This window comes from Gymnogyps californianus, chromosome 19 (genome assembly GCF_018139145.2).
Source record: "Gymnogyps californianus isolate 813 chromosome 19, ASM1813914v2, whole genome shotgun sequence".
NCBI classification, from domain to species: domain Eukaryota; kingdom Metazoa; phylum Chordata; class Aves; order Accipitriformes; family Cathartidae; genus Gymnogyps; species Gymnogyps californianus.
In genome coordinates this window covers 3,728,190-3,835,630 of record NC_059489.1, presented here as the reverse complement: position 1 = coordinate 3,835,630, position 107,441 = coordinate 3,728,190, and the positions used below count along the sequence as shown (strand labels likewise).

Genomic DNA, 107,441 nt, shown 5'->3' with positions numbered 1-107,441 from the left:
ACTTTACGTGTTTGAATTCTTACTCCCTTTGGTAGACTTCTGCAATTGTCATACTTTTTTCAGCAAGGAAGAAAAGAGAGAGCATATTGAAAAAGAGACTGCTTTTTCAAAAGTTTGCACACAGCATTGGTATGGAATAAAAAAAATGAAGGAGTGCTTGGTCTTCTGGAGATTTTGACTGGGAAAGTAAACACTTGTTTTGTCCTAGTATTTATTTTGGAGGGGGAGGAAGAAAATAACTAAACTTTATAGGTAGTGAAATTAGGAGTCTGCAAGGTCAGAGAGCTCCACAGAAACAGGCCAGCTTCGGACGATTTTATTATGGTGCTATTGATATGTAACTCAAGTTCCTTATTCAAAACCAATCTTGCTTACTGAGCTTTCATCTTCTCTTCACACAAATGTTTACAACATGAGGCTTCAACCAGAAGCAATCACTCGTGTCTGAGAAACACAGAAAAGTGAATATTACTGTAGGAAAAGAAGTGCTTAGAAATTTAAGCAGGGGGATTTTAATTACCCATGGGTGAGAATTTGTTTTTCTGTTGCATTTCCATTGCATTGCTAGTTGAAGTTAAAGGATACTTACTGTGGCTATAACATAATATCCAAATATTTCTCTACAATTTTATATGCAAATTAATTGTCATAAATTTAATAGAAATGCACTGGTTATTTACCCAGCCTTTTCTCAGAGTCCTCCAAAATACCACATTGCAGACTTATGGCAGGAAAGCCAGATAAGAAATCATGGGTTTCAATCTTTTTCCTTCTTAAATGCAATTTTACTACACTGAGAGGTTCCATTTCATGATTAAAAAGTTTGAGTGGTTACTATGGCCCCATCCTACTTCTGAATGAGTACAAACTATCAAATTTTCAAGTGGCACGGAGTCTTTGTCAGATGTAAGAAGACTCGTACTTTAGCAAGAAGAGAATGTAGAATTAACAGCACTGAACTATACAGCTTTTCCAAGAAGCAGTAGGTACGCAGTGCTGCTGAGTTGGTAGCAAGAGTTTTTGTAAGTGATTTTATGTAAAGAGATGTTTTGGAGATGTTACTGTAAACTGTTGTGCGATTTGTTTCTCTTAGGCTCAGGAAGTACCACTTGTATGAAGAATGATGTGACTGAGGTGGATGTTTTTAATCTTTGGCTTATATGTGGTATGGGGAAATAAATTTCATGATCTCTCCTGTTTGTAACCAGTAAGAAGGCTAATGATTCTCAGAGCTGTGATGACTAAACACTGGAAGAAAAAGAATAGTAGAATTATGTTAGGTATGAAATTTTGAATCTTGGAATGGCAGGAAGTGAAGGATAGAAATGTGAGCAGTGTGTAGATTCATCTGAACTGGTTTTATAGTAGTTAGGGTAAGTGTTATTTAGAAATGATCTTTCAGTGTGTGAATTTCAGAGGGGTTTTTTCTTTTCATAGTTATATATGGCAAAAATAGTGTATTCATCAAAACACTAAAAATTACAATGCTTAAATCTGCTTAGAAGGTCTTTCAGAGCCCTTCAGACCTCATGGCAAAAGGGAAATACGTAACACAACAAGAGCTGTTTTTGAGAATCTTGGTTGTTAGTAATATGGCATGAGTGTTTAATTTGCTGGAAAATATTTAGTGGATCAGCAAACCAAGAAAGTAGCAAATCTTTGTGGACATAATAAATGGAGAATGCCACAAATGAAAAGCATAGTGGTTTTGGCAGCATATAAAATAATGCTTCTTCCTTATATATCTTCATTAATGTAAGATAATCTATTTTTGTAAGTGAAAATTTCATTTTATCCTGGGATAATTTTGGGGGGACGGGGACAGGCAGTGTGCTTCTGTTCCCAAGTAATGTTCCTTCACTGCTCTCAACTAAATTCCCCGTCAGCTAGCTGGGATTCCCAAATACTGTTGACCAGCCACGATAGCTGCCTTGCATCTGCTCCTCTGCCATCTCGGGAGCCAGAATTGTTGGGCTTTTCTCGTTGTCTACGCAGGGAGGTTGTTAAAGGGAATGTTTTTTTAGCATACTTCTGAATCTGCGCTAACGCAGTGTTGTAGCTGAGTGCTGTGGGTATTTTATTGAAGTGATGTTTTTGATTATTGTTGTTTGTGCTAATGGTTTTGAGGTAACTGTACTCTGGCCATATCTTAAGACACTCACACGTTTGGAATGGTGCAGGACATTTGTTTTGTCCTTTGAACTGACTGATATTACTTGGCTGTAGTTTTGTTTATATTTGTTTGGCTAGGCTAGACACCGCTTTTCTTCTTCCAAAGTTTTGTCAGAATTATGCCGTTAACCACAGTAGGATCGTTACTCATTCCTGCTGATGTCTGTTCTTTGAGTGGGCTTTAAAATACGTGACTGAATCTCTAATGTTCATTTCAAAAGGAATGAGTAGGGTGAATACCATTGGGAAACTTGTAGTGTTTTGGATGCAAGTTATGGTGTTGCCCATAGGGTTTGCTGTGCGAGGAGAACTTGGGAATCGATATTCTATTCTCAGGAGAGGTCTAAAATTGAACCTGTTGGTAGTATCATGTTTGTGCATTTGAGGAGGGGAAACAGGGACGTTATAAAAACATTATCCAGACGCAGAAGGGTTAATATCATTAAAATACAGAGTTAGAAAACAACTCCCCAAATCAGGCTTAGCTATATTATGCCAAACTATTTGAAGCACAGTCGTGTAAAAATGAATTTCAAAGGTTATTTGCAATAAAGATATCAATTTTTAGTGGTGGAGGTTAGTTATTGCTTTGAACTTTCAAAACAGCACACAGAAATATCATACGCAGTTACATAATAGGTATGGTTTTGGGAAAGATGTGTTTGGAGTATCTGTGGGTGGCATGATTGTGTTATGGTAGGACCCTTTTGTGCTAAGCACTGTATAAATGCGTAACAAAAACCTCAGTCACAGTATTATTCACTACTATAATAAATCTAAGTTCATTATAATGCTGCAATGAAGAATGAAGTATATTGAAAGAAAATTTTCCTGTTTTGTGTCACAACTTTCTGGCTTATTTCTATGTTCAGTTTGTGAACTGTGCACTATAACTGTGCAATATAACTGATATTCAGCATGAAGATTTTTACATTCTTTTGCCTCTTGAATGGATTGAAAGAGTGATTCATATTTTGCATCTCAAACAGAAAATTAACTTAGGGCTGCTTTTTTTTTTTTTCCCAATCCAACTATAAAACTGTGATATATACCTGTAGCATCTGCATTTGCACTGGTGATCAAAGCTGTGTTCTTCAGATAGGTCTCCTAGTCATAGGGCTGTGCTGCTTTGCAGTACTGGGACATGTCAAGAGTGGAGAAAGTTCTTGTATGAAAATGGAAGTTCGACATTTGAGGAAAGACTGTTTCAGCATCACTACAATATTCCTGTTAAGAAGAGAAAACTTGGATTGAACCACTGAGCTTTGGAGTTTGCATGGGGTTTTCCAAAAGGGGATATGCTGTGAGAAATATTTTCCTAATTTTAAAAATACTTTTATTGCTGAAATCCAAATACAGCTGTATTAGAGGAAGCTGCAAATTGAACACAAGACTGGAAGTTAGGAACTGCTAATTTTGATTCTGTCTCTGAGACTAATTAAGTTGGTGAACCTTGGCAAATGAACTGTGGTCAAGTGCTCTCTGAAGACAGTGCTGTATGAGTGGCAAATTCAATGAGCATTGTGGAAGACTTTGATGTGTTGCATTTAAACTTCTGAAATACTGTATATACTGAATATTCTGTAAATATCCTGATATGTGTGTTGTGTTGAAATGATGCTTGGGCATCTTCTTTGACTCCCCTTTGCATTCCGTGGGAACACAGTTTTGTACTTGCTTAGCATTTTGAAAATTAGGTGACAGATGTTTAGTCACACATACACAGATGTACCTATATATCATACAGCAGATATTTCTTAAAAAGTACTTTTGGCAATATCTTATGACTCAGCGGAGAAGAATATTGGTAATTGCATGACTGTGTAAGTCCTTAAGATTAATGGTGTTCACATTTTTTGCTCAAAATTATTACTAAACATTATAATGTGAAACGTGCAGAGATACTCGGGAACAAGGCCGTGTTCTGTTATTCAAGTATTTAAAAGAGAGGTTCTGCCACAAATAGTTTATAATTTTAAAAGTTGTGGATTATGATGTTTAAAACAGCTTTTAGGATATGAATACTGTATTCTTCTGCAAAGCGTGTTTGAGTTTGAGACTTGCAGGTTGGTGCTGCTCCACAGAGAGTTGGCTGGTCGTGCAGTGCCGATTTTTCCCTTTGTTTTTCTCTGGCAAATTTCATTAAGAGAAGCAAAGATTAAATTACTTTTCTAATGCATTTTTTTTAAAGTAAGTAATTGGTGATGTTGTTATGGGGATAAAATGGTAACCATGGGACAATATTTCAATTAAAATGCCCTCATCTTGGATAAGTGTGAGAAACTCTACTCTCAAAAAGCAGTAAGAACATATAGGTATATGGAATACAAACTGCTACTGCTAACTGGTTGTTATGAAAGATTGTTTATGTGAAGATTTTCTATGAAGGAGCCAAAAGAACTTTAGGTGGGGCAGAAGCACCACCTATTATTATGTTACCTGATGCTTACTATGACATACTCCTTATTTCAGTTGGTTATTACTTGCCAAATTTTAATTATTTGGGTTGAAATTTCCCATGGTAGGTGTCTATTGCAGGCTGACTTTTTGGGTGCTGTGGAGGGAGTGAAGGGTTCTGCCAACATGATTTGGTCTTTTCTAAAAATTGGGCAAAAAATGTATTCTTATGTTCACAATAAAATAGAAAAAAAAATCTAATGACCTATAGAGCTGCTTTGTAAAAAGTTGAGATGTGGTATAGTATGATGTTTCTTCCAGGGATATACTTGTTATCAGCTGCGAAAATCTGCTCAGTGTTGGTCAAATTAGCATTTAGTACAAATCTAAAAGATCATCCCTGCAGTGAATATACTTCAGCCTGAGCTAAATGAGATTTCCGTACAATTTGAAGGCTAGAGCTTCTGCATTCCTTCCTGGTATGATTTTGGACAAAAATGAGAGCACAAAGAATTCCCCTTCTGTACTCCCAATACCCAGTTGCTCTTTCCTACCAGCTCTACCTTCATGCAGCACAGAGGACGCAGTGACTGGATTTAAACAGAAGGTGCAGAATGCAGATTTTTGCAGAATATGTAGAATAAATGTGGCTGAACAAGGAGACTGAGATTGAAAAATATTAGTGTTAGGAAGAAAGAAATAGAAGGGAGGCTATACTGTGTGGGTACATATAATTTATTTTATAATGCTAATACAGTTTGTTAGAATACAGTTTCACTATTTGCATAAATTAGAAAGTGTTTCAGAAATGGAGTAGGGAATAGCAAAAAAAAAAAGGCAAATCATACTTAAGCCCTATCTTTGTTATACTTCATTTTCTGTATTTCTAATGAATGCTCCCATGTTGTGATGTAGAGAAATGTTGCGTACTTCTAAGTCACTCTGCAGACACTGGATGTTCCGCTTTGATCATATAAAGGGCTATATAGTACAGGGCAGAGCATAATGGGGAAAAATCACTTTTAGTTGTCTTAATCTGAGTATAAGTTTATAGAAACTTTTGGCTTTAATGTGTTTCAGTGTCTTAATTCTTTGTAAAATGGAAATAATGTCAGAAGGATAAAGATATTTTCTTAATACTTGTGAAGTGCTCGGTCGCAGTATTTGTAAGCATTATTGAAGAGTTAATGAAAACATTAAAATGCAGTCTTAAGAACCAGATTTGAGTAGCATGCAGTAAAGAAGGCCTTAGGCCCTATGCTGAAGTATTTAACTAGACGTCCATTAAGCAGACAGCATCTGTTCTGCCTGCTCATACCGCCAGGTAGCCCTTGGAAAATGTAGTATGTGACTAATACAGTTAAAGGCAATATTATAATGCAGACGCAGAGGAGGGCCAACATAAGCTTGTACAGATACTTTTGTCGTTATACAACCTTTGAGTATCGAACTTTACAACCTAGTATTTGTACTGTAATTTTAATGAATGCAATATGTATGTATATATGCTTTGTGTAACTGGGAATCTTGTATCTGTCAGTTATGGATGGCTTTCAGACAAAGCGAGTACACGCCAGGTAGATGTTGTACTTTGACTTGCCACGTATTTTGCTTAGTTTCATCAAATAGGTAATGTTTTCAGACAGCTGTGTGAAAAAGGATCATTTTAAAGGCAGGAGATGAAGATACTAGGGATACTTATGTGGTGGATGGGGTGGTTACAAGTGCTGAGGCCATGAGTTATTTTCAGGTTTTGAGCCAAAGATAGCCAGTTTGTCCATGTGTAAATGTTGCTGACACTGGCTGTATAGATTGTCTTTTCTGCTATTTTCAAAATGAAAATAAAAGAGATTAGTAAAGGTAATAAAGTGTTGCTAATCACTTAAAGTGTCTGGACTGAAATCATAACTAGCATGCAATAAAATCTAACTTGTTACTATCTGTGATGTATATAAAGTGATTTAAAGAACACAGAGGATCCAGATGCAGAAGACATTTGCTCTTAATCTCAATTGCTGCTATATTTTCGTTACTATTCTTTTGTGAATGGTAAACCACCCACAGGCACTTGTTCCTTTTTCAGTAAATGTGGATGTGTTTATTCTATACGTTAAGTTTACAGGATCAAACTCAAGGCTTCATTTTATGTGGCCAGAGATCACTTGTCCTCCTAATTTATGGTGCTCTCTTTGGTTTTTCAATGTGGAAGGATAATCTAAGTATTTAATGGTAGGGGCCATCATGAACCTCTTAATTCCTTTTTTTCCCCTTCCCGAAATCAAGCATATCATGTTCCTTAGAGGCCATGTAGAAGTTCTTGCTGCTATTATGCTATAGAATAAAACCTTGAAATAAGCTTTCCTCATTCTGTATGCTCCATTTCAGATTTAACATCATTTTTGGAATTTAAAGTAGGGTCATTTTGCCTGAAGTTGTACAACATTAACCAGAGTAATTCAGTTATTTCAGAAAACTGATTAGATTGTCCTCTCTCAAGGGTGGAGACTTTTGTATTTGTTCTGTAAGGTGTGCAGTACATTTCTGAGCACTGTGTATAACTAATATTACTGACTTCAGCCATAATTGCTATAAATGAGTGCATAAGATCTCTGCTATTAGATTTTTCTTAAAATAAAAAAAAGCAAAAGCACCTTTCATATCATTCTTTTCTGCACCCTGCGCATGAAAGATGCGCCATCCTTTTTCTCTCTGTTCTGTTAAGTCTTTCACATTGGTATAGTGCACTATCATTATCTACTCTCATTTTATTAAATGATTTCTGAGTGTGGGATTATTTATGATGTATATGACACTAGGAAAGTGCATTTTTTCTGTGTGTGTCTGTAAGTGGCTTCTGTATTTTGTGCAGCTGTATTTTATTCCTTCCTGGAGGCTTGAATAAAATGGGGTTTTGTCTTAAGGCAAAGATAAGTTTATTTTATCACTATAGGTAAGGAAAATAAATAGATGTTTAATTTTATTTTAGTAATCTGAAGGTACTTGAGTGGTATTTTGGAGTACTACAAAAACAATTACATAACATCTAGAGGTGCAAGCATGCCTTAAGATGGGATCACTAGAGATGCCAGATGATTTAACAGTAGATAGATGTATTATTACCTATTTTAGTATGTGGACTGACAAATGCAGTTTGTTTGCAGAGTCTTGTTAGTTGCAATTCTAGTTGAATTTCAGTGACCCATCATTTTTAACTATAAAGTTGGCATGTCACAGTAGCTAACATTTTTATTGTGTAGTATACTCAATGTATTGTAATTAATCCAGATTATTAAACGAACCCAGATTTTTCCATACCTGTGTAAATTAAAGTATCTTGTCAGTCTTTTCCTGATAATTTTGAGAGAGAGGGAACTAGAAGACTCTTCAGTCACAGGGATTGTGTCTGTACCAACTTTCTGACTTCCCAAATACTACTTTCCTGCATTATGGAAACAAGAAATTTTTGAGGCCTTCATATGTGAGTTGCTTACATCTCAATTTTACCAGTAACAAATTTCAGAAAGCTATGCGATGGGTACTGCTAGTGTCTGTAGTCTAAAAAGTGTGGAAACTCTGCTCTAGTGAAACCTGGAAACTACTAGATGGATCCTTGAGCAGTTAAGCTAACGAATGCAGTTTATGGCTTTTATCATTATGGGCAAGAAAAATAAATAAGATCTTTCTTTTACTGATGAGTGATATTTTGGTACAGCGCTCTCTCTCTCGCTGGGTAAATGTTAGCACATGGCAGTAATTGATGGGGTAACTGATGTCTTGGTATCAGTAAGAGCCTGAATTAAACTTATCCTTTCCCTGGGTGGACTTAAAGTCTGGGTCTGTTATCTGTCTTGTTACACATTTTTCATAAAACTTGCAGCATCTTCGAGACTCTTTAGACTTCTGTGAAATTCAGTTCCAATTGACTTGAAGTTCAAAAGTTACTGGGGAAGGACAGAGCAACCAGCCTCAAAAATCTAGTAGATCTCTTCTTGCATCTTAAAAGGAATTGCTGGGAAGTTATGATAAAACAGCTGTCTCTTCTTGACGTATTACCCGAATTTATTACATGTTTAAAGCTTCCGCCCAGTTTGATGGTCAGCCTTTCCAATTCGCGAGAAGGGCTGAAAAATCACAAAGGGTTAGGAAACACAGTGGGTCACCGCACACATTTCCTTAGAGAGGGGCAGAATGAGTTGAATTCCTGCCCTGCTTTCTCTGAGCCTCTGCCAGCTTGACCGCAATAGGCAATGGAACGGCAAACCCTTCTTCTCCTCTCCTTTCCTGCAATACAGTAGGCTGTTAACAGGAGGACACAGCTAAATAGCTTTGGCAAGGAATATTTGGGTGCTTATTTCTCACAGCAGAACTGTTTGAAGGGTTATGGATTGTAACGGGAGGCAGCTGGAGAGGCTCTTCCCCTGCATGTTCCCCATGGCAATGGGTTTCATTCATTTGCTTCAGTTTGCGAATCCCAGGATGTGGCTCTTGAAGTATATTCAATTGACAGTAAATTCCTACCAGTCTCACTGTAGGACTGCAAGTTGAACATCATTGCTTTAGCATAAATCTTTACAAGAGATGTTAATGTCTGGTTAAAATATGCAAATATTTACTGACTTGTCTACTGTTTGTCAGCTTGGCATGCGAGACCTTGGATCTGATCCTTCTGTCTTGGCAGACATTGGGAATTTTGCCAATAACATTAATAGGAACAGCATTGTGCCCTCTAATCTGTTTGTTTATGAAGTACAGCGAGAGTTATCTGGCTAGATGCTTTACAGTGAATTGAAAAAGCATCTGTTTGAAATTTTTTAGGAACTGTCACATGCTTTAACTTATCATTATCTTAATGTATGGACCCTTTGATTCCATAAAATACATCGGTAAGCTGTGAAGCATGGAAGTGCAGTCATGAGTTAAACTGCTGTGAAACACTAAAATTTTAGTTCACGATGTTCTCTCCTCCTACATCGATTTTTAGTTTGAAGTTGGACTCATCAGACTGTGGCTTCAAAAGCCTCCTGTGCATCAAGCAGGCGTAGTGTTTACTTGAAAATAAATGACTGTGTAGATCACGTTGTTTATCGCTCTTCCTCCTCAAGCTGTCCCTTCTGCCTTTCCCAGCCCCCTCTGCAGTTCTGGAGGGGAAATGTGCAGTCTTATTTGGAGATTAGATTTTAGTTACCCTTTTCATGTTTGTTTACAAAATCCCTTTGGAAAGAAGGCGAAATACTCATTAGGAATATTGAGCCTGAAAATCATTAGTTGTAGGGGGAAGAAAAAAAAAATCCCTCACAGTTCATTGAAAAAACCACCAAGGTCTAAGTTACACAGGTTGGAACTAACCAGATCTTTTAAATGATATTTTGTGGAAGCTGAGCTGAGCACAGGTTGGCATTCAAAGAAATGTAAGATCAGTAAGTTTTCTTCTGCTTAAAGGCAGGAGTTTTTTGGAGCTACAAAGTATAATGCCAGGGTTAGATTTCTGGATTAGTCAGTGAGGAAGAGTTGTGTAAACTTCTGTCTGTGCTCTAGTCAACATGATGCTTACTGTCATATCGGGTGGAATTCACAGGCGGTGTGTTTAAATATTTTACTTGAGTACATAAATTGGGAGCCTTTCTGTAGGCAGCAGTGCTGCTGTGAGATGATTCAAAGCTAAGAAATGCTTTGAATTGACCACTGATTATCAAAGGCTCTGTCGATAAGACATTGTGCCTGTATTCCTAAGGTAGGTCCACCTATTTCAGATGTGTAACTTTAGGTAGTGGGAATATGCCTGTTTACTGTTTCTTCAATTTTGAAGATGTATTAAACTTTGCTATTAGCATAAATTGTTACTCAAATTTGAATTTAGAACTCTTCTGGCATGCGGTTCTCCAGGCCATTTTGAGAAGATGAATAATCCTGACATTTGTTCTGTTACATGCTTAGTATTTTAATCTCGGTTTTACAGACAGAAAAAGTGAAGTGCATAAGTAATTTGCTCAGTTTTGCGAAGAGAGTTGCATAGCACAGACCTTGTAACACTTTAGCTTTCAATGCTAATGTGTAATAATTTCTACTCTTGGAGTGAATGTAGAAATTCCAGTTTTACATTTGAAATTTTTGAAAATAAACATTTATAGAACTCAAAATAAATTTCCTTTGACAAGTGTCTCCATTCCTTGGCTGTTAAAAGTATTAACTGTTTTGAAATAATTTTAAACATGAGTAGGTCAGGTACTACAATAGACTAGATTTTAAGAAAGCATGGTTGTAATTCACATTCACATAATCTAGTCTCAGTTGCTAATTTAGGCACAGCTCGGGGGACCAAAACTAGGAGCACGGGTTCTTAAAGAGTCAGCAGGAAGAGCCAAGTGCCTCCAAGGAACAGTTTAGAGCACCTGGATTGGAGTCTGAAGTAGATGGTGCAAATACCCAATAAATGTGCATGTTTGTGTCTGTGTGTATGGATATAAATGGAATTGAAATGAAATCTGAGAGCCTGAATGTATTGTTTTCCATATGTTGTCCACATAGTGGTTTTCTTTGTTACAATTAGGTTTTTTTTTTAAAAAAAAACAAATTACACTGCAGCAGCGCCTTATCTGTTGCTGTGTCCCGTGCACTGTGACTTCAGAGGTTTTTTTAATTACACTCTGAAATACTGATAGTGTGACTCAGAGTAGCCCAGTTATCCAAACAGCCTGGTCTTGACTTCTCTTGGCTCCACTGAACTTAATCCACAGGTTTTTGCTTAGGGTCAGTTATGTCTTCTGAAGTGTTCTCTTAAGTCTTCAAGTTGACCAGAGAAATTGTGTGGCCTGTGTAGTACGGTAGGCCACTGCTGGGCATGCAAAATACACCTTCTCCTCAAACAGACTAGTTCAATATTTATCAAAACAGCCAGTATAAGCCGATTGATAAGTAACATGTTTTTCTTTTACATGGTGCCATTTTGGAGAAGAAGGGCCGGATAACATAGCTTTCAAATGCCTGTCGGTTGTGCTGGCCAGGTCAGTTAGGTTGGGATCTGTGTATAATCAGTTCCTTGGGAATAAACACACAGAAGCTCTGCTCAGGCTTTTGGTCAAAGGAATTTTGGTTGTGTGTCAGCCAGGAAGTGAGGAAATCAAAAGTACAGCAGAGTTCATGAAATCCTCTCTTTTCAGTCCCTGAGGAGGAAAACAGAATGTACATGAGAAAAACATCAATTAACTGTTGTATTACTATTGAAGCACATCCTAGATTTGTAAAATTCACTGTGGCCTAAAATGTTAGTGAAATGGAAATCAATGTAATTTTTAGTTGTATCTAGAAAGGATCCTTGCATAAACAACTTAAGAATACCTAACATTTATATAATTGAAAATATGTGCTTAAGTGATCCAGCTGAGTGTCTTTAATGTTAATAGAATTACTCCATGAATGAATTTACTCATATGTATGGAAATGCAAAACCTACTTGCCTGTTCCTATTCTGATTGAAAATGGGGACTGACTTTTAGCAGAAAAAGAAATGTCTGGATGAATGAGGTAATATTTTGGAAGGTCATTATTAAGAAAGAGGCATATGTCACAGATTTGTATCAGGATAACTGCAAAATACTCATGCTTGTGTTCCTTCATTTGTGGGAAGATACATTGTTGTACAAGAAATTTTTATATAAATGTTGTAAAAGGAAAGCTGGTTTAAGTCAAAATTGTCTTGAAAAATCTATATTCCTTTATGTTTCTATATTGATACTGAAAATCAAATTTTAAGAATGGAAGGGAACACATAGAACACTATGTCATATAATATATGAAAAGTCTTGTTTACATTTCTGCTGTATATTCGTTTAGGCATGTGTTAATGAGAAAAGTGGGATAGTGAATTATTTTTCATATAAGGAAAATGCATTTATTTGATCTTCAGATTAACTTCTTGAAGTTACTTTACAGTAGCTTGGTTAAAAACCTAAAAATATCAAGTATAAAGGAAGTTTTTAGCAGTGAAAGTGGGCTAAAGATAGTTATTTGAGATAATCATAATAGTTGATATATAATCACAAATATTGATAGTATGCTGCTTGCTAAAAATGAAAATGAGAACTTGTACATTTTTTCCTCTTTCAGTTATCAGAACACATTTTTGTGAAGTCAGCTTTAAAGTACAGTGTCTCTAGGGATGTGTATCATATTTAAATATTATATCAATGAAGGGAGAATGTAGATGGGGATTATAGAAGTGCTTTGCTTCTGTACTGGTGGTTTAGATTGTGGATAACCATTTGTCTCAGTTTATTGGCAGATAATGTCGTCCGTGTTGTATACAGGTTTTTATCACAACTGTTTCAATTCCCCCTCTCCCCCCCAATACTTTAAAATTATTTAAGTTCTGCATAAAGGTTTTGGTGTGGCAGGGGTATCTAGACTTTCTCAGACATAAATGGAAATAAACCAACTGAAGGAAGAGACAAGTGGTTTCCTGTTGATCTCCTGTTCTTTCTCATTCATCCTTGTCCATCCCCATTGTGCTTCACCCAGCCAGAGAGAGCGGCTCCTTCCCCTGAGCATAGGTGAGAAGTGCTTTGAAGAGAAAGGTGTCTTGGAGTAAATGGCTGCGGGCTCCGAGAAAGAGCAGTTGGTGGATGAGTTGTATTACTTCCAAAGCAAAGATCACGTTGCCAGTGAAGACCCAAAAGCCTCTATGTAGCAAAGTGCTTAAATCCATGCTGACTTTAAAATTTGAAACCACTACTTATATTCTTAAAATCAGTCATGGGCTTAAATACCTTCTTGAATGAGAATCAAAACCGAGAGCTAGGAGCGATGGAGGAAAGACTGGGAAGAGGTTAGTTAGTGAGAAAGCTTGGAATAGGAAATGCGAATGGCATAAAATGAAGGGGATGTGATACAGCACCTTGAGATGGGAATGGAAGTTGGTTGGCAAATTGTCACTGCCATTATACAGCTAACCAACATTTTATCATCCCCTCTGCCCCCACTCTAGGATTTCTGTCCCTGAGTCATGGCAGACAGAAGACCAGAGAAGTCATGTGAACAAGCATGTGAATCTCTTAAGCAGCAGGATTATGAAGTGGCAGTGAAGCATTGCACAGAGGCTCTCCTTTCCCTCAGCCAGTACCCCCCAGCTCACCTCCCGGAGGCATGCCAGGCAGAAATCGACCGCATCAAAATCGAGACTCTTCTGTATAGAATTGCTTCCTTTTTACAACTTGTGAGTGTGACTCTTTAATAGTATCTAGTGAACTGGAAAGAACAATCAAATATCTTGTACCATCAAGATTTAAATAAAATGCAGAGTTTTCCTGTGATTGGCATGTTGATTTGCCACAGAATCTCTCTTGCTAAAGCATATATGAGGCTTCTGTCTTGTAGTTTTCCCTGATCTGTTTATTTTTCAGGATTGGGACCTCTAAGTAGTTTGGGTCTGAATCACAGTTCTTTAAAAGAATGAAGAAAAATACTTTTAAAAAAAAAAAAAAATCCAGGAAGGCAAAATATCTGATTTTAGGGTATTTAGGTTTGTACAGTTATGCTGAATTACATACCAAATTACCTTATCTTTAAAAAGCGTGAAATTAAGGTTGCAAATCTAAACACTCAAAAAACAAAGTTAAGAAATGCCAGAATTCAGGTAGCCAGTTCATACCTAATTTAGCTCCATATGCATAGGCGTAACATTAGTCTTTTAATACTTTATCATATACTAGTTTTCCATTGCTAGGCTAGAGCATATCTGGTGAAAGGTGTAACTTCTAGGCTCTGGCAGATTTTTAATGGAACTGTGAAAACTGGGGTCTTTGTAAAGGTTTGTAAATGCAAGGCAAGAGGCATAACCCTGAATTATAGATGATCCCATTGCCAAATTAGTGTCCTTCCTTTAAAGCATCAGAGACCTACAGTTTCTTAAAGGAAAGGACATTACAGTGCTTAAGAATAAACCTACAACCTGCTTAATGCACCTACATTTTGCCTTACCTTTCTGTTTTGGAAATGTTATTACAGATTTACAGGGGCCTTGTCCACCCCAAATCTTCGTGTATTGGGTATGAACAGTTTCATCCCAAGTGGAAGAAGTTTGGCCAAGTTGTAAGACCTTGCTGGGCAGCTTTAAGATAAATCTTGCCCATCTAATTATGGAGCATTTTTAAGCATTCTTTAAATAGATAGCTGAATTGGACTATTCAGTGTGCAAAACAAGAATTGGGAAACTTCTGAAATTAAGATGTGACCTATCTTATGGCTCCTCAGGGGAAGAGATTCAGAAATAACTAAGATTTTTTTTTTAATGGAAGTTGTGTTACTACAGAGTTGACTTTTCATAATTATTTACATAGGCCAATATGCAGATAGATGCTTAGCAGTATTTAATACATTTCTGACCTGGATGCCTTTGAAAATCCTGTGAGGCACCTATCTGGATGTTCATCATAGTGAAATTATTGCAGTAAGTCTTCAGGGGCTTTGGAAAAATACTTGTAATCAAAACCTTCCTATTAAAGACTTGAATTATATAGCTACTTGAAGGCTTATAAGTTTAAAAAACAAAATCCAAATTTTCCTACTTGTTTTACTGAATGAAGTAATTTTTAAAATCACCATTGATAAGACAGAGTAAAATAAAATACGTACCTTACAAATTTCAACAGCACCATGTTAGCACAAGTTTAAAAAAAAAAAATTACAGTGGCTAGAAAAGAAAGTTAAGTTTTTTTATTTTTTCCTAGGTGTTGTGAGCCACCTACAAACACACGTAAAACATATACCTTTGCCAATTCATGTTCCTCTTTTAAAATGTCCCATTTGCTGAGAATTTGAGAAAAGCATTCTAAGAATTAATTATATTATATTTGACATGTGAATGATGTTCTTTACATGTTCCACCCAGGAAAAGATGAGGTAATAGATTCTAAAAAATTTTAAGAAACTTGTAATTCAAGCATGTAGTTGTTTATGCTAACTGGAATAATGCTATTTTTAAACTTTTCATGTTTTACCTTTCAGAAAAAGTATGGGCAAGCAGATGAAGACTGTAGGCATGGTATGCTTATTTCTTTTTTTATTACATAGTGTTATAAATTGCAGTCAGTTGTCTGAATTTTTAAAACCGATGCCCAGATTTGTTAGTTTGCTAACAATGTTTTTTTTCCTAGTTAAAATTATGTATCTGCTTTATAATACTTTTTCTACTTTTTTTTCTTTTTCTTTTTTTTTTTTTTGAGAGATCTCACTGTTTAGTATTCAAGTACCAGAACTCAAATGCATGTCTTTGGCACAGCGGTGCTATTTGGCTAATAGATATTTTAGTGTACAAATGTAGGATGAATTGATAGTGTTTGGATTCTTGCGAAGATGAAGACAGTTGATTGTTCTGTCTTTCTTCCTAGGGACATTTTGGTTTTCATTTTGGGACTTGATTCAGAGAAAATCAAGATGATGTACTTACAGTTATTCCTATTTGTTAAAGCTTCCAAATGTGCATATGTCACGTTGAAGTTGAGCCTTTCATGTTTCACTGCCTTGTTCAGTCGGGGTATTTTTAAAGGAATTAACCATCCTTCCTAATGTTCTGTTATTCATGTATAATGTCAGTGATTCAAAACTCACTGAGAACTCTTTGGTGAGTTTGGCAAGCGTTCGAACAGAGTTTATCAGTTAGATTTGGAAAGAAAAGATGGGTAGATCCCACCTTTCAGTTTTTAGTTCCTTAACTACTCTTGAATTCTAAGGAAATTTCCTCAAACCACGGTTTTATTACACAGACTGTGATATACTATTCTGACATTCCTGTGCTAGCAATGATAATCTTTAAATCGTTCCTTTCTGGTTTTGTGGGGAGGTTATCTGGAGTTTGGTGGTGCTTTTTGGTTTGTTTTTTTAAATATGTTTGTCTTCAGTGATACTCAAGTCATAGTCTGGGGAATTTGTGGGGCTCTGCAGCCTGCTTGTGAAGGTCCACAAAACATAACTAAGACAAGTAAACTTGCTTTCTGTAGGTGTAAAATTAAAGTTTAACAAATTTTAGAAGACTGAACATTGCTTAATCAGTACCATTCTTAAAATAGTCTGGATTTTTTTTTTTAAAGCTGCTTCTTTTAACTGTTGATATATGCCAATGGTGTAATATTCTGACTAACCTCACAGTTGTCTTTCATGATGGCAAATAAAAGCGAGAGGGAGACATCTGGAAAGATGAATGATGGTTAAAGGAGGTAGGAGGGAGAAAGCTGTTTAATGAATAGTATTCTCATTGATGAGATCTGATGGGTTTGTCATAGGGGTAGATGGGTGACATTCATCTGTGAAACTTTTTCTTGGCATATGTGTCAGTTATCAGTATCTCAAAGGAACTGTCATATTAACTATTTTTTTTCTCTCACTGGATGGGCATAGAAGTGGGTGGAATATGAGTACTGATCTCTAATATTATTATTTTTTTAATTAAGTAGAGAAAACAGCTTTCAAATGTGTGTTAGTAACAAAGAAATAGCGTCCAGTTTAATATTAATTTCCTTAATTCATGCCAGCATGTTCTGCAAATATTTTTTCCAGATCTAAAACTGAGGACATTTTTCAACTTATTAATGCGATATTTATGTATGTATATAAAAATGGTGTGTGTGTGTGTATATATGTATTTGTATACGCACACACAGTATTTTTATGAATATATGAATGAACTATTTGTTTGTGGTTCCCTGTGATGTACTGTTATCAATTGTAGCCCAGCATCTGACAGCTTAGAGTATCTGCATTTATGATCCTGAAAGGTCTTAGTTTTAGTTTTATGTTTGAAATATCCTTGGGAATAAACAACCTTAGTATGGACTACCTGATACTAACACTTCCTTGATACTCACAATTTTTTTTAATAGACAACATTTTATTCAAGCTGCTGTTCTGTCTTTTTACAAGACTTGACATGTTGCATACCTATGACTGTTTTATTTTAACCTGAATGATAAGTACATTTTGGAATAGCTGGAGAAATATATGTTCTTTATAGTATGCTGCTTGCACTGTTAACAAGAAATGATGATAATTTACAATCTGTTAAATTATTCCACAAATCTTTACCAAAAGGTACCAGTTAATATGTTGTAACTTTTTGTGTGCAACTGTATGTTTTAGCTTGGTGATACTATGTAGTTAATGATACAAAATATCATAATCGGACATCTAATCTTTGAGGTTAAAATAGCAAACTGTCAGACATGTTAAAGCTATTTCTGGCGCTGCTTCTTCTGATTTGGGAAGTAAGCTCTATTTTTGGAAATGTGGTCAGTATCATCAGAGTGGTGAATTCAGACTAATCTTTGAGGCACTCAACAAACAGGATTTAGTTACCATTTCATTTTGAAGAGATGTCTAGTTGTTTTTATGTAAATGTTTTGTGGGACTATTTTTTTCTTTAGTCTTTCATGCAATTTCTGTTAACGATGTGAATGTCTGTTGAGTGAGGAGTTTTGATTTATTATTCTAAAATGTAATCCTGAAGTTGTGGTGAATGTAAAATTCCTGTTAGCACTAACAGGAGCTGTTTGCATCCGCATGAGTAGCAGTATAAACACAGATGTTGATGTTGCCTGCAATAACAGTAATATATATTATAATTTCGTAATTTTAAACAACTGTCCAGCCTTCTTTTCAACCCACATGCTTAGCTTACTAGCTTTTTAGTCACTCTGGCATTTCGTTTTCTGGACAGGTAATATATATGATTAAGTGTTATTCCTGCTTGTCTGAAGCACGTCTATATCGTGAAATAAATCCTTTCACTATTGGAAGTGTCAATGAAAGTGTCTGTTTGGCTAGCTATCTGATCCAGTGCTAGAAAGCATTAGGAAAGTTTTCTGTTACGTGGAGCCTGTACATTTCTGTACTTAAACAATCGTTCCTATATCCTGCACTTTACAGTGTAAGTGAATAAAAGCCCTTTTAAAGTAGCAGGAATTGACCACGAGGAGGTTAGCTATATTTGGAAACGAAAGGGCATGCTTTTTGTGAGCATGAATGGATCTTCCTGAGCATGTTTGTGTTACTGAGAGGTTGTTGGTTGCTTTTTTTTTTTTACCCTTTCTGTGAAGAGGAGGTCCTTCGTGTCTGTGTCAGATATTTGAATTTACCCTTCCTATATTTAATTTTTGTCTATTTTAGCATGTAAACGTTACAACCTTTTTTGAGCTCATGTACAGCATTTCTTAGATGGTGGGAGACAAATTTCAAGTTAATATTAGACAAGAGCAAGTAATGCTTCCTTTATATTCAAGACTTGTCTTTCCAAGAAGCCATGAATTCAACCCAAGTTTCAGACTTTATTTTCATGTTAAAGGTGAAGGAAAACTGTATATAGTTTATTTAAATGTATACTGTGATGAAGCTAATAGTTGCTGGTTTGTGTTGCAGTGCTGGGAGAGGGGCTGGCCAAGGGAGATGGATCTTTCCGTGCAGTGCTCTGCTGCATGCATCTTAAAGGGAAGCTGCAAATTGTGTCTAATGTTCTTTCCAAGTCACTGATGGGTGAATCACTGGTAAGTGGGTTTGCTGCAATCTACGCAATTTAAAAAGCAGTTTTGTACTTCCTGTTTTTAAAATGTGTTTAATAACAAACTTCTGAACATATGTTTGACTGGCAGGTTGCAACAAAAATGATTTGTATGAAAAAGACAAAGATAAGTATATGGGCACGGATATGTTGTCAGGATACCTAGGTTGTTGCATTAACAGTGTTGCAGAGTTGTTATGATTTTGAGAATTTTTTTCGTTGTTGGCCCTGAATCCTCAGGGAGTGCAAAATAATTTGCATATTTGTGCGATTGACTAGAATAACGTAAATCTCAAACTTTTGCTTACTTTTTTAAAGTTGCACCTGACACCATTTTGTATGTACTTCAGAAGTTTAGCCATTAAAGCAGAAAAATTATTGTTAGGACTTTTAAATAACTGGCCCGTGATAAATTGTAAGACAGCATGAAAAGCTTTTCAGGGGAAAAAAAAAAAAAAGCTTTGCATTTCAAGACGAAGATGAAGGTTTGAGTTCAAAGCTTCTATTTTACCCTTGAACTGTCAAAACTTGTAAAGATGCTTTTAACCCCATACATGTAAATAACTGTTATGACTCTTATGTGACTACTCATATGGGGAAAATTAGAGACATACAGAAGTCTCCAAAGGATAGTATCCTTTCTGTTTCTGTAATCTAGATTAAATAGCATGCGGTTCATCACCATGAACTGCTTGGTGATGCTAAATCCAGAAACATGGTCATAGCACAGACAAGAGCAGCCCTGGTCAGACCATGAGGAACGTGTAAGCGACATCAGAAACTGTTGTAGGAGAGCCTGTTACCTTGAAATTGGATCATGAGTCCTATATCTTGGTGCTTAACTTAATCAGTAGGTTGTTTTTGAGAGGGAGTTCTGCTTGTCTGTCTGGTATATATCCTGAATTCCCTTCCCCCCTGCCATTGGCTATTTTTACATAAAGAAAAGGGTTTTTTTTTCTGTGTTTAGCTGATGTTTTCTAATGAAAAAATGTTTCACTGAAAAATTCCTGGTGAGGTCGAAGGAAACTTGCCTTCAGGAAAAATTAGTAAAATAGCCAAAAGCCCCTTATCGCAGGAAATGTACAGTGCCCTTGTTTTGAGCTATTGTTGTGCAAATAAAGGTAGCTTCGTATATAATTCCAGAGTGTTGTCCCAAAGCACAGTTTGAGAGGTTTTTACAAGCTTTAGGTTGTTAGACACACTTGTTTTCAGTAGGAATATTAAAATCAGCAGCTGATTTACTGACTTGTGCCATTATCTGAGAGAAGAAATGAAACAAAGTTTTGGAATGAATTTATTGAAGAGTTGGAATCCATCCAGTTTCCTCCCCAGTGACTTAAGAGAATGATTTTTGGTAATGTTTTTATGCTCTAATACATTTAAGCTCAACAGGTTCAGCTTGCAGCCTTCTGCTGAAGAAGTGAAAAATCATTTTGAAAAAAACCTAAGTGTGAGAATTGTTGAGTGTGTAAGTTTTCAGCAAAGAGTAATTTCTGTGCTGCTCAGTAGCACAGTCAAAATGTGGAGAAGTCTAACAAATGTAGTAGCACTTAATTAAATTTCTGCAAGAGATTATCGAAATAAAAACCACAGGTCTGGGTTCCTTTAATCGAAGTTTTGACTTACATGAGTGTGAAATTGTTACTTAGCTATATATTTCAGATAAATTCAATTTTGAAAGATTTTTACTTCAGATGTACTTGAATATGCAGTTATTTTTAGTTACATGGCTCATCTTTGCTTTTTAGTGAAAACTCCAAAAATTACATAGTCTACATCAGAGCAGAAAGAGTTATGAAACTGTAGAAATTATAATCTGTAAGTAGATCCTTAAGAAGAAACGAATCCATCACTGCAACAGCAGTGAAAGTTTATTATATTAATTCCTTCAGAGCTGAAGTGTTTCAGTAACCATAGCATATGGCTCATGTATAGTGCTTTTCATCGGTAGCTTACAAAGTGCTCTGTGAAGACAGTCAGTATCGCTGTCCGCATTTTGCAGACGGGAAACTGAGGCATGGAGAGGTGAAGTGACTTGCCTAAGGTCACCTAGCATGCCAGTAGCCAAGCTGATAATAGAGCATAGATCTCCTGAGTCCTTGTCCATTGGGCTATACTGCTTCTATGGCTACTGTGCATGTAGAGTACTGCTCTGGAGGATAGCAATCAATAAGTATTGTAGCTATTAATATTTGTCTTGAGTGGCAGCTAAACTTCATAAGAAATTTTTTTTTCCCAAGTTGTTCTACGTACGCTGCTCTCTTGCATTGTCCTGTGTTGATACTTGGTGTAAGTCTAGTGCTGTTTTTGGCCAGCGTAGAATTCCCTTTTTCACCGTAATGTTTGCTCAGTGTTACGTAGTATGTAATTTAAAATTGTGCATTGTAAGTCAAACTCATTTTTCCTTCTTGCCCTTCTCCTTGGTGGTGGTGTGGGGGAAAATGAACTTAGTTGCTGTGGTTTAATGCATGTGAAGGTTTATGTGTTTGATGTATTAATATTCTTTCTCCCCCCAGAACGGGATGGTAACTAAAGATCTGACACGACTGAAAACACTTCTTGCTGAAACAGAGGTAATAATGAGCGTATTATTGGGAAAATAACGAACAGTACCTGAAACAGCTGAAAGGATTGTTTTCATGTGTCCCAGGAGATCCGGGCTCACTATGAACATACTGGTTCAAACATTATTGTTTCCACTGGTCTGTCGGTCTTTACCACCTACCTATTCAGGAGCCTTTCATTGCAGTCTTGCATGACGTATGAGAAAATAGAGAAAGATGCTAATAGGTTGTTGACTTTCTTGAAGTAGCAAGTAGAAAGAATTCAAAGCATTTAGATCTGTATTATTTATTTATTGTATTTTTCTCTGTTGGAAATGATTCTGAAGTAATAAACATGACTTAAGAAATTGGTTAACAAATATAAATGCCCTCTCAGTCACCTTTTTTTGTATTAGAGGTTAATCAGTCACGTCTATTGATTAAATTGCCACTTTTTTTTTCTTTCTTATGCTTTGTCATTGATTTGGGCTTTATTTTTAATGTAGATTCAAAGCTGAAAGACATCTCAATACAGTTTAGACTTTTGGCCTTTTAAAAACTTCACTGCAGTCCACATTAAAACGATCGCAGGGTAGAATTTAGTCTTGTAAAAAATCTCTAAAATTTTCTTCTAACAATGAGTGGACTCAGTGTTCCTGTCAGAATTCCTTTTATCAACGGCCGCAGTCCAGTTGTTAGGTTAAGAGGAAATTAATGTTTGTGACTGGAAGTGATTTCAGACTTCTGATTAATATTTTTGTATTGGTTGTTCTGAAACACATTTTGACAGCAAAGAAGCCAAAGCAGTTCTTGTTGATGAAATTGTTTTGTGTTCCTTTATAACTGTGGGGTTTTCTTATATAATTGTAGGCAGCTGGTAAAGTACCATCAGGATATCATGTAGAAGATTTAGAAGAAGGTATGTAACTCAATTCTAAAGCTACTTCATTTTGTAGTGAGAAGGCTTGGATTCTGCTGAATACTCAGCACTGCATAATAGTAAAAAATCAAAACAGGGGCTTGACTATTGTGATGACCCCCGGGGATTGAGGTAGGGATCTCATAATTTACTGAATTTGGAGGCAGAAGTTTCTATTTATTGGTCAAAGTGCTGTATCAGAGCCTGCTCCATTCTGCAAATTGTTTGAAACTTGCCTTCGTAACCTTTGGACCTTTGTTCTAAATGAATTTGTTAGGAATTGAAAATTAATTTTTCGTGGATAATTTTGCTTGTGTACAAATACACTTTGGGTTGATGTTTAGAGATACGGTTCCGTGGACAGTTACTATCTAACTCAGAAATACGTGGCATTAGAAACATAACCTAAGTTTTGACTACTCTGCAGGGTCCCGGGATGGCTGGCAGTTCCGCCCTCCACCTAGGGGAGTCACAAGCAGTGAAGAATATACGCTATGTAAAAGGTAAAGTCATTGCTTTATGTCAACGTCCTCCAAGGGATCATAACATTTCCTCTTTTATTTAGCTGCTGACAGAATGATTAAGAGGTCAGGAAGATGAAGGTACTTGTTAGAGCAGGAGTTGATTCGTTCACAGATTTTCGGAAGGGTCAGTTTATCCAGAAGCACTTCAGTTTATAAAATGGCATCACTAGCTCCCTTTTCTTAAGAGAGTGGTTTGAGGACCATTTTTCTAGCGACAGGTCAGCATCTGTCTTTTTCCCCTACCTTTTCTAATTTGTATAATTTCAGAGATGTGAAAAGTGCCCACAGACAACAATGTTAGTAAACTGAAGCACAGTGAGGTGTGCTTTGACAGCAGATAAGGTGCGTGCCATCAGATAAATGGGCTTTGTTGATAGATGGGCTTTGTCTTCGGATTAAAAAAATGTTTGTAGAATTTCCCTCTGGATCTCATTATTTCCATTTTGCGTAAGCTCAAATACACAGAGGTGAATTGCCTTGCTGAAGATCCAGTGGCTTGTATTGGAGTTTCTCCTCCTTGTCTTTTTCAGTCTAGTCAATATTGCCTGTAGTTTGTGTTGTTAATTGTCATTACTTACCTGAAACTGTATTAATATATATGGGGAGGAACCATCATTATGCATTTGATTCTGCTATATGTGTAACTGATGTAAATAAATTGTTTTAAAAACGTAAGCAGGAATCTGACCTGCTTTTTAAATTATATGACTGAATTGCTGAATTTGGACTACTTTTGGCATGATTTTCTAGAGATGCTAAATCTTGGCAACTCTCATTGACTTTTATCATATTTGGTGCATATTCAGCAATTTTTAAAAAGCAGATATTTACAGTTTTTAGCTCTTGATGATTTTCTGTTGAGTAACATCTATACCATGTTTCCAACCATCGCACTGAAACATTTTTCCACTGAAGCTGTAATTGGCTTTATGCACACTGTTAACCCTTACAGTGAGACGGATGTGCCTTACTCAGCAAATCCATATGAACAGTATCATTCTGACCATGGACTAAAGATCTTAGTTGCTTGTGAGGAGGCAGTTACAGGTACTGAATACGAATTTTTGAAGCTGTGGTTTATTTTTGCCCTGTATGCCATAAAGCAGTAGGAGTACAGCATATTTATTCTAGATAATGAAGCTATGGAATTGCAGGAGGTATTAAATAAGAAACTAAAAATGAGAAAAGAAGTGCCTATTAAAAATATGAACAATGAGAACTGGGAAAACTTGCATAATGATGACAAATTTTAAAGTAATATGCTTTTCTATTAAATAATGAAAAGGAAAACCACTTGATTTTGAATCTGCTAGGGAGCTAATAAGAACAGGTCAACAATTTTGTATGCTTGCATGCCATTTACTTTGGACCATGAAAATCATAATTGTACTTTAGCATTCTAATGCAATGGTGAATTGGAAAATTTACAATAAAAATATTGAAATTGACTACCAAGAAAAATATTTTAGTTTAAAATATATTAAGGAACATAGCTTGAGAATGCCTTTAGTAACATTGTGATATATATCATGCTTATTTTATTTACAATTTGGGCACTGAAATGTTTAAATATTTAAACTTTTCTTAAAGGAAAAGTGTATACTAAATCAAATTATAACCACTGATACAAGTGTGGCCTAGATATCCAGGTACTTTTGCTGCAAGATTTTCATGTCATAGTCAGGTGTTATTTGTTTTTGTCACATAGCTCAAAGTTCACATTCTAATTCGCGTTACATTACATAATACATGTACTATGGAAAGGTTATTCAGTCACTGATCCCCTTCTGCTGTCTTCATCAATGACGCGGGGTCCTGACTTGCTGTATTAATTTAGTCTTGGTGCATCCTTTCTTTTTTACAGTAACTCATCACTGTAGGAAGAGATTCTTAATACAAATATATACGTAGATATTCACATGAAATTAAAATATAGTTATGTTTACAGAGTTTCTATAAACTTAATATCCTGACAGAGATCAGCCTGCTTGGCTTTATTTATAATAAATGTGATGCTTACATTAACTCTTTATAGTCGTTTTCTGCAAAACAAACGAACAAAACAGCCTCCTGGCCTGATGTTTATTCTGTATATCCAATACTTTCTTAGTACCTTCAGAACTTACACCCCCCCCATTTTATTCTTCATTTTGTCATCTATTTTTTAAGTGCTTCAGTTTGAAGAATGATGAAGGTGCAGCTGCTGCCTTGTGTTTTATGATTTTAATACAAAGTTTACACCCTTTACAAAGAAGAGGATTAAACCTTTTCCTTGAGAGATGATTTCTATATAGGTGTATTTAGTAGAAAGGACCATGTGATGTCACTGTTGCTCCAGGAAAAACTGCTGAATGAGTATTTATCAGCTAATAACGTAACTATTGGAGGAAATTATGTTATATCTTCCCTTTGCCCCTGATTAACAGTGTTTTATTCATATTAATACAGTGCCTAGTCATTTCAGGGATGGTCCATGATCTCATTGTGTTAATTGCTGTACAAACACTTGATTCTTTCTTCTTTAAAGCTGGAAATTTCTTAAGAAGACTTCTGTCCCCCTATGTTTCAAAGAAATTTGATATACTTTTCTGGACTTTGCAGTAAGAGAGGCTGCTGCCTCTCTTACAAAATGCTGTGTACATGTATATATTTCCAAATCAGTTTACATGGACTAAACTGCCTTTAGTTCTGTGAGAGAGACTTAAAGAATGTCCTTCTGGCTTTAAAAGTAAAATTTTGATAAATTTCTTTTTTTAATTGGAGACCGAAAAGTTCAAGGCATAATCGTTTTTCCTATTTTATGTAGATTTTTAGAGCAAGGGATCTGCAGGTACGGTGCACAGTGTACTTCAGCACATTCCCAGGAAGAGCTAACAGAATGGCAAAAACGATATGCTTCCCGCTTGATCAGATTAAAACAGCAGAAGGAAAACAAACAATGTTCGGGCAGTTATATGGAAACCTTGATTGAGAAATGGATGAATTCGTTATCTCCTGAGAAAGTGGTAAGGAAAATATACTACTTCCCTATGTGCTCATATTTAAAACTAACAGATGAGCCTGTTTTTGGCCCTTACTATCAGAGCTGGTCGAATTACTCCTTACCAAGAAATTGTCCAACCAATTTGCTCCCCTTTCTATCCTTCCCTATATCTTCTTGCAAAGATACCAGAGACTTAGGCTGATTTCTGCAAATGTACTCGTGCTTTTCAGGAATTCAGTAGAGTTTGTGAATTACAGCTTGTGGGTTAATCACAGCATGTTCATTTTGCATATTTACTGTTCCCAGTGCAGGATGGGTCAGCCAAGTCTCATGGTATTGTTCCTGTTCCTTGACTAGATGGCAGAACTTTTTAAACTGGAGAACAATAAATGGTGAAGCTTTCATGACTTAGTGGAGAATACTCTTGTTTGTGCATGGCTCCTTTTCTTTGCCTGCAGCTTGCAGGCACTTGTATAAAGAAAAGTCGATCCGCCAAATGTTCAAAAAAAGTTTGAATACTGAAGAGTGCGGGGTATGGATACGATCAAACTTAGCAGCTGTTTGGAATTCCAAAGAACGTTTTTGCGGCATTCGACCAGCTCTACTTACCACTGACCCTAAGGAGTTTTCGGTCCATCTATTGTTGATTAAAATCTGGGAAGAGTGGACTTTCTGCAAAATGCATTGATGAGTAGAAAGCCTGTTTCTAGTTTCCTGGTGTCTAGTAGTCTCATTGACGTCAGTGAGATCTGGGGTCTTCTGGAAATGCAGTCTTTGGGCCTCATTGTATCAGATCCTTCTTTCCGAACGAAATCATGTTCTACTTTAAACATTTACAATTAAGTTGGTTTTTGAAAAACAAGTCCTGTGGTTAATTGTCCTTAAATAGTTATATTCTTTGCTTACACAGTATGATCTAGTAGATTTGGCTTGCTTGTCTCTCTGAATTAGCACATATTTTCATTAATTTCTATGCAGGACTTGTATCAATCCTGCACAATCTAGGAAAACATTCTTTCCACTTTCTGTTAAAAAATACTACCTTTTCCTGAATGTTTTTATTTTAATACTGCCTTGTAGAATTTTAACGTTATCTTCTTTTTCTTTTAATCTAGCTTAGTGAATGTGTAGAAGGAGTGAGAGTAGAACATAATCCTGAGCTATCGGTAACTGTCACCACCAAAAAGTCTCATCAGACATGGACATTCGCTCTCACTTGTAAGGTAGGACTACTTATCTTTTCAAAGTGAGTCAGTAATAACTAGAATGCAGCCCATAACCTTTTGTGATTAAGATTTCAATTGCATAATTCTTCTTAAAATAGAGAAACTTTCTAGCACCATCCCTTCTCTCTCTTTTTTTCCTAGCGGCTCTGACGATTATGTATCGACTGCCCAGATTTCTGGAAAGCAGGCAGGACTTAAACCTGCTCTGAGAAGTTGAGAGTTCTTATAAGTTCTCATTATCTGATTGCAAATGAAGATATTCCTGAAATAATATAAGTTTTCCAACATACTGTCATTTCAACCTTTGCGTTTTTTTATAGCCTGCAAGAATGCTGTATCGAGTGGCATTGCTTTATGATGCCCATCGTCCACATTTTAGTATCGTTGCAATATCTGCTGGAGACAGCACTACCCAGGTATCACAAGAAGTTCCAGAAAACTGTCAGGAATGGATAGGAGGGACGATGGTCCAGAACGGCATAGACCATTATATATACAAAGTCAGTATAGCCTTTAACACAGAAATCTTTGGAACTTTTCGCCAAACTGTTGTGTTTGACTTTGGATTAGAACCAGTCCTCATGCAACGAGTAATGATTGATGCTGCTTCAACTGAAGGTAATGTATTAAAAATATTTTTTGGAATAGTGGAAATCTTTCATGCCATCTCTTTCCTTTTCACGTTTCTGAGCAGAACAGCATCTGTATTAACAGCTAATGAATGTCTTTTACTGTATGTTATGTTCATCATATATATGAATATAAATAGCGGAAAAAAGCTTCAGAGGGTCTAAATAAGGCAGATAACTGGAGTATGACTGTTACGCTCTGTCGGGATACGGTTCCTAAATCTTGTCAAAATGCTGGGAATTTCTAGTTTGGTGTGTGTCTGAAGGCAGCACTGGAAGTTAAAGTAGGTTTGTGTTTCTATAATCGTTCTTGTATTGATGAAAATGTTAAACACGTAGAATAAGGTCAGTAGAGAGATGAAGTGTTTCTGTATAAGAATACACCTGGTAATTAATTCATTAATTACAGACTATCTGAGAAGTTGGTTGTTGGGGTGTTTTGTTTTTTTTTTTCCTTCCCTTGTAATATCTGAGTAGGGTTGTTAAAGGCAAGAGGCAAAGTATAGGCTTGTAACTCAATGAATTGCTGTTGACATGAATTTTGAAAATTTAAAGAAAGTGTAACTATATTTTTGTGTGTGTTCCAGTAAAAAAAATTAACTACGTGCTACGTAAGGGTTGTATTCTGTTTATGAAACTGATCTGTGCCTCTCAGTTCAAACCTGATAAAACTCCATTATCGGAAAGATGTCAACAAATTGAAAGATGTTCAAAGAGGTGCAAAAAAGAAGGAAGCACTTCACTTTACGGTTAAAAGATTAAGATAGCTAAATATAGGTCACTGTCATTTGGCAGCAAGCAAGGGGATGGGATAGAGTATTGTAATTTTTTATGAAAATTTGAGAGATACAAGCACCAAAGAAACAGGACTGTAGCACTGGGATGGAAGCAGGAAGAAGAAGAAAAAGGAAAAAGAAGGAAAAAAGATGAAACTAAGAAAAAACCAGTTTTCTATTTCTGGCCTTTATTTTCATGTAACAGGTTAACATTTGCAACATTAACAAAAAGAAACTGTAAATAGCAAATACCAAAGATCGTGAACTGATCTTTCCAGATGACCTAAGTACTTGTAGCCAAGAGCAGGAAGACTGTACAAGCTGTAATGTCTCTTGAAGCAGAGAATATTGCATCGCGAATGAGAAACTATGCTTAGAAGCAAGGCTGTGGTCTTTTCAGGAACTATTGTACGATCTCCCTGTAACAATGTGGGTGATCACAGCTGACAGGCTTCCTATAACATTGAGTTTGTGGAGAACAGGTGTCCTTTTATTGTAAACCTGTTTAAGATCAAGAGAATGAAGCCATAACTTATTTGCAAAGTCAGAGTTACTGTCAGACTAATCTATGGTCTGGGTCCTTGTTGGCTTAAACTAACTACTAATCAAAGCGATACAACAAAACAACGAATAGCCAGTTCAAGTCCACGTGAAAGTGATGGATGAAGTTGAGACAGCAGTCTCTAGCATTGGCTACTGATATTTCCTTTTCACATATTGCTTGTCTGCATGCAGAGGGATGCTGAAGTCTTCAGGGAGGTGGTTACTAATATTTATTTCAAATGAAAAGAGTGCTAGATGCTTTACAGGTAAACTTAAGTACAATGTCCCGGGCTTTTTGCTAAGGTAATCTAAGAAGTGTGTAAGCAGGCAAGTGAAAGGGATAACTATGTTGGATGTGTGTCTGATTCCATTGTTTCTTTTACTTTTGGTATATATGAATTAGGATCTCATGGAAGTGCTTTTCAAACAGAAAGATGCCCAAGGTCTCTATATTTGCATGTAATTCAGGGCCCTGTCTAGATATCTAGGCAGGAAAGAAAGGTCAACATTAAAATATTTTAATGGAGGAGCCTCCATTATGCATTTTGAAATCTCTGTTTGCCATGGAAAAAGAGAACTAAAAGAAGTTTTCTGTGCACTGAGAATGTACAAAATGCTCTTTAAGGGAAGGGTCACCATATGCACAATCTGTGCCAAGAACTGGCTGTCTTTCTAGCAAACAAGGACTCAATCCCAGCATAATTACTGAGCTTTTGTGATCTGAGGTATGGTTAGTACCAGAGAAAGCTTCATTTATGGTGAGATGATTTCAAACACAGAAACCACACAAACATGGACTTTTTCTTGCCATACAACTGTAGCTACTAGCTCGAGTTAGATATTTAAATGTGGCTTGTTAGTGAACACATGAGATTAGCGAGTAAGATAAGCTACGTTCCTGTAGTCATAGTCAAGCTGAACTGAGATTTCTTTTGCTAAAAAGCTGTTTTCCTTCTATTTAGAATAAAGACAGTCAGGATGATGTTAAGTATTTAATTTGAATTTGAAAATGTCTTTTTTGCACATTTTTCAGCGTTGGTGTGATATCCTGGATACCTATCTTAAATCTCACTCAGAGATAATACATTAAGATATCATAGCTTCACTATAAATGCCAAATATTTTCAGCTCTGCAGTTTAACTGCAATTCTGTTAACTGATGCACTGTTGTCATAGTGTTTTTGTGGTGATGATGGATATATTTTGGGTGGCTGTAGACAGTGCTTGGTCTTCTGTTTCTCATTTAAGCTGTGTGGTCCCTGAAATTAGGGTATACTGAAAAATTAATTTCCTTTTAGTTTTCTAACTTTATATCATGTTAGGTTACATTTCCAAAGTTTTGCCTCGTGAACTAACTTTAGCTATATAATGCAACTGTCTGCAGAATACAGATATTACGGTACTGTAGAATTTTTTTAAAGGCTTTCACAGTGTTGCAAATTTAATGATTTCTTACCAGCTAGTTTATCAACTTGTTTTTATTACCTTCTAAATTTTATAGTGTATATTGTAAGGTTCTTCACCACTTTATATTTTTGAAATGAGGTGATGTTGCAGTTAGGCTTTGAAAGCATATTGCGATGCTAAGTCCTTTGAAGTTGCTTGTGATTATTAAAATAAAAGTGCTTTCCTTGTTTGTCTGTATTAATTCAATTTCTATCTATAGAATATTTTATTTTCTGATATTGTTTGAGAGCCTGCTTGCTTTCTGTGTACACCTGAAAAATAGGGATGGTAAGTACTAGCAATGAACTTACTAAAGCTGTTGTAGGCAGAGGAGACTCTTACCTACATTTAGTTCATTATCGCTAATGGGATTATTTTTAGTAGTGTGTTTTGTTGTTGTTGTTGGTTTTTTTTTTTTAAATAAAAACCAAACACATATGGAGTTTGAACTTATTTCCTTTCCCTATTATGTATCTACATCCAGATCTTGAATATCTGATGCATGCACGGCAACAGCTACTAACCACAGCTAAGCGTTGGGATTCTACTTCTAAGACTATTGTAGAATTTGAGCCTAATGAAACTACTGAATTGGAGAAGAGCCTTCTTACCAGATACCAAATCCCTCTGTCTGCTGACCAGCTATTTACACAATCTGTCCTGGACAAATCATTGACCAAGACCAACTATCAGTCGCGGCTACATGACCTCCTTTATATTGAGGAAATAGCACAGTATAAGGAAGTTAGCAAGTAAGTGATACCTTTATAAAAATATTTCTTAGGTATTTCTTGCTGTCCTATTAAAATGAGGATGGCAACTTTTTTCATTACACCTACGTGCTTGTTTAAGACACTAAGTCTTCCTCTTTCTTTGAAATGAATTTGAATATGAGTCTGGAAATAGTAACTTTTGATAAAGGTCACTACCACTTAAATGTAATTTATTGATAACTCATTTAAAACAGATACTATGTATCAGTCTATGCTTACAGTTGGAGGCACTAAACAGCTGTTGTACAATGTTCTGTTAATGTCTGGATAATAATTATTTTTGTTTATTTGGCTCTCTGTATAAAAAGATATTAATAATAGGAGTCTTTTTTTGTTTCTTGGTGAAAGTAGGTTATAGCAAAGTAATATATGAAATCTTTGTATGAAAGGTTGAATTGTGGGTGGATCAAATTCTGATCTTACAATGATGTGGCTGCTGAGTTTATTATATTTATTCTCTAAATAGGCTGAAACGCAGCTTCTGAATAAAAGTTCCTAATAAAAGGCATATAGTATACATTGTTTGTTTTGTTCTGTCTTTAGGTATTACGTACATATTACCCAACTGGATTAGCTGCATGAACAAATACAGAGTTAGGAAAAAGATGTGAGCTTCCCATGTATAGACTCTCACGGGGCCTTTTTTCTGTAGTTTGAGATTTGTGGTTAAAAATTTTGCCTGCACTCATGTGGTACGAAAGAGTTTTAAAGTGTTGCACTACTCAGAATGGAAAGTCAAAAAGGTATAACTTCCCCTTAACCTAATTTGGTAGCAAATTTAGTTCTATCAATTACTTAAGTTTCAAATCAGAAATGTCTTTTAAGATGAACCACTCCTAGAACTACAGAGGTTCAGCTGAATCACCCCTCTAGAATTTAGGAAGAAAACACTATGCGTAGTTGTATTTCTAATGCTTTTAAAGCAGAAAAATGATTCAATTTCTTTTTTGTATCTCAGATGAAGGGCAGTATATTTGAACTGTTTTTCTTCATATCTTTCATCGCTGCTGCGCTCTGCTCTTGAGCTGGAGTCTAACATACAGAGGAATCATGCTTGAACACTGTTTTCAGCATACAGAAATATCCTCCATCATACATGTTTATAATCAGGTTAACTCTTCTATGGCTTTTTAAAACAAAAGTGGATTTAAAGTAAACATGATGAAATAAGATATAAAAGTAAACAATATTTTTACTTAGTGAATTTTCACATTGAGAATTACACCCTCATGCCTCAGGAAACCAAAGAGCAGCATGCCTGTAGAAATGAAAGAATAATAAGTGTATCCTATGTGTAATGCTTCCCCTTTGGACAATTTGGTGCAGCGATAAGTTATTGCTCTTCTTTTTCTGTCTAGTAGATTAATAAAAGTAAGTTTTAATAATGTTCTTGATATCTTCTGTTTTGATAGTGTTGATGACAGAAATATTCTTTTGATCTTGTAGCTGACCCACTTCATTGCAACAAGGCTCAAACTAGCACACTTTTCTGATCCTCTGTGGCTAAGATCACACACTTGGTATTCTCTAGTGAAGTGTCAGGGTTGCAAGCCTAGAAATGGGCCCAGAAATACAAATGCAAGTGCGTTGTAATACTTCTGAAGTGGTGCCATGAGTGAAAATGTTGATGAGCTGCTGCTCTCTAATGGGTTTGTGTATGTATATTGTAGAAGTAGTAGGGTTGTCAATATGGTCTCTTATGACAAGACTGGAATACATGAGTGTCTGCAGTTCAGATTGGAGTGAATTGTTGGGTTTTAAGAATGTTGGTGATTTCTCACTTTCTTCGAAAACACTGTTTCAGACTTCACATGGGATCACCTGAGTGGAACTACTGAAAAGTATTGGATGAAGGTTGCAGTGGCTTTAAAAATTCTTGAACTCAGTTATAAGGGAGTTCATTCTGGATAGTCTCAGAGAGCTTTACTTTTAAATCATGTTTATTCTAATATTTCAGGAGGCATTTATAAAAATTACTCCATATGAGTATGTCACAAAATAGACTAATAAAGATTAGAATAAAGGAGCCACTGCTGTCTAATTTCCAAATGCAAACATACTCTAGAAGTAAAAGCAAAACAATGTTCTGATCTAAATGCTAGTTTGGTTTTGGGAAGTTTTGCCCTACATACATCTGTTGATGGTTTTAAAACTCTTCCTTTCTCTCTTGCACATTCAAAAGTAAAACAGCATATGATTGTTAAGAGTGGCTAGAACTTACTGTGTGTTTTCTTATACAAACATTAAAGAGTGTGTGAGGTGACATATGGCTCCTTCCATGCAGTACACTGTCTGCTACCAGAATTACAGAGCAGATTTATCCTCAAGGCTGTGAAAACTTAAGATACTGGCTTTGATGGAAAATAAATTTGCATTTGTCATTACTATGTCTTACATTTATCAGTACATAGGTAGGTGTCACACTGCACACCCTGTCTGAACTCTGCATGTATAAACATAAGAGGAAATGTGCTGAATGTACTTCTAAGAAATTGTTATATGGGGTTTTGTTCAGAATAGGTTTATTTGCCTTTTGGGAATTTATTGTTTACATTGGTACTGGATGGATTAATGATTTATGAAGTCTTTAATATCTGTGTTTTTAAATATGAACAACAGGCTTTTTTTTTTAGCTAGTTTCATTAACACTGCAGTTAGGCTGGGATTTTGCAGTGCTTAGGAAGAAACATAAGTTTTTGTTTGTTCGATTTGTATAAGCCTGACTGAAAACCTATTTTGTATAAACCTGCAAAGCAAGGGTGAGGAATGGATGAAACAAGCAACTTTAGATTTTTAAAAAATCTAATCCTTAGAGGATTTTGTAATTTAACAGTTTGCCAGAAGGTGTCAGCTTACTCAATGGAAATTGCTTGATAATCTCTAAACTTTAGATTCCCTTTAGCATAGCAGATTCAGTTTAGCCATTTATAAAGACACTAACTTGTGCCTTGTCTCAGAATGGCAGTAATACTGTTTTCCAGCATGTTTTTACAAATCCGAATTTGAGAATGAGCTGATGCATATTCAACAGCATAGAGTTTCAACTTTAGGAAAGTTTTAACAAAAAATTCACAATAGCAAGTGATTGTATCTTAGTAATAATGCCAAGCTCTTGGTTACTGTGTTAAATGTTTTATATAGTATTTTAACAATGATCTGAATGAGATATGAGCGAGTTTGGATGTTGCTAACTTGTTGATAGCTGCTTTGGAATAGTGCAGCACTTGTATAGAAGAAAGCTTGTTTTTTGGTTTGGTTTGGGTTTTTTTTTTAGCATGGATGGAAGGATTACACTTAATTCTAGTGTGCTCCCTGAAGTACGTGCTTTTGAGTGATTGCTTTAACTGTAGCTTGTGCAGTAACCTTTGTGGTTACTGATTAACCGAACAAATCTGTGTTCAGTAAGAAAATATCTCTTGCTTTTTGAGAGTGGAGTGTGAAATTTGCCTCTGACTTAATGCCCATACTATGTAAAGAAGCAAATACTACCACAAGGGGGCAAACCTGCAGTTTTTGTGCAAGACTCATGATTTGCCAGATATGAAAAAAATATATTTGATTGGTTTGGTAGATTTTTTTAATACCAAGCGAGTTAAAATATTAGGTTTTATTGTTATGGGCTTATGATTATTGACACTACAGGGCTTAAACAATAAATTATCAGTTTATTAGGTTAAAATAGAAACTATAAGGAGAAGAACAGATTAAATAAAAAGAGTATGACTATGAAAAGTACTATAAGAAAATTGGTTTTTTTCCAAGAGATTTTATTTCATTTGTGAAAACCTTTTGGTTTTTACTTTTTTTCTGTCATTTGTTGCAAATTCAGGAAAAAGTTGCTGATGAGAAGAGAACTGAATATTGTTAGTGTGACAGACTTTTTTCCCCTTTTGTTCTTTTTAAAACCAGGTTGAAGCAATCTGTTTAAAAAACCCCAAACGCTCTAGGAGGAGATTAGTATGTATTGGTGAGAGGTCAATAAAGTGTGCTAATAAGTCACTTTAATGTGTTATGCATGTGACTTCTAGAAAATGGTAACTACAAAGAATGAATTTAAGTCTCTGATTACAGGAGGAACTTGCTGCTAATAGGAATTCTGTGGATAGATGGTCTATATGGCTGAGCCTGTGATGCCATTCTCTCATTTCAAATAAAATTTATCTCATTTTAATGCCTACGTTCTGATTTTTTGGAGGCATTTTAATCAAGCCCTCTGAATTATAGGTATAATACCATTTACCTTTTAAGATGTAGATTACTGTCTTTGGTGTGCAGCCTGGAAGAGATACGTGAAATAAATAGGAATCTTACTCTATTCTTTGCCTGCACATCTCTCCTTGAATACCTAATATAAGCTTACAAACTGTTTAAATAGAAATTTTTACTGCTTTGGGACATGCACAGCAACTCTAATTCACCCTGAACTTATTTTGGTCTCAGAAAATCTAGTATTTGATTCTCTCTTGTGCGGGTTCTTTTTTTAAGCTTCATAGATGTTGATTCTTTTGACTATATGTTTTATAGGCTATAATCAAAAGGAAAACGTGTAAACATTTGACAGCTACGTACTTACAAAGGGCCAGTTTGGCTATATTTGCTTATGTTTAAAAGTTATACATTCAGAATGTAAGGCAGTGAATCTTCAGTCTGAATGCATGAAATTTCTGAATCTGAGAGCATTTTTCTGCACTGACTTGATGCTTTCTTACTTAGGTTCAACATAAAAGTGCAATTGCAGATTGTAGCAAGCTTCATGCTCACTGGTGTTTCTGGAGGTGCAAAGTATGCCCAAAATGGACAACTTTTTGGCCGCTTTAAGCTCACTGAAACGCTTTCAGAAGACACTTTGGCTGGACGGCTGGTGATGACCAAAGTCAATGCTGTTTATTTATTGCCTGTCACTAAAGAGAAGTCAGCACAGACCCAAGGAACCAAAGAGAAGGTTTATGAAGCAGCTATTGAGGAGAAAACAAAGGATTATATCTTCTTGAGGGTATCCAGGGAATGCTGCGAAGAACTTAATCTTCGGGCAGATTGTGAAATGCAGGTAAGTTTGAGTGGAAGTGGTTTTGATATGGGAACTGTTTGCATTGTCTGTTTTGGCTCCACCCAAAGTAATTGCTTTGAGATATGAAAAGGAATTTTATTATTCATCGTCAAACACGGAAAGCAGAGCACGGATGAGAATTTCAGATAGGTGAAATCTTTTTATACATAAATATACATGTATATATGTGTGTGTGTTGTATGTATATATGAGTCTTATTATTTGGAAAAGAAATTAATATTTTAGAACTGTTACACAGTAAAAATACATTTTAGTGAATTTCATTTCTGGCAAAATTCTTCTGAGATGATTAGGCACTGCTAGCAGATTTTTACTTGTGTATCTCATGGTTTTGAGAGTGTGATTTGTAAGTTGTCTTGGACACTGTTTTTACATCTCTGGTTCAAATACAAAGCCCTCTCTCTGTGGACTTGTAGAGGAAAGCTTTGTCTTATTTTTATTTTCCTGCAGGTAGGTGTTTGTGGGTAGTTCATGAGCTTTCTTCCACCAGACCTACCCACCCTCTCCCCTCTCATTCTAAAACCACTGAATATATTGCTTACTCCTGCTGCCTGGACTTTTCTCCAGCTTAGTCTCTCTGATGTGGCTTCCATCGTTGTGTCCATCATAGCTATTCTCACCAGAGACCTCAGGTACCTTTTCTTAATGAAGTCAAAGGAGGGAGTTTTCTATTCCTGTGTTTTTTCTCTTAAAAAAAAAAAAAAAAAAAAGTCTCTGCTGCTCTAGACATAGCCAGCTAGACTTGGTCTTTGATAACTTGCATCTTGGACTATTTTGTATCTTCTCATTCTTTTTGTATCTTCTCATTCTTTTTTTTTTTTTTCATTTTTTTTTTTTTTTTTTTTTTTTTTTTTTTTTTTTTTTTTTTTTTTTTTTTTTTTTTTTTTTTTTTTTTTTTTTTTTTTTTTTTTTTTTTTTTTTTTTTTTTTTTTTTTTTTTTTTTTTTTTTTTTTTTTTTGTATCTTCTCATTTTTTTTGTATCTTCTCATTCTTTTTGTTTGTGTCATTGTGGATTCCACTATTTGTTCCTACACCTGAGGTGAAATTAATTTTTAATGAGGTCTGTTGAGGTTATGAATGGGCCTTGTGCTGCTTTCTGCACCCATATCAGAACAAAAGTATTGTCCTTCAGTGGAACAGTATTTCCTTGATGAAGATGATGAGGGTTGGTAGATGGAGGCATGAGGAAGGTGGAAAAATACTTTTATTATATATATCCTGTGTTTCAGAATGATAATACTTGCCTCCATGGCTCTCACTCTGCTGACACTTATATCCAAGATAGATATTTATCTGTCTTGGAGGCATTCAGTCACAAAATGAGGAGTTATAACGCTTTTGCTAGAGAAAATTGTGTTGGCAGTAAAATCAGGCTTTTTTTTACCTTGCAGTTAACATGAAATGGGTGCGGATACTTTTTTTTTTAATATTATGTAGTTTGCAAACAAGATAGCACAATAGATGTAAATGCATGTAAAGGAGGACAAAGCTCTAGTTAAGTTAAATACTTAAACTCCTCACCCATCCCCAGTGTGTGTCTGCTGTAGACCTTGTGACTGATCTTGTTACCAAACAGAAGTAACCTCAGATTAAGGTCACTGGCATTGCTTGAAATGAATGCATTTTCACCAAACAATTATCTCTTCCCATTCATTTTGTTTTGGGGAAACATATGCAAGAATCCTGATGTCTTAATTTAACATGGATAATTGGTCTGGGAAGACTTACGTTGTTCTGGGCTCTTGGCTTTGTATTTGTTTTCTTAAAACAATAATTAAACTTACTAATTGATTCTATCAGAAACTCCACTGGAATGCAAAATGAGCTGGGTCTTCAGTAACTGGCTTATTTTTTGTTGAGTGTCTTATGAAACTTTGCCTGAGGCAGCGAATCTATCCTGCATGAAAAATTGGGTCCTGAAGTTATTTGTAAAATTATTTAGTACTTCATACATATGTCAGTGGTCAAATCCTTAAAGTGTTACCTATATTTTAATGAATTCTAATTGTGAGGAAATTTTTTCTGATTAAGTACTGACTGAATATTTGGAAAGGATCCTCAGGTTAGAACTGATGATATTGTAATTTGGATGTATACCGTTTTTATTAAAGATGCTGGAAATTTTGCTGTTGTCTTCAGTGGAGTTAGTATTCCCTATGCAATTCTTAAACATTAACAAAATTGCTTTTATTTCTGTAGCTTTTGGATAAGTTAGGCGGTTTGCTTCCTTTCCTCTTCTAGTAATTCATCTTGGAAGCTTTCTGATCACTTGTTTGCCTGTTGTCCTGGCTAAACTATAATAAATGCACAATTCTGCTTTTATCAAGTGCACCATTCAAGAAAGTGGGATGGAGTGAACTGGTGCTTTAAGCCCCCTTGGCTGCTGCTCTTTCTGGTGACCAAACTACAATGCGACTGTTTTATTTTTGGAGTGGTTACTCTGTTCTGTGTCCTCTTCCGTGAAACTGGCAATGGATTAACTTCCTTTCCCACTGTTTTCTTATTGTGGAATATATATTAAAGCAGGTTACGTGCCTCTCCTTCACAGATGGCCTCATTCAGTACTCTGCAACAGCAAATATAACTGTTTGATTCAATCCAAACTGGATTAAAACCAAAACAAATCACAAGCTGTTAAAGAAAGTGGTCAATGCAGGTAGATAATAAGAGGTATTTAATGCTAGGCACCTTGCTTGGACTCCCAGAAGGGGCTATTAAAGTGTCGCTCAGATGAGCATCACAGTTTTTCTGCATTTAAATTATCATTGTTATATTGGGTGGTCTTTTGTAGGCCTTGGGTCTGTCTGAGCAAAGATATTTTTCCTGTATAGATCAAACTGTGAGGTTGGGACCATTGCCATTTGTGTGGAAGCCTTTTTCCAAACATCTGCGGGACGTGGTTGGGCAGGTAAATGGGCACTGGGTAGAGATGGGTAGGATGCAGCTTTGGAAGGAAGCTCGAGGTCCCCCTTGGGCAGGATGAGCTGGTGCTGTCATTCTTGACAAGTGCTAAACCACGCTGCTTTGAAGACCAGGGTATTTACTAAGGTAGTGGATAGGCATAAACTACATGGTAGAACAGTGGGGAAAAAAAATTCCTAAACGTTCATGTGTCCTATTTAAAAAAGTTTTCCTAGCAGTTACAATCACTTTAGTGAACTCCATGCTTAACGTTGTACAGATTTGTTACTGCCCTTTTCTTCAGAGTTATGGTTATACATCTTGCTGTAAAATGTGATAGTCAGATGAATATTTAATGTCTTTATAGCTGCCAGAGACTGAAAGTTAATGGCTACATTCTGCACTAATACAAGCAAACATTGTTTATTTACAGCAAAGCTGGTGTTGATTTTACATGCTACATGATAATATGAACAGTGTAATATTTAAATATACTAGAAAAAAGAAAATGCTAAGAGCTGTGTTTTGCAAATCCTTTTGAAGGAGATGATCTTCAAGTAGTAAACATTACTGGTGCACAAGAGGGTTTTTACAGGTGTGATCCCTATGGCAGGAGGTGGCTGTGGGCAGATAAAGGCGTGTCAGGTCCAACAAACAGTTAATCTAGAAGGCTAAATTACTCCTCCATAGGAGAAGGTTCACGAGACAAGTTTATATGGCTTTGAATGAGCCTTGTTGTGTTTAGAGAAGTGATTGTCTGCTTTTCTAACTCTTTTTTTTTTTTTCCCCCTTTGTTTTTTTCCCAAGTTTGCTGTCTTATTTTGATAACCACAGGGATCTTTAGTACAACAAACTGGTTTTTGTTTGTAGTATATAAGGAAAACTTATTTTAGCTGACAAGGACTTTTAAAAGTCTTCATATAAGTTGTCAGAAAAGATAATTACGAAAATAGATTCTAGTATTGTTTTGTGTTTGTTGAACTTTCTGGTTGGTAGCAATAATTATCTTGAAATTAAAGTGTGATTAAGTAATAACAGACTGACTAATAGAGAATCAGTGAGTGCTAGAGGAGAAAACTAATAGATCTGAGACCAGATTTTTGCTTTGGGCATGGGGGTACATTTAGAATGACTGTGTCACCTCCGTGGCATTTCTCTGGGATGACATGGGGTGCTCGACCGCAGCTTTGCCCCGTCTCTTCAGCGGTGTGATGGTGCTGATGTACCAGCTTCAGCTCATCTTTACCGTTTCTGTTCTTCTCATCTGTGAATTGGTAGTACAGAACCAGCTTCTGTAAGGTGGTTGTGAAAGCTGTCAGTAAAGATGACCATAGAAATTTTAAATATTACTGGTATGCTTTCCAGGTAAAGGAGGGGTACTTTTCCAGACAGGTTGCAGTAATTTGGCTGGCTGTTTGTAAGCATGCTCACAGTTCATTGTAAACCTCAGAAAGGTACTTATTTACTCTTATTTAATCACAAATGCTTATTAGAGTTGTAGCACAGTAATTACATAAATATTTAGTGATAGATAGCAATTCTTTGAAAAAAACCTGAAAATGTATGTCAGTCACTTGAAGTTCTTCAGCAGATTTGGGTGATTTTAGGCTGTTTTGTATTAGTGCAAATCTGTGTCAAATTTTGTGTAAAGGCTTCCATGTTGTTAACGTGTAGTTCTTCAGCGCAATGCTCTGATCAGATTTGTTTGTTTTTGGAGAGATTAATAATTGCAAATTTAAATATGTGTAAATGATAATCTGAGTGAACTGTTTTTATGAATTGTTTCCCCAGGAGCTGCTTTTATCCTGTGTTCAAATTTAGAATGTAGCTTTCTCTTTGCTCTTTTAGTATATGTATGTATAAACTAATTTCACTATCCAGTGTTCAGTTCTGAATTTAATCAGGGATGTTAACGTGCTCTGCATGTTGTTTCTGGCTTTGTACCAGAATTTTGTTGGCATTATCTTTTATTTACTAGCATTAAAACACAACTAATTGAGAGAACAAAAAAAATGAATGTATTGATAAGCAACTAATTGTTAGAAATTAACTTTTGGAGAGTCCTAATAATTGAACATAAATGACAAGTTATATTATTCCAGAATGTTTGACTAGAAATAAATAATGTTTGAGGTTTATCTCTGCTGGTCACACATCTGATTTATGTCATCTGTTGATCCGTAAAAGATCCTGTCACTTTTTCGAGGTTGTTCTTACAATAAGGAATGGAAGCTTATATTTGTGAAAACAATGTTTTGGGACAATAATATTTTCCGGGAGTACTTCTTGTATTCAAAAAATAATTCCAAGAATGTTTTCCCTTTTATTTTTTTTTCTGAAAGTACAGTGGAATCTAATCTTAAAAGTCAAACAACCAAATTACATTAGAGAAAATGCTGTATTTATCTTTGCTTCAAAGCAAGTAAAAAGGAGCAAGTTAATTTTATCGCACATCTTTTGATTGAGTGATGTTTTTTTTCTTCTGAGAGGCAGTAGTTTGCAGGAAGATAAAACTGTATCATATGCAGCAAAGTCTAACAAGTGTTTTCTAAATTAATCATTTTTGTTCACCTCTTCATTTATTAATTCATTTTGTACTGCAGGTTGAACTTCAGTTTCAGTTAAATCGCTTACCCCTTTGTGAAATGCATTATGCCTTGGACAGGATTAAGGACAACAGTATTTTGTTTCCAGATGTCAGCATGACTCCCACCATACCCTGGAGTCCCAACAGGTACAAGAATACCAACACTTTAATATCAAAGATTGTGTGGTAATGCAGTACTGAATTTCTCCTAACAGATGGCTGAAATCTGCCCTAGAACAAGAAACATGCATTGCTCTTCATTAATGGTGAGGATGGTTCAGAGAAGGGAGTGAAACTGTTCTAAATAAAACAAGAAAAGTGATCCTCTGAGGACTAGAATGTGTTGATTAGTTTTGCCTGCAGTTGAGCTGTGGTTTTATAGGCATTGCAGTTGTGTTGTAGCTGTAGAAAACAAATCTGCTAGTTATTTACTGTTCTGCTGTTCTTCACTGAAAATATGCACGATACTTTATAGGAAAGTAAATACCAGTTACAAGGAGTTTACTGTGCAGGATCTCAAGCATGCAGACTGCTATCTGCAAGGAGCAATCCATTAGTACTTTCTGAGTTTGATGCAATGAGCCCAGATTTGGACATATCACTGAGGGGCATGACTAAGAAAGGTATGGGAATGAGTCTTAGAAGGACCAGCATTGCACTTGCAAGCAGTGCTGAGATTCTTTGTATACATGTCTTACAGTTTCCTTTATGGAATTATAGACCCTTATGTTATATAAATACTTTTAAGGAGACTTAAGGCTGATGCAGTGAAAATAGTTTGTCTCAAAGAGGAAACTTCGGGAAGAGAAATGTGAGGCTGTGTTGCTCAGGGAATACGGTCAGTATTCTTGCTGCATAGGGAAGGATAAAAGAGGCATGAGGTTTCTGTACTTACAAACCAGGGAAATGAGAGGTATGTGGAACTGATAGCCTGTACAGCATGCGAGGAGTTGTGTGGTGTCTTGAAGGTGAGAATTAAAGAGTGTGGTTGTGATGCAGTACAGACCAGAAGATAGCTCAAGGATTAAAAGGAAAGTGATCTGGCCGAAACCTGAGACAGTGAGATAATGTAAAACAAAAATTGCTGGAAAAATTGTAGTTTGTCTTTGGAAGTGTAGGAAGAACAGAGACGATAAAAGGGTGGGAGCAGTGTTCTGGGTGAGGGTGACTGCTGCATACATCGAAGCTTTGACAGTACGGGCAGAAAGAAGGGAATAGGTTTTGCATAGAGTTATACTACAAAGCTAATGGAGGTCAGTGACAATCTGTTCACTGACTTAGTTAAGTTTTGAGTGAATCTTACAAGGAAATAGCGTTTAAGAATAGTTTGGAAGTAAGCAGTGATTTCAATAAAAAGAAGGTAAGTCAAGTAGGCTAGAACTTTATCTTTTGTTTTATGTCAGGAAATTTATATTTACAGAAATTTACATATTGGTTGTCATTGATATAATTTATTTGTATAATGTTTTATATTTTTTATATACATAGATGAGATATATAATGGTTGTAGTTCAGTTCAAGTCAGTGTAATAAGCATGTTGTTTTCCATCTGGTGGCTTGGTTTGCCCTACCCTGAGAATCAGTACTTCTGACTGACTCAAAACTGTCTTTCCCTCTGTTTTTCTTCTGTTTTTGTTTTATGTCCCTATTACTTTCCAGTATTTCTTAGAGTCTCCTGCCAGCTTGTTGTTCATGCCTGTCTTAAAAGTTAGGAATTCAGTCAATTCCTTCTTGATTTTTACTCCCTGTTGCTAACTGCTACTGAATAGAAACTTTCCCAGTCTATAAGAAGCATAGTGCTTGTACCAAAGCAGATCATGTTACTAAAGTATGGCCATATGTGCAGCAGTGACAGGTGTTTTTTACTATGCATGTCTACTTTTAAATCTGTCAGTGGGAATATTAAAAGCTATGTCTACGAATCTTTAACCTCTTACGCTCATTGGAATTTTCTGAAAGCATCTTCTTCGTAATGCTGGTATCACTAGCTGGTTACAGCAAAAATCCTTTTTTTTTTTTTTTTTTTTTAGACGGCTTTCCCATTAGAGGTATGTGCCTTAATGATCTAAAAAAAAAAAAAAAAAAAGTTAAGAGAAGTTTATAGTTAATTGGTAGCCATTAGTTTTTTAATTCCATCGTAGATAACTTTTTCCAAGCCCTGGGGTTTTATAACTGTTGACTTTTAAAGTTGACAATGTAAATACCGCAGGGAAGAAACATAACTAATGTTACGTCTTGCATAATAATAGTAGAAAATCATTGTATGTCTACTTGCTTTTGTTACCAGGTGATGGTGCAGCATATACTTTTTCTAAAATGTGTACTATGCAGGTTAATTATTGTTAGGTGAGATAATGTAAATTGAGAAGGAGTTAGATTCCTTTTGGGAAAAAAAACCCAACTGATTTATTGCAAATATCAAATTTTCGTGATTAAAGCATGTGATTGTTTTGCTAGATTTGTCGATTCGTTTCAGTGTGCCTCAGAATGACACAATCAATGCAGTACCATATAGGGTCTTTAACGTCTTTAAAGCTTTTGAAATCTTACCTCGTTTCATTTCTGACTGACAGTGGATTGTCATAGCTTCTGTTTTTAAACTCTCTTGCCTCCTTTTGTACAGACAATGGGATGAGCAGTTGGACCCTCGACTAAATGCGAAGCAGAAAGAGGCTGTTCTGGCTATCACTACTCCACTTTCAATACAACTGCCTCCTGTTCTTATCATCGGTCCCTATGGGACAGGAAAAACGTTCACTCTGGCTCAGGCAGTCAAGCACATACTCCAACAACAGGATACTAGGTGAGATGGGGCACTAAATATAAAGCGATACTTGATTAGCAGAGAAGATGTAATTTTTTAGTTAAATTCAAGTGAAAGGTAGAAATATAGAATTTCCATCCAGCTTAAAAACAAACAAAACCCAAGCCATCAGTCATTGTTTTAAATGACAAAGTAATTTTATACTCTTAGCCTGTATTTTCCATTTAGAACAAAACTAATTAAAATTGACAATATGTAGAATGACTGTGATTTGCTCGACATGGAAAGTTTTGCAGTATGCTAGATAAGAAAAGCTGTTCCTTACTTAAAATCAAGTCTAGATTAATAATCACAAAATAATTATTGAAAAACTGTTTGCACTTTAAATCTTTTCATAAGTGAAGGATTTGAGTTAAAGGGCTGAATCATGCAAACTACGGTAGGTTAGTGACTAGTTTCATTAAGACAAATGTGCAGGAAGATGGCCACTGTTTCCTTTTTTTTGTATTCTACTGCTTTGAATTGTTTTCTGTTTCTTCATTGCTTTTTTATTTGCACCATTTATTCCAGCAGGATTCTCATTTGCACCCATTCTAATAGTGCTGCTGATCTCTACATAAAGGATTATTTACATCCATATGTAGAAGCAGGCAATCCCCAGGCAAGACCTCTCAGGTATTTTTTTAAGGCTTATTATGTATCTATAAAATACTATTCTTAAGAAAAGGTGTCTATAAAAAAGGTTAAAGAACTTTTAAAACGCAAAAGCATATTGGCGTTACCAGCAGTGCTTTTAAAAACATAGACTAAAAGGAACGTGAAACATTGTCAACATAATTTTGGGTTATTTGTTAAATAAAAATAAAGACATCCTTTTTTAAGCTTTTATTATTCTATTGATAAATGTGTCTTTCCTAATGAGCAAACTTTTGATATGCTCCTCTAAAAGCTACTATGATAAAATAAAATGAACTTTAATTGTATGTTAATTCCAGAAAATTTTGACTCACAATGATAATTTGGAAACTGGGGCTACCCACCTGGCTTTTTGAAGAAAAATTTTGATGTCATAGGAGCTACATATTTAGAGAATCATGTGAAAGTAGTTTGGCCTCTTCTGATAAGTCAGTTTGAAGTCATTGTATATGTGGTTAAATGTACTTACCATGGGTATTTTGGGGAAATTAGCTAAGGAAAAAAATGAAGAAGTGGAAACTTTAAGAGCAAGGAGGGTAAACCTGCATAGAAATAGTTAAGGAGGATTTATTTATGGGCAGAAACCCGCTCCTGGGAATATTTTGTGCAGTAATCACAATATATACTGTATACTGCTAGCTTGGTATATATTTTTTTAAATTATGCGCATCATTTTCTGAATGCCAGTGTGTGAGTTTATTATAATACTAAGAAAATTACTCTGTATGTTTACTTGCTAGCTATTAAAAGCCATCCTGGACTTACATTTTATGCAGTGTCAGTAAAGCCAATGAAGTTATGTGAAAGGGCTAGATTTACAACAGGTGTAAATTCTCTTAGGTTTGCTGGCTTTAGTTGCCATGTGACATTTTACAGACACTGAGGGTCTGGCCAAGGAAAAGAAGGCAGCTTATTTTTGAAGAGTTATCTTTGAACTGGTTGTATTTTAACACAGATTGTCTTAAGGTGATTTGTAAAGCACTTTGTGATGAAAAGCATTATGGTGTCTTAATTTTGTGGTGGGAAAAAATGTGTGTAATTGACACTTTCGGGAATATTGAACTGTAATTTAACAGAGCAAGGAGTTAAATAGTTTTATTGTGGTTGCCAAGCTTTTGCTACCTTCTTTCATGTGCCGTATTCAGCTGTATAGTCCTGTCTCAGAAGTACTTATGAAAAACATACATAAACAAAAGTGATATTTTTCTTACGGTTAAAATATATATACATATTTGCCAAGAAAATTACAGCACATAATTTAAAAGTCACTGAATGTTTGAATTTAAGTATAACTGTCATAGTATTTTTTATGAAGCCTTCGGAAAGTGCTGCTGTAGATTGTATGATATTGTTCAAATAGTCATGATACAGCTACAGAAAGTTAAAGTTTTAGAAAATGGAGGCACCTCTGCAATTGTGTATATATATTTATGGATCCACAAGTATGTATATTTTCAAATAACAAATATTACATATAATTGAGAAGCATATGTTGTTTGAAAGCTAACTGCATGTCGACCTGATCTGGCAAGAGTTAAAGGGTCAATTTGTCTGAATTGAAAGCTAGAGCTATGTGAGACTCCTAGCATAAAATTAATTATGGATCTGTTACCCTTCTTATTGACTATTGTCAAGATATATTTTCAAATTAAAATCATTACTGTTAGTTTAAACAGGGTGCTCTGAGCCTCTTGCAATACTTTAAAGGAAATACCAAGTGGAGTAGAAGCGGTTAATTATCAAAGCTGGATGGGCTACTTGCAGAGTTTGATGCATTTCTAAATGGCTGGACAGTTTACTTTAGTTTTTTTCCCTTATTTACTCTACAAATGATGAGTTGGCTGAATAGTATCCTTGCTAAAAATGTTTCCATAGCTTAGTGGGGAGCACCATAATATTCATGTTGTTTTTAAATAAGGAAAGCTTAATTATTTAACATTGACTGAGTACTGAGAACTGTGTAAATATTTCTGTAAATTTCTGTGGGTAAGATGTACACTAAATAAATTATCCTGTCCATGATACGACATGAAAGTTTGAAGCCTAGAGTTTGGGGTTTTTTGTTTAAATATCATGTTATAAATTCATATTTTTTCCTAACAAAATAACTTTCTATGCCCTTTGGAAAATGCAAAGTCAGAACGAACACTGAGAATTTACGTTGTGTCTAAGCTCTGCACCTAAATGAAATACCAGTGAAGCCTGAAGGCCAGATTCTCATAGTCCTGATGCCCATAAACAAATTTGTACCCAGAAAAAAAAAAAATGCCCCTGGGTTTGATTAGATGATTCAACTGTATTAGGGGCACACTCCAAAACCTGACTCCTACTGAAGAAATGACACTGAAACGACTTTATTATCCTTATGTAAATTAATGCAGAAGTGTTTCTGAAAGAAAAAAACCCAACCCTAACCTACAGTTAGGAGGAAAGAGCCTTCGATTAAGTGCTTCTGTTAGGTGCTAAGACACTTGATTTTAAGTGTAGAGAAGCAGGCGCCTTTAGCTGGTGAGTCAGAGCCGTGAGAGGTAGTAATTGGCTCCTAGTTTGTATACCCTTTTACTCTGTGGATGTGCTTGTCTCTCTCCATCAACTACTAGAGTCTTCAGGAGGCAGGCTGCTGAGGTAGGCACTGTAGCTAGATACTTCAGATTATCAACGGCTCCTAAAAACTCCAGTCAAGACTTAGGAAGCAGGTAGCAGCAGTTTCTCTGTATGTTTCTGGGCATACAGTGTTTGAGGTATCTACCGTTTATTACTATTATTTTACTTGCGTTTACTTTCAAATTTAGTTGTATCCATACACTGGTTTTGTATGTAATACTAGGGGAAAAGGAAAGAAGTTGATACTGCTTTTTATCTGTATTTTTAATATTTTTATTCATTCCTAAACATGTTATTACTGACTATCAGTTCAGCAGTGTCAGAAAGTAAGTTGATTCTGTTTAAAATACCTCAGCTGAAACCTCTCCAGTTCGTTTTTAAAATATTTTGATCATAACATACATGTGTAAGTACTGAATGTAGCCTGAAACCAGGTAGCTTTAGTATGTGGCTGCTAGCTTCAGGAGATACCCAGACTATAAAAACCAATCAATTGGAGCAAACCAGAGTTTGAATTAAAAAAAGAAACAACCCCAAACAAAAATCCAACAGGTTTTAAAGGACCGTTGCCCGTTTTTCCAAATTGCCTGGAGTAAAGTTCTCGTACTAAAAATGGTATTATTTTATCTTATCAAATGTTAGTTTGTAAAATAAATGCATCTTTAGCCAATTACTTTTTTTCTTGAAAGTCTAGCTTCTATCTTATGCCATCCTCAAAGGAAGATTGATTAAAAAAGTTAACTTTCAGGTTGTAAGACAGGTTCTTCACATGTTTTCTGCATCCCAAGGAACGTACTTGTTTGTGAGAATGAGCCTCTCTTTGGAGGTGGATCAAAAGAAATGGAAGAGGAAAATTGGGTGCTGTTAAAGTTTTCTGTAGGCTTCTTGGGACTACTTAGTTGTTTTTTTGTTTGGTTTTTTTTTTTAAATGGTCTTTTAACAGAGGCATGAAATTAGGCTGCTAGATTCTTTTTCCTCTAAGCTTCTGTGTTCTTTTTGCTTGAGGGATTTCAGGTGAGAAATAACTGCACAAAATCTGAGGAGGTGGGATTGGAGTTTATCCCAGAATTCTTTGGAGCACAGCCTAAAGGGAGAATCCTGGCCTTTTTATCAAGAACTGGGAAGAGTTAGTGTTTTCCAGTTCAGAACAGGGAAAAGAAGTTTTGAAGAACTTAAATTTAGTCCCCATGCACTCTGTTGTAAGGAGTCGTGAGAAGTAGAAGTTGCTGTTGTAGGACAGGAGTGCAAATGAAACTCTTTAGCCTCCTTCAGAGAGTCTGACTCTAGACTCCCCCTTTATTAACTTTTAGAAGTGTATTTTAAGTGATTTAGGAGTAATCCCAGCCTGAAACATGAACAAGGAAATTATTGTGAATCTTAATTACTGATATAAATTCACTACTTTTGCAAATAATCTATTGTACAAATTGATACTTTGATGGTACTTTATCAATGGAAGCAAAACATGAAAGATTAGGAAATACTCAATTTGACTAACATTTAATAGAAATACTTGAGCAAATTTCTTTTTTGACATAATGGCTGGAAAATTGATAGAAACATAGATAGGTTAGCCGACAGTTTGTTCCATTCTTTGGCTCATTGGCTAGAGGCCCACAGAAATGAAGGCTTTTGTTGTAGATATCCAGATGCCACATTTAGAAATAAAGGTGGTATGAATTTCCACGCGAAATGCAGATTCTGTGCATGTTAACCCAGCATTAGTAAATAGAGTGGATATATTCAGTGTTTCTGTTTGCAGAAGATTGAGTCCCTAATCTATAATCTTCTGGGATTTCCATTTCAATGTGGTTCTCTATGTATTTGCTGGTAACTTCACTGCCTATGGTTTGGGTAAACCTTAGCCTCCAAGGTTTTAATTTCTCCAGAATTAAAGTCTGGATGTGAATCACATGATGTGAGAAAATATACTCTCACGTGAGCTATGGCTGGGTTTTGGTTTTGTAGCTGCAGTTTTTGCTCATCTTTGTACCTATAGCTGCACACTGATAGAACGTGTTGCAGGTACTAATGAATGTTTTGATTAGTAACTGCCCAACTCTGCTGGCTTTCAGGTACTTTGCTTATGCAGGTATTAAGATTAGAAGGTTAGTAGCTTGTTTAATCAGAAGTTAAGGGTATGTTGCAGGGTGAAACATTTTGATTTGTGTTAAGCTAGTAAAACTCATTTTTGTAACGGGTTCCTCTAACTTCAAGAAAAAAAACCCCTGATAATGAAATTACAGGAGACTTTATTAGCCCAAATTGCACCTGAGAAAGAAATCCCTTGTTCAGTGTGGCTTACTTATATCACGACATTTTCGAAGTAGTCACATCTGGCAGGTGTTTTTATGCCAGTGGTGAATAATAGCTCTGGGATACCTTTTTGATCCCACATCAAAATAAAAGAAATTAATGGGTAAGCAGCAATGCAGTTTGAAATGCTGTCAGCCAATCTGTGAGTCACACATAGTTGAATTTTTGTAATAAAAGACAGTGCATGGTATAATAATGTCTAATACCCATAATATTTTGCATTTCAATAGCACCTTTCATCCAAGAATCTCAAAGTGCTTTACAAACATAAACTCACAATAAACTCATTAATCCTCACAGTACTCCTGTGAGATGGTAGGTAAGTATTACCCTGAGTTAAGACTGAGAAACTGAATCATATGAAAGCTGACTGAATGGCTGGGATAAATAGAGCAGGGGTTATCTTCCTCCTATTACCTTGTTCTAGCTATTAGGCCATGACTTCGTGTTGTTACATTGATGTAATAACAGTTTATCAAATAAAGCTTATCAGTTTGATGGCTGATAAGAAATAAATATATTGGGGTAACATTAGGAAGTTCTTGTTCTGAGAATGACTCAGGAGTGTGTTGTTTGCTCCTGCACTGAACCTAGTCTTAACTGGAGTTACCTTTGGTCACAAAGTGTCAGTTTTGGCTGGTTGTGTTGTCAAATTAAAAAGCCATTCAGAATACTGCAGTGCCTTTGCACCTCTTTGCATTTCATTGTGTGCTTATTGTCCAAAATGGACATTGCATTTTCACAGACCAAATTTATTATAATCCTAATAATTGTTTCTTTCACGTTATATGGAACTGAGCTGTAATTTTCAAACATGGGTGGACTCGTGATATCCAAAGTCCAGCCAGTGCAATCATGTTTTGCACTTAGGTACATAATTACACTTTTCCAAGTACTTTACTAATGATTTGAGATTTGTAATATGGGCGCAGGAGAAAATAAATAATGACTAGATAAACCGAACAGCATTAAGTCCCATATTTAGAACTGAAATTAGTTTAAATCATTTCATCTTAATTTGCTTTGGAAATAAATTAAAATAACTTTAATTCTAAATACTAATATCTGTACAATAGTTTCCTGTAGTTTAAAGGTTCCACTTTAGATTCACAGTTCTTACTTGATACAGATTATATTTTTGAGGAACACCCCACAGAGAAGCCCTTTGACATCTTTATCCAGATCCTCAGCTGGTGTGCTTTGGTATATTTCTATATACCTCTGTGGAGTTATTTGTACTCTGTTTTCTGGGACATAGTCTTTGTGTCTTCCCTGTTCCTCTTCCATTTAGCTAGACTGACCGTTACATTTCATCACTTTTTAAGAAAAATTCATCATTGATCTCATGATATGGTGATTAAAATTATCTTGTGTGTCATAGAAAGATATTTCAAGTCCAGTGCTTTGCTGACAATGTCCTGATATTTTAGACTCTAGCCATCCTTTTTGACACTGTTTTCTCATTCTTTTGTACAGTGTATCATAATTATGGCCCTGCATGATAAAAAGATGAATATACTTCCTGTTTGGTTCTTAGAAATCAGAAGACATATAGTATGTGTAAAAGGAAGTACAGGATTTTATTAATGTCTTTTGAAAATTTTTTTTAAAAGATCCTATGGCTGCAGTTGATGAAATGTGCAGACCACTGCAGCTCTGTCAGTTCCAAGACTATGGGCTATATTTATATTTCAACTGAGGAAATACTTCTTTAAAATGAGTTTGCTGATAGTTTAAAATGAAATAGACATTGATGTGAGGGTCACAGAACTTAAACGTATGAAGAATTTACGGATTTCCGTATGTGAATTAATCCTCGGTAACTGTTCACGTATGTAGTACTGCACTGCAGCAAATAATGGAAGGTAAATCCAAGACATTTTAGCATATTTGAGCATGTAATTCTGCATAGTTGTGATGTTTTGCTTCCTGAAGATTACACTTATTTACCAGAAAACAGAATATTAGCATTTGAAATATTAGGCTGTCACTGAGTTCAAACTGTATAGAAAATAAGCCCCCTTTTTCTTTTCTAGGGTATATTTCAGAAATCGCTGGGTAAAGACTGTCCACCCAGTTGTGCATCAGTACTGTTTGATTTCAAGCACGCATTCCACCTTTCAGATGCCACAGAAAGAAGACATTCTTAAGCAACGAGTAGTAGTTGTTACTTTAAATACATCACAGTATCTATGTCAACTGGATCTTGAACCAGGTAAGATAATTTGTAAACAAGAAGTGTCCATGCTTGAGAATTATCTTCCTCTTACCAGTGTCAGTTCCTTACCCAATTCTTTGAACTGTTAAAAAATAAAATAAACAATGATCATCTTAAAATGGTCTTCTCTTTTTTTTTATGAATAAATGTTTATTACAAAGCTATAAACTGCTGGCATTCAAATTAACCTTTTGCTTATTCTATTTTTTCCTTATTTAAAAAAAATTAAATAAAGAAGCAGTACTATCTATGATCTGGTGTTTCTGAGATCCAAGAGGGAAAATTCTGTTTGAGATTCTGACTTTGAATATTATGCTCATTAAGGTCATTACTCAGTGGAGCATGTAAGCATAAATACACAGAGAGCTTTTTTTTCTTGTCTTGTGAATTGTTTAGCTTTGCAAACAACTCCCACACATACAAGCCCATGCTATGTTAACGTGATACTTCTAGGGTTGTTTTCTAAACTGAAATATATTAGACTGATTTTTGGGGGGCAGAGGCTGCTTGGGGTTTATTGTTTTCTTGATCTCCAAATGAAATCCATCTGCTTTTTGGAGAATGAGGAATTTCTTTACAGAAGTTGTTACGGTTAGTTTTTTATGGCTACATTTAGGCATTTGTTGCAATAGAGAAAACTAATATGGAATTTATGGTAAATATTTTCAGGACTTTAGATGGAAGTAACTGCTTTGTTTGGCAATGAGCTGTGTACAGTCATGCCATGGTAATGTGTGTGCAGCTGTATGAAATTCATGTTTTCCAAAGAAAATTGCTACATTTTTATGTATATAATCTTAATTGGATGGTACACTAAGTCCTCTAATACTTTGTTTTAAACCTTAATATATATCAATGTATAAACCCACTTCTCTTCTATACCTATCGCGAATTTACATTTTTATAAGTCTGCTGTGGCCCAGTTTTTTCAAGTGCATGTTATCTAGCGCATAGATTCCCACCCACCCAACAAACCTTTTGGTCCAATATTATCATAAGATTGATTTAAATTTTCCTTCAACTTCTGTTCCTTTTTTCCCCTACATTCCTTAAAGCCCGTAACCAGCAAAGTGCTTAGGTACGTGTGCAATTTTAATGGGAAATTTAGTATATAAAATAGTTAATAGGACTCAAGTACATGAGAGTCCTTTTCATTGTCATTGTCCAAAGCTCTTCAAGCCTCATGGTGATGAAAAGATTTTCAGATTTGAGAAACCTACTGAGGGAGGTCTGCCAAGAGACATTTCCTCTTGGTATAAGGAGAGCTCGGATAAAACACTTGTTTAACTCGCGTATATCAGAAGAAAGAGGCAGATCTGTGGGCTACTGCTAATGTCACTGACAATCAGTTGACCATTGTTGGTCATTTGATGGGTTTGAAAATTGTTTGTGTGGTTTCTAGTAGTTGCTAGAAGTTAATTTGTATAAGCCATACTGAATTTTTTCTAGTTTTGGTTACTATCAGAGTACAGAACTGTCAATACAATTTCTTGTATTGTTATCACTGTTTATTTTATCATATTTCACGTTTCATTTATTTGCTGATATCTCTGTTTTACAGGGTTTTTTACACACATTTTATTAGATGAAGCTGCGCAAGCTATGGAGTGCGAAACTATTATGCCTCTAGCATTAGCTAATAAAAACACAAGAATTGTCTTGGCTGGAGATCATATGCAGGTAAGAGCTATAGAATTTTTGAATTTAAAGTGCATATATATAATGTTTGTATTTATATATTTAAGTTCTTTATCTGCTCCAAATTTCTGTGGTATGTGAATACCTCATAATCTCTAAGGTAGACTCACAGTATTTCTGCTGAGTGGGAATATGCTGTTGTCTCCATTTTACAGTAAGGGAATTGAGGCAAAAAGCGTGTGAGTTGTCCAAGGTTACATAGGAAATCTGTGATAGAACAGATTTGGGCCCACTCAACCACTGAACTACATGCAAGTAAAATTTCATTTTAAAGAGGGAGATGCATAGATTTTACCGGTCATATAATAGATGGAGAAGCCAAGGAAAATTCAAGGGATGTTATTTGCATAAGATATGGGGATAGTTATTAATACAGTCCGGGCAGGAGTTTCTCCTACTTTTTATGACGGGTATTCCCTGTTGATTTTTGAAAGAAATGAAGAATAAGGAGAATGTGTATTATGATTTAGACAACTTTTTTTTGTTAGAAGCATCATAATCTGGTAAGGAGTTGAACAAGTAAGAAATAAGAAATGGAAACTAACCAGTGCCTTTATGTTACTGCAACGTGCCTAGGAATTGCTTGGTTTAGAGTTTAGAAGAGTATAAAACACTGATTATGCATGTCATTTTGCAGCCTGTAGGCATGAGAAAACATGCTAGGAAAAGTCAACTTTACTTGCTTTGTTGATTTAGGCCAGATTTATTTGTTTTTATAGATTTGCCTTTAATTCTCTTGACAATAGCAATAGAGTGGATGTTTGCTTTGGTATAGGAATAAACTTAGAGTAGTGTTGCCACCTATGATTTAATACTACTAGATCATTTCAAGTCATGATAATAGTAATCCCAAGGACTGGGATAGTGCTTTTTAAATACAGATCTCAAAAGTGCTTTTTAAGAGATTGGAATTATTACCGCTTCAGGCTAGATCACATCAGCCCAGCTGGATGGCTAGTCTTGACTTGGCCTGTGTGTCTCAGGCTACGTGCGTAAAGAGCTGTTCTATAGCTCATGTTCTTACAGAAGCTACTCTATGAGGTATCCAGTATTTAAATTTCTAAAACTAATAGTTATCTGAAGTGAAACTCAAACTCAGAATCTGAATCATATGTGTTCAGAATGACAAAACAGATTGTCTTAATTTCTACATTTTGAAATTTTATTTTAAAAATCTTTTTTCATCATCTTTGGTTCTATTTTTCCTGCTGTAATAGATGGTGTTTTTATTGTTAAACAAGCCTAGTAGTAGTTTAGTGTAATAGTAACTAGGCTGCTTGGGTTTTAGTTTTTCCAATGACTTTCTACTTAACTTTTTAAAATTGTGTTACAAATTTCTGTATTTTCTGATCTGTACTATTTGTGGTAGTAACTTAACTGTAAAGTGATTGTCAGAGTAATGGTGTAATGTAATTCAAAACACAGTTTTGGTTTGTGGTTCTTTGGTTTGGTGTGTTTTTTTTTTTTTTTTGTCAAACAGCTTTCTGCTTTGAGTTCTCCATCTGTGCAAGCCACAAAGAAAAAACTTAGATATAAGGGTTCTTCTCTCCTCTTTACATAGTTACTGGATGTTTTATTGTTCCTTTAAGAGCATGCTGGTCTTTTGTCACTTTTACAGTAGGAACGGGCATTTCTATGGAATAGCCATGGTATGTCTTCCACCTATGAATGTAAAGTAAAAGTAAGGTTTCATTTTTGTTTTGATGCAAAATACATATGTTGGGAGCATGAAATTCCAAGTCCACATATTTAGTTACATTTTCTTTGTATGTGTGTGTCTATTACAGCTCAGTCCTTTTGTCTACAGTGAATTTGCCAGGGAAAGAAACCTTCATGTTTCATTGCTTGATCGGCTCTATGAGCACTACCCTGCAGAATTTCCATGCAGGATCTTGCTGTGTGAGAACTATCGCTCCCATGAAGCTATCATCAAGTAGGTGTGAACTCTTTCACTGTATCATGCATCTCTCTGACTGGTGTGAGTGAACAAAACAACTCTTGAGCCAAGCACAGCTGAATGAAGAGAGAGGCATTACGTGTTTCTGTAATGAAATCTCAGTTGTTTCAAAGTTAATTAGTAGAGTAATTCTTTGTTACTAGGTTGAAATTTGGTCTCCTAGAACAGACGCCAGGGGTTCAGTTAGTTGTATTACAGATCCCTCATTCAAGTGGGGATGCTTTGGCTGCAAGACTTGCACACTAGGCCAAAGAAGAGCTAACTTTCCCTTTTTAACCGTTATGCCGTATATTATATAGGGTCTGTGTTTCTTTGAACTGTTTCAGAATTTTAGAATTACTGGCGTGGATTATCTTGGAATGGTAAGCGATGTGCAATGTAAGGAACATATGGATATACAACTATGAACAGAAAAAAACTAGGTCAAATTTTGGGCATGTTTCTTTTCTGTTGTCTTCTTTTATTACTTCTTTCAAGACACATTAATCAGTGGGTTTGCATTTTTATGCTATGATAAACTAATGGCTGCTAGTGTAATGAGCTCATCCATGAGCTGTGCTAGAAAGAATAAGTGCAATCATGGGGAAAAATGCTAAAGTTTAAATCCTGGCTCAAATATGTACTGAGAAATATTATGTTGGTATCCAGTCATACTAATTAGATTATCACTGTGTTCAAAGCAAAAGCAGAAGTATTTAAGTGCTCTGGGGAATCAAAAACGAGAATGTAACATATTTTGTTACACAGCTTGATCTGTCTTCATTTTATGGAGTTTGTAATTGTAGACTGAGTGATGCTACATTTCTTACACATTTCTTGAAATTTTAAGTTTGAAATGAGAGAGAATCTGAAAAGGAAGGGATTGTTTCAGCTTTTGGTTAGAGATCACTTCCATGAAATTAGCCTGAGAAAGATAATGAAAATTCACTTCAGCAGTTGGAGTTCAGACAGTGAGTTCCTAGAAAGATCCGCTGTATTGAACACCGAGGTAAGGATTGCAGAAATACCACTGGGGCTAGTCGGCTGTCTCGTGAAAGTCCAGTGTGCCTAATTCCACTAGAAAAGTATTGCTGTGTGAAGTGAAACCTGCTAAATACTCTGACGGTGGTCCATTTAGGAGATTGTCTCAAGTCTACTTTTTTTTATAATGTGGAGTTTTCCCTGACAAATGGGACCATGGCACTTAAGACAGAAGTAAGTGTAGGAAGATGGTTCATGGTGGGCTCATTAATCATACCTACCTAACAGAAGCAGAGACCAAAAGAGATTAAGGAAAGAACAAGCCATTAGTTCAGCCTGACTTTGGAGCTGTAATTGGAAAAAACAGTCCTTGTAGAAAGGGTGTTTTATTGTTTAATGAGAACTCATTACTAAGAATTAATTTGCAGAAGAAATTAATTAAATTAATTTGCTCATTGGCAGCAGTGGACTGCTGCAACTCAATCCACAGAAGAGTTGCGTATTCTTCAGCATTGTCCAGTTCTGGTCAGTAGTGGGCTGCAGTTGTTTGATGATTTGGTAGCAGACTGGTTTCTTTAGTTTTTCTGTGATAAGATATTTACATCTTACGCTGCTATAGTTGGAAGCCTGGAAGAACTCGGTGGGCCCACTGACTGTACAGTCTTCTGCTTTTGTTGTCTTCGTGTCAGGCTGCATTCATGTTACTGCATCCACAGAGCTATATCTGAAGAACGTTAAGGTTGGAGGCTGAGCATTCAAAAGTTAGATTATACCAGAATTCACTAATTAATGAAAGCCAGTATATTAGTTTAGCTCTATTGTCCATGCAATAGTATACAGTGCTTACGGTACTACCGATAGTAATCTGCAGTCTCTTCTTGCTGGCTTTTTGTCTTGCTCTATTCAGTTTGCCTTCTTCCCTCCTACTTTTCACAATGGAAGTAGTTCTTGCCTCATTTCTTTTTCAGTCAGCCAGCTCCTGTAGTGGCTGCTGCCAGCAGAGGAAGTATGTTCTGGTTGTGTTTCTAATGAGTAGCAACATAGATTGGTCTGGAGTAGAAGTCACAGCAGAAAAGCTTGCTTGAAAGCTGAACGCTTGGCCTACATTGTGCTCAATATGCATGAAATCTTTAGTAAATTTATCTTCCAAGTTCAGCAACTTTTAACTGATGTAAGCGGGCTTGTTGTCCGGCCAGCCTGGGGAGTAACCAGTGCCAGACAGCAAGTGTTCCTTTTGCCCAGTTTCAAGCCACCAGAACTTCTGAGTGAAACATTAGTGAGAATGTTCGTAACTTTGTCGAGCTTTAGATTAGAAGAAAATACTGCCTTTGTAGAAAAAGCATTGGAAAAGCACATTTTTAGTGCCTTCTGCTCCATCTATAGTATGGAAATATCAGTTCAGAGAAATCACTTGAAGATGCCTAATAGTAATCAGTGGTTCTGTTTTCCTCAAGGTATTTTGTAGTTGCATATTTTATCAGTGAGTTTTGCATATTTTATCAGTGAGCTCATATGTAGACTCCACATTTTATTTTGTTTTGCCTTGTTACAGTTATACATCCGAACTTTTCTATGAAGGCAAATTGATGGCAAGTGGAAAGCAGCCAGCACACAAAGATTTCTACCCTTTGACTTTCTTTACAGCACGTGGAGAAGATGTGCAAGAAAAAAATAGTACAGCTTTTTACAATAATGCAGAGGTAACTCTTCTTTGGCTTTATTCTTGATTGTTAAAGCTCCACTCCCCCCAAATTTATTGGTTTATGCTCAGTGTAGGTGGAAGGCATAAATTGTCCTCTACTAGGAGAGGGGAACATGGGGTTTGCTAAACATGAAGTAGTGAACATTGCAATTGTAGTAAACATTTCCACTAATTTATCTTCTGTTTCTTGTTTGCAAATTGTAAGCTGCATATAGTTCTCTCAGGCTCATTCTTCAGGATGTCTTTCCTGATGCTTTTTGTGACATTCTGATGGATGTATCTTAGCAACTGAGAGTAACTGCAATTTGAAGTAAAACTTAGATTTCTTTGGCTGTTGTAGAAATGTTCCCACTCAGATAAGAGTCCTCTGGAGTAACATTTCATATTTGCTTTAATATGTTTAGGATCAGTGTCTAACTGATCATGTGCAGATGAGATTTTTTTTTTAGGTGAGAACTTACTGTCAGTATGTTTGTTTCACATAGATTTATTTGTATTCTTCAACAATTACTTTCATTCTCCTTCCTTCCCTTGAGTTAAAAAACCCAAAACAAACCCCACAAAACCAAACAAAAACCAAACACATGCACTCACCCCCACCCCGAATTGGTAATACTTTTCGTAGTGGAAGATGCCTTTTTCTAGTCACCTCAAGTTAGGGGAGAGTTGATCCAACTCCCTTTTTTCCCACCAAAAAGATGTCTTAAGAAATGTCCTTGACATTTAAAGAAAGACAAAGAAATATCACTAATTTGCTTAAACTTATGAGGAATTTTAACTGAAGTTAGGTTGCAGTTTAGCAGCAGTGTTTGTTATGAAGTGCTGCAGAGCTGTCTGTGTTTCCCCTTGTTGATCATGGTGCAGTTCATCTGATGCACAATTTCTAACCTTTTTCTTGTTATTATGCTGCACTTGTTATGCATTCTTTGATGTATTAAAATATCTACTTAAATAAGAAGATCCAATGACTTCTGGATGCATCACTGAAAAAAACTGAAGGCACCTGACTACTTTCATTAATCTACTTGGATTGCTTTGCCATTTAAAAAAAGTTGTAAAAAACCTAAAAATATCTTCAGTAGCCAAGTAACTGTCTGAAAATTGTGAGTCATTAATAGCTACAGGCAGAAGTGAAGGACAACAGCTGCTTAAACAACAACATGAAAAACTGAAATTCAGATGATGAGGGAGATTTTTGCTGTTTGACTGTTAATGGACATTTGCATTGGAGCATCTTATGGTTCATTGGTGCCTATATTAAGTATTAATCTGGAAAATACACTTTCTCTTTTTGGTCTTAATTCTAAAATTTCCCTATATGGTGTTAATGATAAATACATGCTTTCAGAGAAGCTTGCCAAAATACCTGCAAAAGATCATTATATTGGTGCTACGGTTTTTATAGATATCAAAGTTTATGCTAATATCCTTTGTCAGTAGAACTAGCTTTTTTCCCTGAGTTTTTCAATAAACTCTTCCAGCTTAATTTTTTAAAAATATATACTTAAATGAGAATGTGTGTCATATAATCAGATCTTAGATGCTAAGAAGTCAGCATGAAACAACAGACTTTTAGCAGTTAGGAACTACTGTGCTTTATACTACTGTACATAGGCATTGTGATTTGTACCACTTTTCATATTCCTGAAACGTCCATAAAAGTCCCTAGAATTCCCACTTACCAATTTGAAGAAGAGATAATATAAAAGCTAAGAGCATTAAATTTATTTTCAACGCCCTCTTCCCACAGCACAAGATAACTGGATGAATAGGGAACAGAAGCAAGTTAAGAATATTTGAGGTTCTTGTAGGAAAGACTGTCTGCCTAGCTTCCATAAAGAGGCTGAGCTTGCATTTGTGATCCTATAGGAAAACTGCATTAATCAATTATCATGCCTTAAATAGCTGGATAAATACTTATTGAATGACATATTGACATTCTTTGAATGACACATCGAATGTAAATGGTTTTAAAAAAAAAAAAAAAAGGAACCACAAGCCTTCCATAAAGTTATTCAGAAGTACCTTCTATAGTGCAGTATCTCTATTCAGTGTGTTGAAACAGAAGCTGCTATGCCTGGCGCTTTTTGGCAGGAGGTTACTTTGAGCCTGTCTCCTCATGGGAGAAGGTGTTCAGTTTTTATTACTCATCGGTCTTCTCAGATAGCACACTTAATAGTATTTCATAGAGATGAACTAGCAGTTGATGAATAGTCTGAAACTCCTGATGGTATCCTTTGGAATGGAAAGTAATTGTGCTCTGGTGTACATATTCTCTTTCTAGAGTTAGCGAACTCTAATATGACATATATAAAATCCAGAATAAAAATAAAATAATCCCTATTTAGGCAGTATATTTACTTATGGAAATCAGATAAACTATGATAAGAAAGGTCCTACTGCACTTGACATATTTGTAAGAACATAAGCATGAAAATTAAGGTTATTAGTATAATTTCCCAGCTTGTACTTTAAAGGTGACATTTTTGTGGGCAAACTTTTATTTCAAGATTTAAAAAAGGTACTGTATAGTAAATACATTGTTTTAATACCTGATATTTTAGAGTATCACTATAGAATGCAATAGTATTATTGCTTGTTCAGTAAGGCTATGTAATACTGTGTCATGTAAATGTTTTAGAGCTTTAAAATTCAAATTGTCTTTCCATATCGAAGAATGATCTTCAGTGGAGCATACTTTTAAGAATTCTGACTTTCTTTTAAGGTATTTGAAGTAGTAGAGCGTGTTGAAGAATTAAGAAGAAAATGGCCTGTTGCCTGGGGCAAATTGGATGACGGCAGTATAGGTGTCGTAACACCTTATGCTGATCAAGTGTTCAGAATTCGGGCTGAACTTCGGAAAAAAAGACTGTCAGATGTCAGTGTAGAGAGAGTGCTAAATGTTCAGGGTAAGTAATAGTTCTATGTCTCAAAGATATGCTAAGGACGTGAAAAATGTGACTGGTGAAGTTAAGTAAGACTTACTAAAATAATCTTAAAACGATCAGAACTAAAGGAGAGCTGTGATATAGTCCATAAAAACCAATGTATCAAAATGAAACTGGCAAGTATGCTGATTAGATGTTATTCCAGCATTGAATACCAAAGCAATAAACTCATGGATGTGAGATTTATCTTTTTTCAAAACTAAGTTCAGGCTTACTTAAAAAATAAATTGATTGAGTGAAAAATGTGAAGACTGAGGGATTTTTATCGTAAGGGGAAAAACAGAGTTCCAAATAAAAATGTAACAAGGCTGTAGCCTCAAAATGTTTTACTGATTTTTGCATTTGTGGAATAGACTGTAAAAAGGGGTCCACAAATTTAGGTATTTGTTCCTGGAATCACACTGATAACAAGAATTTTGTGTAGGCATAGCCTGTTGCTAGGTTGCACTTTTAGTCAGTAATAAACAAAGGAAGATAATAAAGTAACTGAGTGACAGTGAGTGGTGTGTTCTGTTTTTTCATGGTAGATATTCGTACATTTGAGAAGTTTTTAAATATGAAACAAGAATGTCCAGAACTTTTTTTTTAAGGTAAAATAAATAAATCCAAGATTTGTTATTGGCTGATTGGCAACGTTGTAAAGATAATTAGCATTTCAGAAATTTTGGGAGTGATTAATATCAAGATGAAAAATAAGTTTTTTAAAGAGGAAATATTCTTGTAATAGAATGTGCTATTTATAGTGCATCTTTTAAAATTTTTAAATCTTATTATTCTTGCATAAAGCTCTTCATGTGAAGGGTAGCTATCAGTTCTTCAGAATATCTAGGTGTGAAATCTGGCTGGTAAGTGCAGTGGTCTGATTGTATTACTAGCAGAAATAGCTACATTTATCTCAGACATTTGTTTTTTGTTTCATTTTAGGAAAACAGTTTAGAGTTTTGTTTCTCAGCACAGTACGAACACGGCATACATGCAAACATAAGCAAACACCAATTAAAAGGAAAGAGCAGTTACTGGAGGATTCAACAGAAGACTTGGATTATGGTTTTCTGTCTAATTACAAACTTCTCAACACTGCCATTACAAGAGCACAATCCTTGGTAGCTGTGGTGGGAGATCCTATTGCTTTATGTTCCATTGGAAGATGCAGGTACTTCATATATGTTCCTTAGTTAATCAGGGCTAAGGATACTAGAAAACGTGTTTATCTATGACTGATGGATTTAATAAAATGATGGATGTTCTTTTAGGTGCCAAATAAGACACAATGTATTTAAACCCTTAAAATAACTGTCTAATGAAATTGAAATTCTTCACGTTTATATCCATAGGAATACCATAAAGACGGTAAAGCATTAGTTGTGTTCCCAACTCTTGCAGAGGCTTGAATCTGCAGGCATGATTTCAGCTTGTCCAAAGCTGAAGCTCACCCTCAGGCAGAGCAGGCAGTGGTGGCCCTGCGTAGAGTGAGCAGTGTCGGTCTCTGCTGCAGTAATGGAAGCATGCAGTTGTGCACGAGCCGCTCTGTCCCCTGATTAATAAGTCTTGCTGAGAGGGAAGAGAGGGGACACTTCCCCCCCCCAATGATAGTGAAGAAAACCACTACAGATGAGAGGCAGAGCATTTTAATATTCTCTATGGGTGGACAAGTCTGGCTTTTTTGGGGGGGTTTTTTTGTTTGTTTTTATTTTGTTCTGGTTTTATCCTCATATCCAGAGTCACAGTGTCACCATGTATAACAGCCTACAGAGAAGAAATGTGAGATACCTACCACCTGGTCATTGATAAACTGTTTTTTAATGTATTTGTACTTGCTCTGATTTTTACTTGACAGTAACAATTGAAGATGCTTCATTTTATTTTCTAATGTTTTGGGGTTGGTTTTTTTTTTTTTTTTGTATACCTGTTACAATTTTATGTATAAATAAAAGTAGTATATTATGTGGAGTTAAAAATTGTGATGTAATGTAGTATTTTAAAGTTGAATATTATGGTAGTTGTATGAAGGTAGCAGACCTGAAAAGCATTATTTATGTTTTTATATGTCTTCATGGCACTAGGAAAAAACTCATCAAGATTTGAGTGAACTTACTTTTTATAGACCTAAATGAAGAAATGTGAAAAATGCTAAGAGATGTAAACACTGATGTTAAGGATACCAAGTTCTTCAAAGGTCTCTTTTTCGATGGAAGAGCTGAAATGTTGAGATGATCAGAGATAAACCCTGAGGCTTATTTCTCGAAGAGAGGAAACACTGCACTGACTACATTATTAAAATAAAGCTAAAAATACATATTAGTTGTTATATCTATGTTGTATTCTACTTTGCTGAGCAGTATTCTTCTACTGTATTGAAAATGGGTGTGGTTTTCAAAGATTAGAATTGAAAAACCCAAATGGAAACCAAACCTTTGTTTTACTGCATTTATGAAATATAACCTGAATTTAACCACTTATCTGCTGGGGACTTGTCAAGAGTATCCATACATTAATACAGTTATCTGCTCTAAACTGCTAATAACATCTTATTAAAAGAGAAATAATGGTTGTGGGTTTATGTCAACGTTCCCATTACCTGCTTGGGTTTTTTAGACATGATCTGGTTTATGTAACTAACTGATGAGAGAGAGCTCTGTGCCTCCTGAGCACTTGATCCACAAATGATGCATGTCTGTTACAGTCTGCTGATGCAGTCTCTAGTTCATCAGCTTACACTGCAGAGATACATGACTTAGCTGTAGAGGTTGCCATGCTGTGCTGACTGAGATTTCTCTTACCGCTTGTTCAGAAATTACTCTTAGTTGATAAATTTTGCTTCTCTTCCCTACATTGGGGTTCAGGATGTGCAGCGTTAGGTAAGTCAGAGAGTTAGTTAATCCCTAGTTAGTCTAGCTAGCACCTATGACCATTATTGGTTCTCTAACCATCTGTCTATAAATACAGCTTTTGTTGGAGAATGACCATGTGTCTTATTCTCTATAAATCCCAGTGAGGCAGATGATCTCTTGAATTTTCCCGTAAGCCTGAGTGTTGAGGTTTTAAATCAGATACCCAGAGGGGACCCAGTTTTCAAATGTGGGGGCTCAGCAGTTTCTCCAAGTATGGCTCCTTCAAAATATCTGAAATAGGGCATGCAAAAACTTACTAAAATAAAAGTATAGGCTGTCAGCATAGTACGTAAATTACAGTCTTGGCAGTTAGGGATTGAGTTTGCCTTTCGAAGACCAGCAGCTGTTTGTGTATGTATAGCTGTTCAAAATTATAAAACAAAGATAATTAAGAAACAAGGAGCACTGGAGCTTTATTAAGATGTATCTCAAGCTTTCCCTTTAATACACCATTGTCTTGTTTCACTGAATAATTGAACATTCGCTCTTTGAAAATAGTGCTGGAGGGGCTCAGGCACGCTGCTAGAAAGATGGTTCTTTTTTAGTACAACAGGAGTATAGAAGTCTGAAAGAAGTGACATTTCGTTAGGAAAAACAGACCTCAAAAAAGTTTAGAGAGGACTTGAATTTTATAAATATTCTAATACCTGTCAAAATGAGTCAAGACTCTGTAATGATAGTTGTAGAGAGCTTTGTGAAGTATGCCCAGGGTAATCATTACATTTCTGTGTGTTACAATCGGACTAGACAGGGCTGTTTTGGCAGACACTCCCTTTAAACTCCAGAGCACACTGTAAGAGACAGAGACAGCAGTATTTTATTCTCTGTTCTTACACCCCAGTACAAGTGTTCCATGTGTAGAGAGACTGCTTGGGGCATTTTAAGCAAAAGTGGATGGGTCTCAGTGGATTTGTGGTACTTGACAGTAGGTTTGGTGACTGACTTGATTAATCAGAGGGAGTTCCATCATTAAAGCATCCCAGTGAAGTATTTAATTTTGGGTTCTAATCCTCACTTAAAACCTTGCAAGATATATTTGCCTTATAGTGAAATGCAGAAAAAGGGCCATCTTGCATCCTGAATTTTAAAAGAGCATTTCTTGCCTCTATAAAATCACAACAGAAGATGGGCTTTTAGGGAAAACTATTTTGAATTCTTAAATACATCAGTAACATTACAGTATTCTTGCAAGAAAGACATTTATTCTTTTCCACAAAGCCAGCTACTCAGCAAAATGTGACACTGCTGTTAAAATTAGTGTGCAGCAATCTCTCATTGTGCAGGTTCTGGGGAAATTACAGTGCTTGCTTATAGGCCAGACTTTATTATTGAAGGGTGAACTAGAATGAGTTATATTGTCTTTTTAATACTCTCTTTCAATAACTTCCATTACTTTTTTTTTTTTTTTTTTTGAAAGAGAACAGCTCAATCAGTTTGGTTTTTTTTTAAAGTGACATCTTCAGACCTTATTTAAATATCTTTTAAGTTTAAGTAACTTCACTCAAAAAGTTCCTTTGAGGTTAAAAAAAAAAAAACATAAGTGTATAGATCCTGCTGTGGATGTTAAAAATGTAAAGACTTTTTTTATAAGCAGCAGAAAGACATGTCATGAGAAAGCAGAAGACAGGTAGGAATGTTATTTTATTACATGGTTTAAATAACCCCTCCACCCTCCAAAAAGTTGGATACAGAATTTTCATAGAGAAAGTCATGTGTCATCTGATGGTTGTCTTTCTGGCTTGAAATTTCTTCTATATGTTATAGAAATATCTGACACGCAATAAAATTTATGGTTTTGTTTGCTTTCCACCAGAGGATCTCAAAGGCCCTCTAGATAGTGTTTCACAAGAGTAGTTTTGAGGGTATATCTCAACTTTGGTATTTGTGACACTGGAGTTGAATGATCTGCCTAAATTCATAGAATCTTTTTGGCATCTTCTGGGACTGAGAATCGATATAATCCCTGTGACTCTTTGAGCTTTAATAAATTCCATAAATCACATGCTTTCCAGAATTTTAAGCAGTGTTCGCTGTGTTTGGTTTTCTAGGAAAAAATTCCAAGTTAGACCTGTCCATGACGTTAATATTAGATGTGATATACACCCAGTGCTGTGCTCTGATATGCATGGACAGACCTGTATGTCCATTTTAAATGACTAGGGAGCTTTGCATTATGCTGTGGGGTTCAGATGCATGGATCAGATTGCAGGATGGATGGCTTGGTGTGTAAAATGAGCATACACAAAAAATAAAAATGCCACACAGTTATATTAAATCTATTTTAATTTTAACAACAGCCATGGAGTCTTACTCCTTTTTATTGTTTCTAAAAATTGTTTCCATAGGAAATTTTGGGAAAGGTTTATTGCCCTATGTCATGAGAATGAAAGTCTCCACGGTATCACATTTGAACAGATCAAAGCTCAGTTGGAAGCTTTGGAGTTAAAGAAAACTTATGTGTTGAACCCACTGGCTCCTGAGTTTATCCCTCGAGCTCTTCGGCATCAGCATTCAGCGAATACCACCAAACAACAGCAGTCACCACCAAAGGTAAAGTTTTACTGATGACGAATTTTGTCAGAAAGTGGAATTGAATGTAGAAATGCCTTTTGAGAAATTATATAAAAGGTTTATGGAACAAGGTGTTTGTTTTAAAATGTCATCAATGCAATCAGATATGAATGCAAATTCCAGAGGGATCCTCAGCATTTTCAAGTGAAAGCTCTAGACTTGTATTATAATACAGTATTTAGCAATATAGCTTGGGGTTGTCCAAGCCTTGTTTCCTTACTAAAATGTGTTCCTTGGGTCACTCTGGCATGTTCATTGACTGTGTTGCAATGACCCTGATGAACTTCGGCCATGGATCTTGGCCTCAGTATTTGGATAAGCCAAATTAAACCCTCTGAACAAGAGGCAATCCCTATCCCAAGCAGCTTGTGCTCTGACTGTACCCCAAAAACCAACAGGTTGATATAGACAGTGGCAGGGAGTATAAGGAAACAACAAAATAATAGCCAAAAGTGATTTGGTTTGATCTAAAAATCACATTTAAAATTCAGGGACTTAATGTTATGTAAGACAATTGTTTGATTTAATTAAAAATATGTTGTAAAACAGTATATTGCCTAGATTAGCTCACTGATAAAAGTCCTTCAGAAGACCGGATTTCATTAGCATCAAGAGGGCAGAGGTGAAATTACCACTCAGCGGTAATTTTATCAGCTGTTTTTATAAAAGCAGGTAAAGAAGTGATGAAAATACGTAGCTTCCTTAGGATGATAAAGAATAACACTAAATTTTGGAGCTTTTTTGAGGGGTGATATATTAGTAATTAATTCTATTTTAGTAGTTCTTTGTAGTTTATTTCAAAATCATTTGAGTTATAATTTAATTAAATCGTGTTTAGAGATGCAACTAAAATGCAGATTGTCAGCTTTGTGATGAGTTCTGTTGTACAAGAAGGAAGAAGTGTACGTATTTTCCATAGCTTTGCATTTTTGGTGCAGGCTGTATCATTTAAATGAAATTTTTATGACAGCTTTTTTAACTTTACAAAAAGGAAAGCCTTCCCTTTGGCAGTCCTTCCCAAAAGAGAGTTTGTAAGTGAGAACATTTGGTTTCTTCATCAAGATGCATTACTTTCTGAAACAAACACCAGATTTCTAAAGCATCTAGTCATGTGTCAAAACACTGGGCTTACAGAAAACCGTAAATTAAAAAATTATTATCTTTAAAAAGTCATTGCTGTACTCTCATTTTTCATGAGTGCTTCAGCCTTAATTGCATTTTCTTTAATAATAGAACATCACTATTAATATTTTTTGTTTCCTAAAATGAAAGAAAAGTATTTGAAAATGGAGGTATAATACATTAAAAAAAAAGGAGGGGAGGGCTGGGGGAAGTGGGAGTCTTGTGAATAGACTGTTCTGTTTATTTTTCTTCCATTTTGTCAGTAAACTAAGCACTTGTGCTGCAGAAATCAGAAGAGACACTTTCAAAGTGCCAGCACTGTATTTTCAGCTTAAGATCTGAAGTGTTTTAACCACCTGTATCATACTTATAATAAAATCTCTTCCCTCTGAATACAATTGACAGCTAGCCATGTGCAGTAACAGCAGTAAAGCAAGCAGGTCATACTCAAACACACACAGAACATGGCTGTGATAAGTCATACATTTCCCTTTGCTCAAGTTTTAAAAGCAGATGGTTAGCTTTGCTTATTTTAGACCACCTAAGTACAATATTTAACACTGAAAGATGAAAGATTAAAAACCTCGTGCTGGTGTATTTTGTAGCGAAAAAATGAGAGCAGCCTCCGATACAGTGTTTTGTGGTGAGTTTATGGACATCCGTGCAGTTCACGGCTTGTTTTTCATACGCAGTGAAAAGTGATTTTGTAAAAACGGCACCTTCTTATTCAGCAGAATTGCTCTTGGATTTATGTAAGGACATTAAAAACCTGTTTGCTGTTTTCTTCTTTACAGAAGAAAAAAAGTTTCAGTCCTGTCTCTCTGAGAAGCAAACAGCTAATATGGAACTGGCTTGCTGTGGGCTCCAGTGCTCTCAGTCGCCATCAGTTAAAGTGTAGGTTTAGGTATTTTGGAGATGGGTAGGGAAATGAACCTTGATGTGGAAATCTTTGAGAAACGATAACAGTTAAGTTAATAATAGACTATTATAAAGTCATTAAGCCATCAAAGCTATTAAAACAAAAAGAGAAAAGAAAGCCACCACCTCCCTTCCCCAACTTACAGATGGCCCCAATTGACTTACGGTTACCAATCTGATACCGTTACATGCTGAAGCTCCTGTTCACCAGGACAGCTATTCTTACAAATTTATGTAATTATTTGCCATTTCACTTTTAAATATATGGGCCCTATAAAATACAAGTATGGTAGGTAGAATAGAGATTTTTTTAGACTTCTGCACATACAGCTTGATGCTAACTGACAGCATAACAGATACAGAAATGCCTTGTACTAACCATGAGAGATTAAGGCATGTAGCTCCTCTACATTTTTTGATTGAATCTTGCTCTCTTTAGTGAATAAACAGGTTTCTTTTGTTTAAGTACTGCAATGAAAAGCAATTATTATTTTATTTTTCAATAATTCATTTTTAAAACGAGAGGAAAATTCAGAGACCAGTTCTTTAATCTGTTTTATGCATGAGTCAACATTGTCAAACAACCTGTCTTTGTAGCCTGACTAATTTGCTCAGGCTGCTGGAAAACTGCCTAGACTTGTCTCCTGGGCAAGGAAAGTTTTGCAGCATCAAAGGGTTTTTAGATTTATTTTAAATTTGTGAAGGTATTTAGGTCCAGATTAAGTAAGGTATACCTATCCTGCAAAAGACTTAAGAGCATACCAGCATTTGAATATGTGCTCACAGTTTATGAATATTAACTAATTAGTTGATGCTGTAAACTCATGAGCCTGTAGGAAGGATAACTCAGTTCTGTTAACCTCCTTTTCTAATGTACAATTCACCAAGGAAAAACAGTTTCCCCAGAGGGCTCCGGTTCTTGACTCTACTATATTGTACTTTTGGGGGAGCAGTCACTAAGGTGCCAAAGTGCAGAAGCAGATACATGAGACAGGGTAGGGAGGCAATGTCTAATGAGGCTGGGTGAGCAATTTAGTGAAACTGGTGGCAGCTACTTTGTCTCCAAGGTTCTTGAGCTGAAACCTGGAGAAGAAAATGGATCATGCTTCCACTAAGAGCTGCCATGGAAGAGGAATACTGAGGGTTATTTTAGTACCGGGTGGTGCTCCTAAAAGAAGTGAGACAGTGGGAAATAAAATTATGAGAAAGGAAACTCAAAGTAGCTTGCTGTAACACTCCTTGCATCTGAAAACAGGCCTTGTAAGAGAGTATCCCCAGAAGGACTGGTAATGACCATTGGTTAACTGAGTTAGTGGTATTTAATGTCCAACTTCGTGAATTCATAGTCAGGTGATGGAACTGGACAGTTGAATGTGTAAGAATAAAATGTTGGGCTAACTTCTTTCAAACTCTATTTTGTATTTAATTATAATGTTCACTGGAAATAAAAAGCTTTGGTTTATGTAAGAAGGCAAAGCATTACTATTATTGTTTTTCCCTTTAAAGGGCAAGGTCCATCATCATAGCCAGAATGACCATTTCCCACCTGATGGAATTGGTAAGTATCTCTGCTGTTACTACAGAATTCCTTCGAGCTCGCGCTGATTTGGCTTCAGTGAAGTCGCTAGTAATTTGACATAAATTGAGTATCTGATCTCTTCTCTATTTGAAAGCCATTTACTTCTTGTGTGCATTTGGGAAACAGATTATAGACTGTTAAGTGGACATTAGGTAGTTCCGAGGCTATCCCTTTATAGGTGTTGTGCACGCTGACTTCAGAGCCTTAACACAGCATAGTTGTTGGCCTCTTAAAAATGGCTCTGTTTGAAATGCATAATGTAAAATACTGTACCAGTGTATTTGCACTAAAAGAGTTAGGACATTATATTGCATGCACTGCTTTATGATGTGCTTTGAACTTAAATTGTGCTGTCATATATCCAGATATTACTGATCATACTTTTGCAAGGTAGCATGCAACAGCTTAATAATTTTGTTATTAATTTGAAAAAGCATTAATTCAAAGCTTGTCTTCCCTGCTAAAGAAAGGAGGATGATTCTAATTTTTGATGCAGTGTTTAACAGCTACTCTGACTGTCAGTGTATTTAATTGGTTTGGGACATTCTTTCATTAATGCAGTTACCAGCTACCTGTTTCTCTGTATCTCAACTTGTATTTTCTGCCTCTTCAAATTTTTGAAATGGGATACAGGATTTGATTAATGCTTTCTCTCGGTGTATCAGACCTATGCTGTTAGAGAGTTGCACACATGCTTTATAAAGATAGATGCTATTAGGATGAAAAAAGAAATAGTAGTCTTCATACTCTTTTTGTGGATACATCTTCTTTTTTTGTATGTATATATCTTTTTTTTTTTTTTTTCCTTTCTTTTCAGTTCAGCCCAATCCTTCTGTTCTAATTGGAAATCCTATCCGAGCATATACTCCTCCCCCTCCTCCTCTGGGACCTCACCCCAATCTGGGGAAATCTCCAAGTCCTGTTCAAAGGATAGATCCACACACTGGGACAAGTATTCTATATGTACCTGCTGTCTATGGAGGAAATATGGTCATGTCTGTGCCTTTACCTGTAAGAATTCATTTTCTGTCATCCCCTGTCCCCCATGTCCACCACCCTCCCCCCACCCCCAATTATTGTATGTACAAAAATGAATGGCAAAATCTGTTAGTGAATGTTTTGCAAGCTTTTTCAGCACTTCAAATATGTGGGCTTAGCTGGCTTTAGGAGCGGCTGAGTAGAGGACCACCCGAAAATGAGGACTTAAAAACATTGCTCCCACAAATAACTCCAGGCAGCCTAAAAGCAATTTCATGTTCATGTAATTTGGTGTATTTTCTCAGCTCTAGGTTTAGGCACACCAGTGGAATCTGTCTCAGATGACTTGAAATACCTGCATCTGAACTAATTGCCTAGTTCAGTTCTTAATCATTGGAGAGACATAGGCGATTCAGACGGAGCTTGTTTCTCTTTATCGGCTTCATACAGTTTAAATTACCAGCTTCAGATGTCTGCAGTGCAAGGTGTCTGAAGTGAAGTGATAAGAAAAATAAGCATAATGGGATGTTTTCCCCTTCCAGAACCTCATAGTGAACCAGTTTCCTCTCCAGTCCCTTTCCTTAATGGCATTTGAGAACACAATGAAGATCACTAATCAGATCTTTTAGGCTACATTTATGTATGGAATTTTGCATTACAAATAAAACTATCCCACCAAAATTTACACAAGTTAAAGAAGCAGTCTCTGCTTTATTTCTAACCTTCACAGTCATATATTCCAGGAGGAAAATGGGGAGGAAAGAACAAAGGCTGCAGAAGCAGTGTTGTGGAGTAACATGTATGTGTTGTACACAACTCCTGAAGACTGTGGGAAGGACATGGAACCCACACATGCAGATGTGTTTAATTCCATTCATAATGCTAAATGTTGGCATACAGTTAATTTGTTTTTTAATAATTATGAGTCCTTTATTGTAATTTAGGTTATGGATGCTGTATAGGGGACTTGTGGTAGGAACTCGTTTCAGTTGTATGTCTTAAATCAGCTGGCAGCTATAGATTGATTTTTTTTTTTTCTTTGCTAGGTCAAGGAATTTTCCTTTTTCCTAGCTTACTAGAAATCTGCATTTGATGGATAAAATTAAATTCAATGAGAAGGCCAGCAGCTGTATCTTTGTCATGCTTGCTCACATTATATTAATATCAAACCAAGATAATTTTAAAAATTGTCTTATTGTTCCAAGGTTAATATATTTTTATGTATTTCCAATCAAAAGAAATATATTAAAAATAAGTATTTTGAGCTCACCTTCCCTGAGGATGGATTTTTAAATAATTAAGTGGGAAGACTGAGGTACTAATGAGACAGCTGCTTTTGAAAAGAAGCTTGTTGGAGATGATTTGAGATTGTACAGATGCAATAGTAGCCTAAAGCTAAAGTTCAAAGTGCACATTTCAAGGGCAAATACCAATTTAAAAAAAGAATTGCATGAAAGTTGTTACACTTAAAACAAGTAGGGATTGAAGTAAAATGTGTTTATGTTCATGTAAGATAAAATGATCTCTCTGCTTTGTTTAAGGCAGTTTCCATATCCAAGGTAAAAACATGAGGAGGTTGTCTGTTGTCATCAGTAAAGGAGACTTTGTCAGCCTGAGTGTTGATGATTACTTTCCCTGCACTCTCCTCTTATTTGTACATTTTCCTCCTTTTAATAAATTCCCTACAGGGCAAGATTGAACTAGTTTCATCCAGAGCTGTCTTCCTTTGCATTCCTTTTAAGAATAAAATTTAAAATGTTGTAGAAATTCCTGACTTTTTTACATGCTTTCAGGAGGTGGATTTTACTTCAGATACTTAGGAAGATGATCTGCAATACTGTGTCACGTAGCATAGACACTTTGGAGTGGCCCTGTGATTCTTAACATACGGATAGTCTCTTGATTCTACCAATAGTCCTGTTAACTTCACTAAGTGTCTCGTGGGTGCAGAGGTATGGTATGCCCGCTCATTCTGTGTTACAAGATTACAGCGATGGGTGGTAAAAGTACCATAAAGAATTCCTCAGGTTAGAGGCTTCTCTCTCTGTTTCCCCACTGAGGCATAGCCTAATGTCTCTCTTAACTACCAGGAGAAAGGGCTTTTTATTTTCTTGAGCTTCACCCGCTTCTATTTTTTGCGAGAAGAGATTAATATAAAGTTTATTAAAATACAATTTGTCCATCAGTCTTTTTTCTCTGAATTTTGAAACCATTGATACAAAATTTTTTGCCGAGGGTAATCCTCAAAAATCTTTGCTCTTTGCCCCTTGCTACTAGGCCTGCCTTTATTGCTCTCCCTTTCCAGCACCACTTGTAGTTGTGTGTTAGTGTGTCAGGTCATCTGATGCACCGAAAACTGCTTGTTACTGACCTAATATCAGTGTGCTTGTTACTTTACTTCCTTTAATGTACCTTAACAGATTGCATCTTTTTTTTTCTTTTTTCTTTTTTTTTTTTTTTTTTTTTTAAATTATGTAGCTACCATGGACGGGGTATCAGGGTAGGTTTGCAGTTGACCCTCGAATCATTACTCATCAAGCAGCTATGGCATATAATATGAACCTGTTACAGGCACATGGGCGTGGGTCTCCTATACCTTATGGCCTGGGACATCATTCACCAGTTAGCATAGGACAACAGCAGCAGCTTCAGCATCAAGACAAGGAGCAACATGAACAAAGTCGAAATGGTTAGTTGTTGAAATTGCATTGCAAATTAGTTTTGTTTTGAGGGAGTTTGTACTTTACATAGGGTATTGTGGAAAGGATTTTTTTCTTTCTTTCTCTCTTTTAAGTGACATCGAGAGATCTACAGAGTTGTGGAAATAACCTGTGATTTGCCATTACAAATAGAATAGCTACGATATTGTGAGATTCAGAGGAGGAAGTAGTCAAAGTTGGGGGGGTGTTGAGGGTATAATTGGTCTGTCTCTGTTCTGCACTCCAGTGGTAACTACTGCTGATGTTGTTTGCAATTAAGTTGGAAGAACTACTTAGTGATGATTAATGAACAAAGTGCAGAGATTAAAGGAAAAGTGTTATTTGGGTAAATTATATTAAATGTCTATGATGCTGTAAAAGCTATACTACTAAGTCTAAATTTTCCTGTGTCTGGAAAAAAAAATAATCATTTTTCCATTGTAACTAATTAATTTCTTAAATGTTTTTAGGTAAAAGTGAAAACACTGCTGGACCTGAAATCAGTAAAATTCGAACACCTGAGAAGAAACCTCTGGAATCCAAGCAGGTGGGTTTGTCTTGTTTGGGTTTGTGTTGGGTTTTTTTGGTTTTGTTTTGTTTTTTAATATTCTCTCTTTTAATGAATTTATTCATTACTGACATGTTTTTTGTTTGGGTTTTTTAATGTGAATTTTCAAAGTTTTTCATTCTTTTTTTCTAGGTTGACTTAGAAGCAAATTCTCAGAATAGAAGCCCAGAGTCACGTTCCACTGTTGGTTATCCTAATGCTAAATTTCATCGCAAAGATAATCTTAACCCCAGGCAGCTGAATCTACATCTCACCCCACCCCACTCACAGTATGCAGTTCCCAATCGCCACTTCCAGCACCTGTCACAGATACCAAGGCAGCCATATCCTCTGCAACAGCAGCAAAACCTTTTAAGTCAACAGCAAAATCATTTGCCTGAACAACAAAACCAAATGCCACCCCAGCAAAGCCAGGTAGTTCAGCAGCATAATCATTTGAATCAGCAGCCTCCACAACCTTCGCAGCTATCCCCTGCTTACCAGGCAGGTCCCAGCCAATCTTTTTTTAATAATCCAATTCCCCACCGACCACATTCTCCTGCTGTAGATGCTGTGATTTCAGAACAACACCCCCCACCTATGTTACAAGAAGTCAGTAATCCTTTGAGGCCTATTGCACAGCACAACCCTGTTCTGCCAACCCACTTGAACAACTTCATTGAAGAGAATCCACCAGGAATGCCCTTAGGGGACACTTTAGGTAGGTGACTCTTCTTTATTTAAATTCAGAGTGTGCAATTATAACTACATTGAAGTGAAAGTGAAGGAGGTATTTACCTTTTCAGGCATATTGCTCTGAATTGGGTCATTGTTGGGTTAGTTTCCATAAGTAATGTCATTGAGCATAATTTGCTGCTTGAGGCATGTTTGAATATTCAGCACTTTATTAGAAGATTCATGTTATATGATTTTCCATATGATTTAAATAACCAGGTTATACACTGCAATGCAGCTAGTATATAATAGGCCCTGGAATATACTGTATAAAAAGTATTCTTTTTTTTTTTCTGACATAAAGATCTTTAAAAAGGGGCATTAGATAAATTTTTTTTTTAAAACTATTTTTATAGATCGTATGCATGGAAATGTAGCTTTGGAAACAATAAGGCAGCAACAACAAGCCAGGTTACAGCAATGGAATGAACATAATGCCTATCTCAGTCAAGGCACTATTCCATATCAACACCATCACCATCCTCATCTACCACATCTTCCTCAGCAACCAATTGGATTGCATCAACAGCAGCAAGTTAGGGCAAACTGGAAACTTGCCAGTAATACAGAAGATGAAACAGAGGCAACATATTCAAGGTATTTGTTTACTGAGTCATCAGAGCTTGTATAAAATTGAGCAGTGGGCACCTATCTGTAACACTGTGATCAAGTGCGAGACACTTAAAGGTATTGCTTTTTGCTGCTGTTATTATGAAGGTTAAAATAGTTGGCAGGCTGACTTACAACTATGCTTTTATTATGTGTTATGCTTTATTCTGTTAGTATATTGGGTAGTAAAGCTGTAGTGGAAAAAATACTTTTATGGAGCTTTTCAGTGCTGTATTTATGGAATAAGGAATGGATAGAGAGTAACAACCTTGTGCTTATAAAAGAGGTGTCTGAGTGTAGTTAAGGCCTATTTAAGTTGTGAATTCTTCAAATTGAATTAATAGTCTCAGATTTCTGTGCTTGAAAAGAAACAAACCAACCCCTCCCTAAACACTGCTCCCCAATAAAACCTAAACTTTTCTTCCTTTTCAAAAAGCCTTTGCTTTTAAAAGCAGATTAAAAAAAATGCTTATATTTGAGATGGAGCATTAGGGGGCAAGAAAGGAAGCTGTTGAACATAAACAGAAAAATGGTTCCAGTGATCATCAGCTTTAATCATGTGTATTGTAAAGGCTGGATTTTTAAATTGCCTCTGTTTACTGTCATCTCCCACTATGCTTTATTTTCCATCTGGTTTGTTATAGCCATGGTAAAGCATCTAAATGCTCTCTTATCTGACTCTGTGAAGTGCTGAATTGAATATTCTTGACCTTTTGAAGAAGTTTGGAAGTATATTGTGCAAGTGAGGGGAATCTCTGATTGTTCTGGGTTTTGCCTTTTAAGGGGTTAAAATTTTCTTTAACTATGTGAAGTTTTTTACTTTGTATAATAAAGCAGGAAATCCTTACCTTAGTTGTCTCTTAAGAGATAACAAAAAATTGATTCTTCTGACTGAAAAGGAAATCTCAAGAGTTATTAAAACTTTGAGACGATTCAGGTAGGTATTTCATCCAATTAATCCTCTTGTGCCTAATTTCTGATTGCTCACAGTCATATCCTTTGAAGTTAGGGTCAGTAAGCACTAAGATGAGTATATTTAAATTCAGTGGTTTGTGCTTTGAGTTTTCTCCACCTCAAAAAGAGTGGGATTTCAGCAAAACATTTTTTCTTTTTCTTGATACATTTATTCTGTCAATACAGATTCCAGGATTTGCTCAGAGAACTGTCACACCGTGATCAAAGTGAAAGCCGGGACTTAGCTGAAATGCCACCCCCTCAGTCAAGACTGTTGCAATACAGACAAGTTCAGCCCAGAAGCCCACCAGCACTCCCTTCTCCTTCCTGCAACTCCAACCACAGTGGTCACTTCCCTAACTTCACTGAAAACAACAGAGACATTGAAATACCCAGTAACCCAGCATTTCAGCAGCATTTACCCCAAATATACAATCCCTCTTTCTCAATGCCATCTGAACATATAACCCCATCTCCCTTGAAATATCTGCAACCTGATGGATCGTGGACTTACGCTAACCTACAGCAGAATCACCTTATAGGGCAGGGCTTTCATTATGGTATACCTCCATTGCCCCATAGGTCACAACAAAACCCTTTTATACAAATACAGAATCATCAGCATGCAGTCGGTCAGGAGCCATTTCATCCACTCGCATCTCGAGCAGTATCTGCTTCTTCGCTCCACAGCTTAGAAGAGGTAGGCATTTTTGTCTGCGTATGCAGTTGTCGTGTCATTTTAATATCCAGTTATATTTTGAAGTGGTCATGAATGCAAAATACCTCACCTATTCAAAGCTTGCACTGGGAAATTCTGTGAGGTAAAAATTTTCTCTGTCTTCTCTGTTCATCCTGTGCGTATTCATGGTTCTCATCACTGCAGGTATAACATTTTCTCTACTAGATGGGAGGTCTTGGCTTTTTGAATTTTACTCAGAGTTTTCTTGCAATCATTGCTCTATTATCTGCATGTCATTTATCTGGAGTGCAAATTAACCACACCCCAGGTGAAAACTCATGAAATGTCTCTCTGGAAAGTCAGCTTGAATAAGCCGGTCAGTTGGCTCAGTATTAAACTGTGAATATGGTTGAGTTACTTTTTGTATGAACTTGAGACCAGAGCAGCACAGTTGTTTCAACATGGTACAAAACCTGATTTAATAAATCCCGCCTGGCCTGAGCTAGTTCTGTGTAAAGCCATCCTGTGTGTTTTGAGGGCTCAGTGTTGGAAATCAGTGCAGAGATATCCAGCTGTGCTGCATGAATCTGGGTCCAGCACGAACCTTGCCACACCAGAGCTGGCTCTATCCCTCTCCATCTTTTTTTTTTTTGTTCTGGACTCTAAGGATGTGTGTTACGGGATGCAGACTATGCAAGGACACACAGCTAGGACAGGTCACATTGTGAACAGGAGTTTTTAATCCCTGTTGGAATCCGGAGTGCTAAGGAGTGTATGATATGTGGACATGGAGATGCTGGAGCTGGGTTGTGTTCCAGGAATGTCAGAATTAATATTCTCAGATAATCTTGCACTGCCTGCATGTAATCCAGTATTTGTACCTAAAGTTAAGTGGCTTGTTCTGTGATGCATTTCTGTCAAGGTTTTTACAGAAGCTGTGGGGGTATCCCTGCTCATTACTATCCCACATAATAGATATTTAATTGTCTTTCGACTTTTGAAAATAGAAAATATTTGGTTTATGTGCCTGAGCAAAATAACTAAAATTGAATTCCAGCGCATCTTACAAATTTCTGTCTTATACAGATCCAGAGAGGTTAATGGAGTCCTCAGGCCCAGCTAGAGCTGTAGTAAGGTTTGGTTTTATAGACATTTAGAAATTCTATGTCTCGGTCCGTTAAGCCATACCACCTTGTATAAAATCTAATATTTTGTGACAACAGTTAATGCCGTCAGTACAGCGGGACATAGGAACAATGGCTTTTCAGCAGTAATAAACTAATAAATATTCCTGTAGAGTTTGTGACAGTTCCTGCTCTCTGAAGACAAATAGAGTGAGCCTTTAGGTAATTATTGCAAATTCGTTTTAGTTCTTATTTCTTCTTCCTTTCAAAACATGTGACAGAAATGCCAAATGCAGTACAAGTGTTACAAGACGGAGACTTGCTTGTAAAGTTTCCAAGACTGCTAGTTCAGCTGGTAGATAGGACTGAATACACGAAGAAATCAAAATGCAGTTTAGATGTATTTTTAACAGAGATCCCTCATATAAGGCAGGTGTCAGGGGAGATGTCATGACTTTTGGTATCCTTACTATTTTCTCAATCACTGTTTATAAAACTGTTCATTGACTTGATACTTGAATGTGTTTAGTCAAACCAGATTTGAACTGCATATCAAAAGGAATACTTACGTTATTCTGTCTGGTCCTGTACTTGCAAGTGTCCAGAACTTTGATAATTTCCTGATTGCTTACCAAAATTGTCCATTAAACTCAATAAAAAGTATACTTTTTGGGTGTGATTCACACAGTAACTTCTGAATTTTGTGTTTTTGTTGTTGAAGAATATCCTCAAGAGTAGAGTGACAGGATATCTAAGTGCTGTTCCCTTGATATATCATAATAGTGTGGCAGCTATGATGAGATATTACAGTTTTCTTTCATGCACTTTTTTCCCCCTATTTTTTGTGGATGATATAATAACAATATTGGGGCATTGCAAGCAAGTTATTTGATGTTTATTTAGCTAATTTTTATGATATTTCATTAGGATGTTTACTTTTTTGCTTTACCAAGTATAGATTTACTTCTATGACTTTTCTGTTATTTATGCTCTTGTTAGTCAGTACAGTGCAGAAAGGAGCAAATACTGTGTTTATTTTTAAAAATAAACTGTCATACAACAGACTTGCTTTGAATCTTGAGAAAGTTTAGAGAGTCCTTAAATCTCAACTCTTGAAGCCAACAGGTTAATGGACCTCCTGCCATTTTCATCTACATGATCTACAGGGTTTATGGAAGCAAGTAATTTCTGTGGTTTCAGATAAAATTCTCTGCATTATTTCTCCTGAGGGCACACACTTCTCCAGAGCATTTGTTTTGTGTATACATACACAAAATCCAGTATACAAATGTATCATGCTTTCCCAAATCCTGGTATAGAAGTCACTTATTTGTCCTTTGGAAACTAAAAGCCTTTTTTTTCCTCTCTACATTGTAATTGAACATTTTCTTATGCTGTTGTATGTTTTTGTGCCTCCTTTGCTTCACTTGTAAATGCTGGGTATCTGCCTCCTCACTATGTGATACATCCCCCACGTAGAAGTGTGAGATATAAAGGTTGATAAGAATTAAGGAAACTCAGTAGATGCTCTTTGCACGTCCTTTAAAATTCTGTGTCTCTTTTGTGTGATTAAAATACATTATCAGTGACTGCAATATACAACATATAACTTGAAATGTATTAGGTTTTTTTTCTAAATGCAAAGGACTTTTTTTTTCTTTTTTCTTTTTTTCCCTGTAAGACATTGCAGGGAAAAAATTGGATGGAAAAATGGTATTTCATACATGTAGTTGAATAAAAGGAGCAAAAGGCCTTTTTTTGTTTTGTTTTTTTGTTCACAGTATGAACCAAGAGGACCAGGCAGGCCGTTGTACCAAAGAAGAATTTCCTCTAGTTCAGTCCAGGCTTGTTCTGAAGAATTAAGCACTCCTCAAGATAGTCTTGGTCAGTGTAAAGAGCTTCAGGACCACAGTAACCAGTCATCTTTCAACTATTCATCACCTGAGTTGTGGGTAAACTCCTCCTCATCTGCCCCATACCCAAACATTCCATGCAACGGAGCCAACAGAGCAGTTCCACCCCGGGAGTTGTTAGGTAGGTACAGACTTGATCTTTGCTTCTCTCTCTGCTCCATTAAGTAGGCTATGTAGGCTGGAGTCAGCAAGTCTAAATGAAAGGGTGGGTTGGTTGGGTTTTTTTCTTTTCACAAAATGTTTTCTGCCGTCTCTTCCAAATCCCAAAACTAATTTAAGCAAAGATTTTTGAAGTATTCATTATTTTAGTAGTTAAAGGTTTGCTTAGAGTAATCCTATTTTCATTTGCTATCTTGTTAACATTCCCATACATTGCTGATGTCTAAAGAAGAATACTGTTGAGTATTCTTCATCTACAAAAAGCAATAGTGCTTCTTAGTCTCCTCACAAAAGTTCTAGTAAACTCGCGTATTCTCTTACAGTGGTTTCAAGTGCAACTGAGTTTGCTAGAAGGAGCTAAGGTAACTGGTGGGATTTCTTTGCAAGATAGATTATTTGTTTCCAGAATCAATTATATTTCTTGTTGATATTATAGTCTGGGGGAGAAACAACATAAACTGAATCAGTAATCTCAGTGTATTTCCTAGTAAATTCTGGTACTTCATCAAAGTAATGATGAAGTTTAAACTCTCACCGTGAAAGAATCACACTGGAACCTGGCTTCCCTGGTGGTAGTAGCAGTGCTGATTGATTTAGCAGAGAGAAACTAAATTAACTTTTCAGTGATTTAAGAAAAGTTGCAAGTAGAGAGTTGGAGCAGTGCAGCTATTCTTCTGTTCTCCATATTTTTAATGTTTGTGAAAAACAAAATTACCAAGATAATATAGTTTCTTCTCCGTGATTTTGCTTTAAGGATCTCCAATGATAATAAAAAAAAATTAATAAAACTACGAACGGTCTTCCAGTGTGAATATTAAAAACACTTAATAATGTGAAAAATTATTTATAAGTCGGTTTTATTGCCCTTAAAAGATCTAATTGCTTTTGGTCAAATTTTATAAACCTAAACCATCTTGTAATTTCATAATATAGTAATTGTGAAGTAGAAACATGCAGTGTAGACTGAATGAAAAAAAACTTTACATCAGCGACAGTACTCAAGACTTAAGTTCCTAATGTGCATTTTCGTTTCCAAAGTGTGAAAATGTTATTTTACAAAACCGTATTTATGGCAGCATCTTTTGTGCTAAGTTCAAAGCTTCAAGTTCAGGGCACCTCCTTCAATCTATTTATATTTTTACTGAAAATCAAGGAGCTGAATGCATGATATTATTTGTCATCAAGAGTGGCATCCATCTCTGAAGTTGCTCTCTAGACTCTGTGGTTATCTAATAGGAGCTCAGGAATCCTAGCAAGATTACGTTGGGATCAGCTGATACCACATTTCCTTGCTTTAATGTAAAGGTTGAGAACATATTTGTGAGTAAAATCCTTGGAGGAAATATGTGTATGTAAAGAAGTACTGGATCTATACATTTGCTGTGAAATAATAAATCCTAAACGAAAGGGGCAAGTTTTGACTAGTATCTGCATTTGCTACAAAAATATTTTTTATTGTCGTTAAACATGGTTTCTGTTTTGTAAATAAATGTGTATGCAACATTGCCCTGTATCTAATAGTTCACGTAAACAAATCTCCATTTTTATGGCTGCTGTGCTTTTCTGCATTTACAGCTCACTGGTTATGATGACCATATTTAAAGCCCAAATGTGTTTTATAGTGCTAAGGGTTAATGACCAGTAACTTCAGTGTTTCTGGTTAGCATTGATTTTTATCCATGAAATAAAAACCCGTGAGAATTAGATGCTATGAACTAGTCCTGTTGCCTGTATTTGTTGCCTGAGAGTGAGCAATCACGACACCAGCCCGTTCAAGGGCTTCTAGTTCCTGTACGTCAGAAATGGCTGCGGCACAAGTATTCGGTTGTATCAACATGGATTATGCGAGGAGAGCTGCTGTGAATTGCTCAGTGTTGTTATATGCAGGCACTCCAAAATTGCAATTTGAGAGCTTGATTTGCATTGCTTTTTCTGTTGATAGAAAGCAAATTATTTCTTATTCAAGATGTTTATTTCATATTTTTTCTTCTGTTAGACACCTCTGCCACACATAGCTTTAACCTCTGGCCCTGCTTGTCATTACTTGTCTTCTCTTGAGTGCTATGGTTATTTCTGGGAGGTGTTCTTGCTTTTGTTCTGGGGGTTTTTTGAATCGTAGCAACCCTAGCAAAACTGTTCTGCTTATGTTCTTTCCATATTCATTCTTCTACGGGTTGGATTTTTTTTTTTTATTACTTTGTCAAAAACAAAAGCCTGCGTGTGACCCTTCCAGTGAGAAACAACTGTATACTTCACGTTTTTCTACTTTTGTACTCATTTGATGGTACATTTTTGTATGTGCGCTTTAAAAATAACATTATACATTCAAAGATTGAAATAATTACAGAATATATCTGTTGCCCAGCTACTAGGCTATTTTAGATAGAACGTATACCTGCATTTCAGTGTGCAGTTTCTCTAGCTATGTAAGACAGTGGAATTCTCCAGACAAAAGTAAGATACCTCATTAGGATTCAGGAATTTCACTTGAAAGCAGTTTTATACCTATGGTTTAAAGCACCATTTTTTCTGATAGTTACAGGAGTTGTTAAATGTGGAGCAAGAACGTATCAATTAGCAGGAATGCATTCAGACTAAAATATCAGTAATTAGTTGGTTGGCATTCAGGAGTCTGAATTATATATGGTGCTGTAAATTTTAATTTTAGCCTATTAAGCTATAAAGCAAGAAGAATGAAATACTCTTTGTGCTGTCTCAGTGGATGAAGTGTTTAAATTAGAGTATATCCCCTTCTGAAGCAGCTTACCTTCAGTGCATCTGCTGAATCCACCTGTGCAGAATTGCAGGTTCAGTGTTATGAACTCCGTAGGTACACGCACATGGAGAACATGTTTAATAATGTCAGTCGTCTTGGCATTGCTGACAAGGATAATACAGGATCCAATAGTTGGAAATGAAGCTAGATAACTTAATAATGAGAAATTCCCTAGGACCCAGAGTGACTAAACACAGAAGACTGGAGGGGGGGTTACCAGGAGAGGTAGTTTCAGGACCCCTCGGTACTTGCTTTGGGTTACTGTAGATACATTTCCTAAGTCAGAGCTGTTCATTTAGACAAACTCTGGTTACTCCTTTCGCAGCTCCACCGAAGACGGTCAAGCCCCCAGAGGAACACCTGAAGGCCGAGAACATACAGCTATCCAATTCCTTCAACTACAGCGTGCTCCAGCATCTTGGCCAGTTCCCGCCTCTCATGCCCAACAAGCAGATCGTCGAGTCGAACAGCAACAGCCAGCAGAACGCTGGTGGGAGCAAGCCCGTCATGTCCTACGCAAGTGCTCTGCGGGCTCCACCAAAGCCCAAACCTCCTCCTGAGCAGACAAAAAAGAATAGCGACCCTTTGTCTTTGTTTCAGGAACTTAGCCTAGGTAGTTCATCAGGTAGCAATGGCTTTTACTCCTATTTTAAATAATCAGATTATTTTTTTTAGAGAGAATTTAATTTTTATTTGTGTCAGTAGATCTAAGGTAGTTGGGGCTTCACCTGTAGTTGCAAATATTCCCTTTGTTTATATTAGTAAATATATCCTCACTTAATTGCTTTGCTGCTAGACTTGCAACTAATTTTTTTAATTATATTCCATTATTTTGCATTTTTTGATGTGGGTCGGTTTTTTGGAAGCTTTTCTGTAGGAAAACACACACGTTATTTTTTAATTTGTGTAATGTTAATGATATGTTGCATTAAACTAGCAGCTGAGAGGTTACCTGTACAACTTTAAAAAAAGGAAAAAAAAAAAAAAAGAAAAAAGAAAAAAAGGAAAAAAAAAGTTTGTCTAAATTGTATTTAAGAAGATTGTAAGTAGCATTTACATTTATTCAATAACATTAGCATACTATGCTGGGTTTCTGTACCAGAAATGGCCAGTTAATGTAAAAATGTATGTTATTTCTGCTTAAATTCATTTAATTTTTTTTTTTTTTTAAATAAAGGTGCAGCATCTTCTAAATACTTTCAGTTTTATCAGCTTTTTTGTGAAGGGATGCTGCATTCTCAGACTTTTATAGTTTTAGATTCTGTATGATGTGGTATTGTATTTTCCATCCACTGTAGGGTAAAGTAAAGGCATTCTTTGCAGACACCTATGCCATTGTTTGGAAACATTCAGATAAAAAGTATTGGTATACTTTAAAAAAAACAATAAAAAAACAAAAAACAAAAAAAAACAAAAAAACCAACAAAAAACAAAAAACTCTACATTTTATTTTTGGACAAGCTAGTAATATAAGCTTGTTTGAAAAGTTAATTTGATAGGTTTTTTAAATGAATCATGAAGCTGAAAATAAATTTTTAGGTATGTTGGTGCTTAGTAGATTTAATAACTATTTTAAAAAAAATGCGTGGATTTAGTAAAATACTTTTTTGTTTGTTTGTTTAATTTTTTTCCACTATGCATGTGTAAATGTTTGTAATCTGGCTTTTTCCTCCCCCCTTCTCCAGTGGTATAAAGAATTGTGCCGCTTTAATTTTTTTTTTTTTTTTTCCGGTAAAACTTTTGGTACATTATTTGATGTTTACATTAAAATGTGACATTATACAAGGAAATTCAGATATTTTGCTAACTGTTTTGTTTGAGGAACACCATTAAAGAAGAGATTTAATGTTTGTCAAAGCTGTATCCAAATTAATCTAAATCTTTTGGGGATAAGAATGGTTACCAGGTTATTTATCTATATGAGTTCTGCTAAGTTCTCCACAAACCTGGCCCTTTAGGAATACAAACTGAAAAAAAAAAAAAAAAAAAAAAAATTATGGGCTATTTAAAAATTAAAGAAACAAGTGTGAATGAAAACTCAGAAGATAAACTTTGTCCATGAAGATTTCTGGTCTTGCACACTGTTCATACTTTCGCAGCTGGGGAGGTAGAGAGGGGTGTTTGTGTAGTTTCTCCAGATAAGTAGTCCTCCTTTTACACTTGAAGTAACTTTAAATCTGGGAAGTATTTTACAGGGACTGAGCTGGGTGTAGTTGCAGTATTCCTCCACTTATTCCATACAAGAATTAAAATTGTAGAGCTGTGTGGGGGTGCTTTCAGACTTTTGCAGCTGTCCATGGGACACCTTACTAATGAGCAGTGGCTGCTGCTGTATTCAATCAGATTTTTGCTCTGGTTACAATCAGGGGTTTTTTGCATTCGACTTCCTGGTGTAAGGCAAGGGTCTTTATGTAACGGGGCCGATAAACTCAGTACACTGCAGAAGTTTGCATATAAATTTCTTATTATAAATCTTTGCTGGTTTATGATTCAGAAACTTATCTGAAAAACGTCGTCGTCTTTTTGCTGTAAAGAAAAGCACGCATAACTCGTTAATTTATTTCCTAATGTCTGTACCAAACAAAAGATGCTGGGGGAGGGGAAAGCCCCTGCCAAGTTATGCTTAGCACTTCAGCATATGGCATCAAATCAAGAGGACCCAAAAATGAGTAGAGGCCAAATTCTGCAACCTTGAATCAAGCAAAACTACTGTTAAATGGGTTTTTGCCGAGCTGACGGCTGCAGAAGTAGGTCCATGGGAGATTCATTTGCAAGAGCCGGGCGTGTGCTCAGTGTCAGTTAGCCTCAGTCTTTTTATTTCAGCGGAACTGTGCCAGTTCTCCTCAACGGAGCGCCTGGCACTGCTCTGAGAGAAGAAGAATCTGTGTGCCTGAACGTTGTAGTCTGTGAGGAGTTCTTGATGAGATGTGCGAGCCTATGCCAGAGGAGAGGTAGGGTTCAAATGCACTTCACTTCGCCGAGTCGGCATTGTAATTTCAGGGGTTTCAAAATCATTTATATGGAGCAGTCTTTTGATTCTGTTCACCATATTTGAATATTAAACTAATAAACATCACTTGTTAATTTACTGCTATCTGTCAATTAGTTAAGGGAGAGAGGGTTGCATCTCGCCACATTTTATTCTGTTTTACACTGGCATTTTACCTACGCTGAAAATATTACGGATAAAGGAGCATTTTCTCTCTGACTTACAATTTCAGTTCTATAACTTTATGAAAATCCCTGCTGGTTTTGGTTATAAATTTTCGTAAGTGCTCTCACCCAGGAGTTTGCGGGTGGTATGGTAGAGATCTTCTGACTATCAGCTTTGGAAATATTTAGCATGAATCAGTTGCATTTCTTAGAGTCACTTTTTTTCCAAAAGATTATTTATTTTGAAATGTCTTGTATATAGCCCTGAGTGCAATCTTTTGTTTTTAGAGCAAATTATCCAATGTTAATTGAAGTCATAGCTGTTTAAAAAACACCAAAACTGTATTGTAAACTCTTCTAGGGCTTTAATTGAACTCTTATTAAAATCAAATTAAGCCTTACAGATGGCTCCAGTGGGCACTGGCTCAGGCTGCACTGTAAATACGGAGCTGTTACAGTTACAGTGAAAATTCAAAATTATGAGTTGGGTTTGTATAAATTGTCTCCACTCGGAGGAAATGAGGCTTGGGCATATACACCAATTAGGCATTTGGCTCCTTGACTTTTTTATACTGAAAAGTACAATTAGTGCCAAATCCCATGCTCCTTGTCCAGGAATAAACGCCCACTGTTGTCTGTGGAAAATTTAAATGACAAGGTCATCCAGATCTAAATGTAGAAAGCTTGTATTTAATATCAGAATAAGTTCTGGTTTTATTTAATTCCAGTTTTTCATGAGAAAAATCTGGATAGCTCATGGGAGGTTGTCAGTGTGGTGTTAAGAACTAATAAAGAATTGAGAGAAAGATTTAAAAAAAAAAAATATTTGGACTCTAAAAAGTTAAACTTTTTGCATTTCAAATAGAGCTTTGACCCTTTAAAAAGCTACTTAGTGAATGCAGCTGGTAGGTTTCCCTGTGTATACTTGAAGACTGATTTCTTACGAAACTGCAAGCTTTAAACTTGACCTTACTAAGTCAGAAAAAGAAACCGGAGGAGGTGCTGCACTCTTCCGTGAGTGCAGAGGTAACTTGGAGATGGATTCTGAAATAACGCTTACCCCTTTTGATGGTGTAGTACTTTCCTTTGGTGTCCCGGGTAAACTTTGTTATGGCGTGGGATATGAATGTGCTTGTCCACGGCTTGCCTGGTTTGCTCCTGCCTTTCCTGCCCGCAGTCATCAGCCTGTTTCTGAAAAGAGCTCCGCTGCAGCCAGGGCCTCAGGCGGAGCTTCGGGGTACCTCCCTGCCTCACTTCGTTAGTTCTCTGGCTTTCTCTTGTGTGTTGGTCTCCCTTCTCTGGAGGACACTGAAGCGCAGGGGACCCACCTGGGGATGCGTTCTCGGGTCTGTCCACAGTGCCTCGTAACCAAGAGCGTGTCATAGGGACGATTCCCTTCTCCATTCTCTCGCATAGATCTTCACCCTTTATAATGCTTGGCTGCCATTCGGATGGCAGCCTTAAGTGTTTCCACGATACAACTAATAAATAGCTGTTATGCATAAAAGCTGACGAGTTAGAACCAAAGCCCTTGCATCCTTATTTTCTCCTGGAAGTTGTCATCTAGTGTAGTTTGTACCGCTTTACTTGGTTGTATGGGCTATGGCATTGCTGACCCTTAGCAGTATGTGAACGCTGCCATTGACTTTACAAACCCTGCGAGTACTATTCCTTGTTTTGATTAATTAATGTTTTGTTCCCAAATTTGTCAAGTTCAGCTGGTTTTTTTGCAGAGACCTTGCTCTATAAGCAATTATTTTGCTACGTATGTGATATCTCCACTATAAGTAGCACTGACAGCAGTGTGTTTGACCACTCTAAATTTTCTTTTTAGAGTCAACTCGAGCATATCTGAATCCACACATTTCCAGAGCAATAAGCCCATTATGCTTCATGCTCTGCCCATATCATTGTTCAGCTCATTTCATTTGTTTTGTTAGTTTAAGTTTCTAATTTTCCTAGAAAAACTGCAGACAATTAGCTTGTCAAGACGGATGGTGATGATCTGTGGTGCCTATAAAAATTTGCACATCATATTCCTTGACATGAAATGTGGGCTATTTCTGTTGGTATGGCAATATTTGTGCCAGTATCTTTTTGTTAGTTGTGTCAGGGAGCAAGGATTGAATCATTCTAAATTTTTTTTTTTTTTTCTTCAAGAGAAGTAAAAGGATTTACAGCAAATGCGATGGAAATGTCAGTTCGGTGTGGGGTTTTTTGGCAACTTTAGCTTTAGTTGAGAAATGTTGAAAAGTTTTTACCTCATTAAGGATTAATAGATGCTTCTGATAAATTACAGAAAATGCTCTGTGATCTGAATTACCAAGACTAGTTAGAAGATGTTGTCAGTCCATTTTCCGTAAGACTTGCTCCTTCCTGAAGGACAGATACTTTCACAAGACCAGCTGTAAAGCCATCGCGGTGTTCTCGGTGAGACCAGTGGCACTGGGCACAAAACTGAACCAGAGCCCTGGGGTGCAACCCTGCGAAAACGGACTTGTGCTGCTGGTTCTATTAAAAATGAAAGTAGGCCAGAAATCAGAGTTTATTCCCTTCTCTGCATTTCTTTGTAGAAAGCAGAAAAGCAGCTCGGCAGCTCGCTGCCTGTCTAGATGCAGTGTGCATATGTGATGTCTGTATGGCTTGAATTTATGTTCAATAGCTTCACTGGAGCCAGGACGTCGATCAAGTATGACAAAGCAAGAACAATCTCATCCTCTACTTCAGTCAAAACAAGGACGTGACGCTCTTTGCTTGCCCCTTGGTGATAATCGAAAGGGGAAATAATTTAAATGGATGCATTTAAAACAGGTCCTATTGTTGTGTGTGTAGTTTATGGTACAGAGCGGCCTAATACTCCAGTGTTTAAATTAGAAAAGTAATACAACTTTCAAAGGGGCGCTGTCCCGCCATGGAAAGTGGGACCTTATTTTAAATGAAGTTTAAAGTGAGGTTTATTCTATAAACAGTTTCTGTACGTTGGTCAGGTTCCTGGCGTGCAAACGTCCGACTGTAGCACACTGGATGGAGCCCAAGGGCTTGGTGTTGATCTCCAAGGCCCTCCCTGGGGCTGGCAGGATGCAGCGCTGCAAACAGCCGTCTCTTGACGTTGATGACCTCTTGTATCAGGTATGTTCCTCAAGAGCTATCAAGCCTAGGAGAGAAAGTGCCCCTCTGCAGCGGGGCCAAGGATCTCATTGCAGGGGGGGGGGGAATTCTCAGATCTTTGGAACTTTCTAGAAATCATTTCCACAACTCTCAAAGTAAGGCGAAAAAAAGAGGTGATGGCCACAAGGAAGAGACAGAGTGGAAAGGGATCGGTGAAAGAAGGAAGGAAGGAAGGAAGGAAGTATACCTGTGCTTTTGTAACCTACATGCCAGGGTGGTCAAACAGCCGAGCATCGTGCATACGCTGGCCCTTTTCAGGCATGGACTAAGGGAAAAGTAGGATTTTGTACCAAGATTTCTGAATGAAGCCCTCACTGCACGCACCCATCTGTGCTCCCTTGTGTGCTATAAATGCGGCTGACCTGCGAGCTCGGGGTGAGCTCTTCGTCCCCCACCGGGCTGGGGCTGGGCTGTTACTGCTGCGGTACCTCTTTGCAGATAAACGCTGTTCTGAGAGCTCAGCTAGCTGCTTGCTAAACAGGCAATTTTGTTCTTCAGGGTTGTTAGTCTGGCACCTTTTCTGCACATTAAATTCACACAGCACAGCATTTAAAAATAAGGGAAGCAGATTTCTCTCCACGCCTTGTGCCTAACAGCAAATCTTACATAAACAAAAAAACTTCACGTCTTCTGTCGTATTGACTCTCTGATATAACACTTGGCTTTGCAGTGCGGTGGACAGACTTTAGCAACCGAAATCTCACAGTACCGTGGTGTCACACGCGATGCCCTGGGGCACCTCGGTGTGGGAGCCCTGAGGAGGGGACGGGCAGCGATGCTGGTTTACGGAGTGGCAAATGGCACGTGCCCAGGGGACCCATGACCGAAAGTGTCCACGGGTCTGGCAGTGGCAGGACCAACGCTCAGGATTTCATGGTGGCTGGTGGTAGTTACTTGTTCTGCGAATTAATTTGTCTCCTCCTCTCTCTGGTGCGTGTTTCCCACTCGGTTCTTTAGCCGTGTCCCAAAGCCCCGTGTGCTCCTGTTGGTTGTGTGGCAGCCGGGTTCCCTTCCCCGTTGCGCTCTGATGACTCCCTGCCAGCGAGGACGTTTCACATTTTCATGCTACGTTCCTGAAGTTTTCGGTGGCTGTTCCCTGCTATTTGCTCAGCTGAGAGAATGAAAACTGAAATTGGTTACAGCTCCGCCCCAACATCACATTCTTCCTTTTCCTTTATGAAGGCCAATTACTTTCATTAACTCTCAAAACACATTATTGGCTCCCTGGCAGAGAGATTTAGATATGGCAGAACAAACCTGCTGTAGGAGCAGTGCCTTTCCCACTGTGAATACCAATGACCAATTTAATGGACGGGTCCCTCATCAGCATTTCTTAGTATCTGGAAGAAGAAAATGAAGTCATCCGCATGCTTCTCAGTCTTGCAGGGACCATGCGAAGTAGTGAATGATCAAGAAGCCTCAACTTAGAGCAGACAGAGAATAGAGCTCAGTGAGTTTAAGAGCTTCAGGAGGCATCTAGCTCAGCTGCCTCAGTTGCTGCCTGTGGGTGTAGGGTCTCGCTGCTGTGAGCTGTGTGTTTTCTCTGCCTCATGAGTAAAGTGAGCCCAGAGAGGCTGTAAAACTTCTGGATGCAGGCCAAACCCCAGCACTCACTGGGAATCTTTCCATTGCCCTCACTGGGGCTTGGACGAAGCTGTTCAGCCCTGACACAAGTGGGAGTGCACGTGAGACGGGTGAGACCTTCCAGGATGTGTTTATCTGAAATATGTACGTCTTGCTTTTGAATATCACGAAGGGGAGTAAGCAGCTCCTTGGCTGGGCAACAAGTTGGCCCCTCGGGGTAAGAAGCCACCTAGAAATTACTTTGTCCCAGAAGAAGCATTGCAAGAGAGGGATGGTGCTTCAGAAAAGGTGTGGATGAAGGGCTTCCCGGGGGCACGGGACATGCCACCAGTCTGTATGGGGTGATGAACTTAGACCCACGTCCCCAAACCTCACTTATCTCAACCCATTGCATGTCCAAGGTGAGGTCATTTAGATGATGATGGCTGAGCTGGCAATGCCTTTGTGCCTGCCAGCTGCTTTGCTTCGATTAATCTGTGTTGCGTATGTTTGGATATCCCAACCTGGGGGCAGCCACCGCAGGGGTCACAACAACTACTTTCCTTTCTGTTGTTGCATGTAAAGGATCTCCCTAGAAACTAGCCTCTGTTTTCCTGAACAATGAAAATGCAAATCGAGAATGTCAGCTCTGTACCCAAAAATAAGATTTCAAAACCATTTAGCGTTTCACAGTGGTTCAGTGACAACTTGAAGACTTGCAGTTGTCTCTCATGATGAGAGACAGGCAGAGTTCCCCAGCTCATGCTCAGATCTGAGCACCAATGAATGCTTTATCCCAAAACTTTATAATATATGTGTTATTTGTAGTGCTTTTCAACTTCAAAGAGCTTGAAAAATATTAATGCAACTTCACAAAAGGCTTCTGTTCTCGCTGCCACTCTGCTGATGGGAAAATGGAGACATGCCTGAGTCTGGCTGGGGGTGCTGGGTCTCAGCATGCCCGGATGGGGTCTGGCCGACGGCAGGGCCACGGGCAGCCCCTCGCACCAGCACAAAATTGCTGGGTAATTTCTTTAAATATTTGAACATGTCACGATTTCAGATCTCTTCAAATTGATCAGAAATTCTCTGTTCCAAATTCTGTTTTTCTTTAGAATTGTGGACAGCGAAGCGCGGAGGGAAAGATGCTTCAGTTTCCTTTTCTCCTGCTTTTTAAATTATCAGGTGAAAAAGCTGCAATGTAAAACACATACTTTTTCCTACTTGGGGGGAAAATGCTGAGCGGATTCTGAATATTGAACTATAAAAAAAAAAAAAAAAAGACACTCGCCTCTTGGCGCTGGGGGGCTGTGATGGTGCAAAGGGCTCGGCCGGAGGGGCTGGGTGAGCGCATGGGGCTGGGGGACCCCCAGTCCCCTCCCAGTGCTGCAGGCGGCCGCGGCAGAGCACTGCGGGGGCTCTGCAACGCAACCAGCCTCCGCAGCATCCCCCAGCAGCGATGCCTCGGGTGTACCTTTCTTCAAGCATGCATAAACAGCGATGCGCTTTTGTAGTATTTTCAGGGCTGACTCTCCTGGGTGTTTCAGTCTAACTCCTTCCTTCTTGGCAGCTACCTTGAAGGATTTTTCCTAAAATGTAGTTTTATATACGTATGCAGTGAGCAAAGTGCGGTATTCTTAAAAAGCCCATTCACGAGGAACAAATGAGAGCTCCATGCAGTAAATACTGTCCAGAACGACATTCTGGACCTAGCAGAATTTGATGGGCCAAGTGATTCATCCATTGAAATAATTTCCCAGAAAATCATGCTACTGGAAGATTACGCTTTTTATTAAAGGGAAATATCGCTCTTAATGTTCAGTACTTCTTGGCTTTGCCATCAAAGTGTAAGCAGAACAAAAACTATATCTTGTGGGGGTTTTGTGCTTAATTTAAAAGAATGGAACTGCAGGGTGTAAATTTGTAGGAGAAAGTTTTATCCCAATGCTAGGCAAAGTGTGTGTGTGTTTGTTTGTTTTGTTCCCCCCCCCCCCCAATTTTAACAGTTTAATAGAATAGCATAAGGATCTCCAACTTATTCCAGAGTGGTGAGCTAACCCTTCTTAGGGAGGTAGAGGAGTACGGCATGAATGGGGAAACGGACTCCCCGCAAAGCTAGAATTTCTCACTGTCTCTCTCTGACCAAGTGAGGTGTAAAAGCCCGATATCCCTCATGGATCTACACCCAACTACACCAAATATCTTCTCCCTAAGAAAGCTGTCTTCTCTGTGGCACGAGCTGTCTCACACACAGATTTTCCCCCAACTGCATCAGCACAGGGCATCCCCAAATTGACACAGAGCAGTGCCATTCACCCACAACCCATGCTGGTGCTGAATGCTCTTTCTGCTTTCTTAAAAAAAAAAGAAAAAAAACAAAGAAGAAACAAAGCAATAATTACAATTGAACATGCCTTGGTTCAGTAATGACTTCGTTAATGGAGTGCACGTTGTATAGTGAGAACCAGACATTTTAAAAAATACAAATCTTTTCAGAACACTTTCTGGCTTTTTTCATGGGTGCTGGGAACATCAGTGCTCCGGTTCTGCATCCATGCAGGTCTCCCAGGGGTTCTGGGGGAAGCGAGGCAGCGCGATCAGGAGGAGGGCGATGCCACAGACGAAGAGCAGGACGAAGGAGGCGCAGGCGCAGGCAAAGGACCAGGAGTAACTGTACTCAATCCAGACTGTCTCCTTGCTGTCGATCATCCTCTTCACGGATTGTCTCATGACTTCAACAGAGATGATGATGCAGAGACCTGAAGGAAGATAGGAGCAGTGGGTTGAATAACCAGCTGTCAATTTTTCATCCTTAATTAACCACCTCGTCTGTCTTTTTGCATACAGGAATTGCAGTGAGATTCACAGGTGAGTCATTGACTTCAACGTTTGAAGGAACCAACGCTTGCAACTGCTTAGAGCTCTGCTATAACACAGGCCATCCAAGTCAGCTGCTGACTTGTTCAGTGTGATCTTTTAGGCAGCCTCGGATGGGAAACTCGAAGTGGTGGAGGAGTAATTGCGTTCCCCAGGGAGCTTTTCCCAAGATTGAGCAAGATTTTTATTGAGGTGACAATTTGCACCTCTGTCTTTCAGTCATTGTGGTATGTCAAGGTATTACTAGCTCATGTAAAAATGCAGTCTTCATGTTTTTGGGAGACAGCTGTGTATTTTGGGTCTGGATCAGCTATTTCTTTGGTTTGAGTCTTAATAAATGAGCTAGAATAGTGTATATCCCTGGTTTAGACTGGGGCTGGCACTGAATACGCTAGAAGTGCCCCTTTTAAAGGTAGTTGGAAAAAATACAGACAAGCTGCTGGGTAATGCTTGCTGAGCAGGACATTTTCAGAGCTCTTCAGCTGGAGCACCACATAGGGACTTGCACTCTGACTGTGGCTAGGAAGAAAACGCCACTTTCAGGGCATTTTTAGAAGTGTCTCCATCCTCCCAGGATCCATCTAAATTTCTCTACATTGTCCTATGAACTGAGCGCAAGTATGCGAGCACCGAGCCTCCTACCTGCGAAGGTGTAGAACATGGATGCTGGCTTCAGCAGATAGTCCCTCTTCTTCCTGAAGGATAAGAGGACGCAGATTGTTCCGATGATTGCAAAGCCAACACTGAAGATGGCAATGGCTGCAGCTGAAATGCTGTATTCTGCCAAAGCAAAACAAACACCAAAAAAATGCAAATGTATGCAAATTCTGAGCACGCTCCCATCAGCTGTTGTGACTTTGCAGTAGGTCGCTCCGACAAATACGTATCATCCTGTGGCTGAGGAGAGGGGGCTCTGGTGAATTGAGTATTTCTCTCAAATAAAAGCCAGGGCAAGTATTGGCCACGTATCTTTTGAATGTGAAGGGTATAAAAACAGAGCAGGAGAGGGAAATACTTTCTGAACGCTTACTGAAAGAGCAAATGGCACCTGTATTGGTCTGATGAAGCTCTGGGCTGAGTCGTTTTAGCTCTGCTGCATAGATGTTATTGTCGAAACCTTACTGGGCTCCACGCTCTCATTTCTTCCATCACTCCACACTCTGCTCTCAGAGTAAATAGGCAGCTCTATGCTATTTTTATTCCGTGTCTGTATTGCAGAGCCCCGACAAGGCCCCTGTGCACGGTGCTGATGTTGTACCGATGCAGAAAGACAGCTGGATGCTCCATAGGGCTCAAAGTCGGAGCAGGCAAAGCAGGCAGGAGGCCAGAGGTGAAGTGTTTGCATAGCAGCTTTTTTTGTAATTCCTTTAAGACAATGATTTCCAGCTCTGTGAAAACCCAGCTTCTTCAGGGCATAGGATTAAACCCTCCATAAAATGTCCTGGTTTTTGCTAAGCCAGCTAAGATGTGCGCTGGACGCTTCCCCCAGCCGAAGCACACTTCAGTGCCTGAATGGAGGGGAAAAATTGCTAATTGAATAATTCAGGCCTTCATTTACATATTGCATTCGTTTTCACATTAGTTTAATATTTAACACATGTAGCCATGCGTGAACATCACAGTGCCTGATGATATTTGCCTTTCAAGCCATTAAAAAGAATCTATCTCCCAGGCAAAATCATGAAGAATTTTTTTGCCTGTTACTAATTAGCTCCCATCAAAATGTAGCTATTTCTGCGGAAGGGAACAGCAGATCACTCTTTGTTCTCATTGCTTTTCATACCACTGTTTTATTATAATTTCCTTAATGTTTCTCTTTACTATATGGTAGAACTGCCTGAAAGAGTTCGTTTCAATGTAAAATCTTTTGCTGGGCCTTAAGCTTTTTCTTTTGCTTCAAAGAAAAGAAGTTCTTCCTGATTTTTTTCTGAAATGACTAAGGCAGCATTGGGTGCATCTTTAAGATCAGATGGCTGGATCTGATAGTACATAAATGAGCAAAAGCAGGTAGCTCAGATATATGCTCTTCTATCCACTTAAAATTCCCAGTCTTTCCTGTCTTAGGAACCTGCTTTTTTAGAAAACCTGTGTGCAGGGTTTTCCACTGTTATCATTTCCACTGGAAGCAAAGCAGATTGTTTAATGTGTGCGATGTAATCATCAGTTCATTTACTCCACAGCAAAATATGTTGTGTGGCAAACTAGAAAGGAATTTGTCCTTAATGAGAGGGCGAGAAAGAGAGAGGAGCACATTAGATGAGTGCTAAAAATATTTGGCTTTATCAGGGACTATTAGAAATGTGAAATTTATCTGTGAAAGACTGTTTTCAAAATCCATGCTCTGTAAACACTGATTGTGCATGTCTTTGTAGGATCTCTGTTCCTTCCTTCCATTGATCATTCTGGTTTTTACATGACTTTCATACAAAATCAATATGAAGCATAAAATTCCTAATGGTCTTCATAGAGCCTCTGTACTTCTCAGGGTCAAGACTCTGCTTGGCGTATGATTTACTCATTTAGATTTTATTAATGTCTTCTGCCTTCGATGGCAAAGGCTCAGAGTGTCGTGGACAGTGCCAATGTTGTAAAGTCATTTTTATGCTGAAAAGACTTTTTGCAGGTTTCATGCGTATTGACATTGTTATATATTTGTGGGACAACTTTAAGTAAAATCACACTTATGAGTGTGATTATATATAAAAGTTATTCTTCCTAGGAAGCTGGCATTTGACCTTGTTCAGAGCATTTTTTTTTTTTACATTTTTCCCAGCTGGTGGTATCTGATAGCAATTCCTCTGCTGCTTTCAGGATTGAACCCTCATTCTGGGGACTCCTTTACCTTAGATCTTGTGTGCACCTCAGTTAGTTAGGAAAATATTTTTCAGGATTGTTTGTACCTTTCTGGGTGGTTACTTCAAATATCTCCGAGCTCTGTCCTGGAGTGAAGTGCTTGAAGTAGGAGCAGTTGTGTTCTGAAAGAGAAAAGGAAATTTAATTTTGTGCGCTTGGAAACCTCTGATAAAATGCAGTAAAACTGAATTTGCTTTTTATTGATGTATCAAATTTGCAATGTTTTTAAGGTTCCCTACCCTTGGTGATAGCGAGAAATTGGAGTTGGATCTGTTTTATTCGGGAGCAGATGAGTGGCACGCACATGCCAGGCCACCGGCTCCAGCATGGACTGGGCTGAAGCCCCCTCTGATAGCTTTTGTGGGCTGCTCCCTGCGAGAGCTTTGCACACTGATTGCTCATCTGTTTAAAATATGAATTACAGATAATTTTTCTCATTCTGTCTTCGGCCATCACATGTTTCCGCCTCTCTGTGTAGCTGTATTTCCTGGCGATGAGACCTGCCGTGCCCGCAGCTGAGCTGGCATCTTAGCTCACCTCCCCTCGCCACTGCCAACCCACTCCATAGTGGCATCACCCCATCGGCCATAGGAGGGTCACCACTCCTGTGGTGAGCTTGGACTCCACAAAGAGAGGATGGAGCGTCCTCATCCACCTTCTCCCTCCTGGCTCTTCCCTCCTCCAGCTCATAGACCCCTGTGCGGCGGTGGCTGGCAGCAGGGAGCAGCCCAGGGGAGTTTGCTGCATGGGTGGGGGATGTCACCACGCTACGGGGGTCCCAGAGATGAGGCTGCTGCAATGCAGCAAGGCACGTGGTGTTTTACTACAGTAGGGACACAAGGGCTTTTTTTTGGCTGTCAGTAAAAAAAGACAAAAGCTATCTGAAGCGGCAAACAGTTGTCCAGGGAAGGGGAGGCTGATCACAGCCTACGAGTCAAGGGCAAAGAGGCTCTCGCACAACCTGGCTTTACCGGAGTTCGCTTCCATCAGAGCAGTCTATTAAGTTAATTTGATAAGATAGCAGAGTTAGACAGCGGGAACTTTATGAAGTTCCTCTATCTGGACTTAACATGAGCACGCTGCCAGCTACGTGGGTTATTTATAGAGTGGTTATGAAGTGAACATGGATCAAGATTGTGGGGCAGGGGGATACTGGGAGGAGGAAAGTTGGTAGCTGAGTCTCTCAATGGCCACGATATTGTTTCATACTCAGCCTAGCGAGAGTCAGGCAGCGAAGTGATGTCATTGCTGTCAGTAGATACACGGGAGGCTTTCAGCCTCAGCGTCTCAGCGGGGTGGGGAAAGCTCTGGTGAGGACCCGCTGACTCGAAGCTTTGGCAGCAGCAGGGTTAGGGTGGAGGGTGTTCTCGCTATTTATAACTGATTTAATTGAAGGTTTGAAGGGGCGCGGAGCTGGGAGAACAGTTGCTTGCCAGGAATTTGGCTGGAAGGGTGCAATCGTGGAGATGTGTTGAGCAGCGCCAGCTCTGATTGCACTATTCTGCTGAGCCGGGCTGGAGAGGACCCGCTCAGCGCCTGCCCCAGCACCCCTCCTGCACCCCGGGCTGGGCTCCCATCAGACCGGGAAGTCACGCCAAGATTGCATGAAGTACAGGGGCCACTTGGTTAACACCAGCATCTCTTGTCCATTAAATAACGGAGTTAGCACCAGTTTCCAGGAGATACTGGGAGGAAGTCTGGGAGGACTTTGTGGTCTTCTCCAGCATCCAGGCTGGGACAGGCTGCTCCAGTGCAGGTCGCGGGGTAAAGCCTGGGTCCAGGACCATGCAGGGTGTGCTGCAGGTTTCTGCCTGGGGGCACATAGTGCATTTTGGTACTTATTTACAGTATCAATTTCTAGTGGCAAGAAGATACCAGCGTACTGTATGTTACCTGTTGGTTCTTGTGGTTTTTTCTGTCACGTAAATGGCAGATGTTGGAGTTACTGATTCAAGGAGGATTTATTTTCTCTCTCCCAGGAGACAGGCAATTGTAAAGCAGCATTTTTGGGCCTGTTAGTGGAAGATTCCTTTGAGACGCTTTTATCTACTTAATTTTATAAGCTGACTTTTATTTCATCTGCAGCTTCTCCTTGCTGGAGACTAGGTTAATGTTCAGCTCTGGCATCTCCTGACCTGTTCTTTATTACCCTTGCAAACGACTGGAGGAAACATATTTGAACTCAGACCTCTATGACTGAAATTGCAAATTTTGAGCCCCAGAGCGGAGGTTGTGTGCCTCTGCCAGCGTCATGTCTGGTGATCCCAGTCTGGGAATCCTTTGGCTCCTGTGCTAAAGGGGCGGGAGATGGGATGAAACTGGGACACTTTATTTTGGATTGTTCGGGCTGGCTTTTAATTAATTCTCTGAAAAGCCTGAACTCAAAGGAGTCCCCAGGCATGTTGACTGTACAAAGCCCAAGGTGAAGCCATCCAGACATGGCGTGATGGGGGACACAGCACAGCTTCGTGTCCATTGCAGGTGAACCAAATCAGCCCGGTCCACCCTCCAGTCCATGAAGGCTCATCAGAGGGGGAGCACACAAAACCTTCTTTTGGAGATGGACTTGTCTGCAGGAAAAGGAGCTGCCTCTGCGTCTCGTGGCTTATAGCAAAGCTCGATAAATGGGGTTATCACAGACGTGGGTTAGCTCTAGAGGAGGTGTTTTTGGAAAATGCATTTATTGTGGGGCAACAGAACTGGATTGTTTTTGGTGAAATGACATATTGTTTTTAGTTTAAAGATGCTTTGGTGCTCTGCTGAGCTGGGAATATCTGTTTCAACAAGGCGCTCTGTTTCTCAAGAGAACTGAGGCACTTCAATGCCTCTCTGGTGCCATCATGAATAAGAGAAAAGCTCATTTGTATCACACCACATTTACACGATGGGTAGGATTTAAAATGGGTTTTATAATGGATGAAAACTATGTGGCAATCTTTGCATTATCTCTGCCATGAGGTCACCTCAGTGTGCTGACGGGAACAGTCCAGGGGCTCTGTGGTCATTAAGGCTCGCATGAGCTTCAGGGTTGTAACATGTGGTTTATCACACAGTGTCCTCCCCCTTCCAGGTCACCCACCCTTACAGCCCTCCTGGTCCCTTCCCTTCAGATCCACCATTCCTGGATGACCACTCTGCGGGGGCAAATGGGCCAATTTGTCTTTCCTCTATTCGCGCAGAGCCAACCTCTCCAGCCGCTCGCTGCCACGGGGCTGGAGGCAGCCGTGGGACACGGCAGAAGTGCAATCCCATTGAACTACGGTTGAACCTTGGGAGTCTGCAGTATGGAGACCTCATGGGGGAAAAGAAGAAAGGGCAGAAAGGCCACGAGATGTTTGGGCCGTGCAGAGTTTCAGGTGGCAGCTGTCACCCATGAGCGTTGGAGTGACAGGCTGGGAAGGGGCTGGAGCCCACCTTGCTCTCGAACCTGTGGTGGACACTAGCATGTGGAGTTTTGTGGCGGGCTGGATGGTTAGAAAAACCTGGATTCCACTTGTGTTGAGTCTGGGAGACAGGACCTGCTGCTGTGATTAGAGGAGGTGTTACGGTAAGGGCTGAGCGGTGGAGGGGGCCAGACCTTGGGCTCTGACCTGGCCAACAAGCCAGAGGAAGGCCTTTGGCACACACTGAGTTTTAGAGATGGTATCTCCAAATAGTTTAATTTCATACCAGTCTTGCAGAGTGAGCCTCTTGTACGGACACGGGGAATGAGACAGCCCTGCTGATCACCCATTTGCTCGAGCACTTTTCCTCTCCAGTTGCCTGAACTCAGGTTCCCACATTTACAAGGAGCTATTTAACCTGCTGGCGGCACGCGCCGGCTGTAGAGCATCCCCGCGGCTGCTGCCCAGCGTGCAGGCGCGCAAGGGCACACTTTGTAGCACAACACCTACACCGGAGTCGCTGGCAGTGACGGCGAACTCAGTTTACAGCCAGTAGTAAACTGCTCCGGTGCCCACGGACCACAGTTAAAAATGTCTCAGTATTAATCTGAATTTGCGCAGTTTTAACAGCCATTTCCCTGATCTTTTTATTTCTTACAGCAGGATGCTGAACGCTTTCCAATTTGTCAACATCCTTGGAAGACCGCTGTAAAATTTTAAAGCTCTGCCTAAATCACAGTCCTGCTTTGTGGACTGCGAGCCAAGCCACCCTCCCCATTTTGCACTGTGCTGAGCTCAAAACCTAATAACTAATGTTAATCGTGCCATCCATTTCCTCCTCAGGGAGTGACTGGTAAACAGTTATTAATGCAGTGATAAATTCTTATGTTTCTTTTCCAGTCCTGGCAGTAATGTCTGGTTATGTCTCATGATTTTCAGGAAAACCAGTGCCCACATCTGCTCTTTTACTGCGTGTTTGTTCATTCTCATTTTCTCGACTGCTGCAGGTTTCACAACCCTGGTGTTTCCCTGCCGACATCTCTTCCTAGAAGTGTGAAATCAGTCTAACGCGAGCCGTGCGGACGCAGCATCGTTTAGCAGCCTGGATCCGCAGGGGCTGCGCTTTCCCCCTCCAGCCCACGCTGTGTTCCCCACGTGAGTAAAACGGGGATTAAAATATATATATGAAAATTGAGGCGCGAATTTCGCCCTTTGAAACCTCGGGTGCTGATTACGACACAGGATGTCATCCAAATTCCCAAATACCTTTAAAAATTGGAAAACCACCTCCGGGGTGGGGCGGGTGGCTCAGCCCCTCCATCATCACCCAGTTATTCACTATGCCTGGCAGAACGGCAGCGCTGGGATGTGATTCAATGCCTGTGCAAGCACATGCTGATGTCTGTCAAAGATAGTAGCTGCTTTCGTGCTGCCCTGCCCACGAATCTGCTTTTTGCAGACAGCTGGATATTTATGAGTTTTATATTTACCCCGCAGTTGTGCAATTCTGGTGTTTATCCACCAATTTCTATTGTTTTTCCTTTAGTGGGAGTTTTCCTCCATGTGCGAGGAAAGGCGTACAGTGAGGAATATGTTTCTAGGCACATAAGTACCTTCGCGAGAGACATTAAGCATACGGATGACACGCTCCCAAATTTGGTTAGAGGCAGATCCGAACGCTGAGGCTGAGCTTTTCTCTTCAGAACATGTAATTTGGCCAAAGAGATAAAGAATTGCAGTAATATAGGGAATATACAGTAAGCACAGGCAGTAAGATTTTTCACAGGGAATTTTCAAATATGTGTTAACATATATATTTCATTGCAAGCAGCGAGTCTAACATGAAGGCAATCCTGTTATTTCTGTTCTGGAAAGCATCCAGTACCCTATGAGCCTTCTAAAAAAGCAGCGTAGCTCAGTCATGGAGGGAGTGTATTAGTGCGTGCGGCGCGAATGTTGCTGACTTTGCGATCAGCAAAAACATAATGAGCTCCTTTTACCATGGGAATGTAACGGGCTTCCCGGAAAGCAGCCGTGGCCGCTCCCCCGCTGCCCTCCCTATCGATTGCACTGGAGGAACCCGTGGTGGAGACGTGTGCGGGACCCGGCTGCCTCTGCCGAGAGGTGAGGAGGCTCAGTAAGTCGTTGGGAAAATGCTTCAAGCTCAGTTTATGACTTTTTTTTGGAAGTTGGCAAAACATACTGCAGGTCCCTCTCCCTCCCTGCCCTGAGGAACGGTTGTTATTGAAATAGCTCAGAGATAACCTAATGCCCGCCGTGAACAGGCAGTTCCTTCGTACCTATATGGATCTAGAAATTCTAAAGATCCAGCTACATATGGTGGACCCATAAATCCGCTTTCTTGGCCGCTGCCGTCAGCGTGCCTGGGTGCTGCGGGACCCTGGGCTGATGTCAGCAAAATTTCCCCCATCCCAATTTCACTCTGTGATTTCCACTGTGTCCGATCCTCCTCCCCTCCTCCCCGCCACTGTCGTTGTTGCACAGGAGACTCAAATATGGTCACAAATAGACGTGCAAGGCAACACAGCGCACACTTACAGCAAGAGGGATGACAACGAGATGTGTTTGCAGACCAACATGGAAACAGCCCCATGCAGCCCTATGCCAAATTAAGTGCCACGGGCACACGGACCGTATTTTCCTTCTGCCATGTCCTGCGATCTCCTAAGCAAAGCCTGGCGTGACCGCCTGGTGCTTTCTCCCGTGCATTGGTGGGTGGTCACCTACCTCCTGGCAGGCTTATCGGCCCGCAGCCCTTCTCTTTGGGACCTTGCGCCTGCATAAAAATCCGCTTTGTACAGAGTCGCCATAGCCCGAAATGAGCCGCTTCGCAGGTGGTGTTGTATTCCTCCACTTTGGGGCTCAGCACGGCCCAGTGGTCAGTCACTACGGCTGCAAACAGGAGCGAGACGCCAACCAGGATCACGGAGAAGGTCAGCCGGACCTTCAGGGGTTTGCTCTCGTCCATCCCGCTCCGGACCGGTGCTCCCGGCGGAGCGCGGCGGGTGATTCGCGAGGTCTCCCGAAATCCTGGCGCATCTGAGCGTTTGCAAATGTCAGCCCCGCGCCGCCCGGGGAGAGCAGGGCGGCCGCAGACAGCTGCTGGGCTGTGTCAGCCGGCCCAGCGAGGAGGCTATTAATGCACATAAGAGCAGCGCCCAGCAGAGCTCAGCTTTCTGCCCCGTCCCGCTGGGTTTGTTTTGGATTCCCACGAGCCGACCGGCCGGGCGCTTGCTCAGAGTCGCTACAGCCACCGTTCAAAGGCTGTAATCTCTTGACTTGCAGCATGCCCAGAAATAGGCATTAATAGGATGATTAACTTTTCAGCGAGGTTATAAAAACATCTGTGTTTACAATAGTGCCGGGCCCGAGTTCAGTCTCATCCTAAATAGTTTAATAGCCCCGGAGCCTGCAAACTGCACGCCCACGCCTTCAGCTCGCGGCAGCCTCTGCAAGGAGTTCAAAGCTGGATGTCCCTCCAGAGCTGAGCGCTGCAGAGTAAAGAAAGTGGCAAAATAAGCAAACTTATTTATTTTATTGTTTATTTTTATTATAATTATTTTAAACTAACCTGAAGTATTCTGAGTAGTCGGGTTTGTTTGTTTGTTTGTTTTCCTTGTGCCTGTTTTTTCTAATGCAAAACCTCTCGAGTGCTCGCTTGCTTTCCCACCAACCAGGTTTGCATCGATGCATATATAGTAACTCCAGCGGCCACCCAGCACATCCTTTCCTTCTTTCAGAAGTGACTTCTGTCACCCTGAACCCAGATTGCTGGGGCTGGGGCCAACCTCTCTCCTTCCCTTTGATATTTCAGCTGATCGTAAAGCTAATTTGATGATAATGTCGGTGCAGAGGCCACTATGGAGATGACATTACAATTGCGATGTCAAACTGAGGAGGGTGACAGTACCTGAATGTCAAAAGAATGGTTAAAAAAATGCCAGTGGAAAGCTGCAAATATCATGTTATCATGTCAAGATAATGTCAAAGCTACTCCAGTCCTGTTTTATGAACATCCCAATTTGATGTCAAAATAAAGGTGCAGAGGTGTCAGCTCAAATTAATGAGGACAATCTGAAGCAAGGAGTTAGGGTGAAAGGGGAGTGTGGGAAAGGGAGAGAAAATAAAGAATAAGTTAAAAAATATTGATCCAAAATAACTGTAATTGAAATATGACTTAAAGGGGTTAACATTACTCTGCTTGATGTGTGACAGGGCTGGCTTAGATACCCCCGGGGAGCAGGGTGACCTGTCTGAACCTGGTACAGCATCTGGTGCCCCAGTCCTGCTGGGGAGGTGGGAGCCGTGGGAAGGAGCGAAGGTATGTGGGGCAAAATCAGAGGGGAAGGGGACCGGGGAGAGCACTGGGGACATGGGGCAAGGCAGGGACCAGAGACCACGGGCACGTCCGAAGGAAGCTGCTCGCAGCCTGGCGTAGGACTGTGATATGCCAGGTTGGGGCTGGGAGAAATATTAAAGGCTTACATTTAAACCAGAACCAAGAGTTCTCATGAAAGTGGAAAGGCCTAAAGGGAACAGACTTTAAACCAGAAAAGGAATGCATTAAAAATGTAATGCCTTTTCTTTTGAAGTAGTCTCTTGTTAAATGTCACTAGACATCAGTCGATCTTAGGAGCTGCATCCTGACTTAGCTTCCTTGGTGCTACAAACTCCACAGGTCCTCTGCAAGTTGAGCAGAGGAAAGTGAATGTGTGTTTGCAAGCGTGGGCACAAAGCAAGGTTCTGGTTGCTGAGGAAGCACGTGCTAATGATCATGTTTTAGACTAATTACAACCTACAAGGACTGCAGGGGAACTCATTAATTTTTTTGTTGGTGTTGGTCTTTATGTCTTTTCCAGTGTTGGCAAGAATCACGCTTTTTGTTCTCATTTAGGTCCTCCGATCTGGATAAGTTCCTCAGGGTTTGGTTTTTTTTCGAGTTTCCTAATAATATCCAGGAAACAACTAAAGTGAAATCAGGAGGGAAAAATTCATCCTTCCCTCCCCTCCCCTGCAGAGCGGAGCTGGGAGTGTGAACGAGCTTCGATGAGCTTCAACGTGAGCAGCAGTGGCTTCCCTGGAGACTGAAAACTCACATTACTGCAGCTGAGGTGAAACATTGTCCCCAGCCCCAAAAAGTGACCTAGAGCCACCGGTCCATGGGAAAGCAACTATTTTGTGGGATTATCGCTCCCCATGGGCTCTGTGGGTTTGCTCCATGAGCTGATGTAGCCGCATCGCAAGGGCGCTGCTGCCTCCTCCTCCCAGCACAGGCTCGGTGTGTTTTTGGGGACTGCCGGCAGGTATTTGGTGATCGCTGCTTGCAGCCCCTGCAAGCGCTGTGGCGAGAGCCAAAAGGCTCTTCTGCCCACGGGCTGAGCCTCTGCCCCCGACCTGGGAACTTCTGTCCCAGTGTGGAGGCGAAGTTGCCCACCCTGGGGGGCTGGTGGCCTCCATGGGTCAGGTGGGCATCTGACAAATGCAGAAGCAAAACTGATTTCTGGAGGAGCAAAGGACTAAGGGAAACCCCAAAAGTTTTCTGCACAGGCAGAAGACCACGATACCTAATCCTCTAGGAACGGTTCCTGCAGTCTCCCTGTGTCAGCTGGCAAGTATTCACATTTAAAAATCAATATCACATGAAATATAAACAGACTATTAATGAGGACCTGTTGGGAAGCAGGGAGGGTTGTAATTAGTTGCACTTTAGCAGCAGTGAGTGAGAGAGACAATTATGTTTCTCTACTGGAGAAAATGCTAAAGGAGGTGTCTCAAGACCAACTATTGCATTATTTTTTCCCTAGCAGAGGCGTTGGCTTGACTCTGCTCCCCAGCACCTGCACTTTTCTGTATTTCTTCCAGACCAGCCTCAGTATTTACCACAACCAGATTAACCAAATTCTGTGATTCCCTTCTTGCAGACCGTTGTTCTGCAGAAGACCCTTCCCAGGTGAGAATAACCCAGAGCGGAGGAGGTTGCGCCTCGTCTGCTCTCAGCTCAAAGGTGTTTTCAGCAAACAGCTTTCTTCAAATGGGAGCTCCTTCGCAATATTCGAGCTCCTGAGCCTGCATTGCCCCAGTGTGGTGAGACCACCGCGGTCATGGTCGGCTCTGCATAGCTGAGTACCGGGAGTACCGCCAATGGCACCCTCCAAAAGCTCCCTAATTCTGGGGCCAAAATCCTGCCGTCACGGAAGGCGAGAGCAAAATGTGTGTGTGTGTGTGTGTTTTGGTTGGGTTTTTTTAGTTTTTTAATAGACTCCCATGGGGATGAAGAAGG

The 107,441-nt window shown here is 38.0% G+C and overlaps 2 protein-coding genes across 3 annotated transcripts; one reads left to right on the top strand and one right to left on the bottom strand.

The window, feature by feature from the left end:
* The first annotated feature begins 13,556 nt into the window (after positions 1-13,556).
* HELZ (helicase with zinc finger) lies at positions 13,557-85,933 on the top strand. 2 transcript variants are annotated; one of them, XM_050908587.1, is made up of 30 exons: positions 13,557-13,777; positions 15,568-15,604; positions 18,970-19,094; positions 21,625-21,681; positions 22,522-22,570; positions 22,998-23,073; positions 25,901-26,099; positions 27,193-27,300; positions 27,624-27,921; positions 31,182-31,449; positions 36,184-36,517; positions 42,043-42,173; positions 44,650-44,829; positions 45,364-45,465; positions 52,443-52,621; positions 54,186-54,304; positions 56,110-56,255; positions 58,792-58,939; positions 61,667-61,850; positions 62,814-63,042; positions 67,126-67,330; positions 70,898-70,949; positions 71,788-71,981; positions 74,427-74,637; positions 75,118-75,194; positions 75,348-75,915; positions 76,286-76,526; positions 77,679-78,192; positions 81,077-81,329; positions 84,469-85,933. In XM_050908587.1, the coding sequence occupies exons 1-30, from the start codon at positions 13,568-13,570 to the stop codon at positions 84,798-84,800; spliced, it is 5,826 nt and encodes a 1,941-aa protein (XP_050764544.1). In that variant the 5' UTR covers positions 13,557-13,567; the 3' UTR covers positions 84,801-85,933. The 2 variants fall into 2 exon arrangements, with proteins under 2 accessions (XP_050764544.1, XP_050764543.1); XM_050908586.1 differs by having other exon boundaries at positions 45,361-45,465.
* Positions 85,934-94,455: 8,522 nt separating this feature from the next.
* Positions 94,456-104,129, bottom strand: CACNG1 (calcium voltage-gated channel auxiliary subunit gamma 1). Its single transcript, XM_050908598.1, has 4 exons — positions 103,889-104,129; positions 97,805-97,879; positions 95,547-95,684; positions 94,456-94,786 (listed from the first exon to the last, which is right to left on the bottom strand). Exons 1-4 carry the CDS (start codon positions 104,127-104,129, stop codon positions 94,560-94,562), a joined length of 681 nt encoding a protein of 226 aa, XP_050764555.1. The 3' UTR covers positions 94,456-94,559.
* Between the last annotated feature and the right edge of the window lie 3,312 nt (positions 104,130-107,441).

Coding starts and splice junctions, on each gene's coding strand:
- HELZ (XM_050908586.1), top strand. CDS start 13,568: ATGGCAGACAGAAGACCAGAGAAGTCATGTGAACAAGCATGTGAATCT. Junction 61,851..62,813: donor GAGAGTGCTAAATGTTCAGG/GTAAGTAATAGT, acceptor GTTTCATTTTAG/GAAAACAGTTTAGAGTTTTG. Junction 70,950..71,787: donor TTTCCCACCTGATGGAATTG/GTAAGTATCTCT, acceptor CTTTCTTTTCAG/TTCAGCCCAATCCTTCTGTT.
- CACNG1 (XM_050908598.1), bottom strand. CDS start 104,129: ATGGACGAGAGCAAACCCCTGAAGGTCCGGCTGACCTTCTCCGTGATC. Junction 95,685..97,804: donor TGAAGTAACCACCCAGAAAG/GTACAAACAATC, acceptor TTGCTTTGGCAG/AATACAGCATTTCAGCTGCA. Junction 94,787..95,546: donor CATGTTCTACACCTTCGCAG/GTAGGAGGCTCG, acceptor ATCTTCCTTCAG/GTCTCTGCATCATCATCTCT.